Source organism: Salarias fasciatus, chromosome 8 (genome assembly GCF_902148845.1).
Source record: "Salarias fasciatus chromosome 8, fSalaFa1.1, whole genome shotgun sequence".
NCBI lineage: Eukaryota > Metazoa > Chordata > Actinopteri > Blenniiformes > Blenniidae > Salarias > Salarias fasciatus.
Window position 1 is genome coordinate 6582564 of NC_043752.1, and position 139228 is coordinate 6721791.

Sequence of the window (139228 nt, forward strand, 5' to 3'; positions counted from 1 at the left end):
AATAACAGTAATGTGGCTGAAAGCTCATCCGGAGGGATTGTTTTACATACGACTGGAATGTATGAAAAACTATGTCGCACTTCATCCCCTGAAATTTGCACGCATGTACTTCCATGTGGACGTGTGCCAAGGACAAGATCATGTATGGAAGGTTTCCAAATCTGCAGATGTTGTCATAAAATGTCTGTTTAAAAATGCATTTATTGATGAACTCTGAAGAAGTTGCACAGTTTTAGATGAGTTTCCGATGGATCAGTTGGACCTGGAATGTCCAAATACCTCCAAAACACACCCCGTCTACCAACTTTTATCAAAGCCAGGCACATTTTTCATCCAAATAAAAAAAAAAAAAAAGAGGGGGCTTGAAGAGAACATACCAATGGCCCCGCTGGTCCAGAACATAAACAAGCCAAAGGAACAAACTCATTGTTCTTTCTTTCATTCTCTGAGTGGACCTCTGGAGGTATGGAGGGGGAAATCTGCTGCACCTCCAGCCTTGAAATGTGTGGAAAGAAACATGCTCTGAAGAAATATAGGAGTCAGCTGGTTGGACTGCAAAAAAACACACACACACACACACACATTCACACACACACACCACCCCCTGCTCCTTTTTTTCGATAGGGCCTCGTCTCCACAGCGACTGGAGACACAAAAAGAGGCCCTGGCACAGCTGTTCCGGAGCAAGAGCGAGCAAGAGGAGGAGGAGGAGGAAACAGTGAATGAGTGTTCAGATGTACAGAGAGGGGGGGGAGCGAGAGACGGCCTATTTTAGAAGAAGAGGGAGGGAGAAAGAGGAGGAGGAAGAGGAGGTGCACAAGCTCCCTGAGAGTGGCAGGAGAAAGTGGATGGACACCACAGGAGGAACACAGAGTCGGATTACTTCCAAACAGCCAGTGCTGCTCGCTCGGTCCTCGGCTGCAGTGGGGCGAGTAGATGAAGAGCCTGGACACCAGTTCACAGGAGAAGAGGAAGACGAGACCAGGCAGAGAAGAAGAGTGGAAAGCCTCAAAAAGCCGAGAAGTGGAAACAGTGACTAACAGAGGTACGAGTCTGCTTTTCTTCAGCACATGTCATCCTTACATGGGAGGATGGAACTTAGTAAACTTGGTGAGCAGCTCTCCCTTGGTGGCTCTGAACTGTGAAACGTGACGTGTGGAACAAAGACGGGATGGGAAGGAACGGTAGCAGAGGTCACAGACCGGCTCCAGCAGGTGGTGGAGGGGCCGCAAGAAGGCATGGAGAAAGATGCAGGCTGTGATGGCCTGTATAGATTCTACGTTTTTACATTAAAAACTGAGAGGTGTTGTTAAACACACCCACACAAAAAAAACCCACATGATGTGCAGATCTGACTGTAATGACAAAAGGAAATTTCATGTTTCCTGTGAGAACTGATGTTGCAACTCTGTTACTGAAAGACCAACAAGTGTCACTTAATGTTCACTGCATGATCTGATGAAAGGCAAGCATTCAAGCATCAAAGTGTGATTTATGTGTAACTTTAGAATTATGTGAATTAAACTAAAAGGTTATTGCATCCAGCAGAGAAGTTTCTCAAAACCTCAACTGAAAAAAGTTGTCAGGACTTCACATTGGCCAAACCTTAAATATCAGATATTTGCATCTGTTTACTGAAAAAATATTGGGTTTTTTTTCTTTCTATGTCATACCTAAATCAAATGGCAATCTGTTCTTTTTATTTTTTTGTCTTTCTATTTCATTTAAAAAGTTACATTTGTGTACATACATGAATGCACAACAATACATTTGTTGCAATTTTTTTTTTTTTTTTACAAAACAGATTTATTGATTTCACATATCTGAGAAAACTCCTATTAAATTAAATTTATGTAAGTATGGCTCAACACAAGAGACGTCGCAGAATGAAAGGGCAGCAGAAGCAAGTATTGGCCCGAATATAAGATGATATTTTTTTCCAGAAATTGTATTCTCAAAAATGGGGTCGTACTATAATCGAGGACTAGATTGTCATTACACATCCGCGCCGCTAGATAGAGCCAACGTACCGGTGACCACGAGGCGAATGGAGCGTATAATACCCCTTTCCCACTGGCCAAAAAACCCGTTTAAACCTGCTAATAAGCGGCTCCTCATGGCAGTGGGAAAGTGTTTAAACGGAATTATAACCTGGGTCAATCAACCCTGCAACGGACCCGGGTCTTAACCGGCTCAGCTCCGATTGGCTTTCAGTTAGAAAGCCAGACCCGGGTCGACGAATTTACGTGATAATGTCGACGTAATGTGCCTACGTTCGCGCGCTTGTTGCTGTTTTTAGAGACAGCGACACACTCTCTGTTACATGAACAGTTTCCCAAAAGCCAAACCTGATGGATTTTTTATGTACAACTGTATAAAAATCATGAAAGGTTATGCTGAGTGTCCTGTGTTGAGTGTTGAGGTCAAAGCTGGTTTTGTATTGCATTTGCAGAATGTTTCTTCCCAAAGAACCCAAAGGATTTTTAGACATCAATAATTTTAATATTTTTAACTCAAACGCAAAAAAGAGCAGAGCACGTCCATCATACACTGTTACACTTTACTGGCTTTATACACTTTTCTTAACAAACAAGATTCGCCGAACAGGTTGGGCTGGTTAATTGTAATCCATATTCTGTATTTCCAGCAGTTTCCTGTACTTAAGTATAAGAACTGAATGTTGATTTGAATGTTACTTTGTTAATGTTGGAGAACCTAAACACAGTCTTTATTTTAACAGTCTTGTTTCCACATATTTAGCAAATAAATAGGATTGTTAGGGATGCAAGGTCCCTCTTTTTAAAAGGACGAATACAAGTACGAGTACTGGCCGTCATCTTCTTGGTGAAACCAAGTTATTATACGAGTTCTTAATAAATGCCATAAGGCAAAGGTCACAAGTAAAAGATAAGTTTCAATAAAGTGGCTGTGATACTCGTGTGTGTGTGTGTGTGTTTGTGTGTGTGTGCGTGAGAGAGAGAGAGAGAGAGAGAGAGAGAGAGACAGCCCTAGCAACCGTTGCTAGCAACAACAACAGTGGCAGCCTCATTTGCATATTGCTATGTTCTGGCTGCGATGTCATCAGTGATGTTATCAGACAGCTTCAACCTGCAGCTTCCTCTGCTTCTCCTGTCACAACTACAGGAAGCCCCCAGTGGAGCAGCAGCTAGAGCACCGACAGAGCAGTTTTCGAATCGATAGTTCACGTTCACTGAAGACACGTTCAGAGTGAGCACCGACAGCACCGACTGACACATTAGTTAGCAGATTTGCGTTTTGTTCAGCGCATTAGTGAAAATGACTGAATATCAGCATCCCAGGGGGAGAGGAGGATTCCCCAGGAACCCCCGCCGTCGTAATCGTTGTCCTCCTGAGCTTTTAGAAATGCGCGCTCATATTGATGAGCTGATTCAGACGGTTACAAACCGTGAAATGGAGATTCTGGAGTTAAAAAAAGAACTGAGAGAGAAAACAGGAAAATGTGAGGATTTTCTTAAAGTTCAGAACGAGCTGATGAAAAGAATTTCCCAACTGGAGGAGGACCAGGGAATCAGAAACCAGGAGAGTCAGCTCAGTGAAGACAGATCAGTTAAAGAGGAGCTCCGCAAGATGTCTGAACTGCTGCAGGCAGAGAGACAGAAGGCGACCAGGGCCGAGAGAGATAACCTCACACTCCAGAAGCACATTGGAGACTTCACAAGAGAAGTGAGTGAACTGAAGGGGAAGCTGAGGGACTCAGACTTGATGCTGTCTCAATATAAGAAGGAAAATGGGAGGATGTGTGCGATGCTAAAGAAATCGTCTGAGCTGCTGGCTGACCGAGGAAAGCAGGAGCTCCAAACAGAACAGGAAAGGAAAATGAAGCTTGGAGTTCTTGAGAAGAAGCTGGAGCAGGAGGTGGAGGAGAGGAAGAGGGTGGAGAATGAGGTGTCACTGGGTGAGAAGTCCCTCCGGGCTGAGATGGAATCACTCCAGGCTGACAGAGAGTCCCTCCAGGTTGAGAAAGAGAGCCTCCGGGCTGAAATGAAGAAACTCCAGACTGAGAAGGAGAGCCTCCGGGCTGAGCTGGAATCACTCCGGTCTGACAAGGAGACCCTCTGTTTTGAGAGAGATAGCCTCTGGGAGGAAAACGAGAGCTACTGGCCTGAGATGCAGAAACTCCAGGCTGAGAAAGAGAGCCTCCGGGCTGAAATGGAGAAACTCCACGCTGAGAAGGAGAGGCTCCGGGCTGAGAAGATCAGATTACAGGAGGCCAACGGGGTTTTAGTGGAGACAATCGAGGCCAAGAAAGAGAAGAAAAGAGGCTTCTGGAGGCGTCGTGGCAAGAAGAGACATAATGGAGAGAAGAAGGTGGAGAAAAAGAAAGTTGTCTATGAAAAGACAAAACATTCAGACGGCAAATTGACACCTGAGGGCACCATCACAGCTTCAGGGACCGAAGTAGTCAAAGAAAAGAAAGAACTCAAAGATTTGGAGGCGCTGGCAACAATACAGGACACCAAGAAGGACCACGAGAACGACGGGCGCAAAGGTTTCTGGAGAAGGCTGTTTCAGAGGAGGAAGAAGAGTGACCTTGGTCAATAAGAAGGAGGAGGCTGCTGCTGGGGGGCCGGTCACTTCTACCATCCAAGGCAGAAACATGAAGTTTACAACAGTAACATCTATGGCGGCATTATACTGTTAAGATCCGAGGGCGCTTAAGAGATGCATGCACATGCAAAGGAGATCTGCACGCACTGCTGGAGAGGAGCTTTACACTGGCTGTATTTCAACTGAATACATTTTACTGACGGCTGGATTCAACCTGCAGCCACAACAGATTTATTCCAGTGGGGGCTAAAGCTTGTAGCTGCTGCTGCGTCATGCAATGCTTCTGCTCCGCATCTGCTAGCATTTTCACAATGCTTTACTTTCACATGCATGCATTGTGAAAATGATAGCAACAGCAATTTGCATTTGACATGTGCACACAGCTCCTCTACAGGTCCAGGTGCTGTGGTTTCCACACAACAAAGAGTCAATTTGAGCATTAAAAAAATTTAATAAATAAAATAAATATTAAAACACAATTGTTTATCGTGTCAAAATGTCTGATCATTTGGATTTCAGCGAGAAAATTTCTCTCCAAAATCCATTGGAGCAGGTGGGAGTCACAGTCTAGTGTGCTTCTCCCATATTGCATCTAAATTGAATAAATTAATAGCTTACAATCTGCAATCTACAGCCGTTTTCACCTGTAACATTATTGTAATTGCAACGGACTACATCTTATCTGACACACTGACCAAAGCAACAATGTTCTACCTCTGTTTTGCAGCTGCAGCGTGTTACACTATACTGTCTTTAAAAATATTCAAATGTGCAGTATGACCTTTAAGAAACTCTTTGCAAAGTGAAAAAAGCATAATATGTCCCCTTTAAAGGTTTTCCTCAGGCACAATGCATGTTACAAAGAAATAAAATGCCGAATTTTTAATTTGCCAACATCGATTGGCTTCTTTCTCGAGGATCCTGTCGTCTCATTCTAGCACGGAGCAGAATGAAAGACCAATGAGGATCTCTCGTCAGCACGAGTACGAAAAATGACGGACAATGCTCGGGCTATACTCGGATTCGGCAAAAATGCATTATCCGTAACGTGTACTCGTTTAAAGGTGCTGTAGGCAGGATTCCGCAAGATGGCGATTTGACCCATCTAAGATGGCCATTTGAAACCCAGCACAGCCAATCCTGTCCTGTTTTCTCTGACATCACGCCCTTACGCAAGTTAAGCCCCTCCCACAAGAACGAACGCAGGAAGGGAAGGCTTGCAGAAAAGAGTGGATTAGGAGTTGTAGAGAAGGGCAAATAATAAAGAATGTTAAGGAGTGGGAAGTTAACAAGACTGAGCTAAAATGTATTCATATTATGGTACTTTTCCACCTCGAATATCATATGGAAGCATGCAAGCATTGTTGTTGATGTCATCAACGTGGGCCATCAGCACAGGAAAACTCAGCCACGCAGCCCGCCTGTAGGCGATTAAACCCGGGTCTGCAGGCAGTGCTTATTTTTGCTTATTTTGAAAAAGAGAATATATTTTTTTATTTAATGCTGAAGTAATATTTTTTTTATGTTAAATCAAATGAAAGGTTATCTCTGTTTTGAGTTTTTGAGTTTAAAATAATTGTACAATAAAAAGTTGTTTTATGAGTAACTTATTGTCTTCAACATATATATATATATATATTTTTTTTTTTTCTCCACAAAATGATATTTGAAAAATAGGGGTCGTCTTATAATCAGAGTCATGTTATATTTGGGCCAATACGGTATTTGCAAGAAAATAAAAACAACTGTTGTTCAACTATTTGTTTCATTTGTCTGCTAACGTTTTACATATTATATAAGAAAAAAAAAAACAATTCAGAGGTATCAATTTAAATAAACTGAATTTTTATTAAAGTGGTGCGGGAATGGTGCATTCACTGTATTTGGCAATTTGGAACATACATCTTTCTAACTGTAAAGGTATCTCTAACCATCGCTAAAATCAATCTTTGTATTTGGAAAGTTTTTAAAAGGCTTCTAACCCAGCTTTCACGTTACATAAACTTATGACACAGTAGCAGTTCAAGTAAATTGAAAATAGTGTTTTCCTTTTCATGATGCAGAGTGAATGAATAAAAGTGTTCGAAATTCCCTAAGTTCCATGAATGCACCGCAGCGATTAACCAACGGAGCAGGTGAGTTAAATCACCGTTTAGAGAAGAGAAAGCTTAAATTTAATATAAAAATCATGAATATTAGTTGGAATTTTAGAAATATGAATCACACTAAAAGCATAGGACATATTTGATTGTGAAATTTGGGGGTAAAAAAATGTGGTACACTTAAAATAAATGTATTTCTCTCTGGTTGATGTTTAATATGGAGGTTGCCTAGCAACAAAAGTATCCACATTTACAGCTAGTTTTCATGATATTTTCTAACTTTTTCTTTTTGCATTTGTTCATGGTGAGGCACTTCACAAATTTTTACTCTATAGTCTTTACAGACTTTACTCTTTCGCAGATAGTCATCTGAATAACCTTTTATAGAGAAATTGGTCATTTAAGCAGGTGTGTTGCAGCTTAGCATGAGCCACAGGAAACGGAAATGACGAATGAGGCGATTGCCTCTCAAAATTTGTGGGAGACTTTGTGGTCCTGTATGTCTGTCAAGAGTTGTTTTGTATCTTTTTTGTTCTGTTTAGTCGATTTCTTGTTACTTTGATAGCTTAATCCTGCTTTATCGTCATTTTGTGCATCTGTGTCAACATTAGATTAGATGTCTATGATATTAGATGACTATTATGTGTTACGTTGTAAAGGTGAAGCCTTTAAAATAAGGTAGTACATGTCTTCCATGTGTGATGCACCGCTTCAGTAATTACTGGTCTCATCCTTTGTAGGACATCATCGTATAATACTATGTATTTAAGCCAGTATAGTGTACCCTTTGTTCCCAAACATGCCAGATCAGAGGCTTTTCTTATCTTCTTTCAGTCATTCTGCGCATGCTATATGAAAAATAAGAGGTTATAGTTAATCAGATTCATCCCTGAGTTCATCACTGATACTCGTGCGTCCATTCAGACTTCCTGTTCACTTCCCAGCCTTTGTGCCCGTCTACTCCCTGTGAGATGTCACCCACACACAGCTGCTGCACTGACGATCACCGGCCTCGGTCTCCAAATGCCAGGCCTGAAATAGTTGGCCTGGTTTATAATTAAACCAAACATGCAGGCGAATTGGTCCTGTGTGAGGATATAGTATGTGTACTCACACACTGGGAGGGGTGGAGAGGGGGTGGGGGGTCACACACAGTGCTGATAAACACACAAACTGTAGACCCATGACCTGTCTGCACACACCTTCACATAGTGGGAGGTAATCAGTGATCTAATTAGGGGTCTTCATGTATAATGAGTGGAGAGTATTGCGGCACCAAGGGTACTTATGCCTACTAGGTTAGAGGGGTAATTGCAGGGTGGAGGTATAAAATGATAGTATAGCGAAGGGTGGAGCTGAAGTTGAAAATAACCTCTTCATTTCTGCAGAGAACAGTGAGGCGCTCATTCATCGTGCGTTTTGTCTCTCTCTACAGATTCCTGTCAAAGCAGAGGCCATTTCATTGTCTGCGTCGTATAACCAGCATGGAGGACGAGATGCTGGACATTATTGAGAGGCTGTGGACCAAGCTGCAGGAGCTCCCACAGGCCAGCGCCCTGGAGGTGGGGGCCTTCGTGGTGCTCCTTCTCTTCGTCGGTGAGTTTTCACTTCCAGCGTTGAATCAAACGTGTAAACAGATTCAAGAAAATCCCCCAAATTAGCTCTAAAGCCGGAGGCTAAGCTCGACCGTCAGCATGTGGTGTTTAGAGTTAAGTGGCAGTGTCTGCACTCGTAGATATGGACAGCTGATACACAGCAGGCCAGTAATAACAGCGTGCGGTACAGAGGCGTGTCAGAGCTGTTTGGACAACAACAAAACACATATTGTATTAGTTATCTGTTTTAGACACACTGGTTATCCACATGACATCCTCAATAGTACAGCCAATAGATGTGGGGAATCCTATTCTTTTAGACTGTAGAGAGGTGTAGTGTAGTGGGCTCATCAAAACATCGTTAGAAAGAAAACACCAGCAGCGAGATGAGATTATTAACTGAGAATAAGCTAAAAACACAGTATAGTGAGCTAACAAGAAACCTACGTTGTTATGCAGAATTGATGTCACTTTAATTATAGGCTGGTGCAGCTTCCACACTGAATGTTTACTGGTGCAGCTTTAATTATAAACTGCTGTAGCTTCAAATATGGACCAAAGCCTGGATCGATCCAACTTTAAATGTTGACTGGTGCGACTTTGGGGCCTTTTTCACAAAAATGGTGCGTGGAGCCACAGAAAACGCAGCTCTCAGAACCGTACGTGTGCACTTGAAATATTGCTGTGTAGACCGTCATGGTTTCAGATGAAGACTAGTGCCATGTCTCATGTGTCTTCCCCCTCCCTCTCTGTCCTCAGCCACGTTCCTCCTCATGATCGTCCTCTGCTGCGTCCACTGCTGCTGCTGCGGGAAGCCGAAGTACCAGGGCTCCAGAGTCCAGCCTCTGCGTGACGCCTGAAAGGCAGAGGTGACGGAGGAAGGACGGCAAAGATGAACACGGAATCCCTCATACTGACTTTTCATATTTACAAATGACTCTCTTTAGAATTGCTGATTTCTTTGAGAGGGATGAAAGGAGACAACAAGGGATCAGAATCCAGAGAGCCGCTGGAATGCAGCTCAGAACAATAAACCGCTGTGTGGCAGCACTTCATGGACAAATGTCAGACTTCACTCGTACATATTCAGATTTTACATATGCATTCCGTTGTGTAGTAGACTGGAGGTCACTTCAAGGCGAGCTTTGTTAAGAAAAGAAAGAAAGAAAGAAAGAAAAAAAGACAGAGCGCCCTCTGCTGGCAGAAACCTCCTCACAGAAATTGTGAGTTTATTTCAAAAGTTCCAAATGTGTTCCTGTTGTATAAGTGTGGCACAGAGGCAGCTGAATCAGTTTCAATGTGAGGATTAATTCCAGTAACTAAGCTGTAATCCACCCCTCCATTCAGCCGTGGCTCTGTTGTGTTTGTTTCCCTCCACCTGACCGGTCTCCGGCCAGCACGGTAAACATTTAGAGTTCAAACATTAACCAACAGCCGTTGCTCTCGCTCCGTCACGCCCACGCCGTGCAAACTGTCCCATCAACGCCGAGCTCCACCTCCCCCCATGCAGGGTTTCTCGATGTTTAGATAGTTCCCACTTCCTGCAGCTGTCCTCACACTGCGGCTGATTCGCGGCGTGTTTGGGGTCACTGAGCCGTGAGGGACATGGCTCTGCAGAGGTGAGTCTCTGTCGGGTCACAATGGTCCCGAACGTCAGCACATTGCAGCGGAGCGCCGTGCAGGTTCAGCCCGGTTCACCCACCCTTTCTTACTCAGCCTTCTGGATGAGGCCGGGCCCGAGGCGCCGCCCGACGACTGGGTGGAGTGGTTCACGCAGCGGGTGCAGCGGGAGCCGTGGGCCCTCGGAGGGGCCGTGGTCATAGGGGTGTTCATCCTGGGGACCCTGGCCATCGCGCTGTTCGCCGTGCTGTACGGATCCTGCTGCTGTGGAGGGCCGGAGCAACAGATGAAGAAGAAGAGGACTCCAAAAGATGCTGTAATTTAGATGAGTGGAGAGAACGGGATCTTTTACTCAACACTGAGGACTGAACATTTGCCCTATTTACCTGTGAGGCCTTTTTTTTCTTCTCCTATTTGAATTCTGTGATGAATGAAATTTCCACATTTCCACTGCTTTTTTTTTCCACTATTCATAGTGGTTGCTGGTTATTGTCACTAAAAAATACTAAAATATGACTGAAACGTATGTGAACCGCATTTCTAGATTGTAGAATATACCAAAACAAGCTTTCACCCGAAGTCTTTTCCAATAAAAGTTTGTCAGTTTGTTGACAAAAATGCAAAGAAGGAAGTTGTGATTGTTACATTTATTTTAACAACCTGCTCAGGCTGGGTCATGGAGAAATGTAGGAATTACTATGCATTGCTTGCAGCCCTGTAACCATATCTTTAAATTTTAAGTTACCCTTAACCAGACTTCATCTTGTGCGTGATGGACTGATAATGTACTCTCATACCATAATAATCTTTTTTTTGTGTTTGTGGCACAGAATACATGTGATGAAAATGTCTTTATTAACCCAAACAATTGTTACATAAAATGACATACAATCTCAAAATGAAACCAATTTGAATAACGCTTTGTGGTGAAAAATACAAAGAGATCTTCCAAAAAAAACCTCTCTTGCTGTTGCACTATGAGTGTTTTTATGGGGATTTCATTATGTTTTGCATCATTAAAATTGACTTCAAGCTGAGACTGTAGTCATTTTGGGTAGTAATTGTTTGGTTTTGTGAAAATACAGACATTTAATTACATTTACAAAACATTAAAGTTAAAATTTAAAGATTATTATGGCTTTGTTTTACTTTTCCAGCCCACTCAAGATGAAATTTGACTGTATGTCCAATGAACTGAAATGAATTTGACACTCCTTTCACTTTCACTATATATTGATTTTTTATTTTATGTCTTAATGGCCTGTTTTTATGCACATTGTTGATAGAAGATGGGGCGTACAAGAATTACACAACTTTAAAAGGATGGAGGAAATGATTTCCAGGCAGCAACAGAACAGGATGATTGGGTTGTTTTTCTTGTTTTTTGTCTGATTGTAGCTTAGCAACTTTGCAGATTTGTCCTCTGCGCTCTCTGCTTTACTTTTACTTTTGCTTTGCTTTTCTACTCTTTCTTTGCTTTTCCCTCTTTCACCTGATACTCCTGATTCTTTTTACTCTTTTTCTCACGGAGAGCTTTTTCAAGAGATACTTGTGTTGACAGAAACATCCTTAGTTGAACTGATAAAAAAGAGCAAAGGTTTACTTCGGGACATTTTTCAACCAGCTGCCTGAGGAGCGTAAGAAACACAGACCAGAGAAAGAATGTCATCAGAAGATAAGACTGAATCACTCGATGAAATATGTGGAAGTGAGGAGTTTATAAGGGCGAGTATACATGAAATGGGTGTGAGAGATCTTGGAAATGCTTTTGGGCAGTGGTGGTCTACAGGCTGGAGTTTGGTAATTGACAAAATGTTTTCATTTTAAGGTCCCATTTCAACCCTGGTGAAGGAAATTGGATCTTTCTCTCGACATTTAGCTCTGAATATGTGCCAGACTTCAACTTGTATCTCCAGTAGGATAAAGTTCATTGACAACTTTAAACTGGATGGGGTTCATCTAAATATGAATGGATCCAGACTTGCTACCAACATGCCATGTATCATGCTGATCAGAAAATGTACATCTTTACCCAGACGATCAATCGCACAACAGCTCTGCCTTCATGTCCTGTCAGTGACCTTGTAGATAACTTCATTCATAAACTCACACCTGAAATTCAACAATCACATTAAGGCAAAAACTAAATCAGCTCTTTGCCATCTGAAAGATATTGCAGGAAATAAAGGATTTCTTGTTGAATAAGTTTTAGAGAAACTTGCTCATGCATTAATTTTCAGTAATCTGGATTATTATAAGAGTGGGTGTACAGATCTCAGTGAAAAATCTCATCCAGAGTCCTCACCAAAACAAAGAGAGTGGAGCATACCACACCTGAGCATCCATCTCTGCACTGACTGCCTGTGTGTCAAAGGATTCACTTCAAAATCTCAATTTCGGTTAATAAAGCACTGAACAGTCTCAGGGCTAAATTTACTGATAGAATCTGAAACATCCAGACCCATGAGGTCCTCCAGAGGAAGTTTACTAAGTGTTCCCAGAGTCAGAAGAAACAAGGTGAAGCAACTTTTAGTTCCTACACTTCTCATTCAAACTTCCTGAACACCAGACACACTCCATTCTAATAAATTAGGCCATAAAACACCATTTACTTAGATTTTCTACAAAAACAATAGATTTAACTGAGTTGTTGTTTAACATTAAGATTCTAAACCACCCGGTTTGAATGTTTTTACACTATTGAATTGTAAAGCACATTGAATTCATGCAGTGTGTCTGAATTATGGTACAGAAATAAATGCACTTTACAAGGTAATGTAAGGTGAAAGAAATCTCCTTCAAAGCACTAAAAACCACTACACAGTCAAGAGAGTGGGTTTCCTTTTGATAATTAATTTCATTTTAGCTAGTAAGAGTAAAACACTTCAATCAAATCATCACAGTAAGACTTGTGTTCATTTTATTCTGAAGTGCTGGTCTTATCAAACAGTAACTAAAGTTTTTTTCACTGAAGTCAAAACAAACTCACACTCTGAATTCTGATTTGCTGAAACATCCAGTAAAGTAGGGCCAAGTGGGGCAAAGATTTATTTATCTATTCATTAATCTCTGTATGAGCAAATCCAGTTTTGATAACTTGGGAGCAGATAAAGTCTAGGGTCCACCTGGGATCTCTGGCACCAGGGCCCTTTAGTGGGAATTTCATGCACTGAAATCAGTGCATAATCAGTGCATAATGTATAATCCCCCCCCCCCCCCCCCCCCCCCCCCCCCTTCTTTGTGGCCAAAACATAATCATCTGAAGCTCATAGCGATGGAGACCAAGGAGCTAATGGATGAACATGCTGACAGATCTCCTTTGTTGCTGTTGCATGCTTTGACAGCAGGCTGAGGGTGTCCAACACCAACAGCCACAACAAACTTGCCATAAAAATTGAGTTAATTAAATAAGTAATAGATTAAAGAAGACATTCTATAGTTTACTCTTTGTATTACTGAAATGAAACATATATGCCTTGTACATATCAATTACTTATTTAATTTTTATCATTTAAAATGGTATTTTTACTTGGATTTCCCTCTGGAAGTGATACAGTATAGAATAAGAACTACATTTCCCATGGTGCTCTGAGGCGCTTTCAGATGACGTCACTTGCCTCTTTTGCGGCAGTCATGGCGAGCGGCAAAAGGAGCGCTCTGCTCTCCTCTTTAGCGGACTATGGAGACGATTCAGAGCCCGACTCGGACCCCGAACCAGAAGAATCCGGTAAGCGGGTGTAATGTGGAATCGCTCTGAATCGTGTGGATTATAAAACTATTCTTAGCTGCTGTTTTAAAGATCGAAACCGGAACTTCATGTGGGCGCTAGCGTTAGCATGCTGCTAATCTAGCTTCTGTGGTTTACAACTTGTTTACGGAAAACATTCAAAACGTGTTTTTTAGATTGTTTCATGAGGGTTGTTAGTCATTAATTTCACTTTTCACTGCTTATACAGTGTTCAAAGCGGTTATGAAACGGCTTTGCTTCACATCGACACTAATTTCATAAGAAAATAGACGAGTCAGATAAAACCTTTTATTTCAACTGTTTTTTTTCCAGTATTGCTTCACAAATTAAGTAGATTACATTAAATTTAGTCTTCTCGGGTAACAGGACTCAGTTTTAAAACAACAACAAACAAAACAATAGTAGTTTCAGTGTACTTAACAGTGATTGCTTCATTGAGTTGATTGTATTATTTGTTTTAGAGCAGCCATTGAAATATGCTAATTCCTTCACAGAACAATGCTGATTCCTCCACAGAACAAACCTCACTATTGATAAACATATTTGACTAAGATACGCATTTCAGACGTTCATAACACATCCATTACTTATCTTATCTTTCCTTGCTTTTCATCATTTCCAGGAAGTCGTGGAGGGGGCCTCGTTTATGGCTACGGTGATGATGACCTGAACCGAACAGAGGACATTGAGGACAAAGGAACGGAAGATGAAGACAGCAGAGAAAGCAACTCGGTTAGTATTAACCCTCTGGCTCCATCCCATACAGTAATTCAGAAGTGGAGTTGGACTGCTGAATTCCTCAGCCTTTTCCTCACTGCCATGTCAGCTGGGTGGTTTAGTTTGCCATAATAGTGAAGATTGGTGTCTTGTTAGTGAGTTGTAAGTATACAGTATACATCAAAACTGCACCCAGGTGAAGTGGGTGGTATGGGTATTTCATTTGTAGATTATGTCAAGAAGGTACATAGATTAGATCAGTGGTAAGGATGAGGGTAGATTAAGCCTTGGACACATTCACTTGACACATTGACAAATTTCGCGTTGAATCCCTCCCTAACTGTCCTACTCTCGATGGGGTACAAGTTGTGGTGCTAAAAAGCAACGTAGCAAATCACGGGCTGTGTAACTTGCAGACAAATGTCCTGTATCTCTTTAGTTTGTCACCTGTTTTGCAGAACTTTCAACACAACACAGCATCAACTATTCATGAAGCTGCTAATTAGAGTCTGTCCTGATATCAGGGCTGCATAACATATTACAAATTTGTCTTTATTACAATTTTACCATTCACAAAGAAGACTGACTGAACTTTAATTATGGTGTGTCTGAGTGTTTTGCATTTATGCTCTGAATTTCAACGCATTTGACCAATCAGATGGATCTTTCTGCTCGAGATGCAGGGCTCAGTCAGTATGGGTGTAAATTAGGGGTATCAGAAATAGTTCTGGTCTTAGGAAAAGAGACTTGGGTGGATCTTGAGCCAGACCATGAACTAGCTGAACCCCAACCTCTTTGCACACGGTCTGCACTACTGGCCAGAAGTTATATTAGCTTTGTTGTTTTGGCTAGTTTTAGTGAATGATGATACTGCCATAGGAAAAAAAAAAATCTTAAAGCTAAGCTATTATTTTGTCATTTTTTATTTTGTTGAACGTCATCATACTGTAACAGGAAAACATATTTTCCCGTAAAGGTTTGTTCCATTATAATTTCAGACAAAGATATTGCTTAAAACTTCTGAAAAACTGCAATAGATCACATACGATCAGCAGTTATACTTTATTTTGTTTGACTTCAATTCAGTTTTAAATATCCCCAAATACAACACTGAAGCAATCTGCACCGGTAATGTCATCTGTCAGAAATAATGGATTCATGGAAGATGTGAGGTCATCACAATCTTTGTTGCTCGTTTCGCACGGTTATGCTCCTACGCATGATGGGAAAAACTCACATGAAGTGTTGGAAAAATCCACACTCTACCTCTCACTTCCAAGCTTTTAGTTGTGGGTTGTAGAGCAGCTTTTTGTGTTTAGTCCAAGATGTGAAATCCAACAAACTAGCAAATATAGGAACAAGGAAATTCACCTAATGACAGTCAGGTCATTTTTAATTTTTATTGGCTATGACAGAAAGCAATCAGAAAAGAAAAGACATTGCAGGGACTGTGTAGTTGCTACCCACTGGCCAACAAATACTGTAGATGCAGTAGTGTACTGAGGCCTCAGTGCTACCTTTACTGAACATTACTGCTGTTAAGTTCTGGACCTCAGTGTTGTGTTATGACTCTATTGCTCCGGAAGCCATGTTGAAAAGTGGCAGGTATTGTGTTATTTATAATTTTTACACCCACAGTGCCGTCCTGCAAGACCGCATTAATTCTTCTGGTGGGCTGGATTGGTCCCCCAGGCTCATTTTTGGCACATTTGCCACTTGTCTTTATAGTATCTCCTCGAGAAGAAGTAGAAACAATCCTTCAAAAAAAAAAAAAAAAGAGAGAGAGAGAGCGAGAGAGAGAGATCATTTCAAGTGTGAAATTGCATAGTTGGGTTTCTAACAGGAAGGGAGATGGACTTATGGGTTATAAATATCCTGGAATTTCAGTAAAGTTTAATATGTTTGTTTCGGTGCCAGCAATTGTGCAGAGGAAATAGAAACTGCAGTGTCGCCCGATATGTGTGTGTTTTCCAGTTGCTCTTTGTACTCACGCAGGATGTTCTTGACTCTAAATGACTTATAACTTTACTTTGACACACAGGCTGATCAGGTGGCTTGTTTGTAGCCCTTTGTGGGCTGCAGGTTGGTTCCCCACCCTGTTCTGGTCTCCTTTCGACCTTTTTCCAGTGTTAACCCTTTGCGTTTTTGTTTTTGTAGGAGATGGACGAATCTGACGAGGCGAGGGACGCAGATGATGTTGAGGTATTTGAACACCCACTAGCTGTGTGGGACGGGTTCGGTGTAAGAGAACGTCACCTGGAGGCTGATTAACTTTGTTTTGTTACTAACGCCGTGTCCCCACGTGCCGTGGAGGGTCACGCTCACTAGATGGCGCTGTGGGTCTGCGTGTGTCTGCTGAGTGTTTGGATAACCAAAGAGTGACTGGAGCTGAAAGTTGCTGAGTGGGCTCTTGTTGGGTTGCTTGACTGATTCTTCTCAAACCTCTTCTGGAGTGAAAGGCTCGGTCTGAGGCGTCGTTTTTCAGGACACGCTGCTCGGGCTGCACCGTACTAACCCCACCCTGTGTGTGCGTATGTGTGTGTGTGTGTTTGAGCTGGACAGCACGCCAGCTTCCTGTCTCGCTGTTATGTGTCGTTCACTGAGGTGAGAGTGACTCACAAACCTAACAAGCCAAAGCAATCAGTCCGAGCATATCTGCCCTGTCTGATTGCTTTACATCTTCACAGTAATCTGGAAAGCTATTGCTTTGTCAAGTCTTTTGATTCTGCCATATTTAAAGATATATTGATGTAAATATCTTCTAATATGATAATTATAGATGTGCGTCATGATGGGATTTGTTATGAAAGCATGTCTCTGCATGTGGAGAAAAGAAGCATTACCGGAAAAGGGATAAAAACCTGTTCTTTATGTATCTGTAGAGTCTGGAGATACATTACAAGAGTTATACTTAAAGATATGAGTATTTATTTCAGCTCTTTCTTGCCATAAAGCAGATTCTTAAGAAGATCTTCTACTCAAGTTTCCTCCAAACATCCAGCAGTACCACATTGCAGTTACAAGGAATTTAGTTTCTCGATAAAAATTACAACACTTCCCTCTTTGGCTACTAGGTTGGCAGTGTGTCATCTCTCGTCAACCATTTCTTCCAGAGAAGTCGGTTTGTTGGGAAATGGAGCCAAACCGTACCCCGAGTTTTATTACACCTGATAAGAAGCGACCGATTTCTGGTGAATAAGAAAAAATATAAAGACATATCAGAAAATGGAACTATCAATCAAAAGTGTGTTTGGAATCAATTCAGTCAAACCAAATATAGCATTTTGTTTGTGACACACATGACAAAAACTTTCAGCGAGAATTTAAATGAGGGAAATTGTTGAATTACGGTGCAATCTTTGCGGCTTCACTCACTGACTCAGAGGAGAGGAAACTGTTCTCCTTTAATAAAGTAAGACAGCAGCAGTTTACAACATGTATTGGCCAGAATTTTCTTGTTCCTCTGAATCATAAAGGCTCTCAGGTCTCACATCACCAAGAGCTACTTCAAAACAATGTCTCATGTAATCTAACAATGTAATGTGTTTCACAGGGTAAAGATGAGACTTTATCACAGCTCAGTGCTGATTTTTCTGTTCATCGGTGCATTCTGTAGCTTTTCAGATGTCTCAGTTTTTGCAAAACTTCCAACATCTTTTTTTTTCTGACTTCAGTATATTGACATACTTTTCAGTCAGAATCCTGAATCAACAAGTATGTACCAGTGAACCAGGAACTAAATTCCAACACATTGTGAAAGAAAGCACCTATCCCCGGAGTAGCAGGGCAACAGAAAGATTTCCAAGGAAAAGATTTTACGGTCTTTTTTTTATTCAGACGTCTAATCAAAATCATGCAAGGCTTCAGTTAGTTACCTCAGATTGACTCGTCTTTGCACCTCCAGGGCAGTGGTTCTCAACCTGGGTGCAGTGTCCACCATAAGGACACGCTAAAGAGGGCTACCTGCCCTGTGCAAGAAAACCTTCAAGAGCCTTGAGTTTAGTGAGTAATCTTTGAAGGTGTTGTGTTAGACCACCAGCATCTGGCTTTGCTGTGATGCTTTTGCAAATCAGAGACCAGAGAGGGGCTTCACAGCTAGTCTCAGATGACCACATGACGGACCACAGCAGTGTAGAAAGTGCTGCACTGGATCCTGATTGAATATAACTTCCTGTAGTTGTAGTTTCTTCTTTCCTCGCTCCCTGCGTTTGATTGAAGTCCGTGTCAGAGCGCCGGTGTCCTCTTGCGTGTTCACATTCATCAGCTGACAGAACCATCTTGCTATCTATTGCTCAGCCCCTTCCCCGTGTCGTCTTTGTTCTTTCCGACAGTTATCTTATCTTCCCCGCTGTGAGTGGCAGCCGCATGTTGGTGTTCTGTCAGTTTCATTACCGTAGATAAGAGTTTCACAATGCAAAGCTGCGGTTTCATTTCATCTGCCTTGAAAACACTGGCAGTGACTTTGTGAGAGAGCTGTGGTTGATGCTGTTTGTTGCTTTGCAAAGCTTGGCCGCAAATTACACTGCACCGCTTTGTCACATGTTTGTTTCAGTATTGACACTTTTCTTTGTAGCTGTCCAGCGGTCCGTCTGTAAGCAGCGCACCTGCTAAATGCACGTGCACGCTGCAGCCGAAGTAAATGGTTGTTCTGCACATGCACGACAGATGGACTGTAAAAACATCTTGGTAAATATATCATGGAATATAACAGCAGCATTTCAGGTTCTTTAAGGTTAACTTCAGGCTTCTTTGAACCGTTATCAGTGTGATGAGTGGAGAATGCCCTTCGTTCAGGCCAGTTGACTCTTTTATCACAATAACAGACAAAAGTAAGACGCTAACCTTTATATTATTAACTTGTCGGAGGTAAAGAAAACTGAGACAAAGCAGATACTTTGAACCCGCCCTACCATCTTCTTTCCCATCAACAATGAATCTAAACAGACATAGATCCAGCATAAAGACAAAGCAATCCTAATTTCCATGGAGTAGACATGAGCTAACATATGGAGGTGATGTAGATTTTCAGTCATATTAAAGGACATTTGGCATTTAACAGCATCTTGTGGTGATGATGCAGATTAGAACTGATTGAATACTCATCCTGTTGTCCATCCAGCGTGGAGGAAAGTCTTTTCTGAAGTTGGTTCTGAAGATTTTCACTGTGGAATTTTAAAACAAGACAAGACTGATGTAGAAGAACCTGTGTTGGCCACGGGAATTGCAGAAAACTTTCAAGAATATACACAGCCGTCATTAGAACCAATCTCGGTCATTCATCTTAAAGCGATGCTTCAACATTTTGGCAAATTGGCCCGTTTAGCGCAATTCCTTAGTCGCCTCTGAATAAACAACAGCTCGCCCTCACAAAAAAAGTAAGTATGCTGTTCGAAATGACTAAGGAATTGCGCTAAATTGGCCAATTTGCCAAAATGTTGAAGTATCGCTTTAAGGCGCCCAGTTTCTCGGCCACTTCCGGCCTGTGCTGGATTTTTCACTTTCTTGAATTTTTTAATGACCATATTTAATAATAGTAGTAATCATCATCATTTAAACCAGACCATGCAACAAAAGAAGCAGTAGAGGAAGTGTTGGTTCATAGTCATAGAAAATACACTATTAGATGTTACCTGGAATTAGCAGCCTGTCAATGAAAATTATTTTGTTTTGTTGAATATGACAAAGTTGTGAGCACAAGTTCTGTCATGTTTAGTCTCATCTGAAGAAATTTCACTTTATTTGTTGGTTAATTGAAAGGCCTTAATGAAATATTTAAGAATGAAGGAAAAGATTGACCCTGTATTATTATTATTATTATACAGCATATGAAATATAAGATGGTGTGAAAAATGAACGTGCTTTCTTTTGTTCCATTCAAATGCTGAAGTGGCCTTCCACTGAGTCGCCCACAGTGTCAGCGAAGGCTCCCTCTTCATTTGAGTTAGAGACGTCTGGTCTCGGCTGTTCTTTGCGGGTTATTTACGGTAGAAACAAGGTCATTAAAAGGAGACTCACTTCAAACGTATACACTGGTCACATTCTCACTCTGAGGTAACAAAAAAAAAGAGTAAAAGACACATTTTGGTTTGAGGTGGTTCTGTAATACTGAAAACGTGCCTCATTTGGATTAAAGCTTAACAGATATATTGCAGTGAACTGTATTCATACGGGAGAATAAAAGTCTTCCTTTATGATAAAATTTCAGGGTGCAGAGAGCAAAAGTTTACCCGTGTTGGACAGTGGATGTGTCTAAATTGTTCTACTTTAAGGAATTTTTTTTCATTAACTCAATGTTTCTAAAGCTCCGCCTGAAGACTTTTACCACCTGTATTTACAGACTCGTTCTCACTCCAGGGTGTTATAACATGGAAAATCATGCAGTCAGTGGTCCAGCAATGGGTTTGTCAGTGTTAATCCATAAGAAACAGTATCTGTCATGTAGTCAGCTAGAGTCCTGTGCAATAGACGTCTTCCTATCAGTTGGATGGTAGAGGATGTATGTAGACGATACGAATAAACTCACTCTAATTTGCTTGCAGTTGCTGGTAGTAGGTGTCCCTCTGCAGCACGACCCTTTCTTAATACGGCAAAAGATTCCAAAAAATAAAGCTGAAGCATTAGTTGTGGTCTGTGTGCAGTAGAAGTGTCAAGGGTACATTGCATCGGTGTATTGATCATCGAGTAGGTGTTGTGATTAGTGTAAAGACGGCTCCTAGGTCTAATAGGTAATTTGGTCTTCTTTACATCATGACGCTAAATGGTCTCACTTTCTACTGGATGTAATGCTGAGTATCCACGCCAATGTAAAAGATGAAGGCAGTGACTCAAAATGTTGTACAGTGCCAATTTGTATGTGCAAAAGAAGCATATTTAAGCCCATAGATTGAATCCAGTTCTGTTGAATATGAAAATATCCACATAGACAGCTGTTTTGAAAGTTTTCTGCTTCTACTTTGTGTCAGCCTTGAGAATCTCAGAATGTTTTGTTTGCTCAGGGGCGATTCATATTTTTTTTTCTTTAATGCTTTGACCTTTGGGACCAATCAATCACAACTTGTAGTTCAGTGGCTCGGAGAGCCGCGGTCGTGTAAACGGGGCCTCCGATCATCGTGTCCTGTAGATATTTAGTCAGATGAAGAGTGCAAAAGGTAAAATACCAGCAGAGCTCAGGTGCTGACTCAAGCCGTTCCTAATGTCAAGGTTACTTGAATAAGTGGCGGTTTGCCACTCAGAGAGGCCTCCCAGCAGTATACAAACCTTGCATTGTGTGGCGTAATGGCCTGCTGGTGATGCTGTTGTGGAGAATGCGATAAAATCTTGTCCGCGCCTGACTTTGTTGATCAGCTTCTTGTGCGATTGAACTGCTTCCAGACTGATCTGGCTCAGGTAGGGAGTAGTTTATCTCCTGCGGTTGATTAGATTTCAGTTGTTTCCCCGGAGACCTCTGATTTAAGCGTCTATATTAAAAAAAGGAAGAAAAAATCCTTGGAAAGACAGATTGCTTTGAGCTGCAGTGCTGCAGAGTGCTTCTTTGACCCTCGCTCTTTTGTGAAGGGCGGATGAATAAGAGCCAACATCCAGTGGGCGATCGATATGACGATGACAGCTGATTGGCTTTAACAGTACATTTCCATATATTTTCAGGGTTAGATTATTGCCGTCGTGCTCTGCTGTATCTCTGAACCCTCCCACCCTTTCTTTCCTTCCCTGGGCTGATTTTTTTTTTTTTTTTTTTTGGCCAAGTTGGGAGCAATTCTGTGATGTGCCTGTGCAGTTGCTAGGTGACGCCGTCACTCCCGTGAATAACAGCGCCGTTGTTTTGTGCTGAACCTGTGTTATGCCCACAACTCTGGCACACCAGGCGGCATATTTCAGAGGCCGCACAAGATTCCTCCTCCTGCCTGTCGAGCCAAAGCTTTCAATGGAAAACTGAGCAGATTTACCGTTCTGGTCTCTATTTACTAGATCTGGAGCTCTTCCTATGTGCTCGTCATCCTCTTGCATTGGAATCTGTGATTCGTAGGCAGGAATGGAGGCAGCTTTGGGCCGCAGATCTACTTTTTTTTCACCAAAAACATGTTTGTGTGAATCTCAGCATACATGTGTAAAGTCATCTGTAGCTAATTTTAACCAAACATGGTTTGTATTTTCATTTCCTAAGTGTGTGACGATCCAATCCTTTTGATTTGTGAATGTCTAAACCTGCCATGTGTCTCTGTTTTTCCTCCTCCTTTCCCCTTTCCCTTTTTTTTTTTTATTTCGTAGATCCCAGAGGCAGAGAGAAGAGACCCCAATGAACTTGTTGGTGAGTATATACACATGTGTGCACTTCTCTACTGCAAGGTGATCACAATTAGATTTACGCGAGTCAAAGAAGTACCCAGTGGTTTTTTAGGTTTTTTTTTTAAGGTCCTACTTTTTCTTATTTTCAGTTTTTTTCTTGTTAGCTTGATACACATACATCAGGTCCAACCGTTTCATTCTACACAAGCTTCACGTCAACACGGCCATTTTTTTTACTTATTCACAAATTAAAGTTCAAAGAGAAGCAAATATGAAACACGTCTGAGCTTTTATTGTCAGCAGGGTGTTGCTGCTGTGAAATGGTGACTAACTGCTCCTCGCCGAGTTGTGAAAGCTCCATTGTGTGCCGGCTGACAGATGGGCAGCGGTGGTCTGAGCGGCGAGCTCTCGGGAGTTAATGACTGATGAGCGGCCTGCAGCGAGGCAGGATGTGAGTGGTACAGGGAGTGGCACCTCACGCCCAGCTGGGCGAACTTTTATGGCGCTGGATGTGGATGATAGCACCAACCATGTACCTCACGTGTGTCGCAACAAGAAGGAAGGATGATTATACCCGGTAAAATATTTCGATTTATCATCGGCAAAATATTTAAGTTTGAAACGAGTCATACTCAAAAGGAATGCTTTAGCAATGAGCACAAAGTAACAGCTGCAATTATTAAACTGCATTCTTCTTAAAAATGTTAAAAATGTAAGATTTCATAACATGTCTCCTCGACTCGGTTCTCTGGTGCCCCCTAGTGGACACATCTGTTGGCGCTTTAATCGTTAAGAAAAAAAAAATCAAAACAAAAAACCTCCCGTGTTCAGCCTGGGTCTCCATGAGCGCGCCGTAGTGTCGGAGCGTGACTCACTCCCCCTGGCTGCGGACCCCCCTGACATTCCCCAGCCTGCCTCGCCTGTCAGTAAATGTCACATCGCCGTCTGGCAGAAAGCCTCCCGTCAGCAGCGGCGGGCTGAAGACAGCTCTTTGTCTGCTGGCTGAAGGGCTGCGTATTGTCCCGGGAGACCCCTCAGGCCGCGGACTCTGACGGTCTGTTTTTTGGGGGGGGGGAACAGCTGGGTAATTAAGACCAGGAGTATAATCCCCCCCTCTGTCTCGTTCTCCACTCTCACTGTGCCGCTGCTCTGTGAAAACATCCCTCACATATTTACAGCACAGCCTGTGATTTTGGTTCCCACTTCCAGCGCAGCTCCTCCGAGAGTTTATTTTGGTGTTTAGGTGGAGAGTTTGTCCGATCTCGGAGCGTCTTGAGCAGATTAGCCGGATTTAAGTTCTAAAGCCTTGTTGCAGCCACACTGTGTTAAGTGTGTGCGTGTCTGCATCTGTGAGAGAGTTCAGCGAATACCAAGCTACCACCTAATGCTTCTGACTCATCCGACTTGCCTTGTCAGGTTTTTTTTTTTTTTTTTTATTGTTGGAGGCTACGGTATTTGTGCCTTTTTACAACTTGTGGAATACATAAGATCGTTAATGTTCACGCGCAAACAGACAACGCCCTGCCCCTCCCTCTCCGCCGGCGGAGACTTTGAGGAGTTGCAAAGTCTTATCGGCTCAAAATGCAGCCGATATAAAGAGCTGCCGCAAGTCAGCCATCCCGCCTGGCAGCAGACCGAAGAGAAATCAAAGAGCGACGACCATGTCGCACACACACACCAACACACTCCCGACCCCGCATGCATCATCTCCTTCACTGTCTAGCAGCAGTATTGACATGTTTGGTAGACGGCATTAGCATCCACTGAACCAGAACTCAATGAAAAACGTTTTCTCCACTCGTTAGTTACAGTGTGATTTGCACACATATAGCACAATAATGAATAATTTGATCATTTAAAGAGAAATATGTGTGATAAATTGAGTGTTAACTGGAAACCAGAGACCTGCAGCCTTATTGAGATGTTTTGGCCCTCTTACTACACTAAGTAAAATAGTTCTAATAACTTTTCATAATACATTGGAGTTAGTGTATTTAAGCTTAGAAGCCACAGCTAATACTTTTAAATTGTGTTTTCTTGTCTTTTTATCAGTAAAACGGTTAAATGGAGCAATTTATGCATTTACAGCAGAAACTGATGATCACTTGTTGTAAATCAAATTGATTTTTTTAAACTGTACCAAGCACAGCACAGTCATTTCTGGGCACTTCTACCGGGAAAACCCATCAGTTCCAACTAGAAAACTCGGCTTAAAAACCGAAAAGATGTTTATTCAGTTATAAGGACTCCACAGTGTTGATTGTCCTGCAGCTTTCCTGAAGCTTTTGTTAGCTTGCATTCGTTCACCTGGGTGGATTTGTCATTAGCTGTTGCGACCTACCAAATTGAGACTGTATACGATCATAAACTTGCTTTTAAGTCCACAGTGAAAGATGCAAAGACCTGTCACAGTGCTGTGTGGGCCCTGAAAAAACAAAGACCAACCCCAAGAGACGCTGCTTATAATTTAGCGCCGTCCAAGAAATCCTGAAAGTCGAATCTTCCAGTGAAAGCAGCTGAAAGGGGCGGTGGAATTTTCCCTGTTCTGTTTTGTAAGATTGAGTTGCTGAGTTCTCCAGAAAACCAGAAAACACCTTCTGGTGTTCAGTCAAGTTTTTACTTGTCGGCGCCGTTCGATCGGCAGACTCCTCGCGCTCCCGGCTCGCAGGCTGCAGATTTTATTCAGTGTGATTGACGGCTGCTGTAAAGGCCGCCTGACGGACGGGGAGAAGGAGTGACACTGAAGAATGTCGGGCCTGTAGACGGAGGCAGCGGAGGGGGCCGCCAGTCAAGTTAGGAGAGTGAAGGAAAAAAAAAAAAAAACCGAGCCAAGCCCAAAGGGAGGAGTAGAGGAGCCACCCTTCTCCGTACAAGCCCCGACAGCAGCCACTCCCTGCCGGGGATGTGCGGCGCTCATACCACACTGCTCCGTAACAGTCCGCCGACACGCTTAAAGGACCAGCGTGATCTATTGGATGCTCAGGAATCCACCTTAAATCTACAGCGTAGCTTTGTTAGCCCGGCTCGCTGCATTCCCCAGCAGCAGATCCATATCCCACCTTCCACGCTCATCACCTCCCGCGGTTTGATTGATTAGCGTTTGTGTAGAAGTGGTTACTTAGCTCGCCTTTGCGCTGCGTGTGAAGACACGCAGGGCAAAGGCGAGCTCTAACGCCAGCCTCTCCGTTCGCAGCCCTGTTCTCGGAGAAGGTGAGGAACATGTCGCCCGACGAGATCCGGATCCCCCCCGAGCCGCCCGGACGCTGCTCCAGCCAGCTGCAGGTACAAACCTCTGTCCATCCAAGCACGCTCACGTGAACACAGAGCTCCGCCGAGGCCGCAACCCCCCCCCCCCCCCCAACCCCTTCCCTCCATTGCTCACACTCAGTAGTTTTTCTACAATCCTGCTGAAGTGCAGGCTGGCTGCGTTTGCTGAATAAACTCTTTCCACATCATAAATCCATCGTATAAAATGATGAAAACTTGTCATTAGCTGCTTGGTAAGCACACCCCATGTCTGTGCCTGTGCTCCTCTGGTGCCCGGGCCTGGAGCAGCAGACTGAGCTGCAGACGCACAACCCGATGCAGGCCACGTTTATCTTCAGGTGAAAATGGGAAAACTTTTGATTCGCTTTCGGTGTCCGTTAACACGACGACGAAGCTCGCAGCCACGGAGCTTTTTGAAAACTGTGTTTTGTGGGGTTATTTTATCACGTTTTGTTATGTATTGTGCTTTGGAGATTTGTTTACTCCGGTTGGTTGTGAGTTTTTGGTCAGCCCCGCGGGGTTTCCCGTCTGCTGCGTGCTGCACCTCGTATCCTGGCTGTTCACCAGCAGAGAAGAGCTGCGCAGAAACTGCCGAGTCATGAGAACTGCTGGTTTCCATGAAGTGAAATAACAGCTGTTTGGGGTAAAATTGAAAATGACTCAGTGTTTTGTGATTTTCTCTGGATGGATCTTCACATGAGGTGTTTTCAGATCTTTTCCAGATGAAGCCAGGTATTCTCTGCACATCTTCATTTCTCTGCGGTCAGATCTGAGCTCCGGCTGAAATGAGCTGGCGGCCGCCAGGCTGTTCTCGTCTCAAGGTCGGGCCGTGATTGCAAAAGGTGCTTGGAAACAAAACGGATATATTCCCGCTCTGGCGAAACGAAATCCAATCAAACCTCTTGAATACACGGAGTCCTGCGTCTGGGTGACCTGCGGGCCGGGATACGCAGGCTGCTCTGGTGAAGGTGAATCATTAGGCGCTCATCTGATAGCTGGGGGGAGGCGGAGGGGTTGGAGGGGGAGTGGCGGCCCAGAGGGCATGCTGTGAAGCGCCTCGCTCTCAGCAGCAGAGAGGAGTGTCTCGTGGACGAGGCAGCCGTCAGTTCCAAGTATTTATTTTTTTAACTCGCACGTGCACGAAACCATCGGAGAAACGGGTCGTGACGACTCCAGCAGATCAAACGCAATCCCCGAAAAAACACTGTTTACTGACAGAAGCCAATCGGCTCCCTTCCTCCGACTTGTTCCGCTCCTATGTCAGTGAGGATGGCGGAGCTGCCAGCTGAGCCTGGTCGTCAAATATTTCTCAGCGGAATCAGAAAGCCGTCTCACAATGGCTCCATTCAGCACAGCCCGTGTCGTCCTGTGTATTTAAATAGTCGGTGTGTTTGCTGTGTAACAGGAGAAGATCCAGAAGCTGTACGAGAGGAAGCTCCATGGAGCTTTCGACACAAACAGCCACATCCAGCAGAAGAAGGAGTTCAGAAACCCCAGGTAGGCTGCGAAAGCCCTGTTCACACGAGTCTGAACCCGGCCTCAGATGTTCTGTCACTTTGCGGCCCTTCGACCCTGAACGGGATGAAGACCGAGCAGAAATCTCATTGAGCCGCTTTTGTTTCCTTTCAGCATTTATGAGAAGCTCATTCAGTACTGCAGCATCGACGAACTGGGAACCAACTACCCCAAAGACATGTTCGATCCCCACGGCTGGTCGGAGGACTCGTACTACGAGGCTCTGGGTGAGCGCCGCCTTCTCTGCAGGTTGTTCGCGTTTCAGCATCGAGCTTCACGCTTCTTTTGTCTGTTTGTGTTTTATCAGCGAAGGCACAGAAAGTGGAAATGGACAAACTGGAGAAGGCCAAGAAGGAGCGAACCAAGGTGAGACAACCTTCAGCTCTTCTTTATCCTTCAGAACTCCAGTTTTTGCTTTCGCCGTTCACCTCTCCGGTGTCTCATGTCGGCACCGAGCGCTCCGGACGGGCGCAATGGCCGTCTCACACGCCGGCGGTTCAAAAGCTGCAGCATCATCGTTCTCGGAGTCGGAGGCTTGATCCAACATGCTCATAATCTCCTGTTCGCGGCGCTGAGATGTGCGCGGTGGTATGCAGGCCGAGTCAGAGCGGAGACGCAAAACGAGACGCATGTGTCTGAGGTGTGATAAGAGAAGGCTTCTCCGGGCCGATAGCATCAAAAGTGTCAGAATTCCAGCTTGAAATGTAGTTTTTTCAGAGATATTCAGACACTGTTAGACGCCTTTGACCGAACATGTGTAATTCTACAGATTGTTTTTGATCAGATATCAAATATTACTGTATTTCCAATAGAGGTGTGCTGATACATCGATTATTAGATTAATCGCGATGCGACACGTAATGATTCGATTACGATTCCTAAATATTCAAAAAATCGATTATTTTTCATAATAACTAGACGCCACGAGCACGGACGCCACTTGCGGAACCAAAGTATTGTTCCTACGCACCACACGGACGTCTGTAGTGACGGACCGGTTAATATGGCGACAGCTAGCTCTTTAGCTACAGTAACAGAGCGTGAGATTCATTCTTTTGGATTAAAAGCTAGTGCTAAATGCCAATGTTGCTTTTGCTAAAGAGAAAATCATTCAAAGTTCTCATCCACAACATCACCATCCGACAGGTATTCGTACATTTTACACTGCACTGGAAAAAAAAGCACCGTGTGTAGCCTCAGGGAGCCCCGGAAACAATGAGCCGTACTGCGCATGGCGCGGCGCCGTAAACAAAGCTTTCAGTTCAGAGGTCAACAAAACAACCACAACATTTATCTCTGTAATCTGCTGGAAAGAAGTCCAGAGGCATTTGGCAGCTTGAGGATGTTTATGCCAAGAGCAGGGATCAGAAACATGCGTTAGCATCGGCAGTCAAAAAAACACGCACACAACAACACTTTACATAATTTCCAACTCAGATGCTTCATTTGAAAACTTTCTTTTAAAAAAAAAAAAAAGTCTGGTTAGACGAGGAAATAAAAAACATGTTCTCCTGTTTTAAAAGCCCAAAAAGTAGCATACATTTTTTTTTTTTCCAATGTTAATCTGAATACCTGCCTCTGACTTCATGATTATTTGAGGCTTTAATGGAAATCAAAACCCAGGAAATTGAGAAATTCCTGTTAACAAGAATGTGGGTCAACTGATTCTTCTGACACTTTTTTTTTAAAGACATTTTATCTTCTCCACATTTGGAAATAATGCAGTTTATTTGTAGCTAGCTAAGGAAATGTGGCTGTTTTGGCCTCTGCTCAATGGAAAAAAAAAATCTAACTTTGTAAGTATATATTAACATTTGTGCTTGAAAATGCAGAAATTATCAAACGTGATCACTTCTCTCATAAATGGTTGATGCTAAAACGAATGTATTTTCCGTTATAGACAACAGATTTAGTCTTTTGTTCACATAATTGCTAAAATCTGAAATGAGACAAACATTTTTTATTAGTCCCAGAGAGAAATTCTTTTGTTTTGCTCCACACAATGAATAGCAAGGACAGTGAAACATGAAATGATCCATTTGTGAGGAGCGACTCGGTGAATTGATGGAATTCTGTTTCCTCCTCTCAGATCGAGTTCGTGACCGGGACCAAGAAGGGCACCAACCCCTCCAGCACGGCCGCCTCCACCACCAGCAGCACCACCACCACCACAGCCACAGGTAAACAAACCCCCCCCCCCTCCCCCCAATCACTGAGAGCTCATCCCGCTTTTAAACTGTACTGAGGGAAGATCGGGACATAAAATGAGCAGAAATATAGAATTTAATAAAATATGTCCTTGTTAAGACAGGAGATTCATGATTTATTAATAGATCCAAGAGTTTGAGCTACTTTCTGAGGAAGTTGGTTAACTGATCTCTGAGGAAAAGGCATTATTAACTCATCCAAAATTCATGTAAAAATAAGAAAAAAAAAAAAAATCTTTAGCTGCATCAAAGCAGCTGACTTTGAGTCTGTCGTGCACATGTTGGAAACTTTACTGTAGTTTTACCCAAAAAATGGCCTCAAAAATGAATCTTTACATCAAAGATATATTTAAATGCTCAATAGTTTTTCCTGCATGTTTTTTTGGTTACTGTTATAATTTAGCTATTTCCCCTTTAATGAGACCCTCAAACTGTTGTTGGGGCTTAAAACACAGAATTAGCTATTAATGCATATGAATCTATAAAATGTATATTTTCCGCAGCAGACGCGCAGAAGAGGAAGAGTAAGTGGGACTCGGCCATCCCGGTGACGCTGGCCCAGCCCACCCTCATCACCACCACGGCCACGCTGCCCTCCGTGGTCTCCGTGACGACGACGGCCAGCGGCACCAAGACCACGGTGATCTCGGCGGTGGGAACCATCCTGAAGAAAGCCAAGCAGTGACGGAGAGGACGGACGGACGGACGCACGGACAGTTCTAGAAACCGTCCCCCAAAAATGCTCTCGGCCGCACTCCGGCTCGCACAAAAGACTGAAGCGCCTCGGCCGCTGGGATTGAATCTGCAGGAAAAACCAGTCTGAGAGTTTGTAACAGAGCCGGGAGAAACGGATTATTTTTCTACGGAGAGTTCCGGTCCAGTATTTTCCAGCTTCGGGTATCTGTGACGTGTTTTATCTCCACATGTTCGTACTTTTTCCAGCCTTGTTCTGTCTTCTGTGGCATTGTGAACAACTCCAAGGTGGTTTTTTTTTCTTCTTTTTTTTTTTTTACCTGTGTACATATGTGTCGATACAGTGAATAAATGAATTGGATGTTGCCTTTCAGACTGACATTTTTCAATGAAAAGAACCGCGGCGCGTCGACTCGGCATGTGCTCGCCAGGTGGAGGCGACTTTTATTGCGCCATCCACGTCCGAGTGGCGCTGAAGAGCTCGTCTGGAGGCCGGCCGCTCGCTTTGCCTCGATGGAAAGGGGAGGAAAGCGTTACAATATGAGATGCATATTTCTTCTGTAACCTTTCACTTTGTTCTGTATTCAGGCTCGGTGTTGTAGTTCAACTAAACATTAGAAATATGTCAAAACAGCCTCCCTGTTTAGTTGAACCGAGCTCTGGATTCCAAGGTTTCTTGATAAAACTGACTTTTCATAGAGTTCACTGGATCAAAGAGTGAAATTTAGAAAATATGCTGCGTAATAAAAAGATCACTTATAAAACCTGGGAACAAAAAGCCCAAAAGATACAAAAGGATCAGAAATGCATTGAAAATTATCGTGAAAATGTTACAAAGTTTAAAAAAAGATACAAAATGATCTGAAAAACATTGCAAAATAATGGACTAAGTGACCTCAAAAAGTAACAAAATGGTAATATGATTAATCAGAAGGTTCAAAATGACAAATTTACAACATTTCTATAAGATACCTTAGAAAAATTATCCCAAAACTTTATGACAAGACCAGAAAATCACGTGAAGTGACAGAACAAATTCCCATAAGTAAATAATAATGATGCAAATAAGAACACAAATGAATAAAACGGAACAACCCACAGTAGAAACATGTCCTGAAGATGTGTAGCAGCGCTCGGAGAACAACGGTGGAGCAGATTTCTGTCCGGGCAGAATTATTCATGATGCAGGAGAACAAACGGAGAAAGTAGCACACTGCTGTTATTAAAAACTGTACACTCCACTGCAGATGCAGGAATGCTGAGGCTGATGATTCAGTGTGTGTGTGTTTGTGTGTAGGCTTACCAAATATAGGCCCAGAGTATCAAGAGGACAAATAAAATGTGGCAAAAGCATTATAGAAACACCCAGAATCAGCATCTTATTAAACAAACCGCCACAGAAATGGCTGCTAAAAATGCAAAGAAGGTCACAAAGACAACGTGACCCTGACCCCGATCCGCAGAGCTGGACATCATGAAAACGCCCACTAAAACTCACAAAATGACCACAGAAGCACTAAAACTCATCTTTTTGTGATTGTTTTGCCTGTATCTGGGCTATTTGAGCCGCGCTGTGTTCGATTTTGACACGTTCTTGTTGTATTTTACACGTTTGGGACGAGCAGGGCTTGTAGTAACGTGTCCACTCCTTCTCCTGCAGCCGGAGGAAGTGGCTCCCTGCAGATACAGAGAGTTTGCAGAGAGCAGATGCAGGAATGCTGGAGGAGATGAGTCACGGCGATGAGAGCCGCATCACTTGCAGGTGTGTGTGTGTGTGAGTGTGTGTGTGTGAATACACACTGTGCAGGTAAGCTGCAGGGACACACCCAGCGTACGCGCTGTACCGAGCAGGTCCCGACTTCCCCTCATCCGGCCGCTGCTGTCGTCACTTTGACTGCAAACGAGCTCGACGAAGATCCAAAACAGGAAAACATCCGATGAGGCCAGGTTGGACTCTAAACCAGGGGTGTTAAACACGAGGCCCGTGGGCCAAAACCGAAACACAAATCTCCATATAGGGGTCTTGTGTTTATATTACTGTGTTCGTAGGTTTTTTTGGCTTTTATGAATCATGAACCTTTATCAGTACATTTCTGTTACAATTGCAACGATAGAAGAAGAAAAACAAAAACCAAACATCTGTTATTTTAATCCATAAGTTTACTGGTTTCAATGACAATATTAACATTCATAGATAAAAGATAACACTTTTTAACACTTCATTCATTGATGCATTTGCCAGAACTGCCTCACATTGTGCAAAATATATATGAAAAAAATAAGAAGAAATATAAATGTAGTAAATATGTTATAGGTTTTTTTCCCAAAAAGTGTAAAAACCATTAAAAAAAAAAAACCTCTTGAGCTGTTTTCCTGCACCTTTTAATGCCAATCAAATGCAGCACATGCACATGTTCAGCCTCTTTTGTCAACAAAGTTGTCCTGATGTTTAAAAAAAGTGCATTTACATTGTCAGTATCTCCCTTTATAACACTCCTTTCACCATCTAAAGCTCGCTTTTTCTAATTTAATGTTTACTACACAGTTATTATCATGTGTTGTTCACTCTGAAATGTGGCCAGTCTGTTGTCTGCTCTCTGGAGATTTATTGGTGGGTGGAAGGAAAAAAAAAAAAGGGGGGGGGGGGGGGGGGGGCAAAGACGCCATTACAGGCAGTGAATGAACTCAGTGATCCAAAAAGCAGTTTTTGTCATGTAAATCGGGGAGGAGGTGGGCGCACAGCGGCCGAAATGTCCGGGCATGGAGCTTCCTCTGAAAGTTTTCCCTGCTGCAGAGAGAGAGCGAACCCCGTCCCGTCTGCTCATGAGTCGGCGCCGACGGCACCTTCCTCATAGTAAGTCATCTTGAATCATCACTTACCTGTCTGAGAAGAAAAGTAGAATAAAGTATAGCTGCAAAACCGAGTGTACAACCTTTTTTAAAGTGTTAAAAAAAAAACGCCATTTACCTTTAAATTCTATGTAAAGTTGAGATGACATTAGCGGCTTTGCAAGGTATAAGACAGTGCAGACTCTTTATCTAGAATATCAGGCTTGTTTGAGTTGGGTAAAAAGGAGAAGTCGGGCTTGAATTCGAACAAATTTCCACCTGAATGTGTCAGAGTGCTGCCCAGACGCCAGCCAAGAAAGCCAGAAGATTTGTGCCCCCCTGCAGAGCGTTGCCCATTGTATCCCGGCGGGTGGTTGCTAGGAGCTGGCCAGTGTGGTATGTACAGTAAAAGAGGGGAGGGGGGGGGGGGACCTTCTTTCACCTCAAATAACCTCCGATCTGGTCCGGCCTGGAGTCCAGAAGACATCCAATTCAGTTCAGAAGCATTGATTTGCAACTTTTTCTCTTTTCTGGACGCCATTGATCGCAGTAGAGCTTCAGAACCACGTGGATTCAGCTCTCGTCTTCGGCAGACGGATCCCCAAACCAACAGATGAGGAAAAAGCTTCAAGTACTTTCAATTAAAAAAGTGACGAAAGACACATGAAATCTCCCAGCTGACAGCTGAGGACGAGCAGAACGCGGCTCCGAGGCCGGCCTGTGCTGGAAACCAGCGCGTCGCTAAAAACACTCTGCTTCCTGTCAGATTAGAAGCTCCGAGACAACAGTCAACATTGATCAGGAAAGTTCTAACAGGGTGACGGCCGGTCTGTAAAAATATGTGTGCAGTAGAAAAAAATAATTGCAGGCTGGTTGTCGCTGCATTTCAGAGTGTGATTCAGTTTCTTCGTATTATCTCCACAGTTCTGGAAAAAAATATGAAGCTTTGCTAGTGAAGAGTCTTGGTGCTTTTTATTGTCTGTCATCTATTTATGTCTCTGGTGAAATCGCTCCTCTCTGTCCTATAGAGGTCAAACCCGCTGTTCAGCTCTGCGAACTCATTTGTTAAAAGGCCATCGAACACGGCGATTGAGTGTCGGGGTCACGGTGTCACGCCGGTTCCTCCGTTCAGGAATGTAAATACCCTCCTCGCTCGCTCGCTCGCTCGCTCGTCTCTCCGCGTCCTGCTAAAAGGGAAAACTGTTATGTGGCAATCGTCACGCCGAGGTTAAACATTAGACAGGGAGAAAACGCGCCCGTGAGCGCTGAGCGCAGGATTGTGTAAACACTAAAGTCACAAAAGCCGTTTCCCGTCGCCTGCGGCCAGCGCCGTGCTCGGCGCGCCACTCCCAGGAGCCTGGGAGGAGGCCGCGGAGGGAGGGGCCCGACTCTGAAGCCTCAAGCCCACACAGGTGAACTCCTGTCGGGGTGGAATGCAGTGGCGGTGGAGGGGGAAGGAGGGGGAAGGGGGGGGAGGGGGGGGGGGGGCGAAGGGGGGGGGGGTCTGACACACCAAGGTGTGGAGCTTTCAACTTGTAACTGGGGCGGGGAGGAGAGATAGAGGCGGCGGAAGGGAGGAGACGCTCTCCGTCAGAGCTACTCACCTGGAGAGGGAAGGGTGTGTGTGTGTGTGTGTGTGTGTGTGTGTGTGTGTGTGTGCAGGAGCCAAAGGAGGGATCAAGTCTCAGCCCTCAGTCATAACCACTCAGTCTTATTCTCACTGCAGCTCATATCTCTCCCCACACACACACACTCACACTCACATTCACACAGGCTCGACTGAGCGGACTTTAAGGGCGAAGGAGTCAATATTTGACCAGAGTGGACTGAGCAAGAAGGAGGAAACAAGACGGAGGGACTGGAGGTGTGCTGGGGAGGGAACTTTGGACACAAGGACTTGAACTTGTTTTTTTGATTCCTAACACAGGTGGATACAAAGTTTCCCCAAACTTGTGGGTGAAAAAGAGGGGAAATACTTTTTTTTTTTTTTTTTGTTCTTATTTATTGCCGGACCTTTGGACTTGGACTTGGGCGAGAGCACAGTGAGAGGTTTGTTTGATCAGTAATCTCTTTGTATCCAGTCGTAAAAAAATGTCCCAAAGCCTCCTCTGTTTCTCAGCGGCCTTCGCTTTAAAACGCGTCCCCCTGAAGCCTTGCAGCAAGCTGTAAATGTGACGTTCGAGCAAGGTGAATGTTGTCTAAACTTTCTGTGAATGTTGGTCTACGGCTTCAGAACACTTGCCAAACTCTCCGGACAAATTTGCCTTGAGCTTAGCGATTATTTTCTCGATAATCTCTTCTTTTCATGTCCGACCGGCAGATATTCCCGCATGAAAGCGCAGAGCACAAAGCGGCGCAGGTGAAAGTGGAGAATCAGACGGAACAAAGAGCAGGAGGATTTCTCGCCTGATGCCAACGGTGTATAAATCCAATCCTGCCGCGGCGGTTTGCGCGATCGGGGTCTTCCCCCGGCGCTCGGTTCACTGTCAGAGACCCCTGAGCGTGACCCTGTAACCCCCCCGGTGACGGGGCCGGGCCCACGCCCAGTGCTGGTATGCTCACCTGGCAGGCATGTTGTTGTCTGCAGAGCAACTGTTACGTCTTTGAACTTCAAGGGGGACGAAAAGCAGTAACTCCCGTCTGTTTTCTGTCATTCGAATCCTGATCGGGTGTGGATTTTCCTCCCACGACACTCAGGGACAGTGATTTATGTGACGACCTCTCCAGCTCCGGTTCACATCGACACGCTAAGGTGCTTTTCCCATGTGTGTTTCTTTTTTTCTTTTTAAACTCGGACGGGTCATTCTCTCGCCAGAAAGAGAAATTCCTTGTCGTCGTTGTAAATCTTACAGGGGAACAAATCATCTTTTTTTTTTCTGAGTACATGTCTGCACTCGGGCAAACCGAGACAATCGCCGAGACGTCTCATGCCAACACAGTGCCCTTTGTTCGCTCTCCTCCTCCTCTGTTTTTTGGCCGTTTCTTTCTCCTCCTTGTGGCTTCGTGTTCATCAGATTGTCTGAAATTCCAGCATGAAATTAGGAAGGGATTGTTATGCCGCCGGGGATGTTTCCAGATCCCATCCTGTCATCGCCCTTTTCCTGTCCTGATCGCTCCATCACTTCGTATCAAGTCCGGACTGGCTCTTCTCCGTCCCTGCATGTTACGAACCAGATGAAAACAAACAAGTGGGAAGAGTTGTGTCTTGCATCAGCCGAGACAAGGAGCCAATAAAATTCTTTATCTCATGATGAACGTCAATAGAAATTCTCACCACATCAAAAACATCGATTTCCAGAGTCAAAAACTTTTGATTTTGAGCAAAACAGACCTTAAAATGTGACTATCTTATGGTTAATTTGTAAATGCCGTTTACATGCACCATACGCAGACACGAATTTATCCACACACACAACCAGAGGCTAAAGAAAAGCCCATAAACAGACGCTGTTTATGAGACCGTCTGGAAACCACTGTTTATGCCAGTAGTGAGATTAAAAACTCACGTCGATGTTTTTAAGACAAGAACTGAGGCTCAAACTGAAGTTGAGGCCGGGGAAGTGTCTGGACCATTCTGAAGGCGGTTCGAGTTACTAAAATATACTCCCAATCTCTTGCTTCCGCATCCTCCCACCTCGACGCTTCGTTAATGTGGATTAAAGTGTGTGTTTGTGTGTGTGTGTTTGTGTGTACTTGCAGGAAGGAGATGGGGAGATGGACGGTGCATCTCTCGGTGGGGGTCGGCCTCCTGGCCGTCCTGTTGACCTGCTGCAATGCAGAAAGTGAGAAAAACCTCAATCTTGTTTTATGAACACTAAATAAACTGTTAATCGTTGGTTTATCAGTCAACGTCATGCCAAAGATGTGACAAAATGTAGACTTTCTCTGAAAAAATAGCTGCTGATGAAAAGAATAAGGTCAATAGATACATGGATTTTCACTTATATGACGCTTTTCTTGAAGAGAATTTCTCAGATTCAGTTGTTTGTCCAAGTTAGGGAGCAAAATCTTTTCAGCTGCTCCCTTCTACAGGAGTCAACACAGCAAGTCAACATAACACGAACTGCAGTTTTTATTCTTGATTCCCTTTAACCCCACAACCAGGACTCAAACCAGCGTGACTCACACCCGAGGTTATGGCCTGAACCAATTGCGCCTTCAGAGATATCCAAATCAAAATTTACTGTTCTAAAGAAGGCTTTCCATCGATCTTTAGTTTTGATTTCTCCCATGTGAAGTGTCGACGTGTGCAATAATGACTTCATCCAGATTGTAATCAAAATGGATTCAATGAATACACTATAATGCAGTCTGTGTTTACGCCTGCTTGTTTTGCGTCCGTATCAAACAGTTTTGCTCTCATACGACTGTGAGAAGCGGCTCCCTTCGCTGTGCCTGCAGTCAGATGAAACTAAGATGTGAATCTGTTTGGAGTTACCGCAGGCATTCAAGCTATGGAACATGGCTTTGATTTCCACGTCTTTGCGTTTCAGCGCTGCTCTCTCCTCACTCATCCCCTTCTTCTCTCTTTCTCCCTGCCGCGCCCGACAGTGAACTACTGCTTCGCTTCCAAGGCCAGACCTGCTCCGAGTGTCTGCAGGTCGGGACAGGCTGCGCGTACTGCCCTGACGAGGTGGAGAGCGCCAAACTGCAGGATGGGATACGTTCGCAAAACGTCGAAAGAAATAAGTTTGGTGCAGCTGATTGATTGGAGCGGTTTTCACCAAAACTCTCGCATCCAACTCTTGATCCACTCCAGAATTTCAACGGCCCTCGCTGCGACCTGTACGCAAACATTAAGGCTCACGGATGCAACGTAGCGGCCATCATCACGGCTAAAAGCAGCATGCGGATACAGAAAGTAAGTCTTCATCCCTCTTGTGTTCAAATCAGATTTTAACTCTCAAATGGGAACTTTTTTTTTTTCATTGCCATTTGGCTTCCCTTTTTTCTTCTCACTTCTCTCTCTTTCTCTCCAGAACAGACAGATCGACATGAAGCTCCAGCAGTCCCAGGTGTCCCCGCAGCAGGTGAGCATGAGCTTCCTGCCGGGAGAAGAGAAGGAGGTGGACGTGCAGGTCTTCGCGCCCACCAAAGGCCCTCTGGATCTTTACATTCTTATGGACTTCTCAAACTCCATGGAGGACGATTTGGACAACTTGAAGAGTATGGGCAAAGAGCTGGGTAAGCCCACTTTCAGCGGAACCGTGATGCTCTTCAATCTGATTGGATTTTTACAACCTTTGCTGTGGAATTCCAAAAGCAGCTAAAATGCTTGTATTCCAAGAACTAACAGAGAAGTGAAGTCTGACTCTATAAATACTTTACTGAGTCTGAGGCCCGGTTCCAAAGACAACCTTTTCAAGTGAGAATAGAAAACTGGGACGCTGAAAATTTTTGAGAATGGCTCAAAAGGTGGAACTTCTCGAAAATGCTCCCTCTCCATGTAGATGGAAAATGCATCTTTTTGAAAAACACCATGAAATTTACATGCGCGCCACAGCCGTAGTATAAATAGGTCTCGTTTTCGTTGCAAAATAACCAACAGCACCCATTAGTGGTCCAACATGAAACCTAAATGTTGCCGTGTAAGTTTGAAACGTTTCTCATGCAAAAATAAAGCAAAAACAGAGGTTTTTAACTCGAAACGTCGTCATGTAAACGGGGCCTCAGTAAGACAATCAATGTTGTATGTTGATGGTGCAAAACCACAGAAATACTCATGAATGTAGCATTTCTCAGTCCTAAAAACATCCACAGGGCTTTTTGTGAATATAGTAAATAAGAATTAGTAAACTATCTTAGTTGTTCCAGGAAAGAATTAAAAATAACCTGCTTTTTAGCTTTGGTTTGATTTGGTGTTGAATTAGAAATGCGTGGTAGTGTTGGACATCACTGCTGTGATTTGGAAACGGGAGCATTGATGGGGAATCTTGTGTTTCTTGTAGCTTCTCTGGTGGAGAAGCTGTCAAACAACTACACCATTGGATTCGGAAAGTTTGTGGACAAAGTGATCGAGCCACAGACCGACATGAGGCCTTCCAAGTAAGACCTGGAATGTGACTTGTTGAGAGAAAAGAGAAAACAGCAGAAGCCACACAAAATACTGCTCCATTTCAATTCTCTATGTTGACTTATTTCTACTTTTTCAGGCTGAAGCAGCCATGGCCCAACAGCGACCCTCCCTTCTCTTTCCAAAACGTCATCAGGCTGACCAGCAAGGTGGACTTTTTCATCAGTGAGCTCCAGAAGGAGAGAATCTCTGGTAACCTGGACGCTCCTGAGGGCGGGTTTGACGCCATCTTACAGGCCGCAGTGTGTACGGTGAGTAATAGCATCAACGGTGGCCTTTGCATTTTTCGTGGGAAGCTTAGTTTCCTCATTTTGATATTCCGACTCATTCCAGGACAACATTGGCTGGCGTCCAGAGAGCACACATCTCCTGGTTTTCTCCACGGAGTCGGCTTTCCACTACGAGGCTGACGGTGCTAATGTGCTCTCTGGCATCCTGCCACGCAACGACGAGCAATGCCACCTCGACGGGAACGACAAATACACGGAGGACATCTATCAGGACTACCCCTCCATACCCACACTGATCCGAGTGCTGGGAAAACACAACATCATCCCCATCTTTGCTGTCACCAACCACTCCTACACGTACTACAAGGTCTGTGGACTTTTGTTCAGGTTCTGATGTATTTTTCTACACTTGTGTCTTAAATTTAAATTTTTTTGGGGACTTTTGTGTGCAGAAACTCCAAGAGTATTTCCCCATCGCTGAGGTCGGTCTGCTGCAAGAAGACTCATCTAATATCCTCCAGGTCATGGAGATAGCTTTTGAGGTAAAAGCTGGCAGTTTTTGGTATTTTGTTTGTGGATGTTCTCGTTGAATGGCTGAGAGAGGCTCTGAACTTATTCTGTCTTTGCAGAATATCCGTTCGAAGATGAGTATCCGTGCAGAGGAGAAACCCAAGGCTTTCGAAGCACAGTTCTTGTACCCCAGTGGAAGCGTTGCAGAATATGGAGCCTTTGACTTCAAACCTGGTGCAATTGTAGGTTCCAAGCAAACATCTGATATTCACTGTGTGCTAAAAATACATTGGATGCTTCATCGTGAGTGAGCAATGATATATCCGTGCAACTTGAAACTTCGGAAGATAGCATGCAGGAAAGTCTCTTGGTTGAATTAGAAGAAAGATTAGAATAGAGGTTTAGGACAGAGTGACAGTGAACTGAATGTAAATCAATGTGTGTGTGTGTGTGGTGTGGTGTGTGTGTGGTGTGTGTGTGTGTGTGGTGTGTGTGTGTGTGTGTGTGTGTGTGTGTGTAATCTCTCCAGGGAAAGTTCAAGATGCGGCTCAAGGCTCAGCGGATGGTTAACGAGGAGCTCGTCTGTAAAATGGACGAGGAAGATAAAGAGGGCATGATGAGAGTCAAAACCTTCGACCTTTAACGCTGCCGTCAACGTCCAGGCCAGGGTTCTGTGTCCGACTTGCGACTGTGAGAAGGTCAGACTCACTCACACAAACTGGATTGGCTCTTTTCACGATAGATTCATCTCTGAATACTACTGTTGCTCTATCTTCTTCAGACCCGCATCGCCAAAGCAGAGAGATGCTATGGGAACGGAGACCTGGTGTGTGGGAAGTGCTTTTGTTATGACGGCTGGTGAGATATTCATTCTTCTTTTTATTCTTGAGCAAAGAATTTATTTCTTATTGTTTCTGTGGTATAGAGAGTAAATTCTTGTTCTGTCCATTGTATCGTCTTCAGGGTGAGTACTTTCTGTAACTGCTCAGCCAGTTCTTCAGCTCTGGACACCAGCCAGTGCATCGGCCCCAACATGACAGAGCCTTGCTCAGGCCGTGGAGAGTGTATGGAGTGCGGAACTTGTGTGTGCTACAACCCGGATCAGTTTGAAGGGCCGTACTGTCAGTATGACAAGACCCGGTGTCAGCGATACGGAGGCTTCCTCTGCAACGGTACGACAAACCGATATGTCGGTTGAAGTGTCCTATTTGTGAAACGCCTGGGTTTCCTTGACGCTACATGGTTCTCGGGATTTGTTCCTCGAGTGCGGCTGTTAACCGTTCTTGCTTCTCCTCCGGTCAGATCGTGGCTCCTGTGTGATGGGCCGGTGTGCGTGTGCTGAAGGCTGGGAGGGCAACGCCTGCGAGTGTCCCAAGAGCACCCAGACCTGCCTGGACAGTAAAGGGGTGAGAAGAGAACAGCGGTTTGAGGATAACGCCTCTGCCTGACACCCGTGTCTGACTGTGCTTTGCTGTGTACCAGGGTGTGTGCAACGGGCGGGGTAAATGTGTCTGTGGCCGCTGCTTGTGTCCGGACTCAGGCATCGAGATGACTTCGACCTGTGAGCCAAACTTCGAGGTATGGACGTAAACTATTAGATAACTCTTTCTATTTTGGCTTTCCCTTCTTTACGAATGTCTACATTTCCTTTTTCCTGACCCGTTTTCGATGTTGTGTGTTCGTCCTCTTCAGGCTCAGTTGGGTGTGTGTGAGGCCACCAGGAGTTGTGTCCAATGTCAAGCCTGGAAAACCGGAGAGAAGAAGAAAAAAGAGGATTGTGACAAGTGTCTCTTCAAGGTCATCATGGTGGACGAGCTGAAAGAACGTAAGCACTCACAAAAAGAGACAACATCGATTAACTACGTCTGAGCCCCACATCAACTGAAACTATTCCCTAATTATGTCAAACTGACTCTTTTTAAGATGGAAAAGATCAAATACATGCTTTAGTTATTAAAATAAATTATAAGTTCTGTACATACAAGTTTCATTATTTACCAGAAGGATTGTTATGTGTGTGTGTTTTCAGGCGAGCAGGTTCTGGATTCCTGCAGTTACCGTGATGAGGACGACGACTGTACGTACCACTACACTGTGGAGAGCCCCAAAGATTCCACAGTCAATGACTTGGAGGTTCAGGTGCTCAAAAAGAAAGGTGAGCAGTATGTTAGACACAGCACACAGCTAATCACTGCCTAGAATAATCGATCTTCTGTTGTGAGAAAGTTGATTTATTCCAATTATAGTATTCCCCAACTGTCTGACAGCACAAAAACACAACAGGAGTTTTAAATATCGGTCAATACTGACTCTAGTAATTGACTGGAACTTTTTAACTATAACTTGTACTTTATTTATTTTAGTTAGAGTTAGTAAGATCTGTGGTCACAGTGTTTTGAACTCTGCCTCCATTCTCCCCGGTGACCCTTCAGATTGCCCCGCCGCCAGTCTCCTGTGGCTGCTGCCACTCATCTTGTTCCTCCTGTTGCTGCTGGCGCTTCTGGCTCTCTGCTGCTGGAAGTACTGCGCCTGCTGCAAAACCTGCTGCCAGGTATGAGCGCTATTTATAACCCTTGAAGATGAATATTTACCAGTTGTATCTGAAGTAACGGCTTGTGTTTTCCTCCTCACAGAGCTGTCTGGCCCTGCTGCCTTGCTGTAAGAGAGGTAAGATGCTTTCTGTCTCAGGAATGATGTGGAGTAAATTCACCTTTTCTTTGGTAACTTTTGCATTTCCAGGTGTTTTAAGTAATACTTGGATATTGATAGCAATTGCATAATACATTAGGTTCACCCAGTTGAGATAATTAAAATGACAATATTCCACACAAACTAAGAAAATGTATACAGAAGAAACGCATTAGACACATAAAACCAAGTTCTTCAAACATTTGCCTAGTTCTTTCACTAAGTCATATTTAGGGTCACTTTTGTCCAAATAATATAAATACAGGAGGATAATTGAGCTCAACATAATTTACAGGAATCCAATGAGGAATTACCTAGTTTAGAGACTTTTTAGGCTGTTGAAATGGTGAACTATGTACAAATTTTGGTCAATGTAATGCTTCTTAACACACTGTATCATGTGTAATTGGCACAAAAAAAGTGCATTATTCCAACTTTGACGTATTTAAACATCGATAGCACACTGTGAATTAAGAGTCACTTTCATACTTCACTATCAAAGAAAGAGGAATTATCAAGACCTGACACTCCTGGATGGATCACAATGACAGACGCTCCCGGCAACAACTAGCCAACGAGCTTCTAGCTGACAGCACAACTCAGAGAGCGAGAAGGGTTAACTGACCTTCAGAGACTCTCAACTTCCATCCCAGTTTACAAATTGAATTCTTGAATGAGATATTGCCTTGCATCTGAGCGACGTGTCTTGTGCTCTCTCCAGGCCGCATGGTTGGCTTCACGGAAGACGCGTATATGTACCATCAGTCCCAGCTCATGTCCGATCATGTGGACACTCCCATGGCGAGGACTGGCCCACCAAAGGGAACTGATGTAGTTCGCTGGAAGGTCACAGACAATGTCCACCGACCCGCCAATCACCCCCAGACTCTGTTAAAGCCAAACCCAAAAGAGATCAGTAAGTACTAAAAGCTTTTTTTTTTTTTTTTTAGATTAAAGTAAGTTCATTATAACAAGTTGCAATTTCATTTCCATCTGTTTTCTTCTATCATCTGCAGTCCCCTTCCCGCTTTCCCTCCGACTGAACAGGCTCTTTTCGGAGAACTTGTCTCGCCCCGAGTCCAGAGACGCTGAGCAGCTGCGCAAGGAGGTGGCCGATAACGTAAGTGTTTCTATTTCGTCGATTTTTAAATGTGTACAAGCAATGACTGTTTCACGGAGTTTAGCATTTGTTTCTCCATCCAGCTGAATGAGGTGTACAAGCACATTCCAGGGGCACAGAAGATTCAAAAGACAGTGTTCAGGTACGTACCTCAAGAAGATGCTCTATGCAGATGATACTGTTGTTTCTATTCCTGTGATCCAAAACTAATCGATGCTTTTACTCTTTCAGACTGCAGCAAAATGCTGGGAAAAGGTAACATTCTGTTAAAACTCATACCAACACCAGCGTTTGTCAAAGTAGAAGTGACAGTTGTCTCACATGTCTGACCCTCTTTTGGTTAACAGGAGGGACAATGCCATCGTGGACACTGTCCTGTCTGCTCCACGCAGCAGCTTCCCAGATATCGTCAAACTGACGGAGAAGAACGTCCAGTCGGGCAGATTTCAAGACCTTAAAGTGGTACCTGGCTACTACACCGTGGAAACAGACAGAGGTGTGTGTGCAGAGCAAGAATCCATAACCCCACAATTGGATTTCAGCTGTTGTATCTCTGATAGTGGAAATCATTCCTGTACAGAGGCTGCGGGAGCCATCGAGTTCCAGGAGGGAGTCGAGTCTGTAGACGTCCATGTCCCCCTGTTGTCAAAGAGGAAGACGACAACAAGAAGAAGCTGCTGGTGGAGGCCATCGATGTGCCGCTTGGCATAGCAGAGATTGGAAAACGTTTGGTGAACATCACCATCATCAAAGATCAGGGTGAGTTTGTGTGAAATGGTTACCTAGTCAAAGGTTAACCTCGTGAAATAGGCACTAATCATTTGTTCTCTACATTTTTAAGAGTACCAAAATGATGATTATATATAATACTCATGAGATTTCATTTCCTTAATGACACTGATAATTTGTCCCATGTCTCCCTCAGCTGCCAGCATCTTCTCATTCCTCCAGCCTCAGTACTCCTACAGCAGGCAAGATGGAGTCGCCCACATCCCGGTCAGATCGTGAGATCATCGAGGACGGACGCACGCAAGTCAGCTACCGCTCCAAAGACGGCACCGCCAAGGACAAGAAGGTGAGCTGACCACTGTGGGCTCTGTTTCCGAAGTCTAGGTGCAGGAGCTTCGTTTGGAGGAAAAGGCGTCGGGAGTTTTAGGAGTCGTTTCATGACGTTTCTAGTGAAAACCCATCTTTTTACGTTTTGTTTCCCGGTGATGTTTGAAAAAACCAATGTCCATCCTACTGGAATCAACACAAACACTGAGAATGATGTAGTGGCATGTTGGGCCACTAGTGGGTGCTGTTGTTTGTTTTTGTAATGAAACCACACACATGTGCAAATACAACAATAAGCTATAGACATTAACATATGGACAGACAACTAAGCTGGATTGCTGTTTCATTGACAGTCAACTCTCAGACGCCCAGGAGAATATGGACGTTATCGTCTAAACAGATACCCAAAATGCAACTAAAGTTTTCCATTTTCATTTGAAAATGTTGTGTCAACTGAATGGAACAAACATGTTTGAAAAGCTTCTTATAAATCCCCCAAATCACAGAGCCATGTCTCCATCTGATCTGCAGCTGTGGATTCAATTCATACAGCAGCTGTTATATGGTGGCAGTAAACTCTCTCTCCCTCCAAAACAGAGCACACATATGAATAAAACATGGCGCCCCAGCAGTATTTCTGCATTTTGAGAAGGCCATGTGTGAAGAATGGACTTAATGTGTCTATTTTTAATCTGTTTGAAATGCATCAGCCTTTACAAGGCTGCAGATGGGAAATGACAGTCATATAACAGTCCTATTCATGTTACGGATTTTACATGATTTTAAATAACACCATTTAATATGATGCTGTAAATATATATGGAAAGCTGAAACGTCAGATTTGTTAGAGGATTTTAGGAAATGCAGGCTGTCTGAGGACACGGTGTCCTCCGAAATCTGCATTATTTATCTATACAAAGCCTTATAAGTCCAACTAATAATTTGATGAATTATACTTTATTTAAAAAAAAATCGATCAATGTATGTGATATGATATGTTTGCCACTGTGAGATGATCTGTACATGTGCTGTATGTCGGCCACATCACTTCTCTGTTCTTCCATAATGTGTTTTAGGACTACGTGACTGTAGAAGGAGATCTGAACTACAATCCAGGTGAGACCCAGAAGATCGTACCCGTCCGTCTGCTGGAGCTGAATGAGAGAGACGGCCTGCTGGAAGAGAAGCAGGTCAAGCAGTTCACTATGGAGCTCAGTAACCCGCGTCAGGGGGGCAAACTGGGTCGATACCCCAAAACCACGGTGACCATCACGGACCTACCAGGTATTTCAACGCAGAAACCTTAAAAGTGTTTTCAATCCCAGCCAAAATTGGGTTCTCTTAACCACCACATCATTTCCTTTTTACCAACAGAACCCAGTGTGATGAATTTCAAGAAGGGCACCCAGAACTTCACGACGTCAGACCCTACCTACTCCATCCCCGTGGTCCGCTCTCGCAACCCGGACAGCCCTGCTACAGTGAAGTGGCGCACCAAGAAGGCGAAGCGTTTCGAGCTATCTGGTCCTCTGAAGTTTGCCCCTGGAGAGACGGAGAAGATCATCACTATCGACCCGAAAGCCCACCCAGGACCGATCCAGCCGAGACCTTCCAGCTGGAGCTGTTCGACCCAAGCAGCAATGCTTCCCTTGGAGAGAGGAAGACCACCATTGTCAATGTCACAGATGGAGGTGAGGGTCATAAAGTTCCAGATTTGCATGATCTGACTCGTCTGAAAGCAGGAGTGTGTTTTAGTGTTCGTCCTAAATCCCCGCTCTCCGTCCAAAACATCCAGGTCCAAGATCCCCAGAAATGGCCCCCTTACAACAGAAGGGCTTCATCAGCCAAAAAGCCACCTCTCCTGGTGGTCACCTCACCTCCCCAGGGAACCCCAGAGCCAAAGCAACTGGACCCAGAAGCATTCGACTCAACTGGGACCCTCCACCTGGCAACCCCAAGGGTTACAAGGTACGGCAAATCAACCTTTTTACAAACTTGCTCTGATCATTTAATGCATGACGTATATCTCAGATTCTTAAATGTTTCCTTGTGTTTTAGGTCAAGTATTGGATCTACGGCGACCCAGAGAAAGATGCCCAGGTCTTAGACGTGAAGACAAATCACGCTGACTTGACCAACCTGTACCCTTATTGTGACTATGAGATGCGAGTGTGTGGCTACAATGCGATAGGAGATGGCTACGATACCGACGTTGTTACCTGTCAGACAATGGAGGATGGTAAGTGCTGTGATTTCATTCATCCTTCATGAATTCTTTGTGTTGATATGGTTCTTAATCAGTCTGTTGTTTTCAGTTGTCTTCTTTGTTTCTTTCACTGGTTGAACATGAACTATACTGCACAATGCTGCCCCCACTGGTCATCAGTGTTATAACTCTGTAAGCTTAGCATCCAAAAGCTCCCTACGTATTTACCAAATTACACACTTAACGAAACTAGAACACAAATTTAAGACTTTGTCCATATCAGTCTGTTGTTTTCAGTTGTCTTCTTTGTTTCTTTCACTGGTTGAAACATGAACTATACTGCACAATGCTGCCCCCACTGGTCATCAGTGTTATAACTCTGTAAGCTTAGCATCCAAAAGCTCCCTACGTATTTACCAAATTACACACTTAACGAAACTAGAACACAAATTTAAGACTTTGTCCATATCCGTCTGCATGTCTACTGACGAAAATAACCTTGTCATGCTTTCTGCCTGGTCACACCAAGTGGGGAATTTTGGGTATATGTCAGATTTCCTCATGTTTTTCACATTCCACAAGCCTTTTTTCAAGTTAAAGTAGTAAAAACTGTGAAAAAACAAAGCCCATCTACAGACAGCTTTTTCAAGTATTTCATCACTTCTGTTATCCACACAACAGTTTTGTACATCGACAAGTTTTTGTCGAGTTTCGTGATTTGTAAATCTCCAGTCGTGCTGTGCTTGCAGTGCCCGGTGAGCCCGGTCGTCTTGCCTTCAACGTCATCAGTCCAACCGTCACTCAGCTGAGCTGGGGAGAACCTGCGGAAACCAATGGCAACATCACGGCCTACGAGGTCGTCTACACACCGATCGATGACGACATGAGTAAGACCCTCAACCTGGAAACACTCCGCTAACGTTTTTGATCATTTCATCTTCACATTGGCATCTTTTTCTCCCGACAGAGCCGGTGGGCGCGGCCAAGAAAGTAAAGATTGACAATCCAAAGAAACGGATGCTGCTGATCGAGAATCTGCAGAACGCCCAGACCTATCAGTACAAGGTCCGCGCCAAGAACAGCGTGGGCTGGGGTCCCTTCAGAGACGCAACCATCAACTTGGCTTCGCAGCCCGCCAGACCTCTGTCCAGTAAGTCTGCAGATTCCAATATCTGAGTTCTCAAAGCGAACAATTCAGCTCCACAAAAATCAAATAACTTCCTAACATCAAATTAAACTTCATCTCAGTGGCAGTCGGCAGTGTCTTGCCTGTGATTGCCAGAAATTTTAAATTTATTTTACTGTCTTTTCCTCACAGTTCCCATCATCCCTGACATCCCCATCGTGGATGCTGAGGCGGGAGACGAGTACGACAGCTTCCTGGCGTACAGCAACGAGGTGCTGAAGTCTCCGGCAAGCTCCAAGACGCCCAGCGTCTCTGGTGACGGTGGGTAGAGTCGTGGCTGCACCCTTACCGAATAAACCGCTCGAGCGCTGTTCTCATGTATTTTTTGGCTGTTTTGGCGAGATAAATGTGACTGCCAGAATTCCAGAGTGAGCCACTGTTCTCGGTGCTTCGTTCTCGTGGCGAAATGAAATGCGTGCCGCTGTGGCGTCAAAGCCCCCCCCCCTTCAGAAATGCAGGATGAGATCTGTGCTGCACCAGGTTGACCAGATGTTGGGTTTCCATTCCAAAAAGCTGCCACCCTGAAACACCCTGAAAACTGTCAGCAGTGACAAAAATACAAACTCAGACATGCCAATATTTCCATTCCATTCTGCTTTGGAAGGCAAAAAATTGCTTTCATTGTATCCCCCATATTCTTTTTATACCGTTTAAACATGCTCTCTTGGTCTAGATTCCTCTAGAAGACGATGTTGTGCTGTCGCACTGTAACCTGACATATCGAAATAATTATATCATCCCATGATTGTGTTGATTTTTTAACTTGGTAAAACACCTCTCCCGTACAAACGTATCCTCCGCCTATGGCTTCTCCCCTCCCCCGCTCCCCTGTCACCGCCGCACCAAGGCTGGCAACATGTCCAGCTGGTGGGGCCCAACCTGGACCTGCGTAGGGTGTCATGGAAAAAGCGAGTGGAGGTCATCGCCAGGCGCCTCAGCACAGACACAGAGGCCAGCTCAGAGGAGACCCCCCGCCCCAGCCGCGCCCAAACGCCCTCCAAAGGTGAAGACCACTCCCGCTGCTAAGACAGAGGGCTAGCAAAAGCATGCCAGAGCGTGGTGCACGGCCAGGCATGTCGCCAGCAGCGTTTTTTTTCCCCCTCTGTGATGTGGTCTGCTCGGAGACTTGACGGTTTTGCCCTTGCCCATTCGTTGCGCCTATCACTGCCATCAACTGCCCCGCCTCCAGTTGATGATTGGGGGACGGCTTTCTCCCAGCGCCCGTCTCTGTCTGTGTTTGCGCTACATGTCCGAATGGGGTGGCAGCGATCTGGAGGCGGCTTGTCAGCTGTGCGTAGAGGCTTAGTCACTGTGCAGCAACATGGAAATAATGGCGCACTCGATGAACCCAGTCTCATTTCCGCAGGGCTTTTGTCCTCACATGTGTGTGTTTTTTTTTTTTTTTCCTTTTCTAGGATCCAATTCACCTCAGAAAACCAGCCAAAAAAAACCCCGCACACTCCCACACGGCCCTTTCACAACCTGACGTGACGAGCGTATACCATAAAAAATGTGACTTGACAGACGATGCAAATTTGTGACAAAACCTCAATCAGCGGTTTGAAAAGATTCGCCCTAGAACAAGATTGATTCACTGCCATCTGCTAAAGACAACCCTGTCCTCTTTCTCCTCTCAAGCATAAAGAAGAGATGATTTTGGTAACATTTAGATGAACTCAAAACTTTATCTGCAGGTGGAGTCCTGTTGATTGAGATTTTTTTTTTTCCATTTTATTGTTCAGAAAAGTTAGAGGAGACAAATCTAAAAGCCTTTTTTTTTTCCTGTGTATCAGTGGAGTGAAACATCAAATCCGAACCTGCTGCTGCTTCTTTCCTGCAGGGCGACTCGATCTGGTTTCGGGTGCTTCGCATCAACAAAAACAGCGACTCGCTTCTGCCCTGCTGAAGATCTCGGCTCTCCTGTCTTGCAGATTTCACCATGAACGGCAAGTGGGACCAGAACTTCCTCTTCCCGGGAGGTACAGCTACGCGCAACTTGTCGGCGTCGTCCTCCCCGATGTCCACGCTGAGCTCCAACTACAGAGTCGGCGGAGGAGGAGGAGGCTCCTTCACCACCGAAACCACCACCACCTACCTGACCGGGCCAGGTGAGGCCGTCTCACTGAGGTGGAGTGATGAGAGAAACATAATCAACGTGACGATATATCTGAGATGTGATGGCTGCGTCCGTGTGCAGGGAGCACCCGCAGGCCGGACATGATGGGAGGGGGCCTGCACACGTCCGAGGTCATCATGAGGAAGCGCTCGGAGAACAGAGGCTACGGCGAGGAGAACATCCGCGACTCCATCGTCATGGGAGAAGTCAGCAAGTTCCCGGACCTCAGTAAGTGACTGCAGAAGGAGGTACTTTGTGAGTTCCTACCAACAACAAGAAGGATTTCACCGAGCTGGGCAGCGTTCGCGAGGCCTCGGCAGGTGCATGAGGCCGACGGCTGTTGGGGCTGATGGCTGTTCAGCAAGAGCTATGCTGACTATCGCTGTTTCTCCCTCCCTCTTTGTTCTTTCTATTTATTCCACTCCACCTCCCGTACCTTCCCTCCTCTTCCTCTGCTGCTCCTGTCACCTCCTCCCTCCGCGGGCCGTCCTTCCTCCTTCCACCTCCCTCTCCACGCGCCGTCAGGCGGGTTCGGCTACGCTGGGATGCAGAGCAGCTCTCACAGCCAGTTTCAGCTACAGCCTGCCTCAGGGCTCCAGGGACAGGACGCCGACAGACGTCCACGAGGCCCTGTTTAACCTGGACAGGGTGCTCCAGGGTAAGTGTGCGGCAGACGCGCATGGAGGCGCTGGCGGGTTTCCGCTGGGTGTGACCCTCTTCGGGTCGGCTTCTGGGTGTCAGACTCATTTTAGTTCTGTGGTCACATGCAGCACAATGTCGTCTCCAGAGGGCCGGACCGGTAAAGTATACATGATGGAAAGGCCTGTTTTCACCAAAATTACCATTATCTTAATGTTTTTCTGATGTATTTCTGATAAATGTCAGAATTAAAGGTTAATTGTTGCCATTACACAGAAATACCTCAAAGAAAGATGAAATGTGAATAAAGACGAAATATCGTCATTAAATGAAATGTCTAAAGACAGACAAAATGTCACAAGTGAAAATGAAATACTGCAAATAAATTCAACTTTTTATCACATGTAGGTGAAATTTCATAAAGATATGCTGTGAATTAAGATAAAACTTCATAAATATTGGAGGAATGTGATTACCGATGCAATAGAGTAAATGAAACATGTTTACAGTTATTAATAAAGTCAGGCTGAAAAATCAAAGTATGATAAAATGTTGGAAAATATCAGAATTAAAAACGGGTCGCTAATATAGACAGTGTCACTAATAAAAACCTGAATGTCACAAATAAAGATGGTGAGTTGCAAATAAAAGAAATTTAAAGAGTAAAGTTGTTTTTTCCCTTTAAATTGAAGTGTGTGTTTGTTAAAGTGTGTTGTTGACCCGTCAGATGCGCGCCTCTCCCCCGGGATCCCGGACACTCCCAGCAGGCTGGTCTTCTCTGCTCTGGGGCCCACGGCCCTCAAGGTGAGCTGGCAGGAGCCCCACTGTGAGAAGGACATCCTGGGCTACAGCGTCCTCTACCAGCTGCTCAACGGAGGTAAACTCCCGGCGGGCCGCTTCTGCTCCCCGAGGCCGTCCGCCTGCGCGTTGTCTCAACCTCCGTCCTCCCGCAGGCGAGACGAAGCGCATCAACGTGACCAACCCGGCGGAGAACTCGGTCATCATCCAGGACCTGCTGCCGAACCACTCCTACCTGTTCAAGGTCAAGGCCCAGAGCCAGGAGGGCTGGGGTCCGGAGAGGGAGGGGGTGATCACCATCGAGTCGGCCGTGGACCCCAAGAGCCCCCTCAGCCCCATGCCAGGTGCTGCTTCTGTAGATCCCTGGATCCGATGCGTGAAGTTTCACAGGTTTCTCCCTCCTCGTGCTGATCTGCTGTCTGGTCCTCCTCCAGGATCACCGTTCACCCTGAGCACCCCCAGCGCCCCGGGACCCCTGGTCTTCACGGCGCTGAGCCCCGAGTCCCTGCAGCTCAGCTGGGAGAAACCCCGCAAACCCAACGGAGACATCCTGGGATACGTGGTGACCTGCGAGCAGCTGCACGATGGAGGTGAGTCCTCCCAGACGCGGTGAAACCCGTCACCTCCGATGGCGATTCGATGGCGCCGTTTCACCTGAACCTCTGTTCCTGGTTCCTCCCAGGCGACGCCCGCTCCTTCCAGGTGAACGGCGACAACGCGGAGACCAGTCTGACGGTCCCGAACCTTTTGGAGAATGTCCCGTACAAGTTCAAGGTCCAGGCTCGAACCACGCTGGGTTTCGGCCCCGAGAGGGAGGGGATCATCACCATCGAGTCTCAGGACGGAGGTACAGCTTGACCACATAAACTTGATACCTGATACTATTGCACTGTGTGTGTAAATGAGTATTTCCAAGAACCGAAGTGTTAAAAAATAGCGACTTAATGCTTCATTTCTGCTTTCCTGCCACTTCCTTCCTCCCGCAGGAGCTTTGTCTCAGTTTAACAGCCAGTCAATGACGAGACGGGAAGTCTTCCAAATGCCAACCGAAGTCACAACCCGGACCAACGTCTCCCACGCCATGATCAACGACCCCTACTTCACAGGTACGCAAACAGCCTGATCCGTTCAACACCAGTGGGAAAGAACAAGACGTTCATTCATGCATGTCTCCCTCTGGGGCAGATGGGATGATGATGACCTCCCAGCACATGGAGACCAGCGGCATGGTGACCCGCCAGATCACCAAGGAGGTGGTCCAGAGGAGCGTGATGGGCGGTACCACCGTCACCAAGAAGATGTTTCCAATCTGAGACTCTGTAAAATAAAAAAAAAAAAGGAAGTTGGCTGTCTTTTTTAGGGGATCTTTAGGTGAAAGAGGGGGAGGCTCCTCCTTTGTGTCTGTTACAAACACTTTACAGTTCAGTTGTGTCCTGATTTGACCTCTGTTGGCCGAGGCAGAGGTCATCCAGTAATCCAAAGTGACCCCCACCCCCCACCCAATAATCTGACCCCCAGGCTGCTTTAAACACTTTCTTCCTCTTCTCCGTATCTGAACGGTCCTGAGTTGGTGGATTTGGGATTTTATTTTATTTTTTTTCTGTTGATAGATTTGTATGATAATAAAGTGTTTCCAAACATATTTAATACTTTTACAGCCTCACCCTGCAGACACAGGTTCTGTTCTCGATATTTCAGCAATCAGGGCAAACGATCAAAGATGCAGTCGCAGGATGTCCGCGCCGAACCTGCTCGTTGGTTTTTTTTTTTTTGTGTTTCTTCGTCCCCGCAGGCGTTTAAGCAGATTAACATTTGAATGGTGAGATTTTTTTCGGGGGGAGGAAACAGTGTGTAAGGACAGAATGATTGTATTTGCTTCCACTGCTGTATTTTTGTCTTTTTCACACATTTGAGGATGACCGATCGGATGAAATAAAAAAACAAACTCATGTACTTTCTGATCAACATGTATCATTCGCATTTTAACAGTTTTTTTTTAACTTTTGTCTGTCAGTTTTATTGCACTCAATAAAGATTTAAAACCATGGGAATATATGTATGCAATCGGTTTATTGATGCTTGGAGGAAATAAAAAGCACTGCCATCTTTATACTGCATTTATGAAGAAAAACAAGCTCATGCGAGTGTCGGCGAGAAGAAAACATCAAACGGATTAACTACAGACATGCATCAGCCCAGCTCGGATTCACTGCACAGGCCCCTCATCACAGCACAGCACAGGGTCGAGTTTCATCTGCAGGTCATAAAAAAGTCATAAAAAAATACGGAAACGTTGTCGTGTTGCATGAAAATCTTTAAAATGCAGAGATGTGTAAATCCTGGAAGCTTATTGAGACTGTGGAAGCGGAAGATGACAAGGAATTCAAATATGATACGTTGCAGAGAAAAACAGACACGTTTTTAAAGAAGTCAGTCTTTTTTTTTTTTTTCCTTCTGACTAAGACTGGACACAATCAACTTTAGATCACACAATTTCTTCTCAATATTTTGACTTTTGTCTCATTTGTGACGAAATTTTTCCTTCTGCACTTTCTAGCACATACATTTTTCCCGAACATGGCTTTGAGCCAATATTTTTGAGACTATCACGTAACACGATCAAAACACCAATCTTTTAAATACAAATAATCAAACACTGTAACTCCATGAAGGCAGAGTAACAGAAAGTGTGACGCGGAAGAAGAAGTTTAGACCTTGTTCCTGATTTCATGAGGCACCTCACAGCACAAGAGACTTTGAGGCCCTGTTTGCACAACATCACTTCAAGAGAAAACGCAGAATTTTTGCATTTCTGTTTCAGAGAGGTTTCGCGTTTCGAAAGCAACATCCGTTCACTCGAAAACGGCAGAAACGCTGAAAACCATGTCGTTTGTAGCGAAACCACACACGCATGCAAGCAGAGAGCAAAACGCTATAAACGTTAACGACGGCGAGCGCTCGGGCATTCATGCGACCAAGTTGGATCGCTACTCCGGGTGACTGTCAGTGATTAAACTACCAAGTCCCAGGAGAGCACGGACTGGGAGCCATGACACTCTGGAGGCAAACGTTAGTGTCCATCTACTCGGAGTGAGCAGAGGAACGATTCACTACAGCCGTGGAGCGCATGCACAGCAGCGGCGTTTCAGAGAAACTGCGCTTTCCCCTGTTTCCACGGAGACCGAGTCCCAGCTGTTCTCAAAAAGTTGAGTTTGCAGGAAAAACGGACCCCAAAAACTGCAGCGAAATTTTCCATTTTTTTTCTTGAAACGTTGTCGTGTAAACGGGGTCTTACAGAGAAGCACAGACTTTGTGAGCTGCTGAGGGATCAGGACTGAGGGTTGGGGGTTCAGTTCCAGAGGCAGGGTCCGGGGCAGAGGCACGGCTGTCTGAGGTCCGACGGCCTGATCACCAGGTCCTCACCACCTCCACAGTTCCGAACAGCGGGTGCAGCTCCTCCGTGAACGCCTCGCTGTAGGTGTAGAGGTGCGAGCGCTTCTCCACGTCATAGAAGGACAGCTGGCCCTGCTCGTAGTCCAGGTACACCCCCACCTTCCGGGGCGCCAGGCCCTGGGGCAACGGGGCGGCGGGCACGGTGAGGGCTTTCAGGTCCGTGCCTCTCTCCAGACGCAGGGTCAGGTACCCGGTCTCCGTGTTGAGCGAGCGGAAGCCCCGCCTCACCGCCGACGCCTTGGCCACGCCCAGCCGCCAGTCCCGCTCGCCCACCTCCACCTCCCAGTAGTGCCGCCCGGAGGCGTAGCCCTCCTTCCCCACCGCGCACCACCAGCCGTTGAAGCGCCGCGGGCAGCAGGGGGCGTCGCAGCGCTCCAGGCCGCAGCGCATGCGCTTCTCGTCGTCGGAGATGAGCAGGTCCGGGTTGGCGGTGTCCGGGTCCAGCTTGACGTCCTCTGAGGGGTCAAAGAGCAGCAGTGAGACGGCAAATACCAACATCTGACTGTAAAGTCTGAGAAAGTGGAAGTTTAACGTACCTGCTGCGTCGCAGATCCAGTTCCACACTGTAGAGGGAAGAAAACACAACTTATCTTTCTTTTACATAACCGATTAAACTGTGACTTGGATCATTGCAAAATTGAATTCAGCTCAAAGTGAAGTGGTTGGCACTCTCGGCTCACAGTGAGAGAATTCCTGGTTTGATTCCTTGGCTCTCTGACAATGACGATGATTTATTTTTCTCAGCACAAATACTTAAATTGGATGCTGATGGTGCAGAAAATGGATGGATGTGGTCGTTCACTTACCACCGTGGGGGATGTAGCGGACAGCATCTGAAAGAGAAATCCATCATTATTATTAAAAAGATGTAAGAAACCATGTTGACATGAACATCTTGCAGCAAGAAAAAATGTTGGAAAACACTGATTATGTCCAAGGATTTTTAGATGAAATCATTAGATACATGATTAGGTGTGTGTTGGGTATTGACACTTTTTGAACAAATCAATCACTTCATATCAATGAAGTTTGAAAACATTCAATTTATATATATTTATATATTATTTATTATTTATGTTAAAATAATGCTTTTGCTACCTTTTAAGCTTGAGTGGCTCATTGTACCACCTTGTGGCAGAAAGTGGAATTACAAGAACTTACAACCTGGAGATCATTCGTGAACTTCAGATTATTCCTTGAAAGTGCTGATTATTTTAACATCAACTTAAAATGTTTTCGATTAAGAATTTTAAATATTGCTCCTGGAAACATGTCTTTATAATGTGAGCCTGGCTGCATATTTCTTTTTGAAAAAATTTATGGAGCCAGAAAATTACAAAAACAACTTTATCTCTTTACATGCATTGACACCTAAAACATGATCTTGACATAAAAAAGTCAATATGCAATATGTTAGTCCAACACAAATTGTTTTATTAGTTATTTCACGAAAGTCTGACATCTGAATACGTCCTCTGTCACTGCTCCTTTTTTTTCTGCTGAATAAGCATATTTGTTGGTATGTGAATGAATATATTCTACTAAAACCACCACATATGCTGAAGGTGTGACTCACTCCACTCACCAATCCTCTGGTTCCTCTGCTTCCTAACCAGCCACTGCTTCGTCACATCCTCCTGCACACACACACACACACACACACACACACACACACACACACACACACACACACACACACACACACACACACACACACACACACACACACAAACGTCCAGACAATAGAGACATCAGTTAAGTGAGGCCAAGGTGAGCCGCACAATGAGATAAAGGGATTAGTAATGACTGCATGTCACACAGCAATCCTGCACCCAGTAAATTTCTGTCCTTTTCCAGGCTTTTTAACATTTAATCAAGTGGCTGATTATTCAGTGGCTGGCGGTGGCTTCAAACAGAGAGAGGATGAACTAGTTTGCATCATGAATATTCAACAGGGGCCAATTAGAGCGGCGTGTTCGAGGAGCGCGCAGACCTTCACGGGGCTGTCTGCGTTCAGCACGGCCAGCAGGATGAGCTCCACGGCCGGCAGCAGGTTGGGCAGGCGGCCCCTCTTCCACTGGAACTCCAGGTCGTCCAGCACCATGAGCACGGGCTCCCCCGGCCACACGGCGGGCTGCGGGGGGGAAGCGAGCACAGACACCTGGGTGTGACGGGGTGACGGTCAAGGGCAAGGTTTAGCTTAATCATCCCGATCGGGTGCGAGCGGGGAACTGGGTCAGGCTGTAATCGGGAAGCGAGGTGCGGCGCACGTTATCCTCCGTGTGCAGTCACCTGGGATCTGGCTTTAATCTCCCGCGTCCAGTCCAGGATGACCCGTTTATGGGGCCCCATGTCGTACTCGCCCCCGGCCTCCAGCATGCACAGAAGGTGACCTTTCCAGTCTCTTTTCTCGTACTGGTACTCGGACGGGAGGATTTTCTGCTGAATAAAAGAAGAAACTGTCAGCACAGTAAAAACTACAGAAAAACGCTGTGATAACCAATAACATTATGTCTGGCAATAATGTAAAAAATTCTGACTTTTTCAGGTAATAATGGAAGTTTTCAATGTAAAAATGGCCAATAAAATGATCATTTCAGCCTGTTTTAATGAAATAATGGAATAATAAAATAATTTTGGGACATTTTAAAGTAATATTAGTCAATAGCAGAATACCTGTCAATAATATAATTTTAGCCTTTGTCAAAGTCAAAGGTCAATGAGAAAAAAAAAAAAAAAGTGTCATTTTTCCTTGTAATGATGACCACTAAAGTAAAAATGTGGGCCTTTTTCAATGAAATAGAGCCAATATCATAATAACAGTTATGATCCATTATTGTGATTACATTTTACCAAAATTGTAATAATTTAATACATAAGTGAAGCGGCCAAACGAATAAAAATAGGGCTGCATTTCTTGGAAATACGGTTTCTTTGCAGGTTCTTGTGCAGTTTGCTGGTCAACAATAGATACAGTGGAAGTGGTAATCGTCATAATCATTCAGTGAAGACACATATGAGCCGATGTGTTTCTATTTCATGACATTATTGGCTCAACCAGCCCGACGTCAGGCTCGGAATCTCAGCTTTAGTGTGAATTTCCAATAACCGATTTGTGGACAAACTCAAGTGACCCAGAAAACGGGTCTTAAGGAAGCTTTAAACGTGATCCGTGGATCTGCAGGGAGCTCTCGGAGATGGCACAGATTTCGTTTTATGAGTCAGTGGAATCAACTGTGAGGCTGAGAGGCATAAACAGCCTCTCCGGCGAAGGCCTCGGAGCGCTGTTCTGAGTGAGACGCAGTGAAATGACAAGCTTACATGAAACGAACATGAACATTTACACATTAATGAGAATCAAAAGATGCACACTGTTTTAACTTTAAATAAATACAGAGTGTCATTACGATGGTGTAACTGTGAGTGGCTCAAAGTAACACCCAGAAATGAGTCAATCAAGTTATTATAATATCAATCTGTCTGGTTTTAATCCCACTGCTAACTTTCTAAAGCTCGGTTCGTATCAGGAAGTACCTGAGGTGTTTAAGTTGAGCCATATCCACCACGTTGAGAAGGGATCAGCATAAATACACTTCAACGCGTCACACCTCCGCCGGCACACTGTGAACTGCGCTCAATCTGCCGCCCCGGAGTTCTGACTGCGTCAGAAGGTCGTGTCGGGGTCCGCTCGGTCACAGAACTGTCTGTCAACAGCTTTCATCGCACGACGGAAGGCTTAAAGACTGCTGATGTTTAATCTCCGATTACTTAAATCCTTTGAACTTTTGAATGGGAAAGTGGTCATATCGGGCCGCGTCTTTTCTTCCTGTTTAATCTGAGCTTAAAAACGATGAATTAAAAACACGAAATAACGGCTGAAAGCTCGACAAAGTGGCTTAACATTTCTTCCTCGCAACTTTCCAGAAACATAGTTTTATACTTGAGAGTCAGTTGTAACAGAAATCAAACTTGATCTGTTCATTCGATCAAATGCACTTGTGTTGTGTGGTTCCATTCCAAGGATGAAAACCATGTCAACCTTTATGAAAGATGCAGTTTTGTGTAACTTCGGAAGGTTTTGCGACCCCCTGCATGGATCTCCAATGTCCCCTGTGGGGGTTGGGTCCCTCCAGTTGGGACTCAGTTTAGAATCTCAGAAAGCTGCAGCGTCAGCCCGTTTAAAGCAGGATTACGTGGATCGATTGGTCGGTGCTGTTTTAATTAGTGGGCAGAGGTTCAGAGGGAGCGATCCCGTCTCGCCGGGTTCCGTACCTTCACTCTCTTCTCCAGCGTGGCCGCCCACTCCACGATGAAGTCCTGCACACGCCGGACGGCCAGATGTCCTCGCCGGTCCAGATGTGGCTGAGGATGTTTGACCTCTGGAAGGGTGGGAGGAGTGAGAAAATGAGAGTCATCGCTTTAAAAAACAAAACGGGAGGAGGAGAGCTGAGCGGCGCTCACCTGACAGATCCTGTTCAGCTCTCGAGCCAGCTCCATGATGAACAGCTGACTCTCCACCAGAGGCTCCTTCTTGTCGAGCTTCACTTTCTTACGAGACTCCTGGAGAACAAAAAAAAAAAAAGGAGGATTAGATTAGAAAACTGGGGCGAAACATGACTGGGGGCAGATTTTTAGAGGCGTGTGGCGTGCCTTCAGTCGGATCTTCAGCTTTTTGGCCGGCTCCACCAGGAACTGCAGGCATTCTTTCATCATGCTGGCAGCCGGAGAGGGAGCTGGATGCTCTGTGATGCCACAATTTAAAGAAGAGAGGGAGAGAACGAAGAGATTTAGTGAGCTGGCACTCAGCTGCAAGCTGACTGAGCTGCTGTGGCCCCCACACGAATCGATGAGGGAGCAGAAACGGCTAATTTATGAGGGAAAACGTAGGAGAGAGAGAGAGAGCGAGAGAGAGAGAGAGAGAGAGAGAGAGAGACTGCTGCAGAAGTTTCATCACATCAAGTCCACAGAGAGCTCATTAAGAGACACTACAACTGTCATGAGGGGAGAGGAGGATGAGGAGGAGGACAGGAGGAGGAAGAGGAAGATGAGGAGGTAGATGACGGAGTTGGGGGAGAAAGCGTAGAAAGATAAGGAAGATGGAGGAAGAAGAGGAGGAGGAGGAGGAGGAGTGACAGTGTGGGTGTCACTCTGTGGAGAATGTTCGACATTAACTGGATTTCCAGACACGTGTGAGTCGATTCGTCTCATCAACACTTCTGACTTGGAAAATACATTCCCGAGGAGACAATGCGGGGGAGGCGTGCGGGTGGGGGGGGTGTTGATTCAGCAGCTCCCCCCCGTTTGATGCACTGAGGGGGGATTTACTGTTCTCTCAGATGGAGGACGAGGCGAGGTGGCAGCTCAGCCAAAAATGATGCTGGCAGCGACTCTCCAACACTTCAGTGGAAACACTGCAGCTCTCAGCAGCACTGAGCGCATCTGAGAGGACACACACCACCGCACTGGCAGCCCGAGTTAAACCAACAAGAAACTTTCTGTAAACAACAAGCTTTGAATGTAAATCAAGAACAAAACTGCAGGATTTTTTTGTTTTTTTTTTGTCATTTGAAGGGACTTGAAAATAAGAAGTTCCATATCTGTACATTTCCACTGAGCAATCAATGGTTGAAAAGGTTTAATGAACTCAGCATGCAGCACACAATGTCATTATTAGTCATATTTATGCAGCATATATCAATTTGAGCTAATCCATATTAATCTGAAGAGCTCAAGATAAACTCACTATTTGCTGACTTGAAATCACATGTAAAAACTGTCTGGAATTAAATTTCTACACACATTAAGGCTTGTTGACCCACTAACTGCATGAAATGATGCTCAAATCCTGATTGAGTCTGCAGACAGCAGGTAAATCAGCCTCTCCATCACACTCATGATGATGATGATGATGATGATGAGGAGGAGGAGGAGGAGGAGGAGGAGGAGGAGGAGGAGGAGGAGGACAACTGAGTGACTCCTGTGTGCACAAGTGCGTGTTTATTTCTGTCTGAGCGTGGAGAAGTCAGGGGAGCTGGGAGATTAGAAACAAATCCGGGATTACTGCTGTGCAGCACAGGTAGTGACTTTTCTATATCGGGAGTGTCAAAACACAAAGACTGCAATGCACAGTGCACAACAACAACACTGCTCACACACACATACGGATAATTTGCATACTAACTTATTATTAATCATTTTGATATGTTGCCAAAAAGTTTAACACATTTCCAGTCGTGCATTCTTTAGATATACCAACAGCGGTTGTCAGGTTCATTGTGAGTCTGACGGAGGTGACAAACACATTTTAACACGACATATTTAAAATGTACAGAAGCAAAAAGACTGACCTGATAAACGGAGAGATGTTGCGTCCTGTGCGGTGTTTCTTCTCTTGTGGAGCCGCTCAGTGCTCCTCCATCCTCCTCCTACTCCTCTTCCTCCTCCTCCTCCTCCTCCTCCGACGCTCCTTCAGCTGAGACTGAAGCTGCGGCTCCGGTCTCCGTCCGCCTCCAGCAGCAGTTTGAAGACAGACCACCAGGGGGCGCCAGCTGCCCGCGGTAACCTCAGCGTGTCTCCCCCTGGTGGTCGGATTTGTGAATTGAGTTGTGGACTACGGAAGTACAGCGAACGTGCTGTGACGTCATGTCGCGTTGCATTTTGGGTGTTAGAGTCACCAATGGAAAAAAACGCGAACGTAAACAACAGCGGGACAAACAAACCAAGAAGAAAAAGAAAGATAAGAAAGAGGATAAACCAGAAGAACCAGATAGAAAAGAGACAGAGGAGGGGGAAGAAAAGGAAGGAGGATCATATCGTATCGTCCCCGGTTTGACAGAAGGTGAACCACTGTGCAAAGTTTGAAAGGGTTTATTTTAGAATTAAAATTACAAATCTAAGGTCCCCAAAATGTGTAGATGGACGATGGCTCAATGACTGGAAAACCCTAGGTGAGTTTTCTGTGACATTCAGTCTTAATTTGTGTGAATAAAGTCTTCATATCCCTCATAACATGTTAAATTGCTTGATCAATATGTATTATTGATGGTTTATGGGTGTTTTGTCAATAAAAGCTTGAGACTGAAGAATGAGGCTTAGATTTATTATTATTAAAAATAATAGTGGGAACCCTTTTCAAAGCTTCAGTTTAAATCTACAGTTTGCTTCCTATGTCTGTCCTGTTATCCAGATCATTAAAGTTTCCATAATATTTTCACAAACTTAAAATTTGGCCATGTTTAAACCTTTTATATTTTACTTCATAAATCCTCAAAAATTACCAACCAGATCATTATAGAAAAAAGTTTCCTCAAGGTGAGTTTGGAAGAGTTATTGTGATGTTGCATTTTTACATCAGGGACAGGAATACCTGATCACAGGAACTGAATAATGAATAGATAGAATTAGAGCTGTCTTTTAATCATCAGAAAAATCATACATAGACTAAACTTTCATAATGTTATGTTTCGTTTGTTCTTGTTCTGTAAAGCTAAGATCAGTGAGCCCATGCACAAGCGTGAACGGCCTTTTATTTTAATGCAGACAATAGAGGAACTAAACAGCCTATGGGTAGCCTGAGCTGTCATAATGTGTGTTGCCATAATGTGTGTTGTGTCCAGGTACACGTCCTCATGTAACTATTAAAAAATCTCTTTTTCAGGAATCCAAGAAACAAAATACCTAAAGTGAAAAGAACAAAAGTCACAGGATTGTCCAGGCCCCAAGGTCCTGGAATCACACAGCAGCACCTTTCAGAAAAAATCCAGCCTTCTGCCAAGTCCACCACAGGAATTAAACCAGCTGAAGAATGGTCAGTGCTTTTCTTGTACCATTCTAATGAGAACACAGTGAGAGCCATTCCTGACCAGCTGCAATGTGAGATCTTGGGCAGCACAGGCAGTACCTGGCAAAGCAGGCCAATAAATTCCACAACCTCAGCTGTGAGGGGGACAAGAACGGCTTTCATGCCATTACTGAAATCCAAGTGCTTGTCCTGTTAGGGAAATTCTGCACCTAATAACACTGTCATTTATTTCCATTGTCTTTATTCAACCATTTCAATGTATCAAAAATAAAAATTGAAATAAGTGTTAATAAAGTTCTGAAAGTTAGATTGGAATTGGAAGACTTGTTTTACTCAAACGTTAAAATTGTTCATTAAAAAAAGTTGAAACCTGCAAAACTGGAATGACTAAGCTCAAAAGAATAAAAATAATTTGAGTAAAATATATGAAATGATAAAAAATTGTCATACATTATCAGCTCTTCATTGAAGAAGTACAATTCAGTTTGAGGGGAAGAAAGTATGTGATTACTTAAAGAACATTCTGAAGTTTAATGAAATCACAAATAAGCAAAAGTTATTGCAAATAAAGCAAATGATGATTATATAATACAAGTCGATATCAGCAATATGTTTCTCAGCTGTTATATTTGGATCAAGTTTGTAGCTCCAGTGAATATTATTTACAGTTACATGATTAAGAAACACTCTGTTGGAGCAAAATAAGCCAGTTTACATTGTATTTGTTCTATTTGCCCCTTTCTATTTTCTAAGTTTAATTAATAAAACTGGTTAGCTAACGTGAGCTATTCGTGGACTCAACATACATTTCCATGAGGTCCCTGAATGTGTCATGTATTTCCATGAGGTCCGTGAAGGTGGCACGGTGACGATGCAGTGCATAAACAGTCCGGCAGAGGTCGCTGCAGCAAACAAACAGCTTGTTTATTATCTCAGGCAGAAAGAAAAAAGAAAAGAGGATCAATGAACAGGTGCATTTGAGTGCGCGCACGTTTCATTATGTAATTTTCTCCCTCAGATTTATTTAATGCCGTTTATCTGATCTTTATTTCCTCTCCGTGCGGAAATAACAGCGAACAGGTGGCACGCGGAAGTGCAACCTGTGCGCGTGTCCCGGTGTTTAAATGCCAGCAGGCTGAGCGCGCGCGCGCACCTTCCTCCTCATCATGGCCCCTAAAGACCCCCTGCTCGGCACCCTCAAAGGTAAGCATCCGGATCAGATCTTAATCCTTCGATGTAACGTAGACTGGTCGCGCGGCGTGTCGGGAGAAATAAACATACGGAGCTGTCAGGCAGCCGATCAGCTGTGCGGCGTTTGTTTGTTTGTTTGTTGTCGTTTCTCTCGCAGTGTGCGTCCTCAACCTGCAGGCTGATGGAGACACCGTGACGGACTCCAACCCGCACCTGGCCTCGTGCTGCGAGCTGCTGGAGCTCGTGCTCAGGAAGGGGCTCCAGCGTCAGTGTCGATAAGATGAATGCCTTCACATCACATCCCATTTCCCTCACATGTACCCAGAACATCTCATCATTCATATGCATCTCTATTCTCTAATGCATGTGCACGGATTCAGGGAGGAGACGCTCAGGGAGAACATGCATCCTGCACACACACATCCTTTTAGGATTGCATTGGTGTCCAACGTGCAGCGCTGGGGCCAAAACCAGTACACTGGAGTGTCCAATCTGGGCCGTGCAATATGTACAATTTACCTCTCTATAGAACTCGGTGCTATTACTTATTCATTGAGATCACTGAGATTGTTGTGGTGTTTAATTAGGAATAATGCACATTTATTGAAGGTGCAGCTTTAGGATCCAAGCTGTATGATGAGTCTGTAGAAACATGCATGAGGACATGGGTTTTTGGACATTTTACTGTATTTTGGTCCACGAGGCTTGTTAAAAACAAGATATAATGTTGAAAAATGTAGTAATTTCTCATCAAAAATATATATTTTTTGAGGTTCTGTACAGTTTTTTTTAATAATACTCTGTGTTTCTGCAGAGCCTGTTCTCAGTCTGGTGCAGCGGGATTATTGGCAGTGCTTCGATCAGCTCCCTCACCAGGACGTCTGCGGCAGGTAAGAACGTCCCGCACGTCGTAGAACACCGTGGAACCTCCTCTCTGACGCCCGTGTGGCCGTGCGCAGGCTGTCCGCCGTGTCCCTGGCGGTGGAGCAGACCAGAGTGTGCAGGAAGCTGCTCTCGGCTCAGGGCCGCGGCCGCTACCTGCTCCGGCTGGCCCTCAACCGCAGGGCCCTGCCTCAGTTCTTCACACACCTGCTGCACACGCCGCGGGTGCTGGAGGTCAGACACACCCGTCACACACACACACACTCATACACACACTCCTCTGGAAGACTTTTAGGAACCTGTTCCACATTGTCCCCCCTCTCTGCAGTGGTACAGCCCGGCTGTATCCATCCTGAGGAACGAAGAGTTTGTGGGTGAGCTTTATCTTCGGTCTTCTATGTTTCCACTTCAGCATCAACAGCTGATCTAATATCAACATTTCCTTTTTTTTCAGAGCCTTTCATGTCCCTGCTGCTGGTTCTCTCCCATATGGAGTTCAAACTGGACATGGAGGTACATTGCTTCAATATCATAGAACCAAAACCTCTAAAATTCTCACTACATTTCAGTCCAGCTCTGAGGTGTGTCTTCTTTGCACAGAATTGCAGTTTTCTAGACGAGAGCTGGCTCCTCCCGGTAAGAATGGAATCTCATTAAAGCTGATTGTTTTGAAAAAGAAAACAAAAAAGTGAAAACCTGGTTGTGTGTTCTTGTAGGTGTGTGAGATTTATGAAGTGGTGCCCTGTCGGGAGGTCGGGATCGTTTTGAGGTTTGTATCATCAACCCTACAAAGAATTATTAATATTTTAATAATAACAATAATTAGAAAATTCTGCATAAAATATGTTGTGTGTCTGATGCTCACGGCCGATTAGCATCCCTCCATACTGCCATTCCTGAAAAAATATCAGTAATAATGATCATCCGCCCCCTCAGGTATCTCAGTGGGCGTGTCTTCATCCTCGACCTGACGCCCGGCAGCCAGGCTGACGTCGATAAGTTCGTCTCTCCCGGGGACGTTATTGATGAAATCAACGGGACGTCGCTGAGGAATTCTAAAAACGGACAGGTGAGGAAACCCGCCTGGTGAACCGCAGTGTTTTTGAAGTCGTCATTCACGCTCCGGGCGGCTGCTCTCTCCTCCCAGGCGGGCGTGGTTCTGTCCCGGCTCAGAGGCTGCCCGCTGTCCATCCGGATCATGCGCTGGCGCGCCCGCGACGGGACGGTTTATCGGCCACTCATCAAACTCCTGCGGGCCCTGAGGACGGAGAACCCGTCCCTGCAGCTGGGCCCCCCCTCCGCCCCCCAGCAGACCCCCAGCGGGGACAGGCCGTCTCCGTCTCAGTGTCTCAAAGAGGGAAGGCGAGTACTTCCTGTCCGCACGACCGCGGAGCTCCAAGTCCCTCCAAGAGACATTTTCATTTGAAACACTGCTGTGTGAATGTTTCCTGTGATCTATGTCCTGAAGGAAAATCCTCCTCATCTGTGATTTCTTCTTCCAGGATTGTGTACATCGTGCAGTTCTTGGGAAAAGCGAACATAGGAATGGTAAAAAGAAAACAAAAAATCACTTTGTTTCAACCATTTACCGCACGTTGATGTTGCGACAGCCGAATCCTGATTTGCGTCTTTTTTTTCCCCCAGTTTGGAGGGAAAGAAGTGCTTCAGCACGCGATTCCACAAGTGCTCCAGCAGAAGCAGCCCAGCAAGGTGAGAGGAGCTGCCGAAATCATGGAGCCGGGTGTAAAAACCCAGCGACTCAGACGCTGTGATGTGTCTCTGCAGGAGGTGCTGCTCGACCTGAAGGAAACGCATCTGACCTGCACCGACAGAAACTCCAAACTGGTGCGTAAACCTCTCTCTTTTTTGTTTTTTTTTTCTGGTTAAATTCTTAAGGATAAGTCCTCAGGCTGTATCCTGCCTCCTCCTCCTCCACAGGAGCTGTTCGAGCATCACTATCCAGAGATCTCCTGCGTGGGCAGGTTCGCCCAGCCGGATTACACCATATTTGCGTTCTGTGTGGCGTGAGTATTACGTTTACATACACACACACACACACACACTGAGCATGTGACCGAGCCGGGATGTACACACGCATTAACTGGACGTTTGATGTTTGTCATAGTGACTAACAGCTCATCAGACATTGTGCAGAATGAAAAAAGGAGCCAAATACTCTTTATTGATAATCATCCATTAAAATTTGACAGTTAGCTCTCATTACACTATTAATGGGTTTATTATGAAACAGTTTGTACGTTGAGATTGTTTAGGGGGCGACACAGAGCTGCTTGGGTGGGGTGCCTTTTTTCCTATTTGAAAAGAAATAAGTACAAGGTACAACTAACTAATAGATGTACATATAATAAAATAATAAAATAAGCTGCTTTATGTCACACATTAAGTAGTATTTTTTGCTGCATTGTCTGATTTTTTTCTCATTATGACATGAATGATATTTATAATGTTAAATTATAATTTAATAATATAGATTATTGAGCCGGATTGGAGCATCATGTGTGTCGTTTTTTGTCCACAGGCCTTACGTTTGGCACCCCAGTATATATATATATATATATATATATATATATATATATATATATATATATATATATATTGCAAATGTCAAAAACTATTACAGTTTTGCCTCCACTTCAGCTCAACAAATGTTCTTTTTTTTTTAGTAAAATAGTTTTGCCCTGATGGGTGAAAGCCTCCCTGAAGCTCTCTAGTGCCCCCCAGAGGAGGAGCCACACATTCAAAACCACTGCTGTTAGAAGAGCGATAATTAAAGTCTGAATGCAGATTAAACTCTGTTCCAAAATCAAAATGTGTGGTGTGACTATAGTCTAAATTATGATCACACTTATTTTGATCAGCACTGAAAATTTACAGTTTTTAGAACTTTTTTTTTTTTCCCAGCTGCAATTCAATAAAGTCAGACTGGGAATTTCCCTGTGGAAAAGTGAGAGGATTTAGATTCCTCCCAGAAGCAGATGGGGCCTGTTTGTCTGTTTTTCTGGAAATGTTCACGTCCCTGTTTGTTGTTGTCACGAGGAAGCTGTAAACTGGGAAATGGGACCTTCCCAAAGTCAACTATCTCCGTTCCCACCTGTGTGTCCAGAACACACCCATCAGACGCCTGACTGATCCAGATAAGAGTCCGTCGTCCTCTTTGAACACCGCTTTGGCTCCTGCAGCTTCCTGAACACGGCAGATTGGAAACAAAACCAAGTTTATGCCTTGAACATATACAGCTGAAACTGTTAATTTATCATCAGGTTATTGCACTTATAGCACTTTGATCTCCACTAACTCTCTGTATGATTAAATACTTGATGAACGACATGTGATTGGTGCTATTTTTGTCTCTAAAATGAGACTAAATAACAGCAAAATGTGCTTGAAATTCACCAAACATAAAAGGATAACTAAAATGAAAAGTGTCGGCAATGATTTCAGCCATTTTTACTAAGAGATAAATAGATCTCCTGTGAAGGCTTATAAGTGAAAGTCATATTTATTCCAGTGAAAACTGAATTTCATGATGAATTTATACATACTTTTAGGCCTATCTGTGATTTCTGGAAATGTTCAGGTCCCTGTTTGTTGTTGTCACGAGGAAGCTGTAAACTGGAAAACGGGACCTTCCCAAAGTGAACTATCTCCGTTCCCCGTGTCCAGCACACACCCGTCAAACGTCTGACTGATCCAGATAAGAGTCCATCGACCTCTATGAGCACCGCTTCGGCTCTTACAGCTTCCTGAACATGGCAGACTGGAAACAAAACCAAGTTTATGCCTGGAATTATTGGAAATAGTGAGATATTCAAAAGATGCATTATGGAATAACTTGGTCCACAGGCCACATGTTTGACACCACTGTTCTAGAGTGCATTATTTGGCCCCAATTCTATTTTTTTTTTCCTGCATTGAACAATGTTTCTTATCAAAGCCCTACAGATAGTCTTGCAGTTTGAGTCCAGCCCCTGCGAGCAGACTGGATGTAGCGATGCAACATGAGCCGGGGTGTCGTCCTCCATTGGCTGGACTCGTCTCATCCAGACGTGTGATTGGCTGTCTTCACAGAGACTCCCCAGAAACCCCTCAGTCCACTGGATTCTGCTGCGTGGCGTTCAGAGCCGCCGGGATCAAGGAGTGCGAGGAGGTGGTGTGTCGGATCGGTGAGTAACGCCTTCAGTGTCGCCGAATACAAACTACAGCTGCCATGTTCAGTCGTTTCTTCTCTCCTGCAGCGACTGGCTTCAAACACACCGAGTGGTTCGTATGAGATCGACTCATTTCCAGTGTAAATAAAAAGATGTGACTCAAAAAACTATCCGTGTTTAAATCAATAAGCAGAACACAGTAGCTTCTACTCATAAAGACCTTTAATAGAAAGACATGTGACAACATTTCATAAATAGTATTAAATGTAGCTGCCAAGGTTTTATGTTGGAAAAAACATGTAAAAAGCCATCCAGAGGACACAGAGGGGTGAGCTGAGGTAGCCGACACTCCCACGCTGCAGTGGCGTACCTCCCACCCCTCCATGTGGAAGATGTGAAGAATTCATCCTCGCGTTGGGGAAAAATAACTCCATCCCCAGAAGGAGCCCAGCACCCGCTATCAATCTGCTGTAATGTTACACTTAGTACGAGCACCCTGATGAAATCGACGCTCCCACTGCTACCCTAACATGTACTCAGGCGTGTGGAATGGTTCATGTATTGTCGCAATCTAAGATACAATAGAAAAAAAAAAAAATCCAAAAAGAAACTTATCAAAAATAAACCCAGGAAATAAATGTCCACAAAAATGGTTTAAGAACGACAAACGGGATAATTTGTCGTGGCGGGTCAGCCGCCGGCCGCTCAGGCCCTCTCGCCCCTTATCCTGCGAGCCAGCTGGATGTCTTTGGGCATGATGGTGACACGCTTGGCGTGGATGGCGCACAGGTTGGTGTCCTCAAACAGACCCACCAGGTAAGCCTCGCTGGCCTCCTATTGGAAGAAAATCAACGCATTAAAACACTGCTCTGGTTGACTCACGGAGATTCTGTGTGGTTTTATTTATTTACCTGAAGAGCCCCGATGGCGGCGCTCTGGAAACGCAGGTCAGTCTTGAAGTCCTGGGCGATCTCTCTCACCAGACGCTGGAAGGGCAGCTTGCGGATGAGCAGCTCAGTGGACTTCTGGTAACGACGGATCTCCCTCAGAGCCACGGTACCAGGCCTGGAACAGAATTAAGACTAGTTCACAACAGTTCCCTCTGAATCCAAACAACCTGTCAGTTTTTTCTGCAAAAGGTTTTTACATCTCTTCAAGCAACAAACATCATTAATTGTATCACTCGTTACAATCCATTACCAGCCAAAAATGTCAATTTACACACAACTTTCTATCTTCACCGTGGAGGTGTCATATTAATCAGCAAATTGTTGCCCCTTGATTATAATTAACAGAGCCCAAGGACTGAGACAGCGCTTATAGAGCTTGCTCATTGGTGGCTCAAATACTTCCAAAACCGCAGCATATTCATCAAAATTAAAAATATATATTTTAGACAACAAATACAGACTGGATGTAAAGTATTCAGCACTTCCTGAAAACATGTGATGTTTTTTTTTAAATACAAAACGTAGCTCGAGCAAACTGTTCATTATCTGCATGTTCAGACATGTCGATGACGTCACATACGATACATTTGAGCACCCTCGGAAACGTGAGACTTTCATAACATCAGTTTAACCGTTTATTTTGATTTTACTTCATCCATTTAAAAATAAAGTGGTGTTTTGATTTTGGGGTTCTGGGGGCTAAATCAAACCTCACCTGTAACGATGGGGCTTCTTCACTCCTCCGGTAGACGGAGCGCTCTTCCGGGCCGCCTTAGTAGCGAGCTGCTTCCTCGGAGCCTTTCCTCCGGTGGACTTACGGGCAGTCTGCTTGGTACGAGCCATGTCGTGTTTGCTGAAAAGCAGAGATAGAAAATTGTCAGCGGCACAATATCAAAATCAGATGGATTGCAGCTCGACGCATGCGCACTTCACGATGCTAACATGGCTAACAGGCAGCTCACCACCCCTCCCCCCCGAAAAAAAAAACCAAGGCAGTCGACGAGCTTTTTAATCAAACATAACCTCCCACATAATCTTAGAAAATGTAAACAACAAATCATCACTAAAGATACTATTGCTTTAAGACCCAGCGCGCTTTGAGTCTATTTGTAAAACAACTCGTTTTTCCGCCTCGTTTAACTCTATTGAAATGAGAATTAATGGCGGTCCAACAGTCCCGCTCATCTTCGCCATTTTTCCCTTCTCTCGTTTCTTCCTCGCCAGTCTTCAGTTGAACGAGTTTTATCCCCTTCAAAAACAACCGATTACTCCCAATGCATCAATAATGGAAACACCAACCCGAAGACAGGATACCGGTGAATTTCTCGATTAAATATCTCGGCCTTGTTTATGTGTTCTGGTAAAGGAGGAACCACAGCCTTCACCAGCCTCTATTGTTCTATTTTTAGCAAACGTAGCCATCAGCATGCCGCCGCGTTAACGTTCAACGACGATTTTAAAACAAATTAAAGCCAGTACAGAAAATTCAATCCCGACAATTTGTCGTCGCTTAACATTAATAAATTATTTTCCCCTTACCTCTAGGATGTCAGTCGGTTTAAAAGATAATATCTGTAATCGACTCCAATACAGCGGTCACCGCAGATAACGACTTCTAGTTGGAGGAGGGGGTTGCAGCTGAATATAAGTACTTTTCGTGACGTCATAGGGCACACCCCTGCAAGTTTATTGGCTTGTTCTTTGAAGTGACATTTTTCTCAGCCAATCAGAATACAGTACATTTTATATTGTTATTTTTTTGATGTGGTTTGAATCTTTATAATCTCAGCATATGTTGCTTTCTTCCTATGTGTAATCTATTTTAATAACTATTTACATTAGTAGTCAAAATTTCTACGAACTCAATGTCCCATAGTTCCGTGTTGTGACTATGGGTCTCTTCGCTACTACTTCCGCTAGCCTTGCGCAAGCTCACATCGTCGTAGAATGCGGATTTCGAAGCTAAAAACAAGCTTCTCGTTGTTTGGCTCCAAACGGGTAAAATGTCTAAAACGCACTCGCAGCCGCCGTCAGCCTCGGCAGTGACGAGCACCGGGGGCCCCTCCTCGTCCTCCTCCTCGTCGCCCGCGGGAGGCTCGACGTCTCCCGCGACCGTGTTGAACGTCCAGCCCGAGAAACCTCAACATTACACGTACGTAAGCTAGTTAGCTGGATTAGCTGTACGCAGCCTCACGTGCAAACATCAAACAATTAGATTGAAATAGCAAAATATCTAGCGCGTAGTAGCTGTGAGGATGTTTGAGGCAAGTGAACAAAGCAATCAAAGCAGAGCTGGTCTCCGTAAGGAGGCCTGACGGTGCCCAGTGAGAGGAGCCATGTCAACAATGCATTGTTTACAGTGTTTCCCGAGTGTTTGCCTTCTTATATTATCAGAGAGAAGGCCTGAAGAGAAATTAAATCAGTCTGCACAGTGTAGTTCAAATGTATCTGCTTGTACTGCTTCTTCTAATGTGTTTATGTCTTCTCTATCTTGTAGATATCTGAAGGAGTTCAGGACCGAGCAGTGTCCCCTGTTCGTGCAGCATAAATGTACCCAGCACCGGCCTTTCTCCTGTTTCCACTGGCACTTCCTCAACCAAAGGCGCCGGAGACCCATCCGCAGGCGGGACGGTACCTTCAACTACAGCCCGGATGTCTACTGCACTAAATATGATGAGGGGACAGGCACCTGCCCCGATGGAGACGAGTGAGTGCTGCCAAGGATTCAGTGTTGGGTTTCCTATTGTCACACACTCACATCTGAGCTACCTTATGTGATTGAATATGACTGCCACTATTAATTCTACCCTAATTTTCATCACTTCTTGAACACACATCTATCTAGATTGGGGCCGCTGTCTTTAATGACAGCATCATCTATCTCTCAGCTTTGGTCTCAGTATTTTACTGTGTTCGCTGCTCTTATGAGATTTGTTCAAGAGTTAATGTTTTCTTAGAAATTATTATCCTATGGTGAGTTGTTGACCCCAGACTAGAGCCTCTTGTCAGCTGGTTTTGGCCCACAGACCTTATGTTTGACACCCCTGATCTAGGTGGATAGAATATGGATTAGCATGAAGAGAAATCAATACAAACTACAATCTCAAAAAGAAACTTTTGATGTAAACAAAACAATCTATTGCTCTTAATCAAAGCTGATTGTTTTATCATGCCTGAGCTCCCAAACCTTGCAATAACATTACTTCTTAGAAAGCCCGTGGACCTGCGTTCTTATCTCTGATGTGCCAAAACATTTCCTTGAAGCAGTACTTTGGTGGACACGCCCACTTTTACCAACATCCAAAATATGTAGCCCTCAAAAGGTAATAAGTACCTTCCAGGTCTGCTTGAGATTCTCAAAAGCAGGGATGTCACATGAAAGGTTCGTGGGCCCAAAGCAGCCAGAGCAGGCTTCAGTCTGATGGGAAAATATCAGGATCATTGAAAGAAATGGTAAAGAATCCATAGACTCTTTTACAGTTTTTTTTTTTTAAATACAACACTGAGACTCAAGCTGATATATGGAGCAAGGAAACATGGAAATCTTTCTGTCCTGTGGGAAATAAGATGTCGAATTTACAGAAAAATCTAATTATGTGAGAGATTTGTGTTTTTGTTCAGTTTGTTATCATATTACTGTATGTATGAAGTCCATTCATCAGCAGTTTGATTCAGAACTTTGACAGAGACCGTTTTTAAAGGCCCTGCTTACACGCAGAGGGGAATACTCTGGAAAAGTGGCTTCAGATGTATGATCTGTATTTTAATTTTTCAGTGTGAGATTCTCCATAGAGGAAGACAGGAAAAAGATATCCGTAATGAAACATTGAAAACACGCAAAAAGTTTCAGTCTGATTTGATAAATAATGAACTTTCACCATTGAAGCACCACCGAAAACACTCATGCTGTTGTACTATCTGGGAATTTTGCGAGTGAAGTCTACAATTAATATTGTGTTGTTCATTTGCCTGATACCACAGAGTTTCAATACTTCCAGTCCAGACTCAGCTGGTATCTATATCAAATTGTCACTTCAAACTTCTCTTTGAACATATCCTACTTTTTGTCTATAAAAACTCAGTCTAATTTAGAAAATGACACCTGAATATTGATCCATCAGCTGTATCGTACAGATGGTTTAACATTTGCCTGTGAAAGATGATTGTAGTTAGTTATTGATCTCTGGCAGAAATCATTTTCATTGTGAGACCTGCAGAGTTTCATCCTCACTACCTGAGTGCCGGTGTTTGACTCAGTACCTGGTTTGCCTGCTTCTGCAAAGATTTCTTCCTTTTTAAAGGGAGTTTTTTTTCCTCTCCAGTCAGTTGTGCTTGTTCATGTGGAACTGTTGGGTTTTCTCTGTAAAAGTGAAAATGACTGTGTTGTACTTGGCGCTGTATAATTAAATAGAAATGCCAAATTGAATTGAATCTGTCAAAAGGATTTTAATGGGGAAAAGCAGTTAATTTAATAAGACTTACTGTATATCTCTAATTGTAATCATTTTGCTTGTCTTTTTCTTTTTTAACTTGAAGTGATTTCTGTTGATTCCTGGTTCACATAGGCTTCAAATGGCTCCATTGCTTGAGTGAGTTGTCTCTCAGCGTGAAGCTTGCAGGTTCAATTCCCTTTGTGTCCACTGAACAAGCTGCTCCAAAACAATAGTCTTTCAAACGGTTCATCATAAAACATGTTGTCCAGACTGCACAGTATTATTTCTCGGGTTGGCTCTCTTGAATGTTTTTTCTCTTTGTCTTCCAGATGTCCGTTTCTCCATCGAACAGCAGGCGACACGGAACGGCGCTACCACCTCCGCTACTACAAGACCGGGTCGTGCATCCACGAAACGGACGCAAAGGGCCACTGCAGCAAGAACGGCTCCCACTGTGCCTTCGCTCACGGATCCCACGACCTGCGGAGCCCCGTTTACGACATCAGGTGCGAGTCCCCTCCGTCACCTCCAGTCAGTGTCTGAGCACACGCAGCTCCAGAGTCCGTCTCCTGATGCTGTGAATCTCTGCAGGGAGGTGCAGGTGATGGAGTCGCAGTGCGGCTCGGGCGGCACGGACGGCGGCGGGGGAGACGGGCAGTCGGGACAGGCGGCGAGCACGGCGCTCATCGAGAAGATCCTGAGCGAGGAGCCGCGCTGGCAAGGTAAACAGGAATATGGTGTTATCCTTCAGCGGCAGGTTGACGATCTGTATTCATATTTTTTTGTATCTCTGAGGGTTTCGCTGACCTCATGAGAGCATCTCTCACTCCATGCCAGTCTATCAGCTCCCAGAATGCACCCTGTTTTTCTCCTCAGATAACAACTACGTGCTGTCCCACTACAAGACGGAGCTCTGCAAGAAGCCCCCCCGCCTCTGTCGTCAAGGTTACGCCTGTCCGTACTACCACAACAGCAAAGACAGAAGGCGCAGCCCGCACAAACACAAATACAGGTGCATCATCACACCGCAAGACGTTTCTCGTCAACGTTCTTGTTTTAATGTAATTAAATGCTTGTCGTTGCAGAGCGTTGCCGTGTCCGGCAGTGAAGCAGAGCGAGGAATGGGGCGATCCCAGTAAATGCGAGGGAGCGGAGGGGTGTCAGTACTGCCACACGAGAACGGAGCAGCAGTTCCACCCCGAGGTTTGTCCTCCGTCAGCCAGGCCCCATTTGCACGAAAGCACTGAACTTTTCTCATACGAAAACACAAAAACTTGAAACTTTATTGTGCAAATAGAACGTAGGTAAATAAAAAATAGCTAGGATAAGCAGAAATCAAACTCAGTGAATGCAAACGTGTCGTTTCAGATTTATAAATCCACCAAGTGTAACGACATGCAGCAGTGTGGCAGCTGCCCCAGAGGGCCCTTCTGTGCCTTTGCCCATGTAGAAAGTAAGTAGTGTGATTACCGCCGCTGTTGTGTAGTTGCTGTTTTTATGCGCGCTGCAACAGAATCTTAATTTCTTCTTCTCTGGCCGTGTCCAGAGCCGTTTGCCCTGGAGGATCCCTCCTTCCCCAGCCCCGGCTCCCCGCCTCCCTCCCGACCCCCGGACCCCCTCCCGGTCCAGGAGGCGTCCTCCAGTCCCGGCAGCCACGGCATGGGGCCCGGGCTCGGCTGCTCCGCCTCCGACCCCTTCTCCCCCCTGGCGGCGTCCTGCATGGCGGAGCAGGGGCTGCTGGGTAGCGTCCTGTCCCTGTGCGAGGATGTGGGCGGGGGCCCGGAGCCGCTGTCACCGTGGGCGGGGGAGGGCGGGTACGGCAGGGCGCCGGGATTCGAGCGGGAAGACCAGGTGAGGAGAAGTTAAATAAAGAAAGAGTCGTGTTGGATAACAAGCTGTAGGCAGTTTAGGCTTTGACCAGTCCAGCTGTTACAAATCATCAGATTTGTAATTTATTTCCGTTTTCAGGCAAAGCAGAGAAGTTTCGCCGTCGAGCAGCGCAACAGAGAACTGGCATCAACACAGAGCAAACAGGTAAAGTCGCAGCCTTCAGCTCCCCTGCTGGTTCACTGGGTTTTCTTCATGTGCTCGACAGTCCTGTAACCTCAGCCCGGCCTCCCTCCCCCCTTCAGGACCTGCTGGTGTTCCTGCCGGTCGGCAGTCCTCTGAGCCTCTCCTCCAGCATCCCCTCCAGCCTGGCCGCCACCCCGCCCAGCCCCGCCCCCCTTGGACCGCCCGGGTCCGGCGTCTCCTCGGGCATGAACGCCAACGCGCTGCCCTTCTACCCCACCAGTGAGACCGTGGAGTCTGTCGTCGGTATGTAGAGAGATCCAGGTTTATATTTGAAACCGCTGCTCATTCCAAACTTCACCTCCCCTCGATAAAAAGATCTTAAAGACATGACAGGGAGTCAGATCACTTCTGTGATAATTAGAAGATATACAGACTTCCGCAAAAAAAGATAAAAACATGCTGCGTTTTGCTCTGTGTTGCAGAATCGGCCTTGGATGATCTGGATCTGAATGATTTCGGTGTTTCTGCCTTGGAGAGAAGCTTAGAGAGCAGCTCTGCTCTTCCCAGCGTTGGCGTCATGCTGGGTACCCGATAACGCTCCAGCCACAGCTCGTCCACACCCGACTGTCTGCTCAGGTCTTGAACCTCTGCGTTTCTCCTCTCGGCTCCTGCAGGAGGCAGCCAGCTTCAGAGCTCCGCTCCGGTCAACATCCCCGGATCCTTCAGCGGCTCGGCTCCGTTCAGCTCGCCCTCGCCGTCCCCTCCGGTCAGGCCGCACGCTTCGCCGTTCTTCTCCACCCATCTGTCGCAGCCGGGCCAATCAGAAAGCTCCTTCCTGGGACCGTCTCACAGCTCTCTAGGTTCTGCGGCGTTCTTCCTGAACCATCATTTTTCAGGGATGATGCCATTTTTGTTGATTTGGCTTTTTTTTGTGGCGTTGCAGGTCTGAATGGAATGAGCTCAAATATCTGGGAGCACTTCCCGTCAGGCCAGGGCTCCCCCGGCACCCCCCCCACCCTGCTGCCCTCCGGCCCCTGTGCGGAGAGCGTGCGGCTCAAGCAGGAGCTGGAGGAGGCTCACAGGGCCCTGAAGCAGTGGGGTCACAGCTGGAGGCACACGGCTCAGGTAGGTAGGTAGCGGAGCGTGTCGGCGCGTCGCGATGAAACGCCGTTGTAAACCAGCGAAACCGCTTCCCGCCTTCTCTCGCAGTCGTGGGCCACGCTCAAAGCCGACGCCGAGGAGTCGCGCGCCCACGCGGCACGGTTGGCCGTGGAGGCGGAGAGAGCCAGGCACGCCGAGGAGGAGGCGCAGAGGCAGGCCTCCCTCCTGCAGGAGGCGCTGGAGAGCTTCAGGAGCGGAGACAATCCCCATCTAGCGTTGCACCAACTGCAGCTTCTGCACCGGCTGCCGCTGGAGTCGGTGCTCAGTTTACAGGCGCAGCTCTGTAACTGTCTGCACGCTGTGGAACAGGTAAACAAACGCAACAAATGAAACGCTTTAGACCAAAATTTATAGTTTAAAAGTTCAGGTTATTTTAGCACTGCTTGACTGAAACTGTGCTGCATGTGGCCGCTCTACTAAAAGGCGTTTGACGCCCCTGATGTAGACCGTCTGTCGTGGTCAGTGGGTTTGCAGCAGCTCACCGGCCTCCCTCTCGTGTCTCCTCAGGTGGTTTACAGGAAACAGAGACAGTGCTGTGTGACGTGTGGCGAGCAGGGATCGGTGTCGCTCCCCTGTGGCCACGGACTTCAGTGCGAGAGTTGCTCCGCCTCCACAGAGTGCCCGCTCTGCCCCGAACAGACGCTGGAGCCGCAGCTTTCCTGACCTCACGGCTCAGTCGGACCAACTCGATCCTGATTCCACAGATACCAGCCTTTGGATCCCGACCATCACTTTTGAAACAATTAGGTCATTTTTTTTAATCTGCTAACAAGCCAATCGCTCATCTGGTTATGTACTCTTAAGATGACAAGCATTGCAAAATGACCAGCTTAGTGAGTCCTAGTCACCAGGTAAAAGCTCTTAATGTGGGATATAAGGATTAATACTGTTTCCAGTGTTATTAATGGAACACCAATACGTTTTAATAGTTATTACTTTTGACCAGCAACACTGTTCTTAATATCTTCAGTAACTCGCAGACCTACTGTTATTTCTTCTTCAACCCTGACTATGAAATATTTACGGGGGTATTTCTGAATCATATTTTTCTTCACTCTAAAGACAGCATATTTCTGGCAGTGTTATTCATCCATCTAGATTGTTTGGAGGTGGGTTTGCAGAGGAAAATGGTCAAACTGTCACAAAACGTTTGGAGCATTTCACATCGAGTCAATCCTCAAGAACAATTCCCCGGTTGATGAAGTTGTTTCATTGGTCAGCCAAATACTGTACGTGCAATTGAAGGAGTTGTACCGTTGGTGGGCTCTGTAGCGAGAAATCCTGATATTTCACCATAGGTCAACCGAATGCCATGTGAGGAGCTGATGAAACTATTTTGTCGGTCAGCGTAGTGCTGTGTGACAAATGAATTTGCGCCATTGGTCAGTCAAATGCAAAATGACTGAAGTGACACTATGGATCACCCGAATCTTTGATGAAGTTGCACCATTGGTCAGCCGAGTGTTGCGCGAGTATCCTAATTAAAGCTACGTTGTTTGATCACGGTCTTGCCAGCTGAGAATCTGAAGTGTTTTGCAAGTGATTGATGACATTGCGATTTAAGTTATGTTTGATTGTTGATGTGACGCCATTGGTCAGCCAAATGTTAAGTGAGTGATTGTTGAGGTTACAGCACTGCTCAGCCAAACGCAGCATAAAGTGATTAATGAAGTTGCACCATTTGTCACCAGAATGCTGCTTGACCAAAGTGACACTATTATTAAACCGCATGATGTGTTAATGAATTATGAAGTTGCACCATTGGTCAGCTGATCGCTCTGTGAGTGATGAATCATTGGTCATTCAAGTGTGACAAAAAAACTGTTGGAGAGTCCTTTGTGCCATTGGTTGGCCGAGTGTCCTGTTGGTGTTTTAGTTATCCCACTGGTAAGCCTCATGCCGTGTGGGCACTAATCAAGTGTTTCCATTGGTCAGATAAATTTGCAAGCGATTTATGAGGTTGAAAAGAATGTCTGTGATTGACCCAGTTGCACCATTGGTCAGCTAAATGTTGCATTGTTGCTTAGGTTGCGTGAACAATATGAATCACTGTTGAGGTGACCTTAATGGAATGATTTTGCACCTGAGTGAGAGATTGATGGTTTTGCACCATTGGGTGGCGGAACGCTGCTTGACCAGAGTTACACTATTAATGAACGCGTGAATGACTGAAGGATTTCAAGCAGTGGTCGGCCAAGTGTTATATATAAAAAAAAAAACGGATAATTTTGCACCATCGATTCGTTGAAACGCTCCAACTTGTTTCGTCATGTGAAACCTTCATCTGCAAGGCCCTGAGCTGTGTGTGCGCTGACCTCTGAACAGGCTGGATGAATGGATAACTCTGTGGGTTTAGCATTTCTATTAAATTCACCTGCGTTTGAAGGTGCTGAACCGTCTTAACTGAATCGACAGGTTTGACTGAAAACACTCAGAGGCACATTGTAGCCGGATCCAGGCGACGGTTCTGTACTGCTACAGCCCAACGGGACGCTGTCTCACCAGTCTGCTGGTAGCATTTGTTTAGACTATAATGAATTAGCTTTTCTCTCCTTTTTTTTTTTATTTTATTTTTAATATCGTCATAGGTTATTTTTTAGCTAATGGAAATGTTGAAATTGTGGATGGCTGTTCGGTTGTAACAGAAGTATTTAAAGAGAACTAGCGATGTTTGAATTTACAACAGACGGCCTCTGTTTAAAGCACTCAGGTTTTCTCAGATGTTCTTCTAAGTTAACTGGAAGAGAGAAGCATGTCGACACAATCGAGGCAAACTCAAAGCGTATTTTTGAAAATTTCAATCCTCTTTCATATGAACTCGACATCTTTGTTAAAATTGGCCCTTTTGTTTTTCTCGAATCAGTATGTAACAGTTACTCTTCTGCCAGCATTTTTACATTTGTAGAAATCTTTGACATTTCAGTGAGTCCAATGTAGTCCAATATATAGATATAAATATATATGGATATATATCTACATACAGCCACAGTTAAGTGATGTCATACTTATCTCTTGCACTGATTAAGACAAAGCATCATGAAGCGTACAGAAAGCTGTGTGAGGTTCAAATGCAGGTGTGAATGTGTTCATGATCACTGTGACGGTCTTCAGTGAACCCATGCTCGGCATACTGTCCACACACCACTCGTGCAACACCAGTGTTTCCTTCAGAGTGGATCCTCTTTGTTTTGTTTTGTTTTTTCTTTTGTTTTTGGTACAGATCATTAAAGCAAATTGTATATTTTTGGAGGAATGGCTGGTTTGGTGCGTCTTCCTTATGGCCGGAGACTCTCCCGCGACTGCTTCTCCCGCTGCCGCCGCTTCTTCACGAAGGCCTGGGCCGCCCGCTCTCCCCGCCTGGACTCCAGTAAACTCAGGATGCCGTCATCTGAGGGGGAAAATGAAAAAAACGAGAAGCCGAACGGGTTTTTCTGACACTTCGGTTGGAGCAGAGAACAGAACTAACGTGTATGAGGCGCCGACCACATCACATTTTCGAGTGAAAATGGAACATTTTAGTTCCATAGAAAACAGCTTTATATAGAATCCAGGATGTAATTTCTTTCCCCAATGCTGTGAATCTACTTCTGGAGGGTCATACCGTTAGGTTTGGGGTGCATCAGCGGCAGGCGTATTTGAGCAGGAGTGGCGTCTGGCTGCAAGCTCAGTCCGTCTGCCTCCCCTCCGGCCACTCCCGGGATGGCCTTCAAGGAGAGGAAGGCCTCGCCCTCGAAGTCGTCCATCCTCAAGGTGTCGTGATCCAGAACCGTGACCATCAGACAAGCCCCTTGAACCTGGCACTGTTCCAGGGAGATCAGGCTGCGAGATACATAAAAAAAAGTCCAAGGTCAGACGTGCACGTGCAGCAACGACCGCTTTGCGATCGAGCATGAAGGACTTACAATTCAAAGGACTCGTCGAAGAGGGGGTTGAGGTCGCAGCTCTTGATCTGGGTGCAGCGGGGCTCCACCAGGGGGAAGACGTGGTTGGGTTCAAGGGTCAGCTGCACAAACGGGTCACTGAGGCCTGGACAGATCGCGTCTCACCGTCAGTCGTTTGTCCCATGTCTGCTGCGACGCCCAGCCGCTCCGCAAAGCCTCACCGTTGGAGTCCATGGGCAGGAGGTTGACTGCGTTCAGCACCTCCACCCGGAGCCTCTGGTCGGACCTCCGGTAGGACGTGAGGAGGGTGACGGCGCCATATTTCTCTCCACTGAACACTTTCTGTCACGGAGAACAAAGACGGTCTGAACAAAGCAGAGGCATGAAGGCAGAAGAGTGGGAGGAGTTCTGGAAGACTGACCTGCTCCCATATTTTCCTTTCAAAGAACTTCTCGATCAGCTGTTGGCAGCTCATGGCGTTATGACTCAGGTGAGCTTTGAGAGTCTGGAGAGAGCGGAGGGAAGTCAGAGAGAGGAAGTGCAACTAAAGAATGCTGTCGGCTTCTACTGCAGGTTCCTTACCTTGTAGTCTTCAGAGTGGAGGGCGTTCAGAGGAAGTCCATTCCCCTCGGCATGAAAGCACTGCTCCAGACACTGAAATTCACACAGCGGGACGTCGCATCTCAGCTTTCTTTGAAACCACATCACAAGCCGATCAACCACGGGGTTGTGGACCCACCTGCAGCGTGTACAGCAGCCTCTGGCAGAACACCATCAGCCCCTCCTGCTGCGGATGATGAGTAGCGACCTGGTAGAGGATTTTCACCGAGTTATTCCACAGAGGGGTCAGGAGACTGGACAGAAGAGAGGAAAAAGCAATACCATCATCCTTCCTGACAAGATTTAGAGACACCAGAAAGGTTAAGGCAACAATAAAAGTGATGACCGCATGTCAGAATATCTGCAGTGAAAACTCAAAAGCCATCTGTGGATTAACCTTAAATCCACTGAGATACGATCAAGTGCGTCAAAGTTCAGTACCTGTTGAAGTTCTCCTGGACCAGGTTTTCATTCATGTAGTGCAGCTCTTGCTCCAGGTAGTGCATTAAAGGGGTTGCAGCCTAAAAAAATTAAAAAGATGTTGGATATGAAACAAACTTAGAAGCTAAAAGTTAAATAAAAACAGCAGAATTTAAGGTTCCTCACGTCCTCTGTGGACTTGGAGGGGATTCTCCGTCTGGTTGACATGCTTCTGACATGAGTCTCGATGTCTGTGTTTAACTGCAGGGTCCACAAATTTTATTTCACCGATGATAATATTTAACAGTGCCGTGTTTTTTGTTTTTTGTTTGTTTTTTTTAAAGCGATGACTGGTCAGCGATTTTTCATTATACCTGCTTCCCCAGAGTGTCCAGAGCGGAGCGGATCTCCCTTCCCAGGATGCTCTGGGCCTGCTGAAGCTGCGAGTGCAGTGTGTTGTTGAACTGACTCTCCCCGATGACGCTCTGGGTTCGATCCCGGAGGCCCGTCCAGTTCAGCTGCGTGGGCAGGCGGGTCAGCACGGAGCGCAGGTGCTCCAGGTCGTTCACCACCACGCACAGCTGCACAAAGGAAACGCGTTTCACACTCTGACGCTCCGCCGGATCGCTGCCTCGGCTGCGTCTGCTCACCATGTTGATGGCGCTGCCGTGGTCGGAGTTCTCGGACAGGATCCGGACTCGGTCTTTCAGGATGTGGCAGTAGTTCACCACAATCTTACACACATCCTGAAACAACATGGAGGTAAAAGACTGTGACCTGGGACAGGTGTGAGCTGTGTGTTGGTTTGTTATGTTAAAGAAAAAGGTGATACCTCGGTGAGTTTGACCATGAGCATGAAGGCCTCCTCGGGGTCGGGCCAGGCCAGCTGCTCCCACAGCTGGCAGATGGGCTGGACACAGGCCACCAGGTCCACGGCCGAGGAGCTGTGTTTGACCGGCACTGCTCCGGACTGCAGCGGCTGGAGCTGGCCGAACGGATCAGAGAGTCACGGTGCTGTCTGACGGGCGCTCGGAGGAGGAGGAGGAGATGTCTCCTACCTGGTCCACCTGCACGGCCCTCTCCACCCGGTCCTGAGTGGTGCTGAACGCCTGGTTGAGCCAATAAGGCAGAGCGTCTCGGAAGTGCTCGTGGAAGTTGGTGAGCTCCAGTAATCCCCTGAAAACATGGAAAAATCTTCATCTCGTGCTGTGGAACTGTTGGACTTTTGTCTATTTGGAGCTATAGAAGTAAAAATTTAATTGAATTTATACAATAGAAAATAACAGAGGCGAGGCTGAGCACCTTTTCTGCAGGAAGGCCTTGTCCTTGTGGATGGCCTGCAGGCTCAGGTAGACCGGAAACAGGCTGTTGGCCAGCGGCTGCTCCATCTGACCCTCCATCAGCGACAAGGTTTCCCGCACTTCTTTGGCAAGCTGTGGTGCGAATAGTGAGACGTGGAAATGTGAACGCACAAAAGAATAGGATGCTGTTTAAGATTTTCAATCCTACTTACCAGGGAGTCGAACTTCTGATAGATGACGGTGAACACATCAAGTTGCACAGCACTGTTGAGATTAAGAAAAAACATTTATTATTGAAAATGAAGTTATCTTCATCCTTTAAAACATTTTTTTACTCATCCCATTCTGTGAATATTTTGAGTTTTCTTTCACCTGACAAACACTCTGTTCCAGACGTCCTTGTTGTGCTTTATGTCCTCCTGCACCTCCACGATCAATCTGGAGAGGGCGCTCCCGATCTCTGACAGCTCCTGCCCGGCAGCAAGATCAGAGCAGTGAGATCAAGCGGACCAGACATTCACAGCTCCGTGTGCGCTGGGCTTTACCTTGGTCATGGGCTGGTGCAAACCCTTCTTCATCGAGAACCACTCCTGGGTGCCTCTCTGATGGAAGTCATTGTGTGAGTAAACGGACAGAGACGGCCTGAGCGTGTGAGAAATCGGAGCGATATTGTTTGGAGTTTGAGGACTGACCTGTACGGCATGGATGATCTCATCGTGGAGGTCAACGTTTGCCGGGTTCAGTTTCTGAAAAGCCTGAGTTTTGCAGATCTGTACCAAGATCCTGCAAAAAGCACATTCAGATTACAGATAATCCACAGTGTGAGTTCAAGGATAACGACTCTGATGGTCACTGGAACGCTTTTAACTATGAGTACCTGAGCAGAGTGTGCAGTTTTGGTGTAGCATTGGGAACTGGGAGAAATATATCTCTGTATTTGGCCACGAGACACAGTCCGTACTGCAGGAAACCGTGAAGAGAGTCCTCCAGTTCCTGTTTCTGGTAAGAGAGAACAACACCTTTCTCAACACTCATTTGAGCCACATTATTACCCTGACAGGCCAGACAAATAAAGCACCATTCTGGACCACAAAACGCTGCTGTCTTGCATTGAATTCTGGTGTTAACACGTGATGATTAATCTTGGATCACATTAAATGCATTTTTAGGTGACCGATATGAAATGTGGATCCAATAAACTCGAATGACTTAATTCCATTAAATGAGTTAGGACTAGTGTCATCAGGACGTTGGTGTTTGGTAATTTGTGGTGGAATTTTTGTTTTGCAAGTGACAGACGTGGAGCATTCGCATGAGATTAAGGTCACAGACATCCTCCACAATTACTACAACTCACCAGTCGCCACAGGTCCTGGGTGAGAGTGTCCGGGTATACCTGGTTCCTGTTCAGGCCTGATGGTTTGCATGACTACACCCTTTTGATACTACAGGAAGACACATGATTGCTTCCCATTTTATTCAGTTCCGTGCAACTCTGACGTCTCCTGCTCAAATTTTCACTTCTTTTATGTAGCGCTAGAGTCGTACACGTCACTGTTCCTCAGAGCTGTTGAAGGCTGCGTGCTCGTGATATCCATGAGGCGTTGAATTGGACGTGTCTCCAGGCATTTTCCCTCATCATGTTTGAGTGAATGTAGTGCATGGCTCATGAGACTGAGCTGGAGTACAGCCTGGGTCTTCAGCTTGAGTCTGTTTTGGTGTTGTGTTCACAGCTACTCTGAATCATAGTCGTTTTTGTGTGTAAAACTAATTCTGCATGAAAAAAATGGCTTAAGAATCTACTGGGAGAACAATAAATCAAAATAGAGAGCATTTGTTTTCAATAATTTTGAAAAAAGTACATTAAATGTAGACTGAAGTGTTGAGTGTGTCCATTAATAAGAAGGTAAAAACTTAACAGGCCAAACTGGAAGTGAGTACCTGTTGGTAGGGCAGCTCCTGCTGATGCCAGTGGTACTCTATGCTGGTGATCTGCTGGAACAGCACGGACGAGTCCACCTCCAGGCTCTGGTACAGCTTGCTGTAAGCTACCCACTTCCTGTCAATGGTACGCACACAACCGAAACTCACCGAGAACCGAAACACACAATGAATGACACCTTCTTCACGTTAAACAGTGACACCGTTGAAAATACCACGCACTGCAATGTTCGCGAACAGTTTTTGCAATATTGGTTTACTGTGATAATACCTGAGACTTACTGGTAAATATACAGAGTTTTAGCAATTTGATGTCAAGTTAAAAAAAGTTTCAGTAGTTGTCATGCTAACCAGTCGGTGTTGGTGCCTATTTGAGGCTCAACTGGACACAAGAGTGAATTTATACATCATTATGTACAAAGTGGTTTCATCAATCTAAACAGGCTAATCTAATTTGATAATATCTGTAAATATCTGCGGTAACAGTGGTTCAGAAAAAGGGGTCAAATAAGGGATGTGAATCCACTTCAGGGATCTGAGATTAAAATAAATAAATCATATGTTGGTCATTACTGACGGTTTGCCCTGACTAGGCAGATAGTAGAACAAGGTCCCCTGAAAACGATTTGTTTTTCCATTTTCATTTCAGGAAAGGTTTTGCATTAACAAAGCATCATGATGTCCATTTGAACGGAAACTGCCGAGAGGCGACGCGGTTAGCATGCCAGGCCACATCGCAAGGTTGCATTCCCCCCCTATTTCCATGGAGTTTGAGCAGTTTTCAGAAAGTTGCGTTTTCAGTGGCCCCAGCACCGCTGTCGTGTAAACGGACCCCAAAACACAGCAAATCTTTTACATTTTCGCTTGAAAACATTATTATCAAAAAAAAGCTTCATTGTCTGAAAAATGGCAAAGAACCACTGCTTGTTAATACATTTCACACTGCATGTGAAAACAGTTTTTCTTCTATATTTTGTTAAATACGCTGCAAGTCTTGGTCCCACAGTCCTGCTAAAACTTTAGCAGACAAGCGTGTGAAGTGAAGCAACTTACGCCAGATCCTGAAGAAAAGGTGAGAGGTCATTCTGGGTGGCGTAGAGTTCCAGCAGAGTCTGAGCCTCGCCGCTCAGCTCTCCTTTCCACGGAGCAGAACTCTGAGAGAACAACAGATTTAAGAGAGCCAAACTACTATATAACATCAGCATCTATACAGCACGACTCATTCATACATCTGAGAACAGGTCAAGACCGTTTGTTCTTCATAGTCAAAAATTTTAAAAAACAGTGGATAATGCTACCTTTTGCTTGGAGATGAAGGCCTGGACAAACTGCTGCAGAATCCCGCAGTAGTTGATGTAAGCGCTTCGACCAGCACTCAAAGTACCGTCTCTCTGTTAGCGACACAACACACAAGCAAGTCTGAACGTTTTCCCACACCGGCACGCATCGTGCAAATATCAGGCCTGACGCCTGAAACAAAAACGTCGTCTCTCACACTGTGTCCTCAAATCCACTTCCTCTTTTTTTAACTAATTCGTCAATTAAATACCAAGTAGTGCACTTTTCTTACTAAGGTTTTTAACCAAAATGTCAGAAAGGATTTACAGCTTTATGGATGAATTTGAGCTTGAGGTGGCACTGGCCGCGGTCAGGGTACGTCTCCGTCCGGGGCTCCAGGTTGTACCAGTTGTCTTCAGTGGAGTGAAGATCCTATGAAGCGGTGATAAGAATGAAAACTGGACTGGTGGGACAGCAAAATGTGAAATTATGGAAGGAAAACAGGAAGGTCTACTACCTGTAGTTTTAGGACAACACTTCCCAAAAAGTCGTCTGTGCCTTTCTCCTTTTTGGCCTCCTTGATCATTCTGAATCAGTACAATGAGAAACAATAAGCTTCTCTTCTTTAAAACTTCATGTTAAAGGGCTACAATAATAAAAAATAAACCTTAACTACTAGAAAAGTAAAACATGATAATGCAGGCAAATTTTTTTTAAAGATTTTAAGGTGTTGGGTGGGACTAAATAGCTAAAACTGCTAAAATAGCTCAAAATCACAAGCAGAAGTTAAAAAAAAGACTGAAAAAAATCAAAATGGCTAAAAGTCTTCAAACAACTGAAACATTTACATTTGGCGGAAAGGCAAAAACAAAAAGAAGAAGAAAAAACATAAAAAAAACTAAAACTGCCAAAAATATTTACTAAATTTACCAAATTATGTAGAAACTTTCTAAATGCAGCCATGGATACAGTATTTGTAGGAATATAAAACCTATTAATAAAACTGTCTTCTATATTTTGTTTGCTATAGACAAATTTTCTTTTGGTAGGAATTCCAGATCCCTGTTATAAGTCACAGAAAGAGTATCCTACCTCCTTAAACTATTTAGGTTGGTTTTGATTTCCTCCAGTTTCTGAGAGAGCGACACCTCTTCATCCTTATCCCTGCCACAGACAAACTCATTGACGTGAATGTGAAGCAGAAAATGATTTGAAACAACTCAATGTCAAGCGCGCCACGTTTTCCTCACCACATCTCAAGGTGGAAACTGGCACTTATGTCTTCAAACTCTCTGTAGAGGGGACGCAAATGAGGATTAATGTTAATTTCAGAGTTTTTCAGGGAAAAAGACTCCTAACCTTTGACTCACAGAATAAAGGTTTGGTTCCAGATGGGGTTTAGGGTCTGTTTCTTTATGTCCGTCTGGTAGATTTTGTCATGTGACGCAGCATCCTTGACCACGGATTTACTGGGTTTGGCTCTGGAGCGGCGGGTCTGACTCTCCTGCTCGTCTTCCAGGATGGTCAGCAGACAGTATGGGTCGCTGAAACCTGGTGCACAAAGAAATCAACCTTTTACGGAAGAACAAACAGAGTGAGAGATGCAGAATTTCGGGAGGGTGAACTTTCACCTCTCTACAAGGTCACCACTGGAGGGCGCCATGATGAATACTACCGACTCGCACACACACTATATGTCTTTGAGACCGATAAAACTTGCTATTAAGTTGGACGTCGCAAAATGACGAAATCCGTTAAAGAGCTCACCACTGACATCTTTACCCAGGATTCCCTTGGCTTCCTTTACGGTGGCCATCAGACAGTACACCGGGGCCTGTCGGCGTCAAACAGATAAGACAAAAAATTATACAGCCGGGTCAAACATAATGGTTGCATGTTTTCCCCCCGCAGGAAAGGTGGTGGAAAATTAGCTTCCTTGTATGAAATCTATAAATAAATACGAGGGGTCTCTAACAGGGCAAGAGTGCAAAAAAAACCCCTGCCCACTTCTTTTTCTCACCTCTGTGTTCTGCACTTTTTCCATCAGGTCTTCGTGCTCTGACTCGGTCATAGTGAAAGCCTTTCAGAGGAGGGAGACAAAATCAGCCAAAGACCGCAGCGTTATCGGCGCTGATATGTGCTGAGCCGAGCTGTTTACCTCCCTGATGTACTGGTGCAGCTGAGCGTCTGTGAAAACCTCAGCTGACGACGGTTTGCCCATCTTATGTGTGACGGTGTACAGCAGCTCCTTATACAGCGGCTTCAGCTTGGAACAGAAACAAAAACAAAAAAAGACTGAAGACCGCAAAAAAAAAACAACAACCCTATTTCCAAAAACACTTAACCAACAACTGATTGTACCTCCTGCTCTTTGTGTCTCCTGGCTTTCTCCTCCGGATTTTCATCGCTTTTGAAATCCTAAAGGCAACAGGATTTTCTGAATGACTCTGGTAATCAGATAATTGTCGTCTAAGATCATGTCTCATCACTTACCCTCTTCTCTTTAAATTTCCTCGTCTGCGCCAGTTTACGGCCAGGTGCAACCTAGACAAGAAGCAGAAAAAGTAAGATGAAATCAGAGAATAGTGCAGTGCAAATAAACAACAGCACCACCGAGTGGCCTACCATGTTAACTACATCACGTTCAGCATTTCTGCCGTTTCCATGTAAACGGACATCGTTTTCAACACGTTGCCGTGTAAATGCATTTTTTTTTTGTTTTTTTAGCAATATTACCTTTGTTTTTTTAAACCATTTTAATCGAGGGAAAAAGTCATGTTTAAAAATGAACTGTTGTAAAAACAACATTGAAAAAAAAATGATAGAATGTTTATTTCCATATAATGTTCCAGAAGCTTCATGGAGCCACTAGAGATGAGCTGAAGAGCCACATGTGGCTCCAGAGATGCAGGCTGCACCGGATCTAAACCTGTTATTCCCCAGACTGGCCCTCATCTCAAAGTGTAGATAAAAACATTAAACACAAAGTAAAGAAAAAAGGCAACATCTGAAAAAGGAGAAGTGCAGTCTGTGGCTGATGTGTGGTACCTGTCTGGGTCGTGGTGAGTCGTGTTCCTGGGAAACAGAAGGCAAAGGTGCTCATGTTTGAATACAATAAAACGAGAATAACCAGCGTAGGGAAATGGTGCAGGCAAATAAGACAGAATGAAACGGTAAATTTGTGGTGCATTCGTCTCATAATTTGTCTTCACTGCCAGATCTCAAGAAGAAACACTGCGACGGGGTGAACTTCCTCTATTGCTTTATAATGAAACTTACTCAGAGGCAACAGTGAGACAAAAAAAAACAGTCAATGACCAAAGCAGGAAAATCGCACACGCACACGCGCACACACACACACACCAAACGTGTTGACTGCAAACAGATACAAACACACACTGCATGAGTTCATTCTCATCTGATCCAAAACATCCTGACTCACAGTCACAGCATCTTCAAATAACCACTCCGACCACGTGAGTCAACTTGAGGATTTTTCATTCTTTTCTTTTTAAATACTGTAGTGCTGAAAGTTTGCTCTGTTTTTATCTTTTGAGGTTTCATAAATTAATGAAACCCTGAAAATAAACCAAAATCTCATTTGAATTTTGTGAAAATCAAAAGCAAAATATTTGTCTTGGTCAAGTTCTATGTAGAAATGTTTAACGTTTCCCCATATTTGGCTGTCCTCCCATCTACATGTGACATACGTGGTTGATAAGTTGATGGCAGATAAACTTATGCAAACACTGAGTATACACCAACATGTACTTTCCAAGCAGATGATGAGGCTTACCTGTTTATTTGTTTGCAGCTGATTATCTCCCATTCTGGCAGGTTTGATATTATGATGCTGCTACCTGATGGCTGGACTGCTGCCTGATGGGACGGTGTTCTCTATGTGTGTGTGTGTGTGTGTGATATGGGGAAGCTGTGTGCGCAATGTGTTTCGATGAAACATCGCACTGAAGCCGGAAGTCATCACTTCCTGTAGAAGGTGGTAACGTCAAGAGCTGTGACTGATGGGTTTTTCTTAGCCCAGCACCCTGCATTGAGTTTGACTCAGACTTTATAAAACTGGATTATTTGTTTGTGTATCGGTCTGTTTGAACTGTTACCACAGAGTTTACGACAACTCTCAGATCAGGTGCAATGTCACATGACATACTAATAACCACAGCTGAACGAGAGAGTGAAGCTGTGTTTAATGTGAGACAGTCCATCTGCGGCTCGCTGTTAGCTTTTACTTTTGTGCCTTTAGGGAGCTTGTTTACTTGGTCAAAGCACTCTGTGTGATCATATTTACAGACATCTAACACTACCTGCTATTTTCTGGCTCTGTTTTGAAACATAAGTATTTCTACAAGCTGTACAAGACATTCATTATCATGTTTTAGTAAACTATTGTGTTATGGTAAGTCAATGCTTTATTAATGCAAATTATTAGTATTTTTAATGTCATCCTCAAGGGAACAGTTTCACAGTGGATTGAACAAGCACTGCTGGACAAAATGAAAAGATCAATATTTATATGGCCTCTTGTATACAGTTTATCTTTATGTGATAATTCAAGATTGAGCCCACATAATGCTTCAATGTTAAAATAGTGATTTAATAACCTTTAAATTCAAACCTTAAAGTTTTTCTTTGCTGTAATGCAGACTATGCCTGATGAAAAATGTTTATATTTTCACAAAACCAAAAATTTACAATAAATGACTCCAATATCAACATAAAGCATAATCTATTGGTACAGTGAAATGCGTAAAACCTCTTGCGTTTCGACCCATGGACCTTATATTTGACACACCTGGTTTAGATTGTGGGGGACAAAGGTCAAACAGATTTGCCCTATTTTCACAGTAGGGACCCTAACTATGAGAAAGTGATAAAGATTGAAGTTTTACAAGGCTGCACCTTAAACCCACTACTGAATGTAAACTCTAAGACAATTTTGTCATTGACAATAATAAGCAGAGGGAGTCACAATTTGGATCTCAACCACCAAACTGGCAATAATCATGAACTTACCATTAGATGTCATAATAAAACGATATTACGGTTGTTGTAATTGAGAGCGAAGGCAAAGTTGTGGTTTTATCCTCCTCCTGTTCACTGTGTGTCCAGTACGGGTCTGTATAAGCAAAAAGCGCTTTATGCTTTATTACTATAAGTAAGTTACTCTCACCTGAAAAAAAAGGCTTCTCATTAACAGGAAGCGGCAAGTTCAAAGGCTAAAACACGTGCTGCTGCTATTGGCTGATTCAAACCGCATGGGTTATTGGTAAGCAACTCGATGAATGAATGAATGAATGAATATTTCATTGATGTATTTATTGATTAAACAGAGCCCCCTGTTTGCCTTACCTGAACAATGTGTCTCTATCACCATTAGCTAAACTGATCAGAACAGAGGTCAGTTTGATTGGAACTGAAGAACCAGCTGAATAGAGGATGGATGTCAATGCTAAGAAGTGATCATAACTTCACATTGATTTGACTCTCGATTGCAATACCTCAGGCTGAACGGCTTCCCACTCATCTTTCACAAGTAAGAGGGTGTTTCTGCAACCTGTTAGATCTCCTGTCATTGAGTCATTCTGAGAAATCAGTTCCTGTTAAAGGCCTGGATTACTGTATATGTAGAAAACAAACTGTAGAACAAAAAATGCAGTTTGTATCATGACTAGTTTGTTTTACAACACCATTGGACCTACTGTTCTCTTCAATAACCTGCAGCTTGTTGAGAGACGCTTCTCTATCCGTTAAAAGGATAAGATTATTTTTGCTAAAAAAAAATACAGGGATTAAGTTAGGATTTAAGTAAGTACACATAGTAAGCCACGCAAAGATATATTTATAAATACAGATATGCATTATGTTTAGTAATTGTGGGTAAAATGTTAAATAGAATTTAATATTTTTCTTAACATTGGAAAGACGTATTATAGCCAGACAGATAATAAAGAACAGATTATCTTTATCATTCCTGTTTTATTCATTGCTGACTATCGAGTGTGATACTTGAGACAACATGACATGAAAGAGCATAACACAACACAACATACCATAACAAAACATACCACAAAACAACATGAAATGACATGTTATAACACAAAACAACATGAAATAACATGCTAGAACACAAAAATAACACAAAACAACATGGCATGACATAACTTAACACAAATGAACACAACCTGACATAATATAATACAAAACAAAACACAAGACAACACAGCATGGTATAACACAAAATCACAACACAATCCATCTGAAATAAGAGCATTAGGAACAAATAAAAACTTTAATGTGGTAATCTCAGCTTAAATGGTTTTAGGCTGTATTTCAAAAAGCTAAGGAAATAACGTAATTATCAAGAACATTGTTCTGGAAATTGTAATTTAATAGTAATATTAGTATAATACTGAAAATGCAGCAACACACACGCAGAAAAAACATGATGCATACTTTAAATGTGTGTTTAACAGTTGGATGTAAACATAAAGCAACATAAATATATGTGTTTGTGTATTGTGAGGCATTTTCCAGAATTTACGTGCGTCTGACGTCATCCGCGGACGTGCCTCGCTGCGTGGGGCGGAAGAGCAGGTGCAGTCCAGTCCATCACAACAGCCGCTGTCAGCAGCACAGACGCCGTTGACCGAGCCTGGCCGGGGGCCCGCAGATCCCGCTGATCCGTGTTCGTTCCCGGAGGAAAAACCGTCGACATGACTCTGAACCAGAACCAGTCGGAGTCCGGCGGAGTGATCATCAACAACAGTGAGAGGTAACGACCGCGTCACCGCGCGACGTTTAACGGGCTTAGCTCGAGGCGCTTCACCGTTAACCACCGTTAACTTTAACTATTAATTCAATTTCTTGTTAGTCACGAAGTTACTTGAAATCCCGCATTTTTAACAACGTTCCAACATTAACACGGCTGTTTTGCACCCACCTCACTGAGCTCTAATTCTTAACTTTTAGCATCTGTCATGTTAAAACTGTTGGGGCGGCTGGATTTTAATTATTTAAGATTATATTTTAACTGAATTAAGTGCTCTACGATAAGTGATATGTTAGCCGAACTGACAAGCTTCATTCTAGTAATTGCTGGACGGCACTGAATAAACTATAAAGTGCTTTGAAATGAGAGCTGCGGTGATGTATTGAAGCGCCGTGTTTCATGGTGGAGTATGGCGTCTCCCCCTGCAGAACCGGGTCTGGGCCTTCAACCTGTTATATCACCGCTGCAGGCTTTCCACGCCAAATTTCTTTATTTGGCAAATGTGATCAACTCCAGTAATGGCTTTTTTTTTTTGTAAACGTGGTACTAACCTTTGTCACATCAACAGAGTTGCCACTGTGTGTGTGTAAACATCACAGACTCTTCCAGAACAGCCTAAAGATAAACCCATTACAGCTACCCCAAAACCAGTAGTCCGCTTTGTCACTGGATGACCTGCAAGCCTAATGGTTTTACTTTAAAGCAACTGATGAGCTGTAGTTAGTAACAGTTGCACAATAACACAGTGATCTCATTTTTAAGCCGTGAGACTCAAAGGTTACTGAAGTGGAGCCCGAGTCGATTCATTGATCAAACATAATCCCCGTTTGTTGGATTGTTGTAACAGTGTTTTGTGTTTCCGTGTCTCTCACCAGTGTGTTAATGGATTATGATAATGTGGAGCTGGTTTTCTGCGACGCCGACAGCCTGCCTGAAGCTTTCAGAAAGAGCAAGAAGGGCAGCATCTACCTAACTCCATACAGGGTGAGGGGCAAAACCCAGAAGTGAAGTCTGGAAAAACAACATTTCTGTACTACATCAGGGGTGTCGAACTCACTTTAGTCCAGACGCCACATACAGCCCAGTTTAATCTTGAGTGGTCACTGTTGTTTTCTTCCCAGGTGATCTTCCTGGCTAAAGGCCGAGATGCGCTCCAGTCCTTCATGATGCCTTTCTATTTGATGAAGGGATGCGAGGTCAAACAACCTGTTTTGGGAGCCAATTACATCAAGGGCACCGTCACTGCAGAGCCCGGAGGTAGGCAGACCGTGTGCACAAATCAGCGTGCATAATATAATCCCAAAATTAATTAAGGGAGTTTCTGAGAGAAGTTTTTTGTGCTGTTAAGAAACTATGTGCTTTACAATTAAAATTTCTATGGCAAATCAAATTTAGCTAAATTACCATAATACCAAAAAGGAGAATCTCTCACCGCCATAGGCTTTCATTACTGCTATGACTAAAACGTGGTCTCTTGCTTGTGCTCCCCGTCTTCCAGGTGGCTGGGAGGGCAGTGCTACGTTCAAGCTGGTCTTTGCTGCAGGAGGCGCCATAGAGTTTGGCCAGTACATGCTGCAGGTTGCTGCTCAAGGTAGGAAAATAAGGAAGCAGCTAACAAACGTGGTATTTGTCTTATAATGAGGCCTCGATCGATTTGAACATCAATGACTGTTCTGATTTCAGCCTCCAGGGGCCAGCCTGTGACTCCTGGCTTCGGTGGATGCCCCTACATGGCAAACGGGGCCTATGCTTACCCTCCTCCCCCCGCCAACGGAATGTACCCCACAGGACCCCCGCCTGGCTACTCTTACCCCAACCCTCCTCCTGCAGGTAGGATTTTAAAAGGACATCGATTTCAAAACGTTGTGGTGTGAACACACACACACAAAAAAAGACGCATTTTCACTTGAAATGTATAAGCGAGGCCTAAACTCTTTGGTCCTGTCACCCAGGCGGGTTCTACCCCAATCCTCCAGCATTTGATGCGTCAGCGGCCTACATACCCCCTCCTCCTTACTCTGCTCCTCTGGGTCAGCAGCCCCCTCATGACCCAGACCTCCCCTCCTCTGCAGCAGGTGGGTGTCAGAAGATATGATGCTTATTTCTTGCATTTGGAAGCGGAGAATGCTTTCCATTGCGAAAACAGTTCTGTTCTGATTTTCTTTTCATGTGAATTGTAATTGAATATGAATTGATTTGTGCCACATTGCCGTGGCAGTCTGACAGAACCAACAGTTGTCAAAGACATTCCCTCTGCTGCCTTTGTTCCACTGCATTAAAAGTCCATCTGTTATCCATCTCTGTCACATCTCTCCTCTCCTGAGGCTTGATCAGAGCCGCCAGTCTCGTATATCTCACCGTTTACCTAAAAAGTCTTGTTTAATTAATGCTCTCCTCTCTCTCTCCCTCCCTCCCAGCGGAGGCCAAAGCAGCTGAGGCAGCAGCGAGTGCCAGCTGTGCCACGCTGCCTCCCACACATGTGTACCTGCCACAGGTGAGCCAGCTGCCCGGCATGTCTTTCTCTAAATTAAATTAAACACAACACTTGTCACTGGCAGTACACCCAGTTTTGGGGTAAAATGCTGAACTATGTCCAAATTCTCCCTCTACTTCCACAGCGAGCTTTTTTCCTTGCACAGATACGATCCTGAACAACCGCTCGGATCCTGATTGGCGTCATCACCAGAATATATCTGGATGATGCTAGTATTGCTTATTGATGCACATTTGAGCCGTTTCCACCTCTATTACGGTGGAGGTTGACATTGTGCAATCAAACTTGCTGCTGTGTCCATGTGACACAGTGCTGCAGCTAATAGATATGTCAGATAACTAAACTCGCATTCTGTAAAGGCCTTAACACACCTCACCATTTGGAGTACGGTGGAGGCAGCATCATGATGAAGGGCTGCTTTGCCACCCCAGTGTCAGGACTATATGCAGTCATAGAGAAGAAATGAATTCTCAAACTTATTGAAGGACATTGCAGGATAATGACAGGGTTCAGTTACACTGTGAATGTTTAACGGCCGCGTGTAATGAAGATGTGAACTATTAGACGTGTCCAGTTGTCCACCCAACCTCGAGCTGTTTGACTTTATTCTCGAACACAAGGTTAAACTTCAGTGCTTTTGTTGTTGTTTCAAAACAAACTTTCCCTCCTCTTCCAGGACAAGCCTCCTCCCTACTCTCCTCCAGAGGACAAGAAGAACCAGTAGAACTGCTCGATCTCGCCCTCCTTCCTACCCGACCATCTTGTTTTTCATTCCGTTAACTGAACACGGGGAGGATGTCGAGATCGCCGAGCCTCCTCACGGTTCATTCCCTTTTAGTCTCACACCTCCTCTCGTTCCACGGCTCTCCTGCCTCCGCCTGTAGGCACTTAGCTTTTTTTTCCATTGTTTTAATAGTGGGAATCAACTTCATTCTGTGCGGAGGCATCTTTACTTTATGGAAAGCAGCGAAGAAGATGATTTGACAGCAGCTTTTGCGAGGCGAGATAGATCAGGTCAATGCAGTCAGGATTTTAGGTTTATCTGCCTTCAAGTGTCCCGAGAAACTTCAGATTGCAGTGCTGCAAAGATCAATTTTAATTTTCTACGACGTAACGGTGTTCCTCGCTTCGCTCACCCGACCAGAGGCCAGCTGGATGCAGTCTTTTATTTTTCTATGATTTGTGTGTACAGGCTTTTAATATGTAGACTTCTAAAAGTATTTTCTCAAAAACACTAACCGATGTGATAAATAGCTTTTGTAATGAGGGTTTTGGGGGGTGGCCGGGGGGGGGGGTGGCCGTTATGAGTCCGGTTCTGCCGTGACACGTTTTACCGGAGAGGGATTAGAGCGGCGTAGAGCCCCCGCAGTGAATCCCTGATCCTGGATTAGAGCAGATAGAAGGAGGGCTGCCAGAGCTCCGGAGGGAGGGAGGGAGGGGGGGGATTATCTTTAATAATGGGCAAGAGCGGAGCAGTCGCCCAATGATGTCACTTCCCGTCATTTGATAAAACGGAACACTGATCCCTGTCGTCCATCCAGCCCCTCACCATGATGGGATTTCTCACTTTGATGCATCTTTTCTCGTGGTCGTTAGCTTAACTGTCGGAGGTCCGTCTGTCGATCTGATGCGAGCGCTCTGCGGCCGAGCTTCTACTCTTCCTTCCTCTGTGGTCACTAATCTGTAAACTGTATCTGTGGCACATCCGTGGCTGATTCTTTGCACTTTGAAGCAAAACGCTATGCATCGGGCCCCCGTTTGCTCTGTCATGACTGTGTGTTCGATGAAATTAAAAGTTCTGTATTTATTCCACTAATTTATTGAAATATCTCATGTGTAACGGTTCAAGTACGAAAAACAAAGCATGATTTCCACTAATGCATGTGCGCATTGGATTTTATTAAACTGCTCTTGATTGATGTGGAACAGGAGTGTGTATTTTTTATTGTTTTTTTTTTGTACAATGAGTAAATGTTAATATTAAAACAAGACCATAGTGTATGAGCAGACTTGACGTCTTCCAGAGAAAGATTTTCCCATCTGTCAGAGTTCGACAGCTTTTGTAAATCCACAAAGGTTTCCCAACATGTCCAGTACCTCGGCATCCCAGAATCTAGTGCTTTACATCATGAATACTCGTAATCTGACAACCCAAGGTAAAGGTAAAGGGTTCGGGGCCAGTGCGGTTTGTGCATTCATGCTCAGATCCCAACTCCAAGAAAAAAAAAAAAAAAAAAAAAAAAAAAGGAATCCAGTTTCAGTGCTGTACTCTCAGTAGTAATGTTTCATACAGTCAACAATAGCTCCATCTGCATCACGTGTGCCGGTGTAGCGGTCAGGATTGTATTTCCCATCCTGTTAGTCCACCGTTTCTACACAGGTGAAGGTTCAGGCATGCTGGAGAGTAGAAGTTCAAACCGTCTCTTCAGGGTTTATTGCTTCGTCTTCTCACTTGTTTACAGTGTCAAGTGCAGCACAAGTGAAGTTTCATCCGTTTTTAGAGCGATAAGAAGAACCACGCAGTCAGTGTAGATCGTAATCCAACATAAGCTCGGATCCCAGTTTAAAGACTAAGAAATATGGTAGATTTTCCAATTTTCCCATGATGCTCCAACCTTTGGAAAGATACTGTACTCACACACTAGTACAAAACTGACAACTGCAAATTTCAATTAAAACCAAGATTAAATGAAGCAGAATGTAAAAACTTTTTTTTTTTTTAAGATCTTTTGTGTGGATGAATACAGCACATTTCCAAAACAACTAGCAGCTAATTAGAATAATTGCACTCTGGAAAACCTCCCACTGTGGCTCTCTTTCCTTCATGTAAGCATATTTCTACACATGTACAACACAAGGTGGCAGCACCATCGTTTCCCTTTTAAAGTGAACACTAAACTCATTTCAATGCTTTCCTCACTGTATGCACTACAGTAGCATTTTATTCATTCACAGCTTGAAAAATTTGAGTAATTTGACACCAGCCTCAATGTCTCAGAGGACTAAAAGTAGATTACTAGATGTGGATAGACTAAATTTTCATTTGCAGAGGTTTCTTCATGATGCTTTCAACAAGTGGTAGACCACTTTATTTGATACTTAGGCTGTTTTTAACAAGAAAGGTACTTTAAGTTAATTAAATTAAGAAAAGCACAGGACGACTTGTTTAAGCTGTTGTTTGATAAACTGTCTATGATTTTTGGTGTAGAAGAAGTTCCTCTACACACCAGTGTGTGCTGGATTTCATGAGAAGTGTGTGTCCATCCAGGACTAACGAAACCTAAACCAGCGTGTGTGTAGATTTTCATGAGTTGGTGACTCGTCTACTTGTAAACGCAACTGACAGTAAGTGCTTATTTTCTCACAGTAGAAGATTCAAAATAAAGTAAAACTAAATTTTTGGACTGATTCTTCAGTGAGATCAGTCTCCTCCAACTAGACAGTGAACATCTCTCCAAAAATAAACCCGTACTTAAACGAAGGATAGTGGATCTGTAATGTGTTTACAGAGTAGAGTGTGTTCCAAGTTTCCAAACTGGGGACTCTGATCTGCAGTGTAAATTGTAAGTTAAGCCAAAGAATGGAAGTCCGTCAGTTACGTGGGTAAAAAGTCATTTTAAAATAAAAAAAAAAAACCCTTGGGAGTGGTCAGGGTGGATCTTGTACAGAGTTGGTAGTGCTCCCTTGTGTACCTGGGTGCTCTTCATGTGGAGCAGAGCGTGATGCTGACGCCCTCTCCTATCCAGCAGGCGGGGAACAGCTCCTGGGTGAAGGCACAGTGGAAGGCGTGCAGCCGGGTCTGCCCGTCGCCGTAGTACGTGAGCGTCCCCGCCTCGTAGTCCAGCAGCATGCCGATGCGGCTGTGCTGGGAGTGTCCGACCAGCCTCTCGCACCGCCCGTTGTGCCACGCGCTGAGCTGGTGCTCGTCCAGCTGAAGGCTCCAGGACAGCTCGTTCATGCCCACCATGCATCTCTTGCCCTTCTCTTTCCTGGGGATGGTCTCGTAGGTCACCTGGGAGGAGATCGAGCGTTCAGTTCTGGATGTGCTGGACCGACGGAACGTTTCACCCTGTGTTTATTTGAGGAGTTTTAGCGTGACTCTGTCATTACAGGACCACACAGCATTACCTCCCCACTCTGTAATTACAGCCTGCTTGGTGACGCAGGAGCTGGAAACGATAATATCCTGTTACTTTGGTGCACAGCAAAACACCTCAACAACTTTTGAAGAAGAGGCTCAGATTCTTGTGCTTTATTTGTCTCCAACATCAACACGGAGTCGGGCTTTTGGATTATCTGAATAACCCGGAACAACTCTGGTTAATACGCTGACTCTTCCTCTGACACCATCTCTAGCTCAAAATGTCAGTTTGTCCACTTCACACAGGTTAAACACCAGATATCTCTGAAGTACATAGACTCCCATTTACTCAAGAGATTACTTTGAGCGGCAACCGGCAGAACTAAGAAGGTGAACGAGGTCAACATTACACTTCATATCTGTACTGGAGCTTTTCTGTCAGAAGCAGAGAGCAGCTGAGCGCGCTGGATGCTGCTCTGTTCAAGTGAAAACTGCAAACGTGAACTAGTATCCTGCAATTTCAACAATTTCCTGAATTTGTTATTCGTCACATGCAGAGAACAATGCACCATAAACATTAATAGTGGGACTACACAGATATTTATTTATTAAGCGTTTGCATCCTGCTGATATCAATAATAACATCCGCAGAACAAGGAGAGTGTGTGGATTTACCCCGAGGTAGGCCCAGGGCTTGGACACCTCCAGCTCCCAGTAGTGCTGCCCGTGTTTGAAGCCCTGGAAGCAGAGCACCTGCCAGGTGTGATCGAAGCGGGCCTCGTGGGCCGGGACGGGTCGGGGCCCGGAGGTCAGGTGCTCCGCCCTTCGGTTCTCCATGGACAGGAACAGGTGCCCGTTGGCGGTGCGAGGGTCAAAGGTCAGGGAGCATCGGTCTGTGAGGAGCGGAATAACAGGTGGGTTTGAAAAAAGCTTCAACACAGGCCGGATTTCAAATGATAAAAATGTCTTGATGGACTCACAAGCGCTGAGGCCCTCCTTCCCACCCGGGTGACACGGAGCAGCAGGACTGGGAACCACGGCGAGTATCGGCCTCCTATCTTGAGGAGAACCTGGAAACGACCAACCGCAGGCGTGAGAATTCAGAGTGAAGCAGCAGAATTAGCGGCGTTGCAGCGGTTTTGGTTACCGTCTTTGTCCTGACCCACGGCGGTGCTCACGGCTTTCTCCAGGTCCTCCGACACCAGCTTGGAAACTCGAGACAGGACCTCTGTGATACCGTTCAACCGATCCTGGAGGTTCGGCGTGACATCTGTGGGGATTTCGTTGAAGCGTGGAACTTCTACATGCATCGATTCCTGGAACGCAACGAGTGGTGACAATTACAGTCTTTTAAACTGGTTTTCATTTCAATGATTGAAGTTCTGAATGCTCCAGAAACCAAGAGGGTACAAACCCTGATGAGCTCCGTGTCCGGGAGGCTGTGCAGCGCTGCGATCCGGCCTTGGCTCTCTTGGAGGACTTGACACCGCTCTTCCAGCTGGGCCAGCCGTGCCTCCGCCTCTGTGACGGCGCCCTCTTTCTGCACATCGATGAAGAGCTCCGTGGCTTCCTGCTTCTCAGCCAGGACCTTCAACAGGCTGGAGAATTTGGCGTTCACCCAGGTAGAGGTCTGCTCCAGAGTCAGCTGTTAATGACGGCAGTCTCTCAGTATGACGCAGATTCATGGTTTCAACATGCAGAACTGACTCGGCTTTGAGCTCTTCTCATACAGAACTGAATCACATCGTTTTTGTGTTTTTGTCTCAGAAAGGTTTTGCATTTACACAGAAACATTTTAAAAACAATGTCCATTAACACAGAAACGGTAGGAGCAATGACAATGATGTAGTTAGCACGTCAGGCCACAAGTTGTCAACACTGGTTGTTTCTTCAGTGAAACCACACATGCAAAACTTTTCTGAAATGAAATCAGCCGATTCTGTTTTACTGTCAAAATTTCATTATGGTGTGTTACAGTCAGACATTTCAATGAGCAAAAAAAACCTATCTTGATTAATGTATGATCCCCCAAAACTGAGATTTTTCTATGCATCTTCTTGACCTCACGATGCTTTGCTTATATCTAAATTGTTAGTGGATCCTCTTTCACAGAGCCTGAAACACCTGCTCAACAGAGAGCTATTAACAATTATCATGGTGTTCACAGCCAATGAAGATGATTTGTACAAGAGTAGAGGAACTGGTATTCACTTTGTTTAAACCTGAAATCTTACGATGAATTTATACTGGGAATCTGCACTCAGGTTTCCTTATTTACAATAATGTTGCTTACTCAAGTTGTAGCATTCAGGTTGATTACAATATTACAAACTAGATATGTAACAGTAAGCCTGGTCTCTATCTGAATATACATGAAACATGAAACTGTATTTCATTCACAAGGACAGCGTGACTTTTTATGCACTGAAGAAAAATAGCAGAGCTGTATATCTGAAACTTTCAGCTGCTGTGAAAACATTGTGACACTGTTTATGTCACTGATGATGAACTGAGATTAATGGAGAGTTAAAACAGACAATTTTTTATGCTTAAAATAAAAGGGCGTGTTAAAATAAGTTTTTGAGCAAACCCAGAAGGGTAACAATAGTTACAGAGAGAACACAAAGACGAGCCAGATTTTATTATTAAAAGCCTCTAACTACAATTTTATGCCTGAGGTTGAGCTCATCCTCCAACATCTTGAGAAACCCTGGTTTATGCCCAAGTTAGATCACAGAAGGTATAATTGTAGCATCCCAAGTTCGTGTTACCTTTGCTTGCTTGATATTCTCTGCCAGGTCGATTAGATTTTTCTGTGTCTCCTCAAGAAGTTTTCCCACCTCTTTATTCTTCCGCTCCAACATCAGCTGCAAAGACGACACATGAAACTGAGTCAGAATTCACCTATAATCTGATGCACGAGTTAAAGGGGACAGTGTTACAGAACTGGCCTGAAAATCCACCCAGAGAGGCTGCAGTGGGAATTGTGCTGACATACCTCTTGATGTTCCCTCTCTGCCTCCAGCAAGACCTTGTCGTGGTTCCCACAGTCGGAGATGCCGCACTCACAGCACACCGACATCTTGTCCTGTTTGCAGTAATAAACCAGGGGCTTCTTGTGGCGATCGCACAGCACCATGGCCCGGGGGCCCTCACTCCCCCTCATCAGCGGCTCCCTGTAGGACGGCCCGGTGCTGTTGGCGGCCTCAGTCAGGACAGACAGGGACACATTCCTCTTGAGGACAGGCCGGGTGGTGAACTTCTCGTTGCAGATGGGACAATGTGGACCAATATTTGACTTGCTCTTTGTGTCCCAAAGCGTGATGATGCAGTTTTTGCAGAAGGTATGGCCACAGGGGATGGTGACGGGGTATTTGAACTGGTCAAAGCATATGATGCATGTCAGGTTGGGATTCTCCATCTTTGCAGTCTGGAAGCCTCTGTGGAAACAAGGGATTATATTGTGATGAACCTCAAGATTTACAGGTCTCTGTGAAGATGACTGACAGGAATGTAAACATTTATTTAACAACAATGCTACTTAATTTGGCTCATTGCTCTTTTAAATGCATTGTTATGACATTAACTTGAGTTTGACTGGTATCATCAGCATCTCACATCAACTCAGCCAGGTGGAGGAAGAAGCTAACGTTAGCTAGCCTCATAGCCTACATTCAAACCTTTCCACCTGAGCCGCGACTGGTGGAAACAAACATTCACCAAAAACCCGTTTAAGAAGCGTTAAGATTCCGCTGCAACACAAAACACACGACAACACAATTCAACGAGAAAACACAATGAAATGCTGTTCTTTACCTCTTTCACAGACACACAGCAGCTCAGCATCAGAAGGAGCGCGATGACGTCCGACGCACAGTGTCATGACGCACAGCGTCACTCCCGGACACAAAGGAGCTGGGTCGCATAAAACCCCAAAGCACCTGTTTTACACAATACATATTTTCTCTTGGTTTTCTTTTAGGTCTTTTCTTTAAGAAAAGCGCCATTAATTGGCCATAATCGGGATTTTTTGTTTGTTTCGTTCTGTTGTTTTTAATTTGTTTCTTTATAAAAGTGACTGTGACTTCAGGTGCTATGGTGCCTGTCATTTTCATGAATGGAGGACTGATGAGGACAAAAAAAAAAAAGTCAGAATTCTGACACTTTTGTACAAATTATTAAAGCGAATCAGTAACTACGACATTTTTCAAATTAGGCATTTTTGATTTGTTTTTAAATTACAACTGCCTAAAATCTTCACTATGGTCATTTGTTCTCCGAAATTAAATGATTTCTTACCTAAATATCACATTGTTTTCTAAATCATGTAGAACTTTACAGTTACAGTTCGGGACGAATCATTCCCATCATGAACAGAATGGAGGAGAATAGAAACACATTCCCAGAGGGAATTTTTTTTTTTACAGTTTTGCTACACATAGATTAAAAAATATATATAATTGTGTGTCTTCATGGAGTCATCGTGATTGTTTTTTTCTCTCTTCGGTCATGTAAACTTTATAAAAGAATAACTACTCTTCAGAATGTGAATTTTACATTCTGCGGTCACTTCGCGATTTGGCTCCTGTCAGCCACCGTACTGCGTCATTCCAACATGGCGCTGCGCAAGGTGTGCGCCGCTGCTCTACGGACTGGGAATGATTTAGGGGTCAATAATGTGAGAACGGTGGCTACAACAGGTAATTTTAGCCATAGTAAACACTGGGTTATGCTCACTTTTGGTAAATCTGTCTCGATTGTTTTTATTGTAGTTTGTTGTGTCTAGCGCGTAGCACGCCGCTCTCCTCTATGAAAGTCAAACTCCAGTGTGTTGACATTATTGTCGTGATTTACAGCACGATCTACCGATTGCAATGCATAAATTATGAATTATTATTAGGGATTACAGTTAGGGTTACAGTTATTCATTTTATGTAATATCCACAAACTGTACAAGCATGATAGATTGCGCAAGCTCGCATTCTGCGAGCTCGATATATTGTGATAAAATGCGATATATCTGCAGAATAATAGATCCGTTGTTTGCGCAAACAATGGATCCAGAGCGCAAATCACTCAAAAGAACTTTACATAGTGAACGTTCCAACATTTTTTGGCTACTGTAAACATCAATCAATATCTGGAATACGCCCCCCACCCCTCTTAAATTCCTAAATATACATAAATAACTGTATAGAACTCAGTGTGTTTCTCAGGGTGTTTAAATACATCTAATTTGCTTTTCTCTTCAGTTTTGACACAAACGGAAAGATTGAAAGATTTAGTGTTGAGACTGTCAACATGTGTCTCATTGGAATTTCTTCAATTTTTGATTCAGCCTTCAGCTTGAACTGACTTGGGTTTGTTTACGCAAAAGTCACAGTGATCTCTAGTTTGTACCAGTTTGATTGAGCCAATATAAAATATCAGGAACGGCATCTGAAAAATACTTGACAGCATCAAAGATGAACTGGTTTGTGAATTGTGTATATTAGGACTGAAATGTGAAGTAATTATGGTATCAAAGTGTCTGGATATGATTATAAAAGATTGTGATGTTTTACCGCATTTCTAATATTCTTTGGTAAATGTTTCTACAGCTGTCCTCTGTAGACGTCGCCCTCCTTTAGGCCCACTGCCCAACGAGGACATCGATGTCTCAAACCTGGAATCTCTGACAAAGTACCGCAGCTACAACCATTATTTCACTGAAGCCGAGAAGGCGAAGAACCAAATTGTGTGGTGGAGAACCTACAAGAGCTACGTGGAGAAAGCTGATCCAGAGCTAGGTGAGAATCAAGACCTTCTTAAAAAAAAAAAAAAGAAGGTCTATGGCTGTTGAATCCTCTGCATCTAAAGAAAGTTGTTGTGTTTGAAGGCGCGACGCAGGTGGACATCGGGCTGCCTATCTCCCGACCCTGCAGGACCAAAGAATTGAAGGAGAGGAGGCAGGTGGTGAAGGACAATAAGAAGAATGTTGAGCTGGAGAGGGCGTCTCGACTGCGCACTTGTAAGCTCCATTTGTCGAAAATGTAGTTTGAACGATTGATTATTGATTGTCATTATGACTGAAAAATTCAGCCACAACCTTAAAATTAAAAATAAATTCTCATAATGCATTTCAATGTTCAAATTCGACGCTTCAAATTGAAATTTACTACCTAATTGTTGTGACATGTTTTGAAAATTAACTCTTAAAAGTAATTTTCTTTTTCATTTTAATGAAGTTACAGAATAAGCAGTGTTTAAAATGAAAATGCAGTTTGGGTGATTGATTATTAATTTCACTTCTGAGTAAAAAAAATGCAGGTTCATCCTAAAAATTATGAAGCTTTTCTGTTAATACATTTGGATTTGATTTTTGAGTTTCATTCGCTTCCATATTCGAATGGTAAAAGAAACACCACGTCAAACATTGAAAGACCAGAAGGAAGGTGGAGGAACTATAACGCTTTCGGGCTGTATTGGTTGAATGGGTTGAAAAGGAATGGCGTCCTAATCTCAATTCGATGTCTCATTCTGATGCCACCTTCTCTCTTTCCCCACAGTTAAAATTTCTCTGGATCAGGTGCAAGAAACCTGGGAGAAGACCAGTGGTCCGCTTCAAGTCAAGAGACTGGCAGAGCACTACGGCATCTTCAGAGATCTCTTCCCCAATGCTTATTTCATCCCCCAAGTCACACTCCACATCAACTACAGCCAGGACAACAGTGCTGGAGTGCATTATGGGAACCGACTGACACCTACCGAAGTACGCTGAGTGAACAAGACAAGTAAATCGTAACTCTTTCCCAGGTTTTTCTGAATATATGAATATTTTTGGGTTTTCTTATTCCGTCTCCAGGCAGCGTCCGTCCCCCAGATCAGGTTTGATGCTGAAGAGGGCTCGCTGTGGACCCTCCTGCTCACCTGTCCAGGTAACGGCCAGGATCAGTGCTAACATGAGCTTTATCTGAGAATATCTGCCTTCCTCAAATGCTCCTTTTATATTCAGGCATGTCACGATTTGATCACAGCAATTAACATCTAAAAACTTTTGGTTAAAATAAATGTCTGCTCCTCTAGATGAGCATCTTCTGGATAACGAAGCAGAATACGTCCACTGGTTAATGTGAGTACATCGAGCAGAGGCCAGTCATATTGGATCATGTTGGACACTGGAGTTTAGAGATTTGCGTGTGTCTCCGCAGAGGGAACATACCAGGTGGGGCGGTGCAGGCTGGAGAGGAGCTGTGCCACTACCTGCCCCCCTTCCCGGCCAAAGGGACCGGCTTCCACCGCTACGTCTACGTCCTCTTCAAGCAGGACGGACACATCAACTTCCAGGAGGACAGCAGGCCGTCGCCATGGTGAGGAACGGATACAACACACAGGCAGAGATGGACGGCGCCACATCACATTTCTTTTACAGTTTCCAGTTGTTATGTAAATGGACAACCAAAATGTGGCAGAAGTTTTGCGTTTCACTTGAAAACGTTGTTGTTTAAACGCAGCCTGAGTGTAACTCTGTTTTAGCTCTCAGCTCTTTGGATCTGAGTTACTGGGTTAGTTTTGTCACATTATGTCCAACAAAAGTATACAGCAGTTTCCTGTTTTTGTGAAAATACACATTTCATCATGCATACTCTGTGCCACAACAAGAAAACACTTTTACGTTTAAATATAAAGGTTAAGATGCCACTATTTGACCGGTACACTGAAGATAAAATTGGATGATATTGGACGGATAGCAAAGCAAACAAAACTGAATTCACGAAGTTGTGTATTGGTGTTTTAAACTACAAAGAGACTGAGTACTTGCTGCTCCTCCTCTTCAGTCACTCCCTGGTGGATCGAACCTTTAAGACGGTGGATTTCTACAGAAAACACCAGGACAGCATGACGCCCGCCGGCCTGGCCTTCTTCCAGTGCCAGTGGGACGAGTCGGTCACCGAGACCTTCCACAACACTCTCAGTGAGTCTCCGTCCTACACACCATCACCTGTTCCAAATCCCAGTTTAATTGTGTTTGCCTCCTGCAGACATGAGGGAGCCGGTGTTCGAGTTCATCAGACCCCCGGTGTACCACCCTCCTCAGGTCAAATTCCCTCAGGGACAGCCCCTCCGCTATCTGGACCGATACAGAGACGGGAAGGAGCACACCTACGGAATCTATTGATTACATATATGTTCTGATGGTAACAATAAATCATTTTTCTGTGGTGTTCAGGCGTTGTTTATTTTTGAAAGCATAACCATGGAGTGAATAAAGCAACAGTTTGTATTATGGAGCCATAAAATCATCATACAAGTGCAAAACACAAAAAGAGAAAATATGTCTGTCAAGTGAAGCTACAACATGTTAAAAAAATTAAAGCCGAAAGCGGCATTGGTTGGGACCGAGCCTCCCTGCCGGCCCGGGGCTGAGACGTCGTCGTACCTTGTTGACCGAAGTCCTGGTCACTGGGACTTTTGCTATTCTGTAAACATCGATTTTCATGATTTTACCTCATTTTCTGTTGTGAAAGGGCTTTTATTTTGAAGGAATTTTGGGCTTTTATTTTGGAAAGGTAGTACATGCTGTCATTAATCCTGGTTAACCCAAAATTGTCAAGGCGTTTTGTTTCAAATGTTATTCTTCGTAAAATTTTGACTTTTGTTCTGAAGGGGTTTCAGGCTCTTATTTTGACAGTTCAGCACCCTTTTAGACCTCAATGAGACGAACACATGAGTGTTGGTTTGATCTTTCTGTGACATTCCTGCAGGCCATGGCGATAATTTTAGTTTTTCTAGGTGGCGCTAGAGAGCATATGGGGTTATTTTTCCATTTTATAAAACTTTTCACCAGACCGGATGTGCGTGCCAAATTTGGTGAGTTTTAGTACATGTTTAGGGGGTCAAATTTGAGTTTGTTTCCGTGATGGAATAATAACTAGCATATAGCTATTAGCATCTCTCATCTATTAGCATTGTTTTGTAGCACTGTTAGCTTTTCCCAATATAAGACATGCATTTATACAGTTTATCAGAAAAAAAAGTGATTTGGGGGTTAGTTGTTCTTTAATTGCCCACTCGACAATTGCCGGGTATACACAGGGGGGTGCGTGCTCGAGACACAAATTCAGATAGGCTTCTAGGCTTCTCGGAGGTTGATGAACATGCTTTATTATGCTTCAATGATGCGAAACTACCTTCTTTCACAAAATAAAATGAGATGCAAAAACTTGTAACAAAATAATAGCTCTCTTAGAGGCTTTACAAATATTAAATAATGTTATAAATATGAACTCTTCTGTTAGAAAATCCAGCTTCAACAATATATTTCTTAATAACTGTAATAAGATAGACGAATATAAGAGTCTCACCAAAATACTAACTTAACAAACAAAAAAGATATATACTTTTAATCTTTGTTTTCTTCATCCTGCTTCTCTTCTACATTCTATTTTTCATCTCGGTATGTTGGAAATGTTTTTTTGCAGTTCATCTGAGAAGGTGCTCTTAAGCTTTGGCATTTTCCGTGCTCCGCTGTCGAATTAAGTAGAGAAGGAATTCATCAGTTCTCCACAAATAGTGCTGTAAACAGTCAGAATGCAATGATCTCATACCTTGTATTAACGGGGTTAATAAATAGAATTTAGATTGTGCTCTGATCCGACTCTATAGCGATAGGAGCCGGTAATGCGCCTGTTGAAATGGTGCCATCCGCCGTTAAACAACAGAGAAGAAGAAGAAGAAGCGGGTGGGTTAGAGGGAGATTCAGGACGTGGGAGGATGGAGGGGATGGGAGGGGAGAGCTATGGTGATACCCTTGTCCACGGTGGGGGGGGGGGCAGGGTATCACAGGGGCCCAGGGGGCCATGCACAGTGCTCCGTGGAAGGATATATCGGAGCACAGCAGTAGAAGCCATAGACTCAGCCTCTGTGCGCCGGTATATCCTTCCGCGGCGTACTATGCTTGTGTAGATCTGTGTGTATCAAAACGTAATTTTAACGGATTGAAAAGAAAACTCGTTTTTTAAAATGTTTTATAACCATTCGGATTTACTTCACGTGCTAATACGCCGTCCCCTGGACCACTGGAAGGAGTATTTTGTCCACTTTCGTCAGTCCGGCTCTGTTCCCCATTGACTTCCAGCAATTGAGCTAAGCTAACTACAATGCTAACAGCTGGGAACCAGCCGCTGGACCAAGAGACACAAAAAAGGTACTTATGAGCTTGTCTAACTTTGTCAATGATAGGAATAGGGCGTGGGTCAAAAATCTTCAGCTTATTCCTTTAATGTAGGACATGACTTCATGAGGTGAACTCCAGCTTTCTTATTCTGCATGAGGACACAGTCACTGTGTTATCTCGTGGACTGTTATACTCATGGCTATCTGTGTCAGGTTTTTTCCGGGTGCTCTGGTTTTTAATTTGATTACTTCAGAGAAGAGGAGGCCATGATAAACATCTAGGAAACTGAGAAAGGAAAAAAAGCCATCAACACTAGGGGGACAAGAGTGACAGTGGGGTTTAACTGTGGCTGAAGATCAACGGCTGACTTCTGGTACACTGAAATGGGAGAATATTTAAGTGAGGTCATGATAAAGACGCAAAGGGATAAGATTGAGTATCGTCTTCTTCCAACTCCATTTCATACATTCAGACAGGACTTATACATATTTGGATCCCGATCCCTCCTTTTGACTCATTGATTTTACATGTTTGAAATAAAGCGTCAAAAACAATGCTGCACAACAATGTTACAGGATGACATAGACCGTATGAGAAATTTGGTAATAAATTCGCCACCCGTTTTAATTTCCAAAATGCTCACATTTTAGGAACACAGTTGACTGCTCTCCCACAATGTCTTTTCAAAAAAAAAAAAAAAAATCATAATGTCAGGGAAGTGACATGTGCATGTTTCAGGCCTCAGTTGTTGAGTGTCAGCAGCATTCCTGAACTTGGTTGACTTTCCAATTGAATTTCACAGAAACTTCCTGATCAGTGAGCTCCAGTCTTTATCAAGAAGTAGGTCATTCTGGTCGAGCAATTTACCCAACAGTATGTAGCATATTGAATCTTTAAGGAGTCAAAATGTGTTGATATTGATGGAAAAGATCTGCATGTTTTGGTTGAGTTCACAATTCAAGCAAGTAGCAGGTAAAGAATCAAGGAAGACAAATTGAACTTGAACCTTTTATTCAGACCAGTGGGTTAAGGTGTACTCCGACACCTGTTTCAACCCTCACATCCCCTGAGAGGAGTCACAAGACAGTGGAGTTAATGTGAGATTATAACTCGAAAAGGACTCTTCCACTTTACTGCCTCCCCACCAGCCTGAGTCACGTTACCTGTGAAGAAAGTGATCAGCTTTACAACTCTGACCAAAAGCTAAAACTAAAGCTCAAGTTCTACTTACCATTGGTAATTACATCCAATCAACCCCATCTCTGGTTGGCAGTAGCGGCCGTCTGGTTGCGCCCGCTCTGGTCAGCGACTGCCGTGTTGTTGTGCCCGCTGTGGTCGGCAGCCTGTACTGCTTTTTCAACTTTTCTTTGAGCTTTCACTTCCTCCGATTCCTGTTGAACTGAGGGTGAGGAGGGATCTTCATTCAGTAAACTGAAGTTCTGAAACTTAACCAAGCCAATGACATTACTTTCTCAAAACAACCTTTAAGAAGACTGAAGATAAACTCCATATTCTTCCTGAAAGTATGCTTACCCTCTCTGGCATTTGGCTCCAACACATGTTGCATTGGCTGAAGGATTTTTGTCTACTTAATAAGCATCACTCCATAAACACCGACTGGTTATCCTACCTCGTTTGTCTCTCCGCAGTTCATTTTCCAGCCTCTGGGATCCTTTGGACAGCAGGCTAGGTATTCTGCCGCTCTGCTGGTCGGCGGACGTCTCGTTGCGCCCGCCGCTCTGCTGGTCGGCGGACGTCTCGTTGCGCCCGCCGCTCTGCTGGTCGCTGTAGGCCTGCTCTAGTTTTATAGGGTGAACTTTCCCATGAATGCCCACTTCCTTTGTTTTCTGTTGAACTGGGGGTGCAAAAAATGTTTCATTAAACTGAAAACAACTTACTGAAAACAATTTTTAAGAAAAAGGAAGATCAGCTCCATATTCTTCGCTAGAATGTATAGAATGTACTTACTCTCTTTTGCATTTGGCCCCAACACATGTTGCATTGGCTGAGAGAGTTTTGTCTTCTTAATGGAAATTTCATTGGTCGACAGTTCTGAAACAGGAAAAAAACCATTAATCCAGAGATAGAAAATCACTCCAGAAATTCTTACTTGCCTCGTTTCCCTCTCTGCAGTCCATTTTTCAGCCCCCAGGATCCTGTGGACGGCAGGCTGGGTGTTAAACTTTTCTGTGGACTGTTGGACAACTCATCCAATACAATGAATAACTATCAGCAGCCAAGCAAATTGGAATGAGGAGCATACCTTCAGCCAGCCAGACAATCAGAACACAGCTCAGGAAGGCCCAAACAGATCCCATTGTGCAGGTTTAGATCATGAAAGAACAGACTGCAGGTTCTTGTTTAAATAGCCTCACCATGCAAGTGGCACAGATGCTGCTCATCTCTCCAGACGAGGCAGAAGAATGGACTTCAACCAATAAACCTCAGGCTGACTCCTCAGATTGACTTCTTAAAGAAAAAGAGGAGCACTGGTCACCATCAGCCTCAACATTAACTTTACCATAGCTGGATCTAACGGTGGCTACTGGTTACACCGATGTTAGTTTGTTCATATTACATCTCAACCTGCTGGCTGGCAACACGGGTCAACAAATCAACATGACCATGAGAGCACCTACTGATTGGACAGAGAAGACTCATGACTGACTAATCAGGTCTTTTTTTTTCTTACCTGATAGAAGCTAATCCAAGTTCCTATTTGAAATATATTGAAAGTTCCAAAAACACTCAGACCAATCAGAGGGCCTTTTCGCATGTGGGGCCCTGAGAATGCAGCCTTGGTCAGTCTATCCACACCTGCGTATATGGGACAGTGATTTTGACGTTGTTCATTGTCTTTTGGGGGCCCCTTCCCCACACTTGGGGAGTGTGTGATGCATGTGGTGGGAGCAGCGGTGCTCCCCAGCAGGATACAGGTTGGCTCACCCTGCATGGATCATTTTTCTGTCCACACTACCTGTCATTCTAAACTGACATACTATGTTGCAGCAGCTGTTTCACAGCTTTAGTGATATTTTTTTCGATTCTCAGTTCCTTAGACGTTTATCATGACCTACTCTTCTCTGAAGCCGTAAAATATAAAACCAGAGCACCCGGAAAAAAAACAACCTAACACAGATAGCCATGAGTACAACAGCCCACAGGATAACACAGTGACTGTGTCCACATGCAGAATATGAAAGCTGGAGTCCACGTCATGGAGTCGTGTCCCACATTAAACATCAGAACTGCTGACATCTCCACCTTTGCAATGGCCTATCGCAAACTAATGTGCATGGAAGAAAGAACAATAAACTACTCCTCAATTTGTCCTTCGCCCCTGGATTGGTCCGAGTTTTTACAGAATTGCAGCTCTCACAGCGATCTGATTTCTTGTGTTCCTATTTATTAATACATGATGCATTGAGGCTACACAGTGGCGCAGTGGTTAGCGCTCTTGCCTCACAGCAAGAAGATCCTGGGTTTAATTACCAGCTTGGAGTTAGGGGCCTTTCTGTGTGGAGTTTGCATGTTCTCCCTGTGGGTGTGTGGGTTCCCTCCAGGTACTCCGGCCTCCTCTCACAGTCCAAAAACATGCATGTCAGGTTAATTGGTCACCCTAAATTGCCCCTAGTTGAAAATGTGAATGTTTGTTTGTCTATGTGTGTTAATTATTATTATTCACAATTGCGTTAGTTATTATGAGAAAATTGGTAGATCGGCTATTAGACATGATCGATTTTGAGCTAGATCGATTGCAGCCATGCCCCCTCCCTCTTTGGCCACAGCTGTCAATCAATTTGTCAATACAAACAGGGTGTGGTGCAGGTGGAGGAGGCAGGAGGAGCAGCGATGCAAATGGGGAGAAAACTGAACCTCAGGTAAGAAGTGATGAACTGCAGTTTCCCTGGGTCAGATAGAGATCAAGTTCGAGGGTAGTTTATTCTCTTTGTACTGTAGTTACAAGCATGCTAGCTAGCTAGTTAGCATGACGGTCGTTCTCTGCTGCTGTGTGGTTGCTGTGTTGTTATATCAGTGGCTGAAAGTTTTGCGAGGGGTGAAAGAGAGGAAGATGTTTATAAGATAGGAGACCACATTACTGTATATCGTTCGGAGATTGGCTGCAGTTAATTTTTTTGCTGGATGAAACCATCGTCAGTAATTTTTAATATTTTCAATATTTGTGATGACATGGGCTAAACTTGTCATAGATGCTGACTGTCCGCCCTTTTTCTTGAATAGCATTGTTTTCAGTGTTTTCATAGCTGTCTGTGTCGTGGACCGCCGTGTCTGCTTGGTTGTTGCATGAACGACAGGCCACACATGTTGCTTGTACACTTGTTTATTATCCTGTCTGGGTTGATTATGTGACTTGATTGTGCAGGCTGACTGCATGGCATCCATTCCCACCCCGTTGATTTAGTCTGCTTTACTTTCAAACCTTGATCTGACCCAGGTTTGAGCAGGTTTTAACTCCATGGCGCTGTCCTTGGACCTGAAACCACCAACCTGCAATTGTGGTGCTGTTTAATGATAAATTCATGGCACTGTTCATGGTGCTGAAATAGCGCAAACTGCTGTATAACTACTGCCCTTTTGTCTCTATTTCCGTTGATGAGCTGTGACATTATGGGCTGTCACTGCACAGTTTCTAGGGTTAGGGTTAGAAAAGAATTCCGATTCGGTTCTGGCCCAATCCAGAATCAGGCTAAATTCCATTCTGGGCCTCGACATATACAGTATATATGTCTTTTATCCATAAATGTCTTTTATTGCGGACAATTTGTGGTTTTATCTTTTTTTTTAAAACACTCATTAACAAACTCTGATGATGTTGGTTTCAAAAAGAACCCGAGTCCCATTGGAACCCATTCAAAAATGCCGAATTTGAGAGTGCAAATAAACATTAAAAACCCGGTTTCACAAAATGTTTTGGACTCCATCACTAGTTTCCACAGCCGTGTTGGCTTGGCCAGACTCCGATTTTGATGTAAGTCATCTGTTGATTTTATATTTTAAATGTTTTTGCATGAATTATGGTAATGAAAGAATAACTATTGCGTGACAGGCAGGTCTTCCAGTGGAATGTAACGAGTTGGTGTGAACCCGCATCCAGGAGCTGCACTCCCTGAATGACAGTGATCTTCCTCTGTCCAAGCAATGCATTAATACACCAAGCAATGCATTAATACACCAGGCTTGACTAATTGTGTTAACATCAGGTTTCGATATGGCGACATCCTGCGCAAACCTTCAAAATGGGATTTCAGAACACTATGGTGACGTCATGTTAGCTCCGTCCATCTTTTGCATGCAGTCTATGATTTCAACATTTCAAGCACTTTGTGCCACATTTTATTGTTTGAAAAGTACTCCATAAGTAAAATTTGGTTTGAGTACAAGCTCCAACCTGAGCCAGAACCCCAAAAGCAGACACCGGGGCAGACACTGTTTGTGTGCTAACATATGAAGGCTGCTGTGTTGTTTCTGATATAAGCATTGTCATTCTTCTTCCAGCCTGACCACCTGCCATGCCAAAATGAGAATGTATCCAGTAGGAAACTAAAAGAGAGGAAATCTGCAGTAAATGAAGCTCCTGCAGCCCCCCAAATGTCTGCAGTCTTTGCAATTTCTGCAGAAATTGAAGCTTCTGAAGATTTTGCAACCTATGGAGTTTCTGCAGCCAGTAAAATCTCTGCCAGTTTTCACTGTCTGGGTTTTCCAACCTCTCCACTCATCCCCAGTGATTTAATATCCAACAGGTGTTTCGGGTGACAGGAAATCAGTGGGCTTCTGATGCAGAAAGTGTTCAAACATGTTGTGAAGCATATCATTTCACTGGACTCCTTCAATGGTGCTTTCACCAAGATAAGGCTCCAAACACTCCTGAAGATGTTCAGGACTACCTGTTGTAGCAACCACCACCCCCCAGCTGAGAAGTTGTTCCTATTTTTTTTCTTCCCCACTGTATTTGATTTATGCACAAGAGACGGTCACATGGAGTTCAACTCATCCATTTGTGAGGGACTAGGAAAACCTGAGAAGTGGGCTTTGAGAGAAAGACTTCAGTAGATGACAAACTCAGATGTGCACTCAAAATCAAACATAACCCAAGGTGTGAATATTTGAAAAGTCTAAGGAATACCAGAGATACTATATATGACAAGCTAATCTTTTGTGCACCCATGAGAAAAGGAGAGAGGGGGGAAAAAAAAGAACCTACAACACCAAAAAGTTGGTCCCTGGAAATGCTTCAGTATCGCAGTTTCACTCTCAAATGAGGGAAGGAGAGGCAGTTAAATGAAGCAGAAAGTGCAGTCATGCTCAGTACTTAACAGTTCCCCACTGTCAAAAACAATTCCTCCTGTTGTCCTGACATCAATGACCACAAGGTCTGTAAATGAAAGGTTGAGTCATCCATCATGTCCATTTCTCCCAGTTGTAATCTCCATTTAATTTTGTCTTCATCAAGAGGGCTTAAACACAGGACTCCGAAGGTGCACAGAAAACAAGCCTCAGCCATGAGATGTCAATGATGTCGTTAAAGTGGCCAGACCACAAAACAAATGGCAAATGAAATTGTGCCGTTGGAGCAAGAGTTTTACCGCAGCAAAAACCCTTGCCACAGCATCACGTCACTACCATGACGACCTCTGCGCTGATAGGCTGTCCATGTAAAATCCTTGTCACGTTGGGTGGAAACACAGAGTAAGGGAGACCCCCCACCCCAACCCCCACAAAAAATCCTGAGTGGAGCCCCAAAGGCGGTTGGTCTTTGCATTCCGGCAACTCTTGTAGCGAAATTGGTACCAACTGTATGACCCCGCCCCTTCCACTGTGTCCACTGGAAACTACCGGCAGAGCTTACAAGGGGGAGATGGGCATCTCAATTCCTCCATAACTTTGCCCTGCTGGTGCATGATCTCGAGATCGATGGAGCCAACAAGTAACACTGTAAAAGCCCACAAAAAGCTAGTTCTTCCACATGAACTTCATGCATTAAAGGTTGTATGGAAGATCTTTATTACTAACAAAAATGAATTAAAGCTAAAAAAAATGGCATTAAGCTGTAGCAGTCTTGTTTGTATCGTGATAAAAAAGAAAATACACAATCAACTCTGGATGTTGTAAAACCAACATTACTTTAGCCAATAAATAACGAGGTGGCCTCGTTATATTGGTTTTCTAACGTGTCAGTCAACCTCTCTACATTTGTAGCGTAACTGTCATGCTCCTACGACCTTTTCGTACCCCCCTCCCCCACGCGTTCCACCCATGCTAGGCTCTGCTGCCGCTATTGACACCTTTTCACCTGTAGACTTGAGACAATTGCCACAAACAACCTGCGAAGGGCAGCGCTACACTAAGAGGTGTCAACTCTGCCAAAAACAACACAGAAGAAGGTAGAAACAGTAGCCTGGACAGTTAGCCTATGGTTAGCTGCGATGGCTGACAAGAATCTGCCGCAAGTTAGGCGCAAGAGAAAGTCAGTGTGTGAGGTGGCTCAAAGGAGAAAACCAGGAGAACAAGAGCGATCCAAACTAAAGTTATTCTTGGGGAAGCCGGGGGGGGGGGGGGCAGCTCTGAAGGGCAAACACGAACAAACTTTCTGCGTGAGGAGGCGGCGTTACTCTGTAGACAGCAGGGGAGGGGGGGTGTGGGTCACGCATGCGCAGCATTTCAAAAAGGACCGTCACTGGGTTTCTCTCTCCATGGAGAATCCTCTGTACAACCTTTAAGTGCAAGCGCCAGGTTACAGGCCTCAGTATGCTCCCCCGTCGCTGCCACGCCGGCAACCCTACGCCGCTAACCCTACGCCGCTCCTGAACATATCTTGCTTCTGCGTCAAGGGAACACCCTCCTCTGCCAAGCCGCTAGCAGTCACAACAACAATGCGGCTTCCGTAGCTCCGGCTTTACCTAGACAGATTTTTAGTCATACGTATCTGGACACGCGTGCACTTACCGAACATATATCTGCATACGACATATCTGGCGACACCGGGCTGTTGTGGAGGAGTGGCGTGAGCAGACCGTGATGAAATATTGGTGAAACTACTAAGTTTTTGGACGACTAAAGCCGTTTAGGAGCGGCTATATACATAGCCCCGTCTGATAACAGTGCCAACACTGCTAACAGTATAGCAATGTGCGCCGCTCAATTTCGGATCTAAATCTCTCCTGAAGCACTGTTCAGATCAGAAAAACTTTCTGGGCGAGTTCTACTTTATTCTATAAAGAACGTGAAAGCAGACCAATTACAGCCCTCAACGTTCACGTCACCTCGACGCGAAGTCACTTTTTTCCGGGAGGCGCAGGTCAAGCCCCGGCGTAGGACTACAACGTAGACGTCGTAGGAACGCCGTGGCAGCAAGGGGGGAGCATACTGAGGCCTTAAGAATCAAGGGAGACATAAGTGAACTTCAATTTGTTTATTCAGAGCAGAGGGATAACAAGCATTCAGACACCAGTTTAAAAATCTCATACATGGTTTCTAAAAAACCCCTCATGTCCTCCAAATGTGACTAAAGTCACATCACAGTGGAGCTACTGTGGGAACCTAAGTCCAAGAAGGCGTCTTCTTCCTTTTGGTGCCTCTCCGCCAGTGTGAGTTTGCTTGTTGTTGGACAGCTGGAGGACTTTGACACTCAAAACTGAAGCTTGAACCGTCATTTTACCTGTGAAGAAAACGATACATTTTTGCAAATATGGACCCAAAGTTAGAAAGTCAAGATTAAGGTCTACTGACCGGCCGCCGCCGTCTCGTTGTTGCGCCCGTCGGCGGCCGCCGCCGTCTCGTTGTTGCGCCCGTCGGCGGCCGCCGCCGTCTCGTTGTTGCGCCCGTCGGCGGCCGCCGCCGTCTCGTTGTTGCGCCCGTCGGCGGCCGCCGCCGTCTCGTTGTTGCGCCCGTCGGCGGCCGCCGCCGTCTCGTTGTTGCGCCCGTCGGCGGCCGCCGCCGTCTCGTTGTTGCGCCCGTCGGCGGCCGCCGCCGTCTCGTTGTTGCGCCCGTCGGCGGCCGCCGCCGTCTCGTTGTTGCGCCCGTCGGCGGCCGCCGCCGTCTCGTTGTTGCGCCCGTCGGCGGCCGCCGCCGTCTCGTTGTTGCGCCCGTCGGCGGCCGCCGCCGTCTCGTTGTTGCGCCCGTCGGCGGCCGCCGCCGTCTCGTTGTTGCGCCCGTCGGCGGCCGCCGCCGTCTCGTTGTTGCGCCCGTCGGCGGCCGCCGCCGTCTCGTTGTTGCGCCCGTCGGCGGCCGCCGCCGTCTCGTTGTTGCGCCCGTCGGCGGCCGCCGCCGTCTCGTTGTTGCGCCCGTCGGCGGCCGCCGCCGTCTCGTTGTTGCGCCCGTCGGCGGCCATCTGTTCTAGTGTCACACGACTGACTGTTGCATTGATTTCCACTTTCGTATATGGTTCACCTGGTGGGAGGTTGACAAAAAGAAACACTTGCAGCAACACTACTGGCTCAACAAAGTTGTTTGAGAATAGTGAATACCCTTCTAGATGTTTCTCGTGACATATTACTTACCCTCTTGAACCCTATGCGTCAGCATGTATTCCACCGAATGGACAATCTTGACTACATTTGTGAAAGACTCATTAGCAGACAGCCCTAGAACCAAAGACAAGCCAGAGTCAGAAAGGCACTCCATAAATATATATATATATTTTTTACTAGTTTGCTTACCTCGTTTTTCCCTCTGCGGTCCATCTTCCAGCCCCGAGGACACTGTAGACAGCAGATTAGGTATTAAAATTTTCAGAAGCACATTGGAAATGTAATCTGCTACAATCATTGACAATTAGCAGCCAAGAAAATTGGCGTGATGAACGAACCTTGAGCCAGCCAGAAAATCAGCGCACAGAGCAGAAAGGTCCAAACAGATCCCATTGTGCAGGCAGACAATGAAAGAACGGACTGCAGGTTCCTGTTTAAATAGCCTCACTATGCAAGTGCCACAGGTGCTGCCTATCTGCTGTAATTGTCTCTTTCCAGAGGAGGTAGAAGCATGGACTTTAGCTAATCATGTTTGTTCAGTTTGTGTGACCAAACCATCCGACAATGACCGCCTGTCACTTATAACTCAACAAATCTAATTAATGATATACATTTAAGACAGACACATATGTACAATATAATAATAATAATAATAATAATAACAGATATAATGTAAAAAAATGTAAACATACATTTAAGACAAACACATATGTACAATCCAATAGAAAAATATGAGAAACAAAAAGATATATATATATATACACAAGAGTTTCACAGAGCTGAATGGATGATGGATGATTGCACATGATAAATTAAGGTGTAGATTGTCTTGACATAAATGGGAGTGTGTGGTGTGTGTTTGGTCTAGTTGGAGTACTGCTGGTTGTAGAGTCTGATGGTAGTATGGAGGAAGGAACTGCGGTAACGCTCCTTCACACACCTGGGGTGATGCAGCCTGTCACTCACGGCTCTCCAGGGCCCTCAGGGTGTCCTACATGGGGTTGGAGACCCTGTCCATTAGGGACAGCTTAGCTGTTAGCTTAGCTAACATCCTCCTTTCTCCCACCAGCCCCACTGGGTCCAGGGGACACCCCAGGACAGAGCTGGCCTTCTTCATCAGCCGATCGAGCTTCCTCCTGTCAGCAGCTGAGATGCTGCTGCCCCAGCAGACCACTCCATAGAAAAAGTCTGAGGCCACCACAGACTCATAGAAAGTCTTCAGGAGTGGCCCCTGCACCCCAAAAGACCTCAGTCTCCTGAGCGGACAGAGTCTGCTCTGGCGCTTCGTGTAGTCTGGCCAGTCCAGTTTATTGTTGATGTGAACACCCAGGAATGTGTATGAGCCCACTCTCTCAATGTCCCAGTAAATGTCAATTTACTGGAATTGTTAACAGAATTCAGGTATTTAAAGTGGTTGTCATTTATCCACTGTGAAAAATAAGTAAAACCTGAAGTTTGCAGTTTGTTGAATATCTGTTGAAGATTAAGGATCCTTGGTTTCTGTTGGATGGAGTGTTTCTCACAAGCTGACTGACGACAAACTCTCCGGTCACTGTCTCTCTTCACACTGATAAATGAATAAAATGTGCTGAATGGGTGAGGGACAGTTCACCAGTCTGTTGCAGGTGCAACGCCAACAGAAAAACCACCAGCGGCAATTTCAAGTCACCAGGTGACCTTACTTGCATGTTTTTTGGACTGTGGAAGGAAGCTGGAGTACCGGACGGGACCCCACACACATAGGAATAACATGCAAAGAGCATCTTTCTGTGCAACATGCAGAGAAAGTCACCAGAGCCCACCAAGCATTTGCTCCCCAGACCTTGCTGTGAGACAGGAGCACTACTCACTGCACCACCATGCAGCCCATGGGAAGGTATGTAAATTTTGGACTAACTAGTGGACATCTAACACGTGAGATACTGATGTCTTTGTTTTATTTTTCACATTTCAGGAATGAAACATGATTGATTTTAATATTGATGATAATATCATGTGTGGTAGTTGGATGCATGGATCGATTTGAAAGAGGACTGGGCCTGAAAAATCACCATATTTCACTACACTGGCTTCCTTATCGCTGCACCGGGAGCTCAGCCAGGTCTCCCTGTTTTCACACGAGGAAAACCCCAAATTAGTCCAAAAGAGAGCTAGGCTCATGTGTCTTAATTTTTGGATATGCTTGAATTAAATGCTTCAATATATATTGTCTTGACAGAATAATACTGGATACCAGAGCAAATTGTCACAGAGAACTTTCACATCAGACGAGTTCCAGCAGTTCATAAAAAGGAACGGTATCCTTCACACAACTGGAGCTCTGAGACATCCAGCTACAAATGGCCTGGCTGAAAGATATTTTGCCGTATTCAAAGCAGGTATGAAGAAGCTTGCTGGACAAGACATGATTGTTGAGGACAAAATCTCTCACTTCCTGCTGCGCTATCATACTTCTCCCGACTGTGCGACTGGAGAGTCACCAGCTGATTTGCATCTGATAAGACATGTGCGTACACGGCTGGACTTTCTGAAACCAAACATGACTGAAATGGTGAGGAGGAGACAGTATCAGCAGAAGAAAGCACACTACATTTGAGCTCCAAGAGACAGTTTGGCATTGACGAACCCGTGTATCTGCGTAATACTGCTGGAGAAAACCCCAAATGGACCCCAGGAGTGGTGACACCACAGACTGGTCCGGTGTCATACCAAGTGCAAGGAGAAACAATTGACCAGGTGTACAGGCTTCACAGAGACCAGCTGAGACCTTGCTACTCTCAGGACACCTCAGGCCCTGTCCACACGGAGCCAAGCTCAGACAAATCCGCACAAATGTTTGTACTAAGTCACCTGTCGTCCACACGGCGCCAGCGTCACAGGGCTCTGAAAACGACAACGTTTGAAGCCGGGTCCCAGAGTGGAAAAATCTGAAGACGCGCCTGAGAAGTCTCCGCTGTTACGCCTAGCGGGAGAAACGGTGCACGGGCAAAACACGTAATTTACGTTTGATTTGTGCTCCTGATTTCAGTTTGCGGCTTATACCAGCCTTTTCCTCGTGATTTGTCTGATAATTCGGCCGAGTTCAACATGGCAAATAATGAGGAATGGACCATGTTTCACCGCTAAAAGCAGGAGTGTGTTTTTTTTTTTGAATGGTCAGCTGGAGCGCGGTGTGACTCTTGCGGCGCAGGACAGGTTCGGCTTGTTCACCCCCCCACACACACACACACACACACACACACACACACACACACACACAAAGCGTTATTCAGCCAGGCTGGGCCAGGCATACATCCACACTAAAATATATCAAAGTGAATTGCATCGCTTGCATGTGTAGACATAGCTCCCAGACCCAACTTTGAAAAGCATAGATTAACGGCAACATTTTTTTTCTGGTGTGATAAGAGTCTCTTGGCATCTCGCAGCACGTTCCCGCCGTTAACGGCCCAGCTATAATATGTACACTAAAAAACTTAGAAAACCCCTGATCTCTTCTTTAGATCCAGGGACCAACAGAAGTCCTTGAAAGCCCTGGCTTATCAATAATTATATTATACAATAAACTTTGCGGCTCGCCTGATTGACGCAGACAGCACTGAAGGCTGACAGGGCCGTGCGGGGCCCCAAAAGGGGGTTTGCGACGTCGTCGTTTCATAACTGCATCATAAATGCCGATTGTTGTTGTTTCTGTGCAGTTCATGTATTAGCACTTGGGGTACCCGGTCTCTCAGGGGCCTCCTTGCGGGGCCCCCCTAAAAGCCGGGGCCCCAGGCAATTGCCTGGTTTGCCTGTTGGCACACCCCGCCTCTGCCTATAAATAAGGTCCAGGTGTCAAAAAACTGGAGTTGCCCTTTAAGTGGCTGTACATGTGTTCCCAGTGGTTACATAAAAGGTTAAACGTGTGCTGTGCCTTGTTATTTAAAGTACACCACACTAGACAATGAGAACAGAGACAAAGAAAAAAAAAATAAAAGGGGGGCAAAACAATTCAGATTAACATTCATGTGAACATGCATTCATCTGGGTTTTTTGCATTGAAATTAAATGAAAAGTGACATATTGTACATTTCTTTGAAAACTTGCATGACATCTTTTTGGGAGATAAAGTATAAACTCATTTTGTCACGTGGGTAATGACGGTTCGCAATACGACGGAAGACATGGTGCTTTTATCACAACTCATCAAACATTTAATACAGAGTTGATGCTTCAAAAGCATTTCAACAATAAATTGATCAACATTTGGATGTTAAAATAACATCAGTTTATAAATGGATATATTCCAGCAAAAAAATTTAAAAGCCATGATTGTAAAAATAAAGATGATAGAGACATACATCTAAAAAATGTTGTTATTTTAATGTTGAATCCATAGTGAAAAAGTATTTCAAGGAAATCTGTATTGTACTGTTCATATATAACCTACAGCTTTACGTTTGGCCATGCTCTACACTTTTCACTTTAATGTTTTTTTTTCCTCATCAAGGAAAAAAGTGATTGAATTGCTTACCAAATAGATATAACTCTTTAAGTTATTCAACTGTATTTGTCAATGAAGTGGGTCAAATTGGGATGCTTTTGGTCACACAAGTAGAACTACCTGATTGGCTGAAGTCCATGCTTCTGCCTCAACTGGAGGCAATTACAACTGATGAGCAACACCTGTGGCGATTACATGGTGAGGCTACTTAAACAGGACTGAGAAGCCTCCCTTCTCACTCTCTACCTGGAATGATGGGATCTTTTTGGGCCTGCCTGCTCTGTGCGCTGATGGTCCAGCGAACAGAAGGTTTGCTTGTCACTCGAAGTTTGTTGGCCGCTACATGCTAATGAAAAGGTTAATACCCAGATTGATGTCCACAGGATCCAGGTGGCTGGAAAATGGACTGCAGAGGGAAAAGCGAGGTGAGCTAAACAATGATGAAATCTTCATGGAGTGAGTGACTGATTTAATGACTTTATTTTAGAGCTGTCGGCCAATGATGTTTCGATGGAGAACACAATTAAACTTCTGCGGTCAATGGAATCAATGTTGGAGCAAAGTGCCAAAGAGGGTGAGCAAATTCCGAGTGACTTCGACTCCAGTTGGCCCTGAACAACTTCATCTTGAGCCAGCAGTGTGCAAAGCTGCCGTGAGATTCAGGTCACTGAAAATGTTCTTTCTTTGTAATCTTTTCACAGTTGAACAAGAAACCAAGGGAGTGGAAGCAGAGGCAACAGTCCATAATGTGAAACAAGTGCAGCACGACCCACAAGAACCCCCAACTCGCAACGTGACGGCCGCCGCCGACGTGGGGCGCGACAACGTGACGGCCGCCGCCGACGTGGGGCGCGACAACGTGACGGCCGCCGCCGACGTGGGGCGCGACAACGTGACGGCCGCCGCCGACGTGGGGCGCGACAACGTGACGGCCGCCGCCGACGTGGGGCGCGACAACGTGACGGCCGCCGCCGACGTGGGGCGCGACAACGTGACGGCCGCCGCCGACGTGGGGCGCGACAACGTGACGGCCGCCGCCGACGTGGGGCGCGACAACGTGACGGCCGCCGCCGACGTGGGGCGCGACAACGTGACGGCCGCCGCCGACGTGGGGCGCGACAACGTGACGGCCGCCGCCGACGTGGGGCGCGACAACGTGACGGCCGCCGCCGACGTGGGGCGCGACAACGTGACGGCCGCCGCCGACGTGGGGCGCGACAACGTGACGGCCGCCGCCGACGTGGGGCGCGACAACGTGACGGCCGCCGCCGACGTGGGGCGCGACAACGTGACGGCCGCCGCCGACGTGGGGCGCGACAACGTGACGGCCGCCGCCGACGTGGGGCGCGACAACGTGACGGCCGCCGCCGACGTGGGGCGCGACAACGTGACGGCCGCCGCCGACGTGGGGCGCGACAACGTGACGGCCGCCGCCGACGTGGGGCGCTGGTCTACATTAAACGGTAGGTAGATCTTAATCTTGGCTTTCCAACTTTTGGTCCAGAATTTTAATCTGATCAACTTTCACAGGTAAAGTGAAGGCTCAAGCTTCAGGTTACCATGTCGAAATTCTGAAACGGCCCACTAAGGATCAAAGTCGAGGCGGTGGGGAGGCACCAAAAAGAAAACGACAACGCCTCTGGACTTAGAATCCCACTGTAGCTCCACTTTGTGACTCTAGTCACATTGGAGGACATGAGGGATTTTTAGAAACCACGCAAGAGACTCTCAACAGGTTGTCTGAATGCATCTCGTCCCTCTGCTCTGAATAATAAAAAAAAAAAATTTCAAGTTCATTTAAGTCTACCTTGATTCTTTCCCTGCTTCTTGTACTCATGCATGGAGTTCACTGGAACACTAGGTGGTTCTTGGGAGTTTCAGTACTGAAGACCTTAACATCTTGAGCAGTTCTAACCTTTTGTCATTGCTCATTTTTCCATAAATTGTAGGTTCCTGGACAATTTGACAACAGGGAACTGCATTTTTTGCTAGACTCAAACTGCGTCTTCCCTTGATCTATTGGGCAGGAAGGTGTGAGATGCTGGTTCTGCACTTGCTGATTCTGAGTATTTTCCATGGCTGGATGAAGAAATGGCAAATCATCGTACCTGTTGTACTCTTGCTCTTCAAATATAATAATTAATCAAATCCGTTGGGGTTACTGTCTATTGGAGTTTTCAGCTTTGGTTTCTACAGAATTTTCAAAGGTGTGCAGACATTCGGGGGCTGTAGAAGCTTCCATGTTTGCAGAGGCTGCAGTTTCTGCATATTTCCTCTCGGTTCCTGACTGGACACATTCTCATTTTGGCATCTCAGGTGGTCAGGCTAGTTAATGATTCTCACAAATGGCAGCCTTCATATCTGAGGACACAAACAGCCACTTACTGTCTGTTGTACAGTGGCTCACATTGGATGTTATAATCAAATTGTTTCAGACAAAATGTGTTGCATTTCACACATCAGAGGTGGACAGAGCTGAGATGACATCCCCCATAGTGTTCTGAAATCCCGTTTTGAAAATAAAAGCGAGAGTTGCAATATTGAAACGGATGTAAACATGATTGGTCAAGTCTGGTGCCTGACTGCATCACGTGGACACATCATGTGTGGGTTCACGCCCATCTGTTACATTCTGCCAGCAGACCCGCCTGTCACTCAACAGACTTCCCCCATTACCATAATTTATGCAGAAACAAAATTCTCAAAACGATATTGACAAACCTCCAAACTACCCTGCAACTGCTCACAACAGAATGGTATCATTCATTTAATCACATTGGAAATGTCTGAGTACGTGTCTCAATGTCTTCTACAATTCTACAATTTCATTTAGCAGATGCTTTTGTTCGAAGCGACGTACAACACAAGCAAGAATACAAACATAAGAAAGAAACCATTAGTAAGCGGTCAAGGGAGTTGCCATCAAGTTGCAGAAGAGGAGCCACTACCCCCCCCTCCTTTTTTTTTTTTTTTTTTTTTTTTGTCAACTTAGTCAGTGGTACATTAGTGCTGGGTTTTGGACTACCTGACCTATTCTACCCCAAAGATGGAGTCGGATTAAGTGCCTAGGTGTTTTGTGAACAATTGAGCCTTCAATTGTCTCTTGAAAGTAGAAAGGGAGTCGGCAGAACGCACAGAGTTAGGTAGTTTGTTCCACCATTTGGGAACAACAGAGGAGAAGACTCTGGCAAGAGATTTAGAGCCGTGCTGGGCTGGAAGCACCAGGCGTCTCTCACATGCAGAGCGAAGTGGGTTTGAAGGAAAGTAGATCTCGATCAGGGAATCCAGGTAGGCCGGAGCCGTTCTTTGTAAGCAGTGTTTTGTAAGCCAGGAGGAGAGTTTTGAATTTGATTCTGGCTGCAACTGGAAGCCAATGAAGGGAGATGAACAGGGGGATGACATGAGCTCTTTTGGGCTGCTTGAAGACCAGACGTGCTGCTGCATTCTGGATCATCTGTAGAGATTTGACTGTACATGCAGGGAGACCCGCCAGAAGAGAGTTGCAGTCGTCAATGTGTGATATCACGAGAGCCTGAACCAGAAGTTGTGTGGCCTGTTGGGTCAGGAAGGGTCTGATCTTCCTGATGTTGTAGAGGGCATAACGACAAGATCGAGAAACTGAGGCCACGTGCACCTTAAAGGTCAGCTGGTCATCAATCATGACACCCAGGTTTCTGGCTGAGTTTGTGGGCACAAGTAGGCTTGAGTGAAGTTGGACACTGATCTAAGGCTGGACAGATAGACAAGCTGGAAATACCAAGAGTTCAGTCTTAGACAGATGTAGCTGAAGGTGGCGTTCCTTCATCCGGGTGGAGACATCTGCCAGACATGCTGATATCCGAGCTGAGACTGTCGTGTCATCAGGTGGAAAAGAGAGGAAGAGCTGAGTGTCGTCAGCAGTGGTAGGAGAAGCCATGGGGGCGAATCACTGCACTAAGTGAGGTGGTGTACAGAGAGAAGAGTAAGGGACCCCCGAGGGACCCTTGTTGATAGGCCATGTGATCTTGACACCTCCCCTCGCCATGACACTCTGAAGGATCTGCCTGTGAGGTAGGACTTGAACCGCAACAGGACGGAACCTGAGATGCCGAGGTCAGAGAGTGTGGAGAGAAGGATGTGATGGTTCACGGTGTCAAAGGCAGCAGAGAAGTCCAGCAGCAGTAGCAAAACAGTGGCAAAAACCAAAACACAGACGATAGAACTTCCGGGTCATGGAGATCGAAGAAATTGAAAAATCACATTAAAGCCTGCTCTGTGGCCGTATTTCAACTTTCCTTTATTTGATCTGTCTTAACAAACGGGATATTGAAAAACAAACCAATTTTCATTTATTTGTTTTTATTTTAAAAACAAAAAAAGGAAAAACGACTCATTTTTCAATATTTTGTTTTTTGATTCTGAATTGAATATTAATTGAATGAATGATACACGGATTGGAGAGCCGGTCTTCTCTCCTTTTTGGAGGACACAGCAGTGGAGTGGCAAACGGAAACACGTTGGGAGTGGGAGCAGGTCAGTGCCATTGGGCGCACTACTGCTGAAGTGAAAAAAAAGTGGTCCGACTTGAAGGTGAGTTGTCATAATTCATAGTGTCTCAACATTGCAGAAACTCAATCTTGGGGCCACTGCATTTTTTCACTTTGTTGCCACTGGAATCCATCCTGAGAAGGCACGGCATCTCATTTCACAGCTGTGCAGATGACAGCCAGATCTATGTCCCATTAAAGAAGAAAGAGGTCTTCTAATTAATGCCTCTACTATGATTCCTTTAGGAGATTAAAGCCTGGATGGCCCCAAACTTTTCAAAGTTCAATGGTAAAAAGGCAGAGGTGATTGTGTTTGGTCGCAGTGACTCCTGTGAACCTCCACCTGCTGACTTGGGCCCCTTGGCTCCACATGTGAAGTTGACCGTTTTAAATCTGGATGTTAAAATGGATGGTGATTTTGAATAAGATACACAGACAAGCACAGTTAAGGAAAACTTCTTCCACCTTAGGAAGTTGATGAAAGTGAAGCCTATTGCACTGTAGTACTTTGAGACAGTGTTCCATGCCTTAGTTACGTCTCAGCTGGATTACTACAATGCACTGTACGTTGGAGATACCGCGTCATCCTTCGCAGGTCTCCATCTTGCTCCAAAATGCTGCAGCTCAGCAACTAACTGGACTATGTTAGAGGGAGTACATAACCCCCATCCTGGCCTCCCTCCACTGCAGAGTTCATTTAAAGATTTTGTTTTTAAATCTCTGAATGGTTTTGCCCCACTTTACCTCACTGAGCTGCTTCATACGGTGGCCGACAGGTGCAAACGCACTGCAAACACAGAAAACACATGCAAGAAAGAAACGCTGCAAGAAATAAATGCTGCAAGAGAAAAAAACGCCGCAAACACAGAAAACACCTGCAAGAGAAAAATGCTGCAATCACAGAAAACACATGCAAGAAAAAAAACACATGCGAGAAAAAAAAACACTTGCAAGAAAAAAAAACGCTGCAAGAGAAAAAAACGCTGCAAACACAGAAAACACTTGCAAGAGAAAAATGCTGCAAATTCAATCCACAACGGAAGTGCGCCAGGTCGCTCCAAGAAGAAGAAGAAGAAAAAAGTACGGAAGCCCTACAAGGACAAGGTTAAATACTTTTTTTTTTATTTCCTCCGCTTTGCCGTGATAACGAGTTAATTTCAGTGGTTTATCAAGAAGTCGACTTATTTTTCCACGTTGTCTCGACAAAACGACAATTCGGTGAACCGGGAGTCCCAGTCTTTCACCAGACAGCGACGCTCCGCTGCCACGGACCACAGACAGAGGTGAGTTCAGCCTGTTTATGAGTTTTTTGTACTGTTGCTCATTTCTGAATAACTTATATGATGCACGCAAATCAAACAACTGTCTGTCCAGCATCTGCACAGTGGAACTGCGATATTTAGCCTCCTGATGCAGGGACCTGTGTGTTTTCTAGTGTCTGACCCAGACTGTGTCTGTTCTGGAGCAGCTCAGAGAACTGCAACACCGTCACCAAATTCACCAGGTCAGCTTTCTGTACTTATGTAATAATCAAAAACTGCTGTTTCCCTGCTTCCCATCCTGACAACTGTACTGTTTTGGTGTTTTTTCAGTTATATACATATAGCAGAACAGCCACTTTGGCTATAGCCGTATGTTCATTACAGAAAAAAAGTCGTTTCAAATGAGTCGATGTTGACAGAATAATCAGTCACAGATAATGTTGAGTTACAAGAGCAAGGTGGCTGTAACTTGCTTGATAAACTTTAGATGTATTTGGAAGTCTCAAACATCCAAATAAAATAGAATACATTACTAATGTTTTGTCTGAATTCATAGTGAAGCAAAAACGGCAAACTTTTTTTGTTTGTTTGTTTTTTCACAAAATGAAATTAAAATGAATCAGTTATGGAACAGTAAATTAGAAATTGGGACTTGAAATGAACCAGAGTGAAATTTAAGTTTTTCCTGAATTGGGAAAAAAACGTATTGGACTGGATGCTGACTGCAGGAAGGTTCTGCTTCGTTACAGCTTTAACAGGCGTTATCCTATTGATGACAAGTAATGCAGCCAAGAATGCTTCCTGATTATATATGTTTTTTTCTTTTGTAACTTCAGTTTTTGTTTTTACTGTGGCAGGTGGACAAAGATGCTGGTGGGATGAAGGATGAGGAAACCCTGTCAAAGTCTCTTCCTCCTCCTGGAGCCGTGTGGAGGTCATCTTTACACTTTCTGCTCTTGCTCAGTTTCATGCCGTTTTATTTTCATGACAAAATCTTGTCAGATCCTGAATAATTTTATTGTAGAATATCATTGTCAAGATTCTATTTTTGTATTAAACTGTTTGAAATTCAATCCAGTTTTTTGTAATGTCTTCGAGTCAAATTGTTTTGGTTCCTATCTATGATTTTATGAATCACAGCTGTGCTCCTGAGCCTACATGAGTGTCATGCATGAGGACATTGTCACAAATGTTTGAGTACATTCAGCCTCCATTTGAGGGTATAAATGCATATATATAAGAACAATTAAACAGTCTTTTCTGGACAGTTTCATCTTCATAAAGACATACTCTTCATAAAAACTGACTGACTCAACAAATCAGTCAAAACAAGAGATTCAATTCACACAAATTTATAGATCTTAACTGAAATGTGGCTGTGGTGTAAATTTGGCTGTACCATAAACTGAAATGCCTGGTTTTAGGTTTGAAGTTAACCATTTGTTCCATCACACTGTTGTCACACAGGTGTAAGATTCAGATAAACCAGCTGACATCAAGCTTTATCAGGCTACATGTCGACATCTTGGTTGCTTTGATGTGAAAATCAAAATATCTACAAAAATGATAAACATTCAAGCATTTTTTGAGACTGTCCTATAAGATTAAATTATTTAACATGACCTGATGATGGTTTGACCTTTCAAAATAAACAAGCACACATGGATCTCGAGTGTTACTTCAGTATTAAAGAATGCCACAGCTGAGCCCAGCAGTGTAAGTTAAGTATATACAATGGATTTTTTCTTTAAGAAAATGGATATTTGTGAAGCATAGTTGGACTTAGGACATGCAAACATCCCACATTAAAACTGAACACATTTATTTGTTTCAGTGCATCCATGATACGTTTCATACAAACTAACACTGTAAAAAAAGAAAAAAAATCAGAAAACAGGGGTGTATAAAACACTGGAAATGGAAGTGTACTCAAAGCGGTAGTCTAAAGTTTTTAACATTGGCTGTTGTGGCAACAGTTTTGGTAGGTGGGGGTTAATCTGACTGACAGCTGTGTTCTCATTAAGTCTTCAGCTGTCTGTACAGTCTGGCTGCCTCAGCAGCATGATGACCTGCCTCAAGCTTTAGTTTGTTCAGGACCACAAGGCAGAGCTGGTGAAGATCTGGATCACATACAAAGTCAGTTTTCCAAAGACAGATGTCCTCTTCCAAGACAATGTTCCCTCTGTCCACTGGCTGGTGGTCGTCCTGCGCTCGGTAAAGTTCTGGTACATGATACAGAGGAAAGGTTTTCCATGGAATGGATCGTATCTTTTAGTGCCTGGCTGGATCCCGGTGTTCCACATTGTCATCACGACGTTCAGCTCCTTCTGTAAAATAAAAAAGACACAAGACATCGGTCAGTAAAAGTGAATATGTGAGTAAATGAAAGTGAGTTAGTGAGCATGTGAGTGAGTTAATGAAAGGAGATGTTACAGCAGAACTGGACATGACATTCAAACTACTACTATTTTCTTTCTCGCCATTATCAGTGTTCTGTGCATGCCACTTGGTTTTGTGTGTGTGTGTGTACATGTATGTGCATATATGAGTCATTTGGTGCAGGTCTACCAGGTGTGAATGGGTGTGTTTGTGTTTTGAGCTGTTCTTATGCTATCTTTTGTTTATCTTTCACTATAAAACTTGAAAATCAATAAAAGTATTGTGGGAAAAAATGAAACAAAGCAGAACTGAATGAGACCCTTATCAACCACATCCCCAATTAAGTTTTACACTGATTAGAACTCCTGCAACAGGTTTCTCCAGCAGTCTGCTTGCTGTCTTTGATTTTGTCGCCATCCACTTTCAACTCACTGCTCCACTATTTTTCTTACAAGTCACATGTCTGTCTGCATGAAGCTGCATGGAAAAGCTGACCTGGTGAATTTGGTGACGTTGTTGCAGTTCTTTGAGCTGCTCCAGAACAGACACAGTCTGGGTCAGACACTAGAAAACACACAGGTCTCTGCATCAGGAGGGTAAATATCGCAGTTCCACTGTGCAAATGCTGGACAGACAGTTGTTTGATTTGCGTGCATCATATAAGTTATTCAGAAATGAGTAACAGTACAAAAAACTCATAAACAGGCTGAACTCACCTCTGTCTGTGGTCCGTGGCAGCGGAGCGTCGCTGTCTGGTGAAAGACTGGGACTCCCGGTTCACCGAATTGTCGTTTTGTCGAGACAACGTGGAAAAATAAGTCGACTTCTCGATAAACCACTGAAATTAACTCGTTATCACGGCAAAGCGGAGGAAATAAAAAAAAAAGTATTTAACCTTGTCCTTGTAGGGCTTCCGTACTTTTTTCTTCTTCTTGGAGCGACCTGGCGCACTTCCGTTGTGGATTGAATTTGCAGCATTTTTCTCTTGCAAGTGTTTTCTGTGTTTGCAGCGGTTTTTTTTCTCGCATGTGTTTTTTTTTTCTTGCATGTGTTTTCTGTGATTGCAGCATTTTTCTCTTGCAGGTGTTTTTTTTCTCTTGCAGCATTTCTTTCTTGCATGTGTTTTCTGTGTTTGCACCTGTCGGCCACCATAGCTTCACCCCTATACTCCTGTTCAGTGCCTCAGGTCAGCTGCTCCTGGAGGTAACCAGGTCCAAGTGTAAGCTCTGAGGGGACGGAGGCCCCCCAAGCTGTGGAACAAGCTACCACTGCCCAGACAGGCCCACCTCAGTGCCCATTTTAAAGAGAGATCTTAAACACATTTTTAATTTTACCAGCATATAACGCCACCCACAACCATGCAGAAATGCCGTGACTCTGGGAAAACTCCTGCAGGGAATGGCTTCATAAAGAGCCCAAGTCCCATTGAAGGATTATGTCAAATGATAATTTTCTCTGTGCAGTGAAACTCCAAACTGCTACCTGATTTTTCAACCACCGTCATGCGTAATTTCAGTAGCAGGTAAAGAATCAGGGAGACTGAAGTGAACTTGAATGTTTTATTCAGAGCAGAGGGACAAGACGCATTTAGACACCTATTGAAAGTCCCTCGCCTCATCTTAATGGGGGATTCAAAGTCCAAAAAGTTGTCGTCTTTTCCGTTTTGGTTCCCCCACACCAGCCTGAGCTTGACTCTTGATGGGCTGTTGGAGACTGGAAGCTTGAACTGCGACGTTCCCTGTTGAGAAAGATCAGCTTTAATTTCGGCTTTTGGGTTGAGTTGTAAAGCTGAAGTTACCGTTGCCGCCGCTCGTCTGGTCGGAAGACGTCCCGTTGCCGCCGCTCGTCTGGTCGGACGACGTCCCGTTGCCGCCGCTCGTCTGGTCGGACGACGTCCCGTTGCCGCCGCTCGTCTGGTCGGACGACGTCCCGTTGCCGCCGCTCGTCTGGTCGGACGACGTCCCGTTGCCGCCGCTCGTCTGGTCGGACGACGTCCCGTTGCCGCCGCTCGTCTGGTCGGACGACGTCCCGTTGCCGCCGCTCGTCTGGTCGGACGACGTCCCGTTGCCGCCGCTCGTCTGGTCGGACGACGTCCCGTTGCCGCCGCTCGTCTGGTCGGACGACGTCCCGTTGCCGCCGCTCGTCTGGTCGGACGACGTCCCGTTGCCGCCGCTCGTCTGGTCGGACGACGTCCCGTTGCCGCCGCTCGTCTGGTCGGACGACGTCCCGTTGCCGCCGCTCGTCTGGTCGGACGACGTCCCGTTGCCGCCGCTCGTCTGGTCGGACGACGTCCCGTTGCCGCCGCTCGTCTGGTCGGACGACGTCCCGTTGCCGCCGCTCGTCTGGTCGGACGACGTCCCGTTGCCGCCGCTCGTCTGGTCGGACGACGTCCCGTTGCCGCCGCTCGTCTGGTCGGACGACGTCCCGTTGCCGCCGCTCGTCTGGTCGGACGACGTATCGACGAGTTTCAAACGATTAACTTTTCTATACATTTCCACTTCCTCCGTTTCCTGTTGAACTGGGGGTGCAAACAGTGTTCTCATTTATTAACCCAAAACTCAAGTGATCTAATAACAGTACTTGGTCAACACAAAGTTCGAGAAAACTGAAGGTTAACTCCCATAATCTTCACTAGAACGCACTTACCCTCTCTTGCATTTGACCCCAACACACCTTGCATTGGCTGAGAGAGTTTTGTCCTCTTAAAGTTAATTTCACTGTTCAACAGTTCTGAAACAGAAAAAACACAATAAGCCAGAAGTGGAAAACCACTCCAAAAATACCGACTTACCTCGTTTTCCTCTCTGCCGTCCATCTTCCAGCCCCCAGGATCCTGTGGACAGCAAGCTCGGTGTTAAACTTTTAAGTGGACTGCAGGACAACTCATTCAATACAGTCAATAAATATCAGCAGCCAAGCAAATCGGAATGATGAGCAAACCTTCAGCCAGCCAGACCATCAGCGCACAGCTCAGGAAGATCCAAACAGATCCCATTGTGCAGGTTAGGGCATGAAAGGCCAGACTGCAGGTTCCTGTTTAAATAGCTTCACCGTGCAAGTGCCACAGGTGCTGCTCATCAGCTGTAATTGTCTCTCTCCAGATGAGGCAGAAGCCTGGACTTCAGCAAATCTACTTGTCTGATTAAGGTATCCCACATTCACTGCCTTCAATGACAAACAGACGCATACAATTAAAAACTGTCAGAGTTGAGTTTGTTTGGTGAGCTCTCTTATCACTACTGATTGCCCTCAAGAAGAAATAAAAATTGTGTAGGGCATCACTAAAGTTGCATCAGACATCATAAATACCACAGCCTTTATATATAAAAAGTATAATTCAGATTTCACTTTAAAAAAAATATTTTTCAATTTATTCTTTAAAGCAATCACATAAAAAAGTCAATTTACTGAAATTGGTAAAACAAGTCAGGTCTTCAGAGTGGTGGACATCAGGTGTCTACTAACTCATTGATGGACGGAAGTTTCTGGACAGCAGGTAGAGTTAATTTGGTCAGCAGTGAACTTTTTGGTACTTAATGAGTGTCCATGACACTTGCGACTTTCTCCTGGATTTAACTGCATCTTCGTCACGTGAACCATTGAGACTGTGAGTTGCTGCACAATAAACAAACATACTGCACACTGCTCACAAAAAGTTGGGGATCCTGGCCTTTTTGGTGAAACTTTAGGATAAACCTAAAATGTCCTTCAGCCAAGTGCAAATAAACACATTAAAAGCCTGGTTTCAGAACATATTTGGTCTCTATCACTAGTTTCCACCTCCGATTTTCATATGAGTCGTATGTTGATTTTATTTTATAGGCTCAAATTTTACATAAATCACCGTATCACAGCGCCTCCTCTGTCCACGTGAAGCAGTCATGTGTCAGGCTTGGCCAATCACATTTACATCCAATTTCAAGTGTTCTTTATGGCAACTTCCTGCTGGAAGTGTCAAAATGGGCTGGCCCCGCTCTCACAATGCAGTGTGTATTGCATACAGAAAGTTACAAGTACACATGTGCGAGTGTATGCTGCACTCATTGAGACTGAGCAATGGCAGGTAGTGAGTTGGATATGGACATCATAATGAAAAAAATATAGTCCAATTAGTGAGCCATATATCTGCAACCTATCACTCACAACTGGAATATTTCCTGAAAATATCCAAAGTTACAGATTACACTCACTATGTAAAAAATGGAAATCAACATGTGTTTTCCAATTGCTTCCCCAAGTGGCAAAAATATTGGAAAAAATATTTGTCGATTTGAACAAATTCATAGATAACATTTTAGGCAGTAGTCAGTACGGTTTTAAAACCAATAACTCCATATCAATGGCACTAATTACCACTTTATTTAATCCTCCTTGTAGGCACCCCCTCCACTCTCTCCAAATCCAACAGTTTTTCCATTTCCATCCACAACTCAACTGTCCCTCCCTCCCCCCAGGTCAAGAGCTTGGGTGTCATCCTTGATAGTACACTCTCTTACCACTCCCACATCAATAATATTACTCGGTCTGCATACTTTCACCTGCGCAACATTTCTCGTCTCCGACCCTTCCTCACTTCTCAAACCACTGCCATCCTCGTCCACAGCCTTGTCACCTCCCGGATTGATTACTGCAACGCACTTCTCCTTGGTCTCCCCAACAAATCCCTCCAGAAACTGCAGCTCCTCCAAAACTCTGCAGCTCGCCTCATTACCCGGACTCCCGTCATTCATCACATCACCCCCATCTTACAACAACTCCACTGGCTTCCAATAAAACAGAGAATTAACTATAAGACACTTCTCATTACATTCAAAGCACTCCATAACCTGGCCCCACCTTACATATCTGACCTCCTCCACATCGCCACTCCTGTCCGTTCACTCCGCTCTTCCTCCAGCCTCCAGCTTTATGTTCCCCCTGCCCGCCTCGTCTCCATGGGGCACAGAGCATTCAGTCGCTCCGCTCCCCAGCTCTGGAACGCTCTCCCTCCCGACCTCCGCACCATTGACTTCCTGCCACTGTTTAAATCCCGACTCAAAACTCACCCCTTCAGACAGTCCTACTTCAACAATGGCTCATAGTCGCACTCACCATTCAATGTTGTTGCCTTAAGTTTATGTTGTTAAAACTGCTTTTAATTTTTCTCGGTGTTTTAATGTTCAGCGTCCTTGGGTGTTGTGAAAGGCGCTTTTACATTGAATAAATTATTTCATTCTGTCACTAAATCTGGGGGAAACAAATGTCATGATTTTTAGTAACACTGACTGTTCAATTAATATAGATGACACTGGAAGGAATAGAGTGAGCAAAACTAAGTTTTTGGGTGTCATGTGGAGCAAAGTGAGGCTGCAGCACCATCTATAAAATCAGCCTGAGTGAGGCTGATGCTAAAAATTTGGAGCAACACTCTGTCGTGCCAAGACAACTGCTTTCAATTGGATCAACAGAGGAGATTAAAATAAATATTGATGGGATTATTTTATTAAATATGGTCACAGCATTGGCTGACAAACATCTCCAGTATATTAACTACTTGCTGTGATGCCAGTTAAAGTAAAACAGGATTAGGAAGTGATGTGACAACAGAGGCTTTTGAGGAAAGACTGTTAATTGATCAATGTCCTTACCATAAGTGAAAACAAGACCACAGGCGTGATGATGAGCGTGCTTATTCACCTTCTGCAAAAAGAGTTGTAGATGGATGCCACTCCTCTACCAGTTTCTATAGGAATGCATATATAATATAACCAGTGATGGGAATGATGGCATTGAAATAAAGTGTTACTAACAGTGTCACTTTCTCAGTAACGGGGAATTAAAAGGGATCGACAGGTCATCGGCCATGAATCAGAGCAATTAAGAAAACAAATAACACAAAGGCAATAACAAAAAAATGGCGACAATTTACAGAATTCCAAAGGTATTCACAATGATGTTTATGGGGGCTGGAGATTGTCCAAAGTGTGTAGTCGGTTACTGTGTGTGGCATAGGGGGGGGTCATCAGTGGGTCACTGAGGCCTTGTTCATGAGAGCGGTGGCAGAGGTGAAGAAGCCGTTCTTGTGTCATGAGGTTCTGCTCCAGAACCTCCTTCCAGACGGGAGAGTTTGAAAGAGATGGTGACCAGGGTGGGAGGGGCCGGCCACCATCTTGCCTGCATGCCTCAGGGTCCTGCAGGTGTACAGGTCATGGAGGGAAGGAAGACTGCAGCCAATCGTCTTTTCTACAGAGCGGCTGTACATATTTGCCCAGCATTGACTGCACCATGGGGCTGTCACAGCTTCTGCTTACAACACACCTACAATAAAGAT

The 139228-nt window shown here is 44.8% G+C and overlaps 10 protein-coding genes and 1 long non-coding RNA gene across 17 annotated transcripts; 6 read left to right on the plus strand and 5 right to left on the minus strand.

Annotated features, from left to right (window-relative positions):
• Window positions 1–9051: 9051 nt before the first annotated feature.
• On the minus strand, window positions 9052–18417 carry LOC115393863 (uncharacterized). Its single transcript, XR_003931977.1, has 3 exons — window positions 18406–18417; window positions 13885–13886; window positions 9052–9132 (listed from the first exon to the last, which is right to left on the minus strand). It is a non-coding gene; the product is annotated as an uncharacterized LOC115393863 (long non-coding RNA).
• Window positions 13370–30705, plus strand: sap30bp (SAP30 binding protein). Of its 2 annotated transcripts, none has more exons than XM_030098985.1 (10): window positions 13370–13634; window positions 14278–14387; window positions 16530–16574; window positions 22638–22677; window positions 25849–25937; window positions 27328–27419; window positions 27552–27664; window positions 27745–27803; window positions 29527–29617; window positions 30151–30705. In XM_030098985.1, the coding sequence occupies exons 1-10, from the start codon at window positions 13511–13513 to the stop codon at window positions 30327–30329; spliced, it is 942 nt and encodes a 313-aa protein (XP_029954845.1). In that variant the 5' UTR covers window positions 13370–13510; the 3' UTR covers window positions 30330–30705. The 2 variants fall into 2 exon arrangements, with proteins under 2 accessions (XP_029954845.1, XP_029954844.1); XM_030098984.1 differs by having other exon boundaries at window positions 13378–13634; window positions 30148–30705.
• A 6160-nt stretch (window positions 30706–36865) lies between these two features.
• itgb4 (integrin, beta 4) lies at window positions 36866–53835 on the plus strand. The gene is given in 47 exon segments (XM_030098589.1): window positions 36866–36948; window positions 37718–37741; window positions 37744–37799; window positions 37926–38027; window positions 38146–38350; window positions 39115–39211; window positions 39319–39490; window positions 39573–39836; window positions 39922–40011; window positions 40099–40221; window positions 40509–40604; window positions 40606–40677; window positions 40761–40837; window positions 40943–41151; window positions 41282–41385; window positions 41462–41557; window positions 41672–41804; window positions 42009–42134; window positions 42412–42530; window positions 42613–42646; window positions 43389–43583; window positions 43684–43787; window positions 43871–43929; window positions 44019–44042; window positions 44135–44283; window positions 44368–44427; window positions 44430–44546; window positions 44713–44786; window positions 44788–44862; window positions 45920–46127; window positions 46218–46445; window positions 46448–46534; window positions 46639–46811; window positions 46902–47082; window positions 47799–47936; window positions 48017–48199; window positions 48368–48496; window positions 50167–50343; window positions 50433–50579; window positions 50877–50920; window positions 50922–51009; window positions 51718–51867; window positions 51944–52132; window positions 52223–52378; window positions 52471–52635; window positions 52775–52894; window positions 52974–53835. Coding segments are annotated over 47 exon segments (5823 nt in total). The 5' UTR covers window positions 36866–36872; the 3' UTR covers window positions 53102–53835.
• Window positions 53836–55137: 1302 nt separating this feature from the next.
• LOC115393733 (butyrophilin subfamily 1 member A1) lies at window positions 55138–61670 on the minus strand. The gene is given in 12 exon segments (XM_075410430.1): window positions 55138–55208; window positions 55211–55696; window positions 55778–55804; window positions 56048–56074; window positions 56827–56878; window positions 57235–57375; window positions 57534–57683; window positions 59514–59560; window positions 59563–59620; window positions 59703–59801; window positions 59892–59983; window positions 61589–61670. Coding segments are annotated over 11 exon segments (1221 nt in total). The 5' UTR covers window positions 59955–59983; window positions 61589–61670.
• Window positions 61671–61935: 265 nt separating this feature from the next.
• Window positions 61936–69447, plus strand: LOC115393555 (uncharacterized). Of its 5 annotated transcripts, none has more exons than XM_030098596.1 (19): window positions 61936–62188; window positions 62899–63048; window positions 63890–64013; window positions 64116–64245; window positions 64391–64498; window positions 65048–65123; window positions 65193–65349; window positions 65444–65489; window positions 65570–65628; window positions 65716–65751; window positions 65832–65884; window positions 66052–66184; window positions 66263–66477; window positions 66618–66663; window positions 66760–66825; window positions 66901–66960; window positions 67054–67139; window positions 69205–69299; window positions 69372–69447. In XM_030098596.1, exons 4-19 carry the CDS (start codon window positions 64209–64211, stop codon window positions 69404–69406), a joined length of 1308 nt encoding a protein of 435 aa, XP_029954456.1. In that variant the 5' UTR covers window positions 61936–62188; window positions 62899–63048; window positions 63890–64013; window positions 64116–64208; the 3' UTR covers window positions 69407–69447. The 5 variants fall into 5 exon arrangements, with proteins under 5 accessions (XP_029954456.1, XP_029954455.1, XP_029954454.1 ...); XM_030098595.1 differs by having other exon boundaries at window positions 63900–64013; XM_030098594.1 differs by lacking the exon at window positions 63890–64013.
• Window positions 69448–69858: 411 nt separating this feature from the next.
• On the minus strand, window positions 69859–71883 carry LOC115393556 (histone H3.3). The gene is made up of 4 exons (XM_030098599.1): window positions 71774–71883; window positions 70950–71087; window positions 70196–70349; window positions 69859–70118 (listed from the first exon to the last, which is right to left on the minus strand). The coding sequence occupies exons 2-4, from the start codon at window positions 71075–71077 to the stop codon at window positions 69990–69992; spliced, it is 411 nt and encodes a 136-aa protein (XP_029954459.1). The 5' UTR covers window positions 71078–71087; window positions 71774–71883; the 3' UTR covers window positions 69859–69989.
• A 264-nt stretch (window positions 71884–72147) lies between these two features.
• Window positions 72148–80629, plus strand: unk (unk zinc finger). Of its 2 annotated transcripts, none has more exons than XM_030098592.1 (15): window positions 72148–72386; window positions 72732–72941; window positions 74997–75173; window positions 75259–75389; window positions 75544–75679; window positions 75753–75870; window positions 76036–76120; window positions 76214–76518; window positions 76636–76701; window positions 76800–76983; window positions 77163–77264; window positions 77355–77540; window positions 77624–77805; window positions 77890–78150; window positions 78349–80629. In XM_030098592.1, the coding sequence occupies exons 1-15, from the start codon at window positions 72238–72240 to the stop codon at window positions 78502–78504; spliced, it is 2448 nt and encodes an 815-aa protein (XP_029954452.1). In that variant the 5' UTR covers window positions 72148–72237; the 3' UTR covers window positions 78505–80629. The 2 variants fall into 2 exon arrangements, with proteins under 2 accessions (XP_029954452.1, XP_029954453.1); XM_030098593.1 differs by having other exon boundaries at window positions 77624–77809; window positions 78349–78489.
• Window positions 80630–81028: 399 nt separating this feature from the next.
• Window positions 81029–91187, minus strand: unc13d (unc-13 homolog D (C. elegans)). The gene is made up of 34 exons (XM_030098590.1): window positions 91059–91187; window positions 90311–90337; window positions 89756–89806; window positions 89624–89680; window positions 89421–89528; window positions 89283–89342; window positions 89030–89096; window positions 88633–88813; window positions 88513–88554; window positions 88355–88426; window positions 87780–87849; window positions 87590–87694; window positions 87283–87375; window positions 87038–87138; window positions 85985–86102; window positions 84921–85042; window positions 84736–84826; window positions 84589–84645; window positions 84416–84513; window positions 84256–84307; window positions 84045–84175; window positions 83801–83918; window positions 83575–83727; window positions 83393–83488; window positions 83117–83323; window positions 82929–83003; window positions 82764–82843; window positions 82462–82576; window positions 82305–82376; window positions 82144–82227; window positions 81944–82064; window positions 81744–81867; window positions 81443–81660; window positions 81029–81229 (listed from the first exon to the last, which is right to left on the minus strand). Exons 1-34 carry the CDS (start codon window positions 91089–91091, stop codon window positions 81117–81119), a joined length of 3312 nt encoding a protein of 1103 aa, XP_029954450.1. The 5' UTR covers window positions 91092–91187; the 3' UTR covers window positions 81029–81116.
• Window positions 91188–93863: 2676 nt separating this feature from the next.
• On the plus strand, window positions 93864–98401 carry wbp2 (WW domain binding protein 2). Its single transcript, XM_030098490.1, has 8 exons — window positions 93864–94052; window positions 94925–95033; window positions 95171–95306; window positions 95548–95640; window positions 95733–95879; window positions 96002–96124; window positions 96467–96543; window positions 97220–98401. The coding sequence occupies exons 1-8, from the start codon at window positions 93994–93996 to the stop codon at window positions 97265–97267; spliced, it is 792 nt and encodes a 263-aa protein (XP_029954350.1). The 5' UTR covers window positions 93864–93993; the 3' UTR covers window positions 97268–98401.
• A 7-nt stretch (window positions 98402–98408) lies between these two features.
• Window positions 98409–104480, minus strand: trim65 (tripartite motif containing 65). Its single transcript, XM_030098489.1, has 8 exons — window positions 104441–104480; window positions 103623–104064; window positions 103396–103491; window positions 102039–102269; window positions 101772–101940; window positions 101605–101694; window positions 101300–101517; window positions 98409–100555 (listed from the first exon to the last, which is right to left on the minus strand). Exons 2-8 carry the CDS (start codon window positions 104043–104045, stop codon window positions 100247–100249), a joined length of 1536 nt encoding a protein of 511 aa, XP_029954349.1. The 5' UTR covers window positions 104046–104064; window positions 104441–104480; the 3' UTR covers window positions 98409–100246.
• Window positions 104481–105217: 737 nt separating this feature from the next.
• On the plus strand, window positions 105218–108828 carry mrpl38 (mitochondrial ribosomal protein L38). Its single transcript, XM_030098069.1, has 9 exons — window positions 105218–105324; window positions 106225–106413; window positions 106503–106634; window positions 107173–107375; window positions 107469–107541; window positions 107690–107735; window positions 107815–107973; window positions 108442–108578; window positions 108646–108828. The coding sequence occupies exons 1-9, from the start codon at window positions 105240–105242 to the stop codon at window positions 108780–108782; spliced, it is 1161 nt and encodes a 386-aa protein (XP_029953929.1). The 5' UTR covers window positions 105218–105239; the 3' UTR covers window positions 108783–108828.
• Window positions 108829–139228: the final 30400 nt, after the last annotated feature.

What these genes read in the sequence shown, in the direction of transcription:
- sap30bp (XM_030098984.1), top strand. Translation starts at nt 13,511, where the DNA reads ATGACGTCACTTGCCTCTTTTGCGGCAGTCATGGCGAGCGGCAAAAGG. An exon ending in GGGACGCAGATGATGTTGAG is followed by an intron (nt 16,575 to 22,637) that starts GTATTTGAACAC and finishes TTTATTTCGTAG; the next exon opens with ATCCCAGAGGCAGAGAGAAG. An exon ending in GCTGCTCCAGCCAGCTGCAG is followed by an intron (nt 25,938 to 27,327) that starts GTACAAACCTCT and finishes GCTGTGTAACAG; the next exon opens with GAGAAGATCCAGAAGCTGTA.
- LOC115393555 (XM_030098596.1), top strand. Translation starts at nt 64,209, where the DNA reads ATGGCCCCTAAAGACCCCCTGCTCGGCACCCTCAAAG. An exon ending in ACACGCCGCGGGTGCTGGAG is followed by an intron (nt 65,350 to 65,443) that starts GTCAGACACACC and finishes CCCTCTCTGCAG; the next exon opens with TGGTACAGCCCGGCTGTATC. An exon ending in GGAATTCTAAAAACGGACAG is followed by an intron (nt 66,185 to 66,262) that starts GTGAGGAAACCC and finishes CTCTCCTCCCAG; the next exon opens with GCGGGCGTGGTTCTGTCCCG.
- LOC115393556 (XM_030098599.1), bottom strand. Translation starts at nt 71,077, where the DNA reads ATGGCTCGTACCAAGCAGACTGCCCGTAAGTCCACCGGAGGAAAGGCT. An exon ending in AAGAAGCCCCATCGTTACAG is followed by an intron (nt 70,350 to 70,949) that starts GTGAGGTTTGAT and finishes ATTCTGTTCCAG; the next exon opens with GCCTGGTACCGTGGCTCTGA. An exon ending in CCGCCATCGGGGCTCTTCAG is followed by an intron (nt 70,119 to 70,195) that starts GTAAATAAATAA and finishes TTCTTCCAATAG; the next exon opens with GAGGCCAGCGAGGCTTACCT.
- unk (XM_030098592.1), top strand. Translation starts at nt 72,238, where the DNA reads ATGTCTAAAACGCACTCGCAGCCGCCGTCAGCCTCGGCAGTGACGAGC. An exon ending in CATCAACACAGAGCAAACAG is followed by an intron (nt 76,702 to 76,799) that starts GTAAAGTCGCAG and finishes TCCCCCCTTCAG; the next exon opens with GACCTGCTGGTGTTCCTGCC. An exon ending in GTCTGCACGCTGTGGAACAG is followed by an intron (nt 78,151 to 78,348) that starts GTAAACAAACGC and finishes GTGTCTCCTCAG; the next exon opens with GTGGTTTACAGGAAACAGAG.
- unc13d (XM_030098590.1), bottom strand. Translation starts at nt 91,091, where the DNA reads ATGGGAGATAATCAGCTGCAAACAAATAAACAG. An exon ending in AAGGCCTTCCTGCAGAAAAG is followed by an intron (nt 83,919 to 84,044) that starts GTGCTCAGCCTC and finishes CCATGTTTTCAG; the next exon opens with GGGATTACTGGAGCTCACCA. An exon ending in ACGGCAGCGCCATCAACATG is followed by an intron (nt 83,324 to 83,392) that starts GTGAGCAGACGC and finishes TCCTTTGTGCAG; the next exon opens with CTGTGCGTGGTGGTGAACGA.
- wbp2 (XM_030098490.1), top strand. Translation starts at nt 93,994, where the DNA reads ATGACTCTGAACCAGAACCAGTCGGAGTCCGGCGGAGTGATCATCAAC. An exon ending in ATCATCAACAACAGTGAGAG is followed by an intron (nt 94,053 to 94,924) that starts GTAACGACCGCG and finishes GTCTCTCACCAG; the next exon opens with TGTGTTAATGGATTATGATA. An exon ending in CCCCAACCCTCCTCCTGCAG is followed by an intron (nt 95,880 to 96,001) that starts GTAGGATTTTAA and finishes CCTGTCACCCAG; the next exon opens with GCGGGTTCTACCCCAATCCT.
- trim65 (XM_030098489.1), bottom strand. Translation starts at nt 104,045, where the DNA reads ATGGAGAATCCCAACCTGACATGCATCATATGCTTTGACCAGTTCAAA. An exon ending in CAGAGAGGGAACATCAAGAG is followed by an intron (nt 103,492 to 103,622) that starts GTATGTCAGCAC and finishes TCGTCTTTGCAG; the next exon opens with CTGATGTTGGAGCGGAAGAA. An exon ending in CGGACACGGAGCTCATCAGG is followed by an intron (nt 101,941 to 102,038) that starts GTTTGTACCCTC and finishes GTTGCGTTCCAG; the next exon opens with GAATCGATGCATGTAGAAGT.
- mrpl38 (XM_030098069.1), top strand. Translation starts at nt 105,240, where the DNA reads ATGGCGCTGCGCAAGGTGTGCGCCGCTGCTCTACGGACTGGGAATGAT. An exon ending in GAAAGCTGATCCAGAGCTAG is followed by an intron (nt 106,414 to 106,502) that starts GTGAGAATCAAG and finishes TTGTGTTTGAAG; the next exon opens with GCGCGACGCAGGTGGACATC. An exon ending in GACAGCAGGCCGTCGCCATG is followed by an intron (nt 107,974 to 108,441) that starts GTGAGGAACGGA and finishes CCTCCTCTTCAG; the next exon opens with TCACTCCCTGGTGGATCGAA.